This window comes from Lissotriton vulgaris, chromosome 1_1 (genome assembly GCF_964263255.1).
Source record: "Lissotriton vulgaris chromosome 1_1, aLisVul1.2, whole genome shotgun sequence".
Classification (NCBI taxonomy): domain Eukaryota; kingdom Metazoa; phylum Chordata; class Amphibia; order Caudata; family Salamandridae; genus Lissotriton; species Lissotriton vulgaris.
Genome location: NC_141685.1, coordinates 1,953,086,565 through 1,953,230,743, shown reverse-complemented (window position 1 = coordinate 1,953,230,743; position 144,179 = coordinate 1,953,086,565). Strand labels below are relative to the sequence as shown.

The 144,179-nt window shown below is 43.7% G+C and overlaps 1 long non-coding RNA gene across 1 annotated transcript; it reads left to right on the top strand.

Annotated features, from left to right (window-relative positions):
* Positions 1-26,121: 26,121 nt before the first annotated feature.
* LOC147751425 (uncharacterized) lies at positions 26,122-121,993 on the top strand. The gene is made up of 3 exons (XR_015295591.1): positions 26,122-26,258; positions 46,502-46,585; positions 121,416-121,993. It is a non-coding gene; the product is annotated as an uncharacterized LOC147751425 (long non-coding RNA).
* Positions 121,994-144,179: the final 22,186 nt, after the last annotated feature.

Genomic DNA, 144,179 nt, shown 5'->3' with positions numbered 1-144,179 from the left:
TCTGGAAAAAAGTTGCTATTTGATTGCATCTGGCAGCTGAAGGTACCTGAGTGGGGGGGGGATTGGGAACTTTTAATAGGTCTTTGAATATTTTGTAGGTCTCACGGGAAGAGTTTGAGGCGGATTTAATTTTTTCCTCGTAAAAGGAGGACTGTGCTGATTTCCTGGCTAGTTTATAGACTTTCATTGATTTTTTATATTCTTCTTTGATAAGTGGGTCCCAGTTTTTTCTCCATTTGCGTTCCTGAACTTTGCAAATTTTTCGTAGGTTCCTAAGTTCTTGGGAATACCAGGGAGATTTAAAGGAAGGGCCTTTTTTCCTAAGATTTTTCTTGGGAGAGACTTGGTCTAGAGTGGAGGTGAGCCAGCTGTTAAAATTTTTGTCTGCTTTTTCTGGGTCGGGATCTGCGGAGGGGGCAGCGAGAATTAATTTTTGCGTCCAGTTTTCGAACGATAATTTGGACCAGATTCTTTCCTGTTGTCTGGAGGTTGGGATCTGGGGAGTGTCCAGAGTGGTTTGCCATATAAAAGGGATAAGAAAATGGTCAGAGCATGGAAGGGGGAGTGGGAGAGAGACTTCTAGATTATGAAGATTAGTAAAAAGGGGATCTAAGAGGTGTCCTTTGGTGTGAGTTGCTTCAGAATTTTTGAGTAGGACGTCACATGCTTTTAATTCTGAAGTTATGTCTGCGGCAGCTTTATCTTTATTATCCTCAAAATGGAGATTTAGGTCTCCTAGAAGGAGAAAGCTGGAGGTCGATATGCCGGTGGAGATTGTGGCCTCCAACAGTGAGCTGACAAAGTTTCCTACGCTGGCGGGGGGACGGTAAATAAGAAATCCCGAAAGGGATTTATTGGAGTTTATTTGGAGTGAAAAGTAGATACTTTCACAGTCCTCGATTCCTCCCTCTTGTATCCTGCAAGTGAGAGTATTTTTATAAACAATCGCTACCCCCCCTCCTTTTCCTTTTGTTCTGTTTTGATACAGTGTAAGGTAGCCTGTAGGTAGCATGTTGACAATGTCGGCTTCGGAGTGGGGAGTCAGCCATGTTTCCGTGAGGAAAAGGACATCAAGTGTCATATCCTGGATAAGCTGATTGATTTCTAGAGCGTGTTTAGATGCAGATCTACAGTTCAATAATGCTAGATTTACCGGCTTAAATATGTGACGGTTGGGTTTCACTCTAATTTCCTCTGCGAGTGGCGATATAGGGGTAAGGGTTGATGCGGTCGAACGGTATTGAAGGAGGAGATCCCTTGAATATTCAAGTCACTGGTCCCCTAAAATGGGCATAGTGAGTGGCCCTGTGCCCGGCTTGGCCCAGACGGGCCCAGACGGGCTTGCCTCTGGCGCGCCTCTGGCGCGCCCGCTGCGCGGACGAGAGGGGGGCTTCATTTTATGGCAGATGGGCCTCAATCGCCCAGCGACTAGAGCGCTGTCCAGGCCCCTATCCAAGATGGCGGCCGTGGATTGAGTGCCTCGAGGTAGAGTTGCCAAGGCAGACCGGGAGCCCTAAAACAGCTTCAAGTCGTGCAATTAGTCTGCACGAGGAAGCGGCTCACTCCGGGTGCTATTACGAGGGTAATGGGCAATTTTAGAAATAATTTTTTTAAAAACAGAAAAACGAGGCAATACAGTATTTTAAAATGTGCAGGTGCTAGTAAGACAATTTTAGTTAATAACGAACCTTTACAGGCTTAATTAAAAGAACAACAAGTAATCTGCTGCTCAAGCCTAACCTTCCGGCTTCCGCCTCAGAAGGGTACAATCATACAATCATTTAGGGTACAATCATTTAGCAGCATCGGATATCCCTAACCTACTGATGGTACATGATCTGGCAGATGAATCAGACAATACGGAGGAACAAGAACAAGAAATAGATCAGGCCACCCAAGAACGATTGCGTAGAATTAACCACAAACAAGAAGGTGCTGGGATCAGCCCCTTCAAACCGAAGTCAAGCTTTGTACCATTCATGCCAAAGGACAGTATCGATGTATTTCATGACCTTGCTGTCAATGATCTTAAACAATTAAATCATACTGTTCACAAAAACAGAAGTGAAAGGAATCTATTGTATAGAAGAAAAGCATACTTTGATCTAATTAAAAAATTGGAAAATAATCAAGAAGTGGTGGTTAAAAAATCTGACAAGGGTGGGAACCAGGTATTGTGGCCTAGAAAATACGATATAGCTGAGGCATTTCGCCAGCTTCAAGATGTAATATGTTATGCTAAATCTAACATGAAAGAGTATGACAAAGCAAAATTAGCTCTACATAAATTGTTAGCAGTATGGAAAAGACAAGGCCTAATTTCAACAGAAGAATACAAGTTCATGGTCAATGAGTTCCCGGTTTTACCGGTGTTGTATTTAATTCCAAAAATACATAAAAATGTGGTTCCAATCCCAGGTAGGCCAATAATATCGGCCATCAACAGTCTGGGGGAGCATGTAGGCCAGTATATTGATTTTTTCCTTCAGAGCTTGGTGATGTCATTACCAAGCTATGTTAAGGATACTGGTGATTTTTTACAGAAAGTAGACAAACTCCTATGGTCTGATAATTTGCTTCTCATCACTTTGGACATAGAAGCATTATACACGAGTATAGACCACACACAAGGACTGGCTTCTGTAAAGTATTTTTTGTAAAAGAGGTCCAGCACCCTATATGAACACAACAAAGTTCTGTTGGAACTCATTAAGTGGTGTCTGAACAATAATTACTTCTTGTTCGATAAAGATCTATACAAGCAGTTGAGAGGTGTGGCGATGGGGGCCTGCTTCTCCCCCGGCTACGCATGTTTGCATGTGGGCTGGTGGGAGGAGCAGGTCCTCAGGACCGCCTTTCAGGTGGAGTACAAGACACACATAAGAGCCTACCTCAGGTACATTGACGATGTGTTCATTCTGTGGCAGGGAAGTGAGGAAGAAGCTGTTCTGTTTATAAATAAGATCGATAACAACATATATAACTTAAGATTCACTTCCCACATTGAGAAAAAGGAAATTGAATTCCTTGATGTTAAGGTCTTTGTCCATAACAATAAACTTGAAAGCACCCTTCATAGGAAAGCCACTTCGGGTAACATTACCCTACATGCAACCAGCTCTCATCCTAAACACCTCATTGCAAGCATTCCGTATGGAGAAATCCTACGTATAAAACGAATTTGTAGCAATGAGGATGAATTCAACAAATGTCAGAGAGAGCTGGTTGGTAAACTCAAAATCAGGGGGTACTCTCAACAAATCTTAGAGGAGGCAATAGAAAAGGCTAAAACCAGATCCAGGATAAGCCTTTTTGCTCCCAATGAAGATAGCCCAGATACAGCCAATACTGTTGTTACCTCCAATAAGACTAATACTCTTAGATTAATCACCACTTTTAACAGAGAGGAACGTCAGATAAGGGCTATAGTCAACAAACATTGGCCAGTCGTATTAACAGGCAGCATTCTTCAGAGTAGAATTGCAGCTAAACCTGTAATTACATTCAGAAGAAGTAATACCATGGGCACTACATTAGACCGTGTATCTCCTGAAATTAAAAAGGTAACTACCTGGTTAGCACCGAAGAAGGGCTTTACTAAATGCACATCATGTCCAGCGTGTAAATTCGGATGCAATATGTCAACTTACTCGACACCATTCAGGACTACTCCTAGCTTAATAATGGGAAATTACAACTGTAAAACCGAGTATGCTGTATATGTCCTGGCGTGCACCTGTGGGCTTCCCTACGTGGGTAGCACGAAGCTGCAGGTGCACGTCAGGATATTGCAGCATATTTGGGCCATTCTTCACAGCGATCAACATATCCTGTTGCTAGACATTTTAAGAGAGTGCATTCTAACAACATTAATTGCCTGTCTTATTATGTCATTGATGCTGTAGTCAGAAAAAGGAGAGGCGGCAACAGAGAGCGTCAACTCCGTCAGCTCGAAACAAAATACATCTTAGAGCTAGATTGCAAATGGCCCAATGGGTTAAACACGACGGAAGATATGCGCAGCTTTCTGTAATTCAAATATGGCTGCTATATTGGAAGTCCGTCTGTTTATTAGCTGAGTTATCTGTACATAACATTATGAGACATGTCCTTGTAAATACAATGAGTGTTTAAATTTGTATGAATTTGTCTTTCCCTCGTATCAATTTCTCAAAAATTTATTTTCATATTTTGTACATGTATTCAAATGTTTTTAGGATCTAATTTGATCATTTTATCTGTATAAACATTAGGAATTAGTTAGTTTTCTGGTGTGCAGATGATTGGACCTACAACATACATTTGATGATTTGAGAAATTTATACCGTCTACACTTGCACTTTAATCATTAAGATATGCACTTTTTGCACTTTTTGCCTCTCCATTTACGATTGTTACGTGTGCTAAGAGGAAATAATGTCAAAATATAGACAACATGAAGTGTTTATTTTGGCACGCGTATTTCACAGGAAATGTTGTCGGCCGTAAAAATAATCGGATTTAACCGGTCATATGCAAATAACATAATGGTCATCATGTTGGCAGTTTTTGGATTTATCCAATGAGACTTTTTAACACGATTTGTATTTATTATTTTACAAATAATTTGGCACATAGCACTTTACATGTTGTTTTAATTATTTATAGAACATGTATATATATAAAATGTGTGTGTGTCAAACTGCGCTTACATGCCTTCATGCAATATTCTAAAATGATAGGAGACATATTAGTATGTTTTCAGTGCCTATGCACATGTGACCTGTGATGTCAAATCTGGGAGGGGCACTAATCACTTTAAATATAGTAGATGGTGTTTTCACTTGTGACACGTGATCAAGGCTTACGGGCTTGAAACGCATTGTGTTGGGTCACTTACAATAAAATCACTTTGCCCACCTGAAATACCTCGGAGGTCTGTGTCTCTTTCCTCGCCTGTCTGCTGCTGCGGAGTATCAGGAAGTGGTTCGAGTTTCTCCAGGTGTCAATTACGAAGGGCGGTTACCTTTGTTTCCAGACCTCCTCCCTGCAAGTCGGCGGCTGAGCTTAACCGGTGTTGCACATGGATCCGTGGTGGATTTTCGTCAGCTGCCGCCTACCCCGTAAAGAATTGTAAAAGCCGGTGATACTGGATCTGCCAGACGAGTACGCGTGGACGGCTGTTCTGCAGAAAGCGGCAGAGAACCGGTGAGTCTTGCATCACTAAAAACGGGAAAACGTAGAAGGGGAGCAGCGGTATTTCGAGGCAGCGGGGCAGAGGAAAAGAACCACTTTTTTCTCTGCTAGCACGCCTGGGACACAGTAATCGGCAGGGACCCAACAATGTCCATGGAAGAGATGAGGGAAAGAGAGCTCGCGGCGGAGGAAATGTTTAGCAAGCAGACTAAAACGGCTAAAGATAACGTCCCACCTGCAAGCGTAGAAGTCAACAAGGACGCTAATATTGTTATGCTGTACAAAGAATTAGAGAAAAAACGCAAACTTGAAGTTACCAAGTGGTGGGAACACCGATCACTATCTAAGTACGCCGAAGTGGGAAGGGTGCCAAGGGGGTTACGTATCTTATTGGCACCCAGCTTTGACAGACCTAACCCCAATATGCTGCGTGAATGGGGGGAGAGCAATCTTGCTGCTTCGATGAACTTGGTCAAAATCCTGATTAAATATGCCTACATTGATCAGGAGGAAATATTAAAAGAAATTGATGTCATCTTGGAAAAAATTAATAAAGTGGAAATAAAGGATCAAAGTACCAAACTGAAGGAAACAATGTTAGAACACCTGAAAAAACATGAAGAGAAAATTAAAATAAGGAAAGCAACTAAGTTTAATCGAGACTTGGAAGACTACGAAAATGGTCAAATATTTACATTTTCTCATAAGTTTGATCCCATAAAGTGCCAACAATATAACGAAAAGGCAAATAAAAAAGCGGGAAGCAGTACACAGCAAAACAATGAAAATGAGAATGCTGACAGCCCAGACACCATTTCACTCACTAGTGCGTCCAGTACAGAGTCAATACCGGTGGTGAGAAGGAAAACTATTCTCAATGTGGGAAAAGAAATGGATTTTTTAGTCGAAGCGAGACTGCAAACCCTGAGGCCTCGACGGAATCAAACAACAGCAAATGTCGGCGAACCAAAAGAAGACGTGACCAACGTAAAAGAGGCAAAGAAAAACACCAACAAGAAAAGAAAAGGGAAATGGAAAAAGAACAAAAAACAGTAAAAGACAACACCGTGATTAATTTATCAAATGTCACACTGTCCAATGCGGAGGAACAATTGTTGGCCTTGGGTCTCAATTTTTGCCCTGGTGATAGTTTCAATTACGCAAGAACACGCATTGATGTTTACTGTTACATCAGGAAATTGAAACTAAAGAAGTTCACTGCTTTAAAAACAATAAAAGACGCAGGAGGCAGCAATGAAACTGATGACAATGAATCTATGGTCAATTTAGCAGCATCGGATATCCCTAACCTACTGATGGTACATGATCTGGCAGATGAATCAGACAATACGGAGGAACAAGAACAAGAAATAGATCAGGCCACCCAAGAACGATTGCGTAGAATTAACCACAAACAAGAAGGTGCTGGGATCAGCCCCTTCAAACCGAAGTCAAGCTTTGTACCATTCATGCCAAAGGACAGTATCTATGTATTTCATGACCTTGTTGTCAATGATCTTAAACAATTAAATCATACTGTTCACAAAAACAGAAGTGAAAGGAATCTATTTTATAGAAGAAAAGCATACTTTGATCTAATTAAAAAATTGGAAAATAATCAAGAAGTGGTGGTTAAAAAATCTGACAAGGGTGGGAACCTGGTATTGTGGCCTAGAAAAGACTATATAGCTGAAGCATTTCGCCAGCTTCAAGATGTAATATGTTATGCTAAATCTAACATGAAAGAGTATGACAAAGCAAAATTAGCTCTACATAAATTGTTAGCAGTATGGAAAAGACAAGGCCTTTTTTCAACAGAGGAATACAAGTTCATGGTCAATGAGTTCCCGGTTTTACCGGTGTTGTATTTAATTCCAAAAATACATAAAAATGTGGTTCCAATCCCAAGTAGGCCAATAATATCGGCCATCAACAGTCTGGGGGAGCATGTAGGCCAGTATATTGATTTTTTCCTTCAGAGCTTGGTGATGTCATTACCAAGCTATGTTAAGGATACTGGTGATTTTTTACAGAAAGTAGACAAACTCCCATGGTCTGATAATTTGCTTCTCATCACTTTGGACATTGAAGCATTATACACGAGTATAGACCACACACAAGGATTGGCTTCTGTAAAGTATTTTTTGGAAAAGAGGTCCAGCACCCTATATGAACACAACAAAGTTCTGTTGGAACTCATTAAGTGGTGTCTGAACAATAATTACTTCTTGTTCGATAAAGATCGATACAAGCAGTTGAGAGGTGTGGCGATGGGGGCCTGCTTCTCCCCCGGCTACGCATGTTTACATGTGGGCTGGTGGGAGGAGCAGGTCCTCAGGACCGCCTTTCAGGTGGAGTACAAGACACACATAAGAGCCTACCTCAGGTACATTGACGATGTGTTCATTCTGTGGCAGGGAAGTGAGGAAGAAGCTGTTCTGTTTATAAATAAGATCAATAACAACATATATAACTTAAGATTCACTTCCCACATTGAGAAAAAGGAAATTGAATTCCTTGATGTTAAGGTCTTTGTCCATAACAATAAACTTGAAAGCACCGTTCATAGGAAAGCCACTTCGGGTAACATTACCCTACATGCAACCAGCTCTCATCCTAAACACCTCATTGCAAGCATTCCGTATGGAGAAATCCTACGTATAAAACGAATTTGTAGCAATGAGGATGAATTCAACAAATGTCAGAGAGAGCTGGTTGCTAGACTCAAAATCAGGGGGTACTCTCAACAATTCTTAGAGGAGGCAATAGAAAAGGCTAAAACCAGATCCCGGATAAGCCTTTTTGCTCCCAATGAAGATAGCCCAGATACAGCCAATACTGTTGTTACCTCCAATAAGACTAATACTCCTAGATTAATTACCACTTTTAACAGAGAGGCACGTCAGATAAGGGCTATAGTCAACAAACATTGGCCAGTGGTATTAACAGACAGCATTCTTCAGAGTGGAATTGCAGCTAAACCTGTAATTACATTCAGAAGAAGTAGTACCATGGGCACTACATTAGACCGTGTATCTCCTGAAATTAAAAAGGTAACTACCTGGTTAGCACCGAAGAAGGGCTTTACTAAATGCACATCATGTCGAGCGTGTAAATTCGGATGCAATATGTCAACTTACTCAACACCATTCAGGACTACTCCTAGCTTAATAATGGGAAATTACAACTGTAAAACCGAGTATGCTGTATATGTCCTGGCGTGCACCTGTGGGCTTCGCTACGTGGGTAGCACGAAGCTGCAGGTGCACGTCAGGATATTGCAGCATATTTGGGCCATTCTTCACAGCGATCAACATATCCTGTTGCTAGACATTTTAAGAGAGTGCATTCTAACAACATTAATTGCCTGTCTTATTATGTCATTGATGCTGTAGTCAGAAAAAGGAGAGGCGGCAACAGAGAGCGTCAACTCCGTCAGCTCGAAACAAAATACATCTTAGAGCTAGATTGCAAATGGCCCAACGGGTTAAACACGACGGAAGATATGCGCAGCTTTCTGTAATTCAAATATGGCTGCTATATTGGAAGTCCGTCTGTTTATTAGCTGAGTTACCTGTACATAACATTACGAGACATGTCCTTGTAAATACAATGAGTATTTAAATTTGTATGAATTTGTCTTTCCCTCGTATCAATTTCTCAAAAATGTATTTTCATATTTTTTACATGTATTCAAATGTTTTTAGGATCCAATTTGATCATTTTATCTGTATAAACATTAGGAATTAGTTAGTTTTCTGGTGTACAGATGATTGGACCTACAACATACATTTGATGATTTGAGAAATTTATACCGTCTACACTTGCACTTTAATCATTAAGATATGCACTTTTTGCACTTTTTGCCTCTCCATTTATGATTGTTACGTGTGCTAAGAGGAAATAATGTCAAAATATAGACAACATGAAGTGTTTATTTTGGTACGCGTATTTCACAGGAAATGTTGTCGGCCGTAAAAATAATCGGATTTAACCGGTCATATGCAAATAACATAATGGTCATCATGTTGGCAGTTTTTGGATTTATCCAATGAGACTTTTTAACACGATTTGTATTTATTATTTTACAAATAATTTGGCACATAGCACTTTACATGTTGTTTTAATTATTTATTGAACATGTATATATATAAAATTTGTGTGTGTCAAACTGCGCAGTTTTAGGATTTATCCAATGAGACTTTTTAACACGATTTGTATTTATTATTTTACAAATAATTTGGCACATAGCACTTTACATGTTGTTTTAATTATTTATTGAACATGTATATATATAAAATGTGTGTGTGTCAAACTGCGCTTACATGCCTTCATGCAATATTCTAAAATGATAGGAGACATATTAGTATGTTTTCAGTGCCTATGCACATGTGACCTGTGATGTCAAATCTGGGAGAGGCACTAATCACTTTAAATATAGTAGATGGTGTTTTCACTTGTGGCACGTGATCAAGGGCTTACGGGCTTGAAACGCGTTGTGTTGGGTCACTTACAATAAAACCACTTTGCCCACCTGAAATACCTCGGAGGTCTGTGTCTCTTTCCTCGCCTGTCTGCTGCTGCGGAGTATCAGGAAGTGGTTCGAGTTTCTCCAGATATATATATATATATATATATATATATATATATATATATATATATATATATATATATATATCTATATATATATATAAATATAAATATATATATAAATATATATATATATATATATTTATATATATATATATAATATATATATATATATATATATATATATATGTAAAAATAATTTTACACTTAATTTACACGTGTATATTGCAATCTTGCCGTTTAAAATGCTGAAGATCCTGTGAGTGCTGTATTTCTTCCCACTGAAAGAACTCGGGGGAGAACTTTGGAGCGCAGATGTTTACGCGGTACACCACCGTGTGACAGCACCCGCCACGAGAGTGACTCGCAGGATGGTGTTTTTGGAGCAGGAACATATATATATATATATATATATAAATCCAAGCAAACGATCTCAAACCTCCAACCAGTGGCGAACAAAGACCAGCGAATCCCAAAGTAAGGCAAGATGTTTTATTGCACCAGTTTCAAAAAGCATGCAGTGGACTGACGCGTTTCGGGTGGATGCCCTTGATCACAGTGAAATGCAATTTAAAATGCCTTATTCTTATATGCTGTGAAGTACACCATGTGACTTGTAGACATAAACAACATATTATAAAGTGGACATGGCTCCATGAATGGACATTTGAAATGTTCCCTTTCATTCGAATTCCTATATGACAATTCCACAATGGTAATTTAAAACAAACATATTTCTGATTTAATTCATTAAAAAAATGTATACCTGCATAAATGCGATAAACAAATGTAAGTTTTAACAAGCTAGGTAAATACAGTACTTGACGATCTAAAACATTGTATGTATACGTTAGCAGCATGATATAAATGTGCAAGATGTCGCATTTTGTAAACAATTGTGCAATGTGCAAAAATAGAATACCAGGTGTTAAAAGTAATATTTTAAATACTTAAAAACCACATTGAAATATCAAAATTCCTAAAAAACATTCTTTCCATTTATGGAATGTGCAAAATGTCGCAATGTAAACAAATCAATAAATACAATGTCTGTTAATTGATCCAAGTACTGTCATAAATAAATCCACTGACATAATAGTAGTTGGGGACATCTAAATTAGATGGCAGTCCCATAATGTTCTAGGGCCCAAAAAAAACCTAAGCTTGGGAGGATACGTAAGTAAAGTGGAACTGATGATGGTATAGGGAAAAACCAACAAAAATTGCCATGAAAAAATTAAATGTGCCCATACAGCTGGATTTAATAAACCAGATCTGTATCACCCCGTGTAATTAAAAAAGTGCTGATAAAAGGGTAATTTTCCAAAAGAATAAGATAAATGTAGTGATTCATTTCAATTTGTATTATTACATAATAGTACTAAATCGGGTAAAGGAGGTACAGAACCAAGGAATAATAATTTTTGAGTGTCCACCCACAGTAATCCAACAAAGGTTAGCGTTCCCTCATTTTTCGTAGAGCCCTACAAAAATGGTAAAGGTCCTCTTTCGTGTTCAGTCCATTAGGAACCTTGCTGTCTAGTACTAATATCATTTTAGATTCAAGTTGTCGAAGCATTTTATCCCTGTCTCCCCCTCTCCGAGGTTTGGGTACAGAGGTGAGTACAAAATAGGTGAGACACTGTAGGTTATTGTTGTGTGTGCTTTTAAAGTGTCTCGCGACAGGGTAAGAACTGTCATTGTTGACAATTGCGCGAAGATGCTGCAATATTCTGGCGTGCACCTGTAGCCTGGTGCTGCCAACATATCTCAGGCCACAGGTGCACCCCGGATCATATACATCATATTCCGTCTTGCAACTGTAGTTTTCTTTAATGGACAATGGATGGCACTGAAAGGGGTGCTATAGTGGGTGGTATTTATGCCAAATGTACATGCCCTGCAACTTGAGCATTTGTAAAACCCCGGCCGGGGTTTAAACCAATAAGTATTTTTGGGTAGTTCAGGAAAAGGGTTAGATACTTATGTCCTCATAGAGGGACCTCTACGAAATGTGACAATAGGATTGCTGGGGAGTTGGGATGACAGAACTTCGTCTGTCATAAGAATAGGCCAACTCTTAGTCAGGATAGCCCTTATTTTTCTTTCTTGACAACTGAATGATGTGATGAACCTGATATTGCAGTTAGCTGGATCTGTACTCACATTCTTAGAGGAAGATTTAGGCAAGAACAGTGACTCTCTAGTTCTTTGCTTAGTTTTGTTAATTGCCATATTGAGTATTTTATCATTGTACCCTCTGGCCTTGAATCTAGTCACTGCATCAGAAGCACATTTGCAAAATTCCTCTTCACTATTGCAGATTCGTTTAAGGCGAAGTAATTCACCATAGGGTATGTTATCTATGACATGACGTGGATGGGAGTTGATGTTGAGACCTGAGATGAAAGATCTGGCACTCTCTTCATCACCCTTCCAAATTAAAAACACATTGTCTATATAATAAACCCATAATGCTATATGCTCCAAGAATGTTTGAAGGTGCTCCCCCATGAGGACCCACCTCTCCCACCAGCCTACGTGTAAACACGCATAGCTGGGGGAAAAGCAGTCCCCCATGGCAACACCCCTTTTCTGTAGGTATACATCTTTGCCAAAGACAAAATAATTGTGATGGAGACACCATGTTACAAATTCTAGGACCATGTTGTTGTGATTATAACAATGGAGAGGTCTTGTTCCCCAAAAATATTCTAGTGCTGTCAGACCTGCTTGATGTTCAATGCTCTTATAAAGAGCTTCTATGTCCAGAGTTATAAGTAACGAATTTGTTGTCCATGGAAGATCTTTGATTTTTTTCAAAAAGTCCCCAGTGTCTTTGATGAAGGTAGGTAATTTGGCCACCAGCTCTTCTAGAAAATAGTCAATAAATTGCGCCAAATGTTCTGCCATGCTGCCTATGGCAGAAATTATCGGTCTTCCCGGAGTTGGTAACGTACTTTATGTATCTTTGGTATTAAGTAAAACCTGGGCATGATTGGTTGGTCAACATTTAGGAATTTAAATTCCTGCATCGATATCAGGCCCTCTCTTCTATACTTGTGGAGCATCTTTTTTAGTGATTCTCTAGCATGATCATATAGTTTTATGCTGGAGATCTGGTAACAAGCGATATCTGACAGTTGTCTACTTGCCTCTGCATTGTACTGTACTTGAGGCCAAATCACTATGTTTACCACTTTATCAGAGCTGCACACAATATTCTTATGGTCATTCTTAAGTTTCGAGATGAGGGCCCAGTATTGCATTTCTTTATGGCTTTTGATTCTTTTCCGATGTTTCACCTGGTGATAAAGTTTTTTCATTGTTCTCAATCTGGCCCTAAAGCAGAAATCTGTGAGTGTCAGTCAGTCAGTCAGTCAAAGCATTTTATTTCGATTATTAAAAATCATAAAAAGACAATCATGAACATATATACATAACTACAAATATACAATATATACACATAGTTAAATACAGTGTAAGTAGGATGTACATAGATCACAATACGTTCAGATGTCCGTTTACTTAAAAACACACTTTCATTAAAAATCAAACTAAAAACATTATTTACACTACAGATAATTCCTAAGGACATAATATACATTTCATCACTTAAAACAACTGGGGAGCCTGCTCTCGTCATATGTATATCCAAAGTGCTAAGTGCCAGGAAGACAAGGGAAGACTAAAGATTTCTTTTTCCGAACAGCAGCCACCAGAAAGCTCGCAACACAGAACATGACCCGAGGACAGCTTAACATTTGTAAGTATAAGAGAGCTGGTCTGACTTGTATAAAGCCAGCCTCTTTCAACAATGGTAACAAGTATTTGTCTCTCATTTCTTTATAAAAGTCACAAAACATGACAAAATGTAGCGTATCCTGATTTGAAAAGTTGTCACATTTACAAGGGTTACAGGCTTCCGGCTTGCCCCAGGATGGAAAATCACCCAGAGATAAATATATCATATCAAAACGAAACCTCGTTAGGAGCTGTCTATGAAAGGGGGGATTCACAATAATCAGATAAGGTTCAGTTGATGGCGATGTTGATAGTAAAAAATTTGCCCTTACAGAAACTTTCTTAAGCTCCTGCTCCTCTCTTTCCATACTGAGCATGTTCAGGAAGTGTACCTTTATCCACCCAACGTCCTCTTTAGTAAAACAGTTGGGGGTGGTATAGATCTCAGGCCGTCCTAGTTGCGTAAACATTGTTTTAAGATACGACAACCAAGGGATAGAAATAGCCCTGTCTAGTGCAATACAGTCCGTCAGGATTTGGTGGTTTAATGATAATTCCTGATTAAGCCAGGTCTTAGCCCAGCAAATGAGAGGTGCCAATCTGAGCTGGTCCGTCACATATCCTACTCCCAGCTCAGTATGCACTGAGTAAGTAGGAGACGAATGTGGAAGACCCAGCAATGATCTTAAGAACTTATTTTCACATGATTGAATTTTAGTGTGGGCGGTGTATCCCCAAATACAAGAGCCATATGACGCTATAGCAAGACATTTGGATTTGTAGATGTTAGGAAGAGCCTTAATTGGTTTCGCTCCTAATTTTTTTGCAAATGCCAACACAGCAGAGGATGACCTAGTGAGCGCATTACTTTTTGGGAGCTGTTGAGGTCTCCATGACCCCCTTTGGTCAAATAAAACCCCTAGGTATGTAAACATTGGGACCCTGGAAATAGCCTTATTATTACAGAGAAAGATTTTCTTTGTTCGCGGTCCACAATGTTTACCCACCACCATGACATGTGATTTTTTGACGTTGACTTTTAAATCCAGGGACTCCATGAACTCACCAAAGGAGTCCAATAGTCTTTGCAGACCATTTCCCGTCCTTGCAAGAAGGACCGCATCGTCCGCATAGAGGAGGACCGGTATCAAAGAGTCCCCTATATGCGGCACATCCTTGGTTACTTGTATAAGGCACCCCCCCAAAGCATTAATATATAGGGTAAATAGTAGGGGGGCCAGAATGCAGCCCTGTCTCACGCCCCTCCTAGAGCTAAAATGGCTTGTGACCCTTCCTTCTTATTTTACTCTAACTGTTGCGGATAGATCAGAGTGGAGAACCGCTAGAAAGTTTACTAATGCTGAATCAACACCAATTTCTATTAAGATGGTCCACAGTTTTGACCGATTGACTAAGTCAAATGCCGAGGAGAGGTCCATAAATCCCAGAAATAAGGACCCCTCCTTGGCTACCGTGTACTTGCCAATCAGGAGCTGGAGATTTAAGCACTGATCCAGAGTACTTCTGTTACTCCTAAAACCATATTGGAAGTCAGACAGGACCCCCCTGCAGTCTAACCACTCCCTAAGTCTCCCTAACACGACCCTCCCCAAGATTTTCACGGATGAGTCTATCAGGGAGATGGGGCAGTAACAGGTGGGGTCCCCTCTGTCCCCCTTTTTGAACACTGGCACAATAACTGAGGTCAGCCAAGAACCAGGGACCCTGCCAACAATTATAGCATTAAATACGTTATATAAAATACCAGCCCAAAATTGGGGGAAATGGCCATAAAAGTCAGCTGGCACCCCGTCAGGACCCGGTGCTTTATTTTTTGACATGTCCCGTATGGCCTTTTCAACCTCCGTCTTTTCAAAAACAATGGGTGTTCCTGCAGGGTTAGGAATATATTCCTGTCCCAGTGAGCAAGAGTCCAGCTCATAAATCCCCCTGAAGTGTGTTAACCATTTTTCATCAGGGATGACACAGTCAAGCGCCGAGTTACTATCCTCCGAGAAGAATGAATGGTTAACAGTAGACCAAAATTTACTACTGTCACGCAATACTTCAACAGAGAGGAGTTTTTCCCAAGCCTCTTCCTTAATTTCTTTCTTCCGAGCCTCAATTGACTTTTTATATTCTTTCCTTAAGGCCCGGACTGCTTCCTTATTTCTTGGTTTGCGCTTAAGCTCCTTAAGTAGGGCGCTATGGGCTTGTGAACAGTTTTTGTCGAACCACCTTTCCACCTTAGCTGAAGTTTTCCCTTTTTTTAACCTCAGGTCATCGGCAACCTGCTGACAAATAGCGGTATAAGCCTCAATTATAGCGGTGCTATGGGCGGATGAGTCAAGACAGGTACCCAGAAGATCATTAGTCTTCCTAAAGAAGTCATCATAAAACTCCTCAGGGACCACCCTTGACCACCTCAACCTCCTACCCTGATCCTTAGCTCTCAAGGGTCCCAGTTCCAGATTCAGTGAGTCTCGTGGGCCTCTTCCTTCCTCCAAATCTAGCCGCACCTCCAAAGTAACCGGATTGTGGTCACTAAAGGCAGATAAAATGGCTTTATATGACAACGAGCACGACAGGACCCAATGTGAGACGAATATATAGTCAATCACCGATCCATGTTCAGATCCCTTGAAGGTTATGGTCCTGTCACCTTCTTCGTTTACCTCCGGCTCGCTTAAATTCATGGAGGCTAAAAATTCTTCTAAGGCGTTACCATGTATATTATGCTCAAAATGTGAGAGCACCACGCCCGGGGGCCCAAAATCATCTTCTATTTGACAGTGTAACTCACATAAATGTGTATTAAAATCCCCCATTAAAATAGTTTCAAAAATTAAATTGTGTTTAGCTTTGTAATCTGACAAAAAATTTTCTAGAGTAGAAATGTGCTCGGTCAAGAGCGCACCCTCTTTAGCATTATAAAAATTAATTAGCAGTATTCTTGTCTGGTTAGGCAATACCCATACAACAATCAAGAAATTTTTAGAGTTCGACTCCACATTTATAAAAGAGCCCTTCAGCCTAAGTGAGGTAAAAAGAACTAAGCCACCCTTAGCTCTACCCATTCTACCCGTGGTAGCAGGTACAACAAAGCTATAATACCCATTCAAGTGACAATTGGCAGATGGATCCCAGGTTTCTTGCAGGGCAATGATATCAAAACCAGTTATATAATCCAGCCAAATAGGATCATTCCATTTAGCCCTCATGCCTGCTATATTCCAACTCACCAGTCGACATGTTGTCCTGCTATCAGCTTGTAGGGCGGTATCTGAGTGTACTAGAGGGAGTTGTCTGCCCTCCATTAGTCAATCAATTTCCTCCAGATCTGACAGAGGGGCAAAGTGATTGTACAGTTGTATACCATCCCTCTGAGTGACACTGGTAGAGAGCTTCGGTGGGAATGGATTAGATGTATTGTTTAGTGGAAAGGTGGTAATTTCCCCTAACCTGGGATTAGAATTAATGGTTAACCCATTTGGGAGTACAGTCGGTGTCAGTAGGTCACTATGATCAGTAAAAGTGGGTATTAGAGTAGATGTTGATGGGGCAGGAATTCTACTATGATTGTTTATGGGGGGATAGAAGAAACCCAAAGGTAGAGGTCTAATACCAGGGGAGCCAAGCTCAGAGGCATCCCAGAATAGTCTGTGGGCTATGTTAGGTCTATCAAAATTCACCACCACACAGTCTCCGGGGATGTTTTTGGGGACATGGCCCACCCATCTCACTCTTCTAGCCATAATTACCTTTGATGCTATGTCAGGACCCCCGCTACTGTAGCACGCACACAGTTTTTTTGCCAATAATAATAATTCCTGCGGCGTTTCTAACCTGCTACCAGTAAATGCTGGGACTCCTGTAAACACTGCTACTAAAGGAGCAGCATGAGGGGGTAAATCCAGTTTTTTTCCAGCATAAGAACCATGTTTCACTTTTAGATCCTCTGGTTTGCCACCTATGGTTTCCACTCCAGGGTGTACAGTGTTCCCTACCAGCATACTGGGCAGGGATTCAGTCACATTTAAGGTGGGGAGCGCAGTTGTGGAGGTGGGGGGAAGCCCAGTTGTGGAGGTGGGGGGAAGCGCAGTTGTGGAGGTGGTGGGACCCTCATTACATATCATTAAAGAGTCATCTGAGGATACATGTCCCCCAGGCCTAGGCACATATGGGTCCCCTATCATGGGCCTACCCTCTTTTTTAGACTCTGAAGCAGCCTGCGAATTTTTATAATCAGAAATAAATTTGCCAATATGGTCACATTTCTTACGCAAGTCTTCTACACAGATGTTTAAGGTGTCGACAATATCTTTAGCTATGCCCACTAATAGTGGCTCCAACCGTGTTGTAAACATTTTCTCCACCAAGGCTTCAAGATTAAGCACAAGTTGTGGGTCTCTCTTGTCACAGCTAGGTGTGGGTATGGACGCTTTAGAACCATTCCTCCCGGGCATTGTTTTGCGCCTCTTCCGTGGTTTAGACGCCCCCCGGGGATCATCTTTGTTCCCCCCCGAATCATGCAAGGTCTCAGTGTCCGTTGGGCCCCGAACCAGCTCAGTCCCTCTCACTGGGTTTTCGATTATTATGGTTGGATCAAGGGGTACGGTAGAAACTGGTTGGATGGTGCTACTATTGCTCACATTTCCGTGATCACTTACGGGAGATGTCAGGCCCAATTCAGTCTCTGCATGCGCGATTTCTTTAGATAGAGCCCCCACAGCAGAAGTTAAGTAGCTAATAATACTTTCAGAGTGTTTAGGGACTTAGGGTTTTGTGCCTTCTGACGCGCCATTGCTTGGTTGTTTACGCTTACCCATTTTTGCTGTCCAACTTAGGGGGGTGGCCCGGCCCGTCCCCTGCTGGCCCCGGACGGCCACAGACGGCCCCGCCCTTGTCCCGGGCTTCTCACGGGCGCCTCCCGCACGCGACTCGCGAGGCGAGAGGCGTACCGCTGTTTTATCGCGCCTCCGGGCGCTCAGGTGTGACTGGGGCTGCGTCCGCTACCGCCGGGGCTCCTGGGGCTTGAAGTCCTTCCCTCTCGGCGGTGGCGGCGTGGATGGTAGCTGCAGCGCTTCTGCCCTGGGTCGGTATGCCAAAGGTGCTGCCATTTCCCTCACGGCTCAGGTTGGTGAGTAATGCCCCCAATGTGCGCTCGGCGCACCGCTGTTTTATCGCGCCTCCGGGCGCTCAGGTGTGACTGGGGCTGCGTCCGCTACCGCCGGGGCTCCTGGGGCTTGAAGTCCTGCCCTCTCGGCGGTGGCGGCGTGGATGGTAGCTGCAGCGCTTCTGCCCTGGGTCGGTATGCCAAAGGTGCTGCCGTTTCCCTCACGGCTCAGGTTGGTGAGTAATGCCCCCAATGTGCGCTCGGCGCACCGCTGTTTTATCGCGCCTCCGGGCGCTCAGGTGTGACTGGGGCTGCGTCCGCTACCGCCGGGGCTCCTGGGGCTTGAAGTCCTGCCCTCTCGGCAGTGGCGGTGTGGATGGTAGCTGCAGCGCTTCTGCCCTGGGTCGATATGCCAAAGGTGCTGCCGTTTCCCTCACGGCTCAGGTTGGTGAGTAATGCCCCCAATGTGCGCTCGGCGCACCGCTGTTTTATCTCGCCTCCGGGCGCTCAGGTGTGACTGGGGCTGCGTCCGCTACCGCCGGGGCTCCTGGGGCTTGAAGTCCTGCCCTCTCGGCGGTGGCGGCGTGGATGGTAGCTGCAGCGCTTCTGCCCTGGGTCGGTATGCCAAAGGTGCTGCCGTTTCCCTCACGGCTCAGGTTGGTGAGTAATGCCCCCTGTGAGTGGTAAGGGATTTAATTTTCAGATTCGATCTGACCTGTCAAGGGTCACACTTGACAAGCAGTGGGAGTTTGGGAGGAGGCTTGAGGCCTTTAGAAACTACGGGGCAGTTGCTCAACTAATTTTCCCAGCGACACTGAGAGTAATGTATAAAAACAGCATGCATAATATAAGGTCAGTTCAGGCTGCGGATGAGCTATTACTAACCATGGGCAAAGATAAAGGAGCATCAGGTTAAAGAGAGCCAGTTATTTAATATGGTAGTTGAGTAGGTGAGTCCAGACAGGAAATCTTTTCTGTAATCTGATTTGGTCCTGAAAATGATGCTAGTTTAAATTTGAAAAAAAAAAACACATAAGCACATATACAAATACACACAAAAAATAAAAAATAAAATAAAAAAAAGAGTGGAACATAAACTATCATTTTCAGTATAGCTATAAGGCATAAAGTCTAGGTTTAATGTCTTGGCTTTACACGTTCACGGGTAGGGCGGGGACCCAGGATGGGGCGCTATCTTCTGGTTGCTCCAGATAGATAGAGCAAGGGTTCCCCAGGGGGGTTGGGGGGGGGTAGTTTGGGGCACAGGGGGGGGGGGGGGGGGGTGGTGGGGGTGTCAAGGAATTTTTTTTTTAAACTTCCTCATTTTCGCTCTAATCTTGTTTTGAGTTTGTGGGTGCTGTCTGAAGATTATACGATTGTTTTTTTCTTACCCTGGTGGTATGTAACAGATGAACCCTGTTGTGCCGCTATAGATACTACTATTTTGCTCTTGATGGTAAAAGTCTTGGTGTGGTTTTCTCGGTATAATGAGTAAATTAGCCATTCTTTCCTGGAACACTAATGGACTGCGTATTATTCCCAGAAAAGATAACATAATGCAGTACCTTCGAGACACTGATGCACAGATTATAGTACTCCAGGAAACTCATCTTGATGAACCTGAAATGGATTTGTTGGCTAAAAAGAATAGGTGGATCGATCTATGTATAACAACGTCGCAGTCTGTACATATTAGAGGTGTGGCAATAATTTTAAAAAAATCAATAAAAGCTAGGTTGGCTTCTAAACTGGTTGATCCTTGTGGAAGATGGGTAATTGCATCAGTGATCATAGCAGGGTCCCCAATCACTGTTATAGGATACAGTGGTTCAAATCAGGACGACCCGTCAGTCTTGAAGACCCTTTTTTCCCACCTGTATACATTCCCTGAGCCGGTTATTCTTGCAGGAGATTTTAACATAGTCTTAGATCCCTTATTGGATAAGTCCCCTTCTAACCGAGCTAGGCCTCTATCTAAAACCAGGTCTTTTCTGCAGGATAGTATGAAGCAACTAGGGTACAATGATATTTGGAGATCTTTGCATGGACAACAAAGAGGTGTTACTTTTCGTAATTATAGATACCACCACCAGTCAAGAATTGATTTTATTTTGATTAGTCAATCTTTGGTTAATTTGGTGACATCAGTCTCTCACCTCTCTTTTCATTTATCAGATCACGCGGCCATCTATTTAGAACTGGAGGGGTTTCCTAAGAGTCGTATGAGAAACTGGTCATTTGATCATTCATTGCTCTCCTCGTTGGATGTTATCAATGCCCTCAATGTGGAGGTGCAGCATTACCTGGAGGATAACGTTGGAACAGCTTCTCCCGGGAGTGTATGGGATTCACTAAAGGCCTTCTTAAGGAGCCTTATAATAAATAGAGCTACACATAAGAATAAGACCTATAGAGAAGCTGTGACTTCCTTAGAAAAGGAAATGACCAGAGTGCAGACAGAAATAGCCATGCACCTGGATGCCCCTACGACCAAAGTACAGGAGTGACAAAATAAAGTAATTACTCTAAAAGGGGAATTGGGCTCAGTTCTGAACGCTCGGGTTCTAGAGAGATGGGAGGCAGGTAAATTGGCTCATTTTGAGTATGGTGAGGGGGCTGGAAAGTTACTAGCCTGGAAAACAAAGACCGAGCAGGTCAGAAATAATATCTATTCAATTATCTCCAATGGTATAACATACTCTACTGATGAAGAAATCAGGGGGGTTCTCCGGGAATTTTTTAGTGCAATATACCGTGAGGACAAAAAAAATCGAAATCGAACAAGTTGAAGGTTGGTTGACGGGAGTCTCTCTTCCTACACTCTCATTAGAACAACGCGCAGTTTTGGATGATCCAATCTCCCAGGAAGAAGTTAGATTGGCAATTATTAATAGTAAAAAGGGAAGGGCATCCGGCCCAGACGGCTTGCCGTCAGAAATTTATAAGATTTTGAATTCAACAATCCTCCCTTTCCTGACCGAGTTGTTTAATGATATCCTCCAAGATGGAATGCTCCCTCCCATTTCTTTGAACAGTGCTTCAATAACATTGATACTGAAACCAGGAAAACCGGCAACTTGTAGTGGGTCATATAGACCAATCTCTATCCTGAACTCTGATTACAAAATCTTTGAGTCAGTGTTAGCAAATAGGTTGGGGGCAGTTGCTTCAAGTATCCTGCACTCAGATCAAAAGGGGTTTGTAAAGGGACGCCAGCTCTATGAGTTGACCTATGATCTCATAGGAGCAATTCATATGGCTTCTGTAAAATCTCTTCCACTGGCTGTTCTCACTCTAGACACCACCAAGGCTTTCGATAGGGTCAACTGGATATACCTATCGGAAGTCTTGAAAAAATTTAATATCGGCGAAAAATGTAGGCGTGCAGTGAGACTTTTGTATCAAAATCCATCTGCCTCTTTGTTAGTCAATGGTGAATTAACTAACCCATTTAACATCACGCGGGGGACCCGTCAGGGTTGCCCTCTCTCTCCCCTCCTATTCGACCTATATATTGAGCCATTCGCTCAGCGGCTACGTGGCAACTGTAACATCAAGCCCTTTAACTTCGAGGGATGGGAGAAGAAGGTATTCCTGTATGCGGATGATGTCCTTGTTTTTACCTCTGAACTCCGCTCAGCTTTTCCAGCTATAATTGCTTTGGCCCAGGATTATGGTAACGTGTCTGGGTATGAAATCAATGCCTCGAAGACTGACATCATGGTCTGGAACGACCCTGAGCCTGTGGCAGGGGTTCAGTTGAGTTCTGTTTTACGTTACCTGGGCCTAAATATATATAACGATATAAACAAAATAGTTCCATCAAATCTTTTGTTTATTGCTAAGGAGTGTTGTAGATTGATGAAATCATGGTCTTCGCTTCCTTTATCTTTATTGGGCAGAGCCAACTTAAATAAAATGTCTATTCTCCCTAAAGTTACCTTTTTGTTTAATACCATCCCTCTATTTTTCGAACCCTCTATGATAGCCAAACTTCAAAGCGATATAAGTTCTTTTATTTGGAATGATCACATCCCTAGAATAGCTTGGAAGAAACTAAGGCGCCGTAGGGAAAAGGGTGGTTTGGCGGCCCCTGATATCCAGCTATATGCGTGGGCTTTTCAATTCTCGCATGCCAGGATGTTGCTAAAATCACCCATTAACTCTGCCTGTGGGTATATGTTAGCAGCACTGCTTAGAGGGGAAAAAATAGCTGAGCATGCATTTTTGTTTAAGTTTGGCGACCCCAAGTTTTTTAAGAAAATAAAATTGAAGGTTTTGCGAGATATATCTAATACATGGTCGAAACTTAGGCTCTCCATAAAACTTGATTATTTCTCTGGTAGATCTCCACTCTGGAACTCACCTGGGTCCCCGAGTTGGCTTCTGGATGGTCTCGCAGCACCTCTAAGAGAGGCAGGATTGGAGGAGTGGGGGACCTCTTTGTGGAGGGTAGCTTACTCCCATGGGAGGTGTTATTCTCTAGGATAGGGCCAGGGCTCTCCAGGTTTAAATACCTGCAAATACGAAGCTGGGCACACTCACGGGTTCCTGCTAAGGGCAGATTTCTGTTAGGGGGTAATAGCAACATGGTCTCCCTCTTAATCGACAAGCCTCCAACAAAGAAAGAGGTTTCATTCTGGTACAACCTACTACTCGAGGAGGTTGATGGTGAGTTTCATCTGCCCGACACATTGTGGGCCGCAAACATCACAAATCAAAATGTGGAGAACCTGTGGTTTGAGTCCTTTAAGATCTTGTGGAATATAGTGAAACCATCGTGGTTACGCCGAAACCACCTTTTTACCCTACATAGGGCATATTACTCGCCGAGAGGCTCTCAAAGTTTCCAAACAATCCAGCAGTGGCATGCACTAAATGTGGTCTGGTGGCGGCTTCTGATCTACACATGTTTTATGATTGCCCTTTGTTACTTTCCTTTTGGAATGCGGTCTGTCTTACACTCACTACCGCCTTAGGTTCCCAAGTCCGGCCATGTCCCGCTCTTATAATCTTTGGGGTTGCACCAGAATTCCAGGGTTCAGCAAAGAACTTACTCTTTTTGGGAATCTTGTTAGCCAGACGGGAAATTTGCAAGAAGTGGAAAGACCCGTTACCCCCCTCCCTGCAGGACTGGCGCATTTCAGTGCCACAAACATCAAAAATGGACCTACAAAGATCGGGCAATCCAGATAAGAGAAACTTTTGGTCTTTACTACACTGGTCATAGTTGAGTATGTAATTGGGTTTTTTTTTCCCAGAAGTCCAATGATTACGCTGTTTGGAAATCTCTTTCTTTTACGTTTGTATACCCAATAGGGCGATCCGATACAGGATTGGGTATTTGACTGCAGCATACTACCCTGATGGTTATCTTGATGTGGTGCTGTGGGAGCATATTGAAGTACTGATGGGTGAACCACCTCGTAACATCCAATGCCTATACCAGTTTATCTGTGACAGTACGCTTATCTCTACGCACTACTACTCAGATACCAAGGGAGTGAATGAGGACAAAAAAAAAAAAAGAAGTTTTTTCAAATCAGATGTAACTACCTCATGAAAGGAGTCGATGGAGTCTCTTGGCATGGTGGCATGAAACAAGAAGTGGGTTTGAACGGGCTCATGCCCGCACCAGATTGTTCAATATCTGCTTCCACAAGTTCCTGTTGTGTGGTCAGGTTACAATCCAATCGGCTGTTGTCATTACCCATTTGTTGTAAGGTAAGTAAAGCTCTTGCATCCCGGGCCTGAAGTGCATTCGTAGATGGTTCTATAGTTGTTTCCGTGCTGTTATTAAGACCATCTTTTATATTGAAAAACTTTCGTAGCTTCAATTTTCGTATGTATCGAAAAATGTCTATTCTGGTGGAAGCATAATTAAAGTCTGTCAAAGGGCAATGTGATAATCCTAGGCTAAGTAGTTGATTTTCAGCTGCAGTAAGTGTAGTGGTTGAAAGATTTACAATTGTTTTGTCTTTTAGTTCTTTTTGCGCCAATATTGATTCTTCTTTTTGGGTTTTTTGTTGCTGTTTGCATTTGTGTTTTTTCCGGCGTTCTTTGCGTCTTCTGTTGATTCTGGCCCTTTTTGTTGCTGTTGTTGACGCCGATTGAGAGGGCGCAAAGTTTGGAGGCGGGCACTTACTAAAAAATCAACTTCCTCGACCAGGTCGAGTACCATTTGCGGCCCTCCTGTGGTTGTGTTGGTCGAGCTACTATCATCAGAGTATATACTGCTGTTAACTAAATCAGTGTTGCTAATACCAGGAGCAGATTCTGCATGAACATCTTGATGATTGCCCGGTGATGTAGATGGTACGTTTGCGGGAGCATGTTTTTGACTCATCTTTATTTGTTTTGCGCTATCAAATTTGCGCGCGAATGTGTAAATTCTTCCTTGCTCGTAATCATTTTTATCGCGCACAAATTTGTAGGCCTTGCGCGCTTTGATTTTCTCTTCATGCTGATTTAATCGTTCCTGTATTGCTTTTCTAGATGTTGCTATCATGTTGTTTGGCTCAAACTTTTGCAGGTTTGCATTTATTTCCTCCAATTTTTTAAGTAATTCCGAACGATCAATCTCTGCGTATTCTATAAGTAGCTTCACCAGATTAGCTGATGCGTCCAAATTACTTTGACGCCATCTCTTTAATATTTCGGGGTGAGGTTTTTCGTAGCTAGGTGCCAGGAGAATTCGTAAGCCTCGAGGGACTCGACCCTCCGCTATGTAAATCGACAGTGATTTATGTTCCCACCATTTGGTACACTCACTACGCATACACTTCTCCAAGCGTTTTAAAAGATCTTTAATTTGTGCTTCATTTGTTGAGGCAGTCGCCTGTGCGCCCGATGCTGTGGCAATCCCCTTGTTGGTTACCTTGGGTAGATTGCTAAACAATTCCTTGGAGGCAGCCTCCCGCCCTCGTACTGTTTCTTCCGACATTATGCAGTTGCCACTTTAAGAAACTGAAAACTTGTGGTGCCGTGTATGTTGGCGAGGGGGTGTATATGTTGTCCTTATAGCCCCTCGTTTGTGCCTCAAATCCTCCCCACCGCCTAGAATGCAGATACCGACAAACACTCCACATATATGTATATATGTATATATATATACATATGTATGGATTTCTGTTTTCTGTTGTGTCTAGACTAAGTTATGCTTCTCAGACGAGCTCCAATAAGAATGAAACATGTGTCAGGAGCAGCTCTTAATTATTTCAGGTTGGCTTGGATATATTTAACCAATACAACCCAAGGCTGTAACATTGTGTTTGGAGTGCTTTTGCCATTTTTTACCTCAGTGTGAACAGCACTTGTAATCCTGTGCTTAAAGACTTTGCTAAAAGATTTAGAAAACGTGTTGTCATTTCTCTAGCTCTAGGTTATTCTTTGCTTAAATGTTCTTTGAAACTCGCATGCATTGACAGGTGGCGTGCAGTTTACTAGTTTCAACTACACAACAAACTGTAATTTGAGTGTTCTTTTTTCTTAGTTGAGATGCTGTGGGAATTACAATGCCTCAGACTGGAAGAAGAATCAAATTAAAGATCCAGACCAACTACCATGCTCATGTTTGAACTCAACTCTTAAAGGCTGGTTCTGTGAAACTCCCGATTATGGAATCTATCCTAAGGTAAGAATTCTGATGCTAAAATATTCCTGACAGTCAGAACATGCACGAGCTACAAAAGAGGTAATTAATAAAGAATCTCCAGATAGCATTGAGGACTAAAAGCATCAGGTGAGAAGAAGGTGTAGTTTTGTTCCTATCACTGCCACTTTAGTTATGACTTGGTGAGGCTAGTCCAACCAGGAGTGATACTGTGATGTCCTGCGTTATGGTGTTTTGGAATATGCGGAAGGTTGCAAGGTGGTAGACTGGAATAGAGGATTTGTCAGTTGGTCTGAGCTTGATGATGGATGGGATCTTTGTAGCTGTGTTACTCAAATAAACCTTCTTTGACCTCCACCGTATGATCTACTGTGTTTCCTGGACGGTCACACTTCTACAGATACATACTCAAATTTGAAGTTATTTCAAGTTGTAAAGCAAATCCTCATTTGGATTCCTTCTTTAATGTAAAGCTGCAATGTCGTGAAGTGTCTATTAATCCATACAATCTACGCATTGTTTGGACAAGAGAAACTAGGGGCTTGGTGCCATGATTAATAGACAGAACCAGATTAAAGTGATTGCAAGCTCCAAAAGCGTGAATAGAAGATATATTTCTACCATGGTGCTAAAATAATGTATATATGCTGGCATATAAAACAAGTCAGTAATCAAAAATACTCCTACTATACGAAACCTACTCTAAGGGGGATATTCTCAAGAACGTGTGATAATTTTTGCAAAATTAGCTTAACGCAACTCTTCACAACGCAGTCCATCATGGGAAAATAACACTGTGTTAACGTTGTATTCTTAACACGGCGGTACCATGCAATAGTCTCACGATAACGCATCAAATTACCGCGTTAAAATCAACGTGATGCCGCAAAAATGCGAACCGTGAAAAAGGCGACGATGGCTCAAACCGCAATACAAAAATCTGCGATTTAAACCAGTGACAGGCCTGCAATTCCCATGTGTCATGCAGGAAAATGCACCAGACAAGCAGAGAAAAAAAACGGTGAGATGACAATGTGTGAGTACAACACCACATCCATGATGTAGAACAAATGTCCATTGTCCCGCATCAAATAGGCATCTCCTCACAAACAGTCAGAATGTACATTGACATGCAGACTGCATGTAAACTGCGCCAATGCGTAAACATACATGGAACACACTGTGAAACCGCATCTCCCATTCACATTGCAGAGGGACAATCGACACCTCCTGCACACAGACGTGTCATGTCTATGATCAATCAAGTGTGAAGGCATGGAATGTAGGGGCAGTGACTCCCCCTTATGTACATGTTGCTCATGTTGCAGGACTTGAGTCACAGGTGCATCCCTGCATTATGGTGGTACATATTTGACTCCAAAAGAAGCCCTGTTGTAACTTGTAAGTCACGAATGACAGCTCATATGTAATGATTTGGGACACATGTGATACGACAAAGAGTGGGATTCCATACTATCTGTGACACACAGATCTGCCATTTCGAGTACGTGACACCCTAAACAGCCTCTCCGTACAGCGGTGACACACCATGATCTATCATCAAATTATGACATTGTTGGTTCTACATGTTGCACTTACACTTGTCTGAGTGATGAGCTTGTACAGATGAGTGACATTCACTCAGGGAATGTGTCCCATGATTGCTAAGGACTGTCACAATGTGACGTGCTCATGTGAAGAAATTGTCAATGATGATGTTCCTACGGGCTATTCCTGCTGCGGCTGCAGTGGGGTGTGGTCCACCGGCCTCATCTTCTTCATCATCGTCCGGTGCATCTGGCACTTTTATCCATGGGGCATTGTGTGTACACATATGTTTTGCAACACACAACATGCAATGATCATCTTGCACACAATGTCTGGGCTGTACAGGAGCCTTCCACCTGTGATGTCCATGCACCTCAAACATAACTTCAACATTCCAAATGTGCGTTCCACGATGCACCTGGTGCGTTTGTGGGCCGCATTGTACTGCCTCTGGGCCTGTGTGTTCGGGGCTCGGAGGTGAGTCATCACACCTGTGACAGTGCAGAGAGACATGAGTCAATAGTTTGTTCAGCATGATGTGTTTGCAGGCTCACTGGTACATTTGTGTGCGATATGTGTGACTTTGTGATTCCTTTTTGACATGTACTGCTTGTAGCAAATGTGCGGCATCAATATGTATTAGGTAGCCTCATTGATGCTCCTCCATCCCCCGGGCCTATATACAATTGTGCGTAGCGCAATTGCATCACTTGCCCTCCTACGGCACACCATTGTCATGCCTGTCTGCGCATGTCCAAAAGCTTGACAACAACACGGTGATGTTGTGCGCTGAAGGTGTGCAGCCACGTGTGTGAAGGCCTATGGTAAGGATAGGGCGGACACAGATGTAGAGTTCATGGCTGGCTGAACTCGCCATGCATTGAGGGTAGACCTTTGGCTTATGCTGCGGTAATAGCGACACACACAACAGTTGGCATGTATGATCCCTGACCCCGAGCGGGCTTGCACTCCCTCATTTACCCCTTCGGCCGAGCCTGCACTCCGGGGGCATGCCACAAAGCAACATTGTCCATTGCGTGACTGGTGGTGCCACCACTACAACAAAGACACACGCATTAGTTACTTCCTTGGCAAGGCCTAAACTTAACCACGCCCAGAGCCCCGGGTTGATTAACCACACCCCTACGCTGGACTGTCGTACGCAAGTCCACTCCGCTCACGCTCACAGGGGGGTACGAACCAGCTACATGGCCCAGGTCTACCCCACTGCCTGAGGTGACATGGTTGCGATTGCTGTACACAGCACAATGTTATGTGGTTTGGCCCAGGGCCATCATGCATACATAAAGACCACACAGACACACATAGTTTGTGAGACTGGCTATGGGCACATGCACCCTGCCCCTTTTATTACCAGAATCACATGTCCAGTGACGCCTGTGCTGGATGGGTGTGAGGTGAGTGTAAGCCACCCCTCAGGGGCTGGTTGGTGCTGGCAACTTCAAAGTTCTAACAGCAAGGGTCCATGACTTGAGCTGCAGAGAGTTAGTGGCCCTGGATGCACTGCGGCCAGCACAGGCACACAGCCACAGAACGGTGACTTGCGATGCACTGAGGTAGGGCCACACGAGTGAGTGGGTCCTTGTAGATGTCAAAGGTGAATGTCGCGGAGGGTTGCGGGGGACAGTGGAAGGTGCCCTTCGGGCATGATGCAGAGGGCAGAAATCGGTAGAAACAGGCAAATGGAGGAGTGGAATGCTACAGCCTCATTTTTACCACCAAGTCAGTATCACCTACATGATGATGAAGACAACACCCAAGCCATAGACTCAGATGCCACCAAAGTTCAACCAGAGAGTGTCCATGAATGCCGGGGCACAGTCTTAGTGGCACCAGAACCGAAAGGGTATGCAGTCTGCAATGAGGCCTGTACAATGATGTAAACTCTGCCAAAAATAAATCAAGGCTCAGTTCCAAATGTGTGACCTACTCAACTGCAGTGTAGGCCGGAGGCAGCGGTCAGCAGGGGCCCACAGCCACGTGTCGTTGGCTTGCGATGCAAAGAGTTAGTGACACCAGAGCAGTTGTTGGTAGTGTTTCATCACCTCCGTAACAATGATCCTTTTTCCTCCGGACTGAAATGCGTCTTCCTCTTACTCCTCTCCTTGCGTACAATGATATGAACTCAGCCATTGAGAAATCAAGACTCAGTTACAAATGTGTGACCTACTGGACCGCAGTGTCGGCCGAAGGCAGTAGTCAGCGAGGAACCACAGACACGTGTGGTTGGAATGCTGTGCACAGAGTTGGTGGCACCAAATCAAAGGGAGTACAGTGATATCAAACGTCCCATGAACATATGAACTCGGCCATCAAGATATCAAAACTCAGTTCCAAATGTGTGACCTACTTGACCGTAGCGTAGGCTGGAGGCAGCAGTGGAGTACGTCAATGAGTAAGGAGTGCTGGGGGCCTGTGTTCCAGAGGCCAGCGATGGTCTGAGGAGACTGCCAAGGTTGCGGGCCTCGGGCTTGGAGCTTGCACCGGAACGTGGTGGGCCCTCTTTGACAGACGCCGGTGTCAGCAGGTGATTCAAAAAAGGGGGTGGTGATGGACAGAGTATCTGAATTAAGCAGAACACTCGTACCCAGTCAACAGATCAGGGCTTGATCCATCACCGTTTTTTAGCTCACTGCACCATCCCAGCTCAGAACCTCGCTACATGCAAATTAGTCTGTCCCTGGCCCAGTGCATCATGGGAACAGGGCAGACCAAACTACCAAGCCAATTCTTTTACTGGAAAGGAAACAAGCTTCCGGGGACCGGTTTCTGGCATTACAGCCTCCTTCGGCCCGGCTTGCTTGAATCCTGATGGTGCAGTGAGCAAGGGACTCATGTCTGAGCATACCCTTCCACGCTTATGGTGGACAAAACGATTCAGAAAAGGGGGTGGTGATGGACAGAGTATCTGAATTAAGCAGAACACTCGTACCCAGTCAACAGATCAGGGCTTGATCCATCACCGTTTTTTAGCTCACTGCACCATCCCAGCTCAGAACCTGGCTACATGCAAATTAGTCTGTCCCTGGCCCAGTGCATCATGGGAACAGGGCAGACCAAACTACCAAGCCAATTATTTTACTGGAAAGGAAACAAGCTTCCGGGGACCGGTTTCTGGCATTACAGCCGTCTTCGGCCCGGCTTGCTTGAATCCTGATGGTGCAGTGAACAAGGGACTCATGTCTGAGCATACCCTTCCACGCTTATGGTGGACAAAACGATTCAGAAAAGGGGGTGGTGATGGACAGAGTATCTGAATTAAGCAGAACACTCGTACCCATTCAACAGATCAGGGCTTGACCCATCACCGTTTTTTAGCTCACTGCACCATCCCAGCTCAGAACCTGGCTACAAGCAAATTAGTCTGTCCCTGGCCCAGTGCATCATGGGAACAGGACAGACCAAACTACCAAGCCAATTCTTTTACTGGAAAGGAAACAAGCTTCCGGGGACCGGTGTCAGCAGGTGAGCAGTGAGTCCTGGGTGCGCAGGGGCAGGCAAGACGGGTTCGGGGAACAGTGGCCCAGGGTGCAGCAGGCGTACAAGATCGCAGGCAATACTGCTCACGGCATCGGCCTCGTGGCGGGGTGAGAGGCGCCGCACTGGCAGACATGTTGGCCATTCCGAAAGAGAACCACGCCCAGAGCTACATGCTTTTTATTCACATCCCTACGCTGGCCTGGCATGTGCCGGGCCAGCCCACTCCGCTCACGCTTAAAGGGAGGGACATAACAAGCTACATTTCCGCTATCTTCCCTACTGCCTGGGGTAACATGTTTGCGTCCACTATCCACTACACTCCAAACACCAGCAGTATATGTCGAAATGGACATGTCTGTGGTCTGCATACTGCAGTCTGGCCAGCACATCAACGCCACACTTGGTATTTTGTACATTCTCATTCATGGGTCACTTGCCTCCTTCGCACATGCCTGGTTCCCACCTCTCCCACAATCTGCTAGTGTGTGGCTGATGTGCCATGCCATTGATGGCTCATGTACATGGCTAGCCCAGGTTACCACATTAAGTTGTGCTGTCGTGTATGGTGGGTGGGCATGTTGTTTGGCATGTTGTATGTAAGTTTGTAATGTGTGCATCACCAGAATTGTGAGTTGCATGGTTGTGGAGTTGGGGTGTGTGGTGTGTTCATTTTATACTTACCAATGAGCAGTGAATTTCTGTAGGTGCCATTCCGGAAGCGCCGGATAATGATGGGCTGGCTGAAGATGTAGGAATCATGCACACTGCCTGGGTAGTTGGCACCGACATTGGTGAAGAGTCCCCAGTTCCCCACTATTGCCTGAACATTGATGGAATGCTTGTGCTTTCTGTTGCGGTAATTGTGTGCATTGTCAGCAGGGAGCACAAGGTGTGCAGTCAATTGCCCCCAACACGTGCGGAAAGCTAGCTATGGGGTAGAAGTCTTGCTTGGTCTCCAGCTGTTCCTGCGGAGTGTGGGGGAAGTGAAGGTGCTGGGGTACCAAGCTGATGATGTCATCCAGGTGAGTTGTGAGGAACTTTGATAGGGATGGCTGTGAGACTCCTCCGACTCTGGCAGTTGTTGGTTGAAAGGTACCAGAGGCCAACAGATGCAGCACAGCCAGCAGCTTTGTCTGCGGAGGGAGGTTGGTTGTCCGCTGTGTTGGTACCGTCAGCCTTTGGGTAATGATGTTCAGGATGCGGAGGATGGTTGTCCTTTTGAGCCTGTAGTGGGCAATGACATCCTCTGGTGTTAGGTCTGTGAGGCTGGTGCGTTTTCTGAAGGTCCACTGTCTTTGTCTGCGCTGCCTCTGTGGTGGTCCGTTGGGTGGCGGTGGGGTCTGGGGCCGTTGCGGGCCTGAGAGTGGTGGCGGTGGGTGTTGTGGCCCTCTTGGGGATCCGAGCTGCATGATCAGTAGCTCCATGGAATCTGTGGCTCTGGGCTAGGCTCCCTTTTATGGTGCAGGTTGTCGTTTGGCTTTACACCAGGTGAGAACAGGTGTTAAATCCCTGCTGCTTATGCGCCTTATCGCCTGTTTTGTGATCTTATCGCCGATCTGGCTAGTCATTGAGAATGTTGCGAAGTGGTGTTGTCACTGCTTTTTGCACGGGAACGCCTACTCTGCATCTCATTAGCGTTATTTGCCGTGGTCATCAGTGGCGATGTTTTTTGCGGCGGCTATCGCAGGTAAACTGGTGATATCGGCTGTTGGCACCAGCTTGTGAATAAGGGGATACATTTATTGCCACTTTGGCTGTGATGAAGTGCCGATAACTCGGCGATAAGTCCTTGAGAATATGCCCCTAAGTGTACCTAGAGTGTGTGTAGGTGTAGAGCCAAGAATCCCCCAAGGGATGATCCAACCCCATTACCTGGTAGGAGAGAATGAAGGACACCGTCTTGGCCACGAACTAGACACCCTTCATGAGATGCAGAGTTCTGCATGGTGAATTATAAGCATGCAAGGACCTCTGGTGTCAGCTGGAGTGCCTCCTCTGCTAATCTATCGGGATGCTCATCTTTTATGATAGGAAGGAGCCTTGCGATGTGCGTATAGATTAGGGATGTTATGGATTTGTACATAGCCCTGCCACCCGTGGATGAAGAAAGACATGACATTTGTACATAATGCAAAAAGAGACTTTGTACAAGATGTTCAGGGCATTGTGATAATGTGGAGTGAAGTTGGATGTGTAAACAAGTTTAGTTTCAGGGAAACTAATCCAACCTTGTCACGCTTAAATATGTGCAAAAGGTTACTGCTGAAAAATAGGACAATGTAAGAAATAAGCTGCTTCGCTACATGTGCCTACACAGGATTATATCTCCTGCTTCTAATATTAAGGGTCGATACATAAAAGCTATCTATAAAGCCAGCAGAACATTTAAAGATATTAAAAGCTACTCTTCAAAACATATAGAAGCTATCTAGAATCATTCTAAAAAGTCTTGAAGTCATGATAATATGTAAGCTAAAAAAGCCTTAAAGCTGATATAAAATCATCTAAGTGCAAGCCTCCCTTAAATATTTGCCATAAAAAGCTTTAAAAGTTAATATACTTGTTTGAAATCTCAAGCACTCAGAAAGCCATGGTGCCTGGAAGAAAGGAAAAACAAAAGCTGTTTGGTTAGTTTTGTTAAAACAGGTCAAATTGTTCTCACACAGAAAAGCCAAAATGTTTTGTGTGTTCCAAGTGGTAGACGCAACATTGCTTTTGCCCACAACTGCAGACGACAATCCCAAAGGCGCACCTCGAAGCAGGTTTATAGACCAAAGGTAATTCCATTCAATTCACACAGCAGCCTCTGAGGGAGGTGTTGTTACCCATAAGTGATACGCAGAGCTGTTGTTCACATTACCTGGACCTGAAGCATCCTAGTGTGGCTCTAAGAAAGCATTCATCATCAATGGAATATGGTGGGGACAACAACACGCATGGGCTTTTAAGGGGTTCATCAGTACTTCAATGTCCAGTGGCGCAAACAATTCTGATCTGAGACATATATCCAGGACGTAATTCATGGATGCAAAGCAGACAGTGGAAGACAGGTTGTATGCAATCAACGCAGACTTGCCTGAAGGATAAGAACCAATGCTCGTTATGTTATGTGATGTTATATGCCTTTTATATAGCGCAAAATCAGCTTCAGGCACTTATAGAGAAAAGTAAGCAAGTCACTAGAGCAGATGAAAATCAGCAATGGTGGCAGAAATTACACTGTAACACCTCACTAAATAGGAACGCTTTTAATTGTTTCGTTCAGTTCTTGAAAAAGAAAAAAGAAAAGAATATGCTCTTATATAGCGCATGGCTACCCGAAAGCATGCCAGCGCTGCGGCCGTGCGGTAGGGAGTAGATGGAGTTTTAAGGGAAAAGCCGAGGTGTACTGAAGCAGTATACCATGCGCTCATGGCGACCCAGCATCAGCAGAGTTTCCCCTTTCTGGGTTGAACTGGGATGTCCATTGTGGAGCAGAAAGATTTTAATCAGAATTCCTACCATACATAGAAGGACAAATGGGAGCCCTTCAAAAACACTTCCCAACACAGAGTGTATGAAAGAAGGTCAAACTCTGAACATTGTCTGAAAAGTGCCAACCAAACAAGAGCCGATACATTTAAAAGAAGCACTATTCACTTTGTATCAGACACCAAAATGCAGCAGGAAGTTAGTGTGGAGTAGTGTCTGTATCTCGAGGATCTTGCTAATTTAAATTTAAATTTCTGTACTTGTTGATTGTACAGTTGTAGTTGTTTCACCAGGGAGAAGTATCATTTAATTGTTGTTTATAGCTTCTCTTTGGAGAGTTCAGTCTTCAGTCGATATTAAAGTTTCCATCTGAACTTTCTTTACAGTAGTGAGAGGTGTGTGATTGCTACCCAGGAGCACACGTGGCCTACTGTTGAGAGTGGTTTGATCGGATCAATTGAGGCAAACCTTTTTTCTCTGCAACCAGCAAGGGGTGCAAAAAGTACAGTTCTGATACCCACAACAGCCAGAACAGGTACAGGCACTCTGTATGATGGCCCAAATCATTTTTTGTTCACTATCTTTTCTCTGTCCCAATCTTACAGACCCTGCAGGCCTTGCCTGAACTACCTTCATTTCTGCAGTGGTGCACTTGGACGTTGCTTTGTAAGGCCTGGAATTCATTGCATTCCTGTAACACAACCAAATGTTCATTGATGTCTAATGGTGTTTCAGCTGCCACTGTGCTGACACTGTTGAGGCCTGGTACCCACATTCTCACATCAAACAGGAGTTCATAAGGTGTACGGCCCCTAAGGATTTTCTTGGCATGTTGTTAAGTGCCCACTCACCCCCTTATAGGTGATTGACCTAACTGCCACCGAGCCTAGTACCCTAACTGTTAAGGATGGCTTTAAGTCATGGTTCTTTCTATCAATGACTGGATTTCCCTTGGGATGGTAAGGGGAGGAGTACCGCAAGGCCACACCCAAGTTTCCTATCGTTTTTTATGAGCCCAAGAGCTAAACGCCAGACCCTGGTCGGTATGTAGTGTGCCAATTGCGTATGTCCTGATAAAGACCTGCAAATCTTTTATAAGAGTTCATTGAGTGTCAGCCGAGCGCTGTGGCCAAACCCACAGGAATCTAGAGCATGAATCCACTGCCACCAAAATGTACTTGTAAGCCCCATCTAATTGTAAGGGGCTGCAGTGGTCCAAATAAAAAACAAGTCAAAATCTTGTCTGAGAACAGTGGAGGTTTCTGTGATGGAAATGCTACGGTGGATCTTTTCATCTGTTGGCAGATGTCTTATTTAAGGACAAAGTCCTTGCACTGTTAGGTAAGACCAATAGTGATGCTTCAGTAATGAAACTGTTGCAGTAATCCCTGTGTAAGCAGAACCCAGACCTTCATGTGCAGCTAGTGTCAGTCCTAATCTGTGATCGATGTTTGGTATAACTCACCCCCCTCCTGGAATTTGCGCATACGAAATATTTTCTGCGACTAACTTGTAGGAGTACTTGAGTGAAAAGTCTTTCGGCAGGGCAGTTCTATTGAGCTTGGCATTAACTGCCACTGTAGTTTTTCCATCTATCCTCATACTTGAGCGAGTAATTGCAGCAATGGCAGCAGTATGAACTGTTGCCTTGGCAGCTTCATCCGACATTGAATTTCCTTCAACGTGAATGCCAATACGTTGATGACTCAATGTATGAATAACATGAGCGCGTGGGCAGACCTTCTTTCAGCTTTGCCATCTGTTCCCAAAGCATGTTGTGCTTTACTGTACAACCTTTGAACTCCCTCAATCCATTCTGTCTCCAATAATGTAAATATCCGTTACAGGACTGGACACAGTAAAATTAATCACACACAATTGGTGTGGGGAATTCACTATCTGTATTTTTAAGTTCCAGTACCAGAGCTTTTAGTTTCCCCAGCTGTGCCTTACAGTCCCCTAGGGACTGGGTGTGTGGTTTTTCTGGACGGCAGAAAATTCCATCATGCATGCACCCTTTTACATTTGCCATGCCCCCGAATTTTGCTGTTTCATTACTTTGACTGGCTGGGCAGAACCATCGGTATATCAATCTAAAGGCATCATTTCATTTGGCAGAGGATATTCTTGCTCGTACTGCAGAAATTATTGTGTCTGTAATGTAGAGTTAAACCTATAATCTGCATCTGTTGCAGTGAGATGGTTAGCCAATGGAATCCATTGTGAATGTAATGCTTTAGCATTTGGAATTCTTGCTTTTGTAACGGTCTCTAGGGTCGGTACCGGGGTCATGACAATTATGCGTTTCCCTTGCACCAGTGCTCATTCTCTCTCACTACAGCAGTCTGTACTGCTGTGAGTATCTTCTCAGTTGGTGCAAATCATATTTTACTGTTCAAGTACAAATGTGATTTGTATGCAATAAGGAATGTATAACCTACTTTGAAAGTGACATATATGTTTCCAGTTTGTCCTGCTGCTATGCTGATCACTACGCAGATTACTAGGTTAGATGTGTTACCGCGTGTGTCAAAATGTTTAGAAGCTATCATGCCAACTTGTATGGTACACAGAATATCTGTTTCCAATGATGCACTGAATAATCAGGTCTGATTAAGCTGTAGAATGGTTTCACCCGTTATGCGTAATCCAAAATGTATGTCCTGACAAAATTAAAAAATCTAAAAATAGATTGTAGTCTTTTCAGAGTCATTGGTGGCTGGAGCAGTGCACATATTTCCTTCACTAGACAACTCGTACCCCTAGAGAAAGGACACTGAGATGGGCAATTTTATGATTTTTTAAAATTGAATTTGTAATTTAGGTGAGCAAACCCGTGGATTATGTGGTTCACTCTAGCCAAGTGTTCCATTAATTTATTGTTCATCAGATAGTCATTTACACAAGACAATGCCTCCTCATCAAAATTTTGAAGTAACTCTGGCTGAAAACAACCCGGAGCTATTCTTATTCTCCTGGTGTAATCGACAAAATTGGCCTAGAGAACTTAGATCTGAGAATTCTGTCAAATACCTGCTCCAAGGCGGTATATTTTGGCAGAAAAATCCATTTGAGCTGGGTAGATTTTTTTTTTCCGCATGATGTTATTCATCAGTGCAGCACTATATGCCTTTTGTACTGCAAATGTACGTGTAGATGCGTTTAAAAGTCTGTAATGTATGACTACACTATATTAATTATCGGATTTCATTACCAGAAACAAGGGATTATTCATAAGTGAGGTGCAATTCTCAATCACACCCTGGTACTCAAGTTGATTTAGTATCTCCATCACTTGTTTCTTTGCTGCATGCTTTCTTGGGTATGGTCTCTGTGGTTGAGGAATCGATTTTAATGGGATTTCATGATGAGGTGACACATCATCCCACCTAACATTATTGGGGTAAAGTGCAGGAGCTAGTACTAATGCCGACTCCTGTGTGTATGAGTTTGTAACTGATTCTTGTACGAGGTCAGAAAAGGCAGGTAAAATAACTTCTTCCTCCATTGGGCATTAAACAAAAAAATTAGGAGGACAATCTTTTTCGGCCAAAGGAATGTTGTAACCATTTGTCAAGTTCTCCCAAATGAGACCCGTTACTTGCCTGGGTATGTCCCCCTCCATTTGGAGCATTTTTTTGTATAAACAATGTAGGACACTTACCCATGTATCAGGTGTTTCCACCATGAGATGCGCACTCAGCGCTGCTGCTACCGGATAATCTCTCAGTTTCCAATGCGTCCTCAGTAGCCTGGGCATTTCGAACTTTAATCCCCGCTACCTTCTTCTTTTTAAATTGGGGTTTGGAATTCTTTTTTTTATCTTCCTGTTTAATGATATAAGACCCGATGTACAACCAAGAAAATGGTGCATCGCAAGTTGTGACTCTTTTGCGAGTCGCAATTTCCGATTTACAACAGTGTATTTCACACTGTTTGCAATTCCTAATGGGTTCGCAAATTGGGAGGCTCATTAATATTAATCAGCCTCTCGCAATTTGCGAGCCCATTGGGAATGACAGCCCTTCCAGGGATGGTGGCCTGCTGGGCTCAGCAGACCACCATGTATGGGACTGCTTTTTAATAAAGCAGCTTTTTTTTTTAAATGCAGCCCATTTTGCTTAAAGGAAATTGGGATGCATTTAATAAAGAAAAATGAAACTTTTCAGTTTCATTTTTTTAAGCGCAGGCAGTGGTCTCTTGGAGCACTGCCTGCTCTTAAAAAATATTTTCCAACATACTCACAAAGGGGAAGGGGTCCCCTGGGAACCCCTTTACCATTTGCGCGTGGTTTACTACCTACTTGAATTAGGTGGCAAACTACGAGTGATGAGTGGCTGCAAATGCGGTCGCAAAACACTAGTACATAGCATGTTGACTCACTATTAGGAACCAAAGCCCCTTCCTAATAGCGAGAGTCTCAAATGTTATTTAATATAATTTATACATGCTACTACCCTTTTTTGCGGCCACAAACAGGAGGTTCTCCTATTTGCGGCCACAAAAAAGGGTCGAACATTTGGCCCATAGTCCGAAGTGCAACGTTTCTCCTGTTTCGGCTAGACTCACTCTTCTGATCTGTGTTCTGACCGTCAATCTCTCCCTGAATGTTTTTTGGATGACTCATGAAAGGAACGAGAGGAACGTGTATCAGTGTCCTGATACCTGTCAGGCTTCCTAATATTTTCACGGTTTCTCAAATTGTATTTTCTCTTGCTGTGTTCTTGTTACAGAGACCCTGCCCATGAATTTTTTTTTGTTTATCATCCCATTTCTTCTCTGAAGAATTGGGTGCTTGCTTAGAGTTATCCTTTTCAGAATTGGTATTAACTCTTGTTCTCCATGGTCTGGCTCACATATTATTTCTACCTAGTGAAGGATATGTTTCTTCGATAATCTTAGGCAGTTCTCGTTCATGCTATGTAGGAGTGAATTCCTTCAGGTGTTGATGTATAGCCACCGCTGCTGCCTCCCCTTTTAATTTACTTAACATAATGGAAGAACTCTGGGCGAAATTGCCCATCAATTTCATCCCCATATCTAGGGCAGATTCTGCCCCTTACTCATTTTGTATCTGTTTCAGTATGTCTGGTATGACTGCTATTGAAGGGGTAAATGGTGTAAATGGCTGTGAAGATTGTACCCAAAGTGACACAATCTTCTATTGGGGAAAAATCCCCATTGGCAGGCAAATTGTTAGTATTCTGTAATTTTCCTGCGGGCCCGTTTGGGGAAAAGCTCATTTAAGCTGTGCTGTTTTCTGTGCTATTCAGAACGGAATTTGCTCCCGGCTGGGGGGAATATTCCCATAACCGCGTTCAGCATTTGGGGGCTAATACTTGTAGTAACCAATTGAGGTTGTGGCGCTTGGGCAGCCCTTGCAGGTTGGACTGTCAATGTTATCATTATGTATAGAGTAATATTTCTGTAAATGTTTACTAAATCTCTGTAAAGTGTACGCATTCCTGCTACTGATAAAGCAGCAATGTCTGGATGGGGATAGGGTCGCTCCTTCTCTGCTGAGCGTACCGATTCTCACATTTTCTGTGGTATGGGGTAGGGTGCCTTTAAACTAATTAATATGCTCTTGGTAAGTTAATGAGACTATTGTGTCCACGTATAGGAAATATTCCTCGGTTGGGTCATCTTCAATGAAAGTGTGAATCAAATGTGTACGTGCATCTTCAGTTGGGAATTTAATCCATGAGAAAAATACCTCTTTTCTAAATGCTTTGTGTTCCTTAGCCACAAAGGTTACATCTCGACCCGTTGCCAGGAGGCCATATTGTAAATGTTTCTGTAACTGCCTGTCTGCAATTTTCTATTAGATTTAGAGCTGCTATCTGCTACCTGCTCTTCAATGTCCTCACCTGCTTCTCATTTCACGGACATTGTGTGAAGAGAACAGCGATTATATTTAAATTAATGTTATGGAGATATAATTTACACAATGTGGGAACTTCTAATCCTCTAATCTTGAATAATCTACAGCCAATACTTAGGGTATTCCTACTCAGCTGAGGAGGATTTTTTCCCTTCTCACTTTGGACATCTCTGGTTTAAATGTGAGTAGGGATCTCTGATAAAGCATGACTGAACTACTCAGATTGACCGTTAGATAAGAAACCAACCAACGTTGGCAGTGCCATGTTGTGTACTTCTTACTAATCAATAGGCGCTGCACATTGCTTGGACAACATAAACTGGGGGATTGGTGCCAAGACTAATCCTAGACACCCCGGACATGTTTACCTATGGACCAGTTAGCTCACAGTGCCGCAGTAAACCCACCTAACCTATCAGGGAGCGAATGGTTATTTGCAGCCACTGAGCATGACAACCCTGAACCATCAGAGATCGTGGAAACAGTACAGAACCTTTTGCTCATTCACTTGTGTTTGCTCATTCTCAAAAAAGTGTACAGAGAATACACAGTGTGACATTTTCAATATATTTATTGAACCAGCGTTATTCTTGTATAGAATACATGTGCTGCAATGATTTATAAACAGAAGTAGATAAAAGTTATTACAAGCACCAACAATGGGAATAGTAGATATAGTTCTACCATGGTGCTCAAACAATGTATATATGCTGGCATATTAAACAATGCAGTAATTGAAATTACTCCTACTATGGAAACCTACTCTAAGTGTACCTAGAATGTGTGTAGGTGTAGAGCCAAGAACCCCCCGCACCCCCCAAGGGCTGATCCAACCCCATTACCTGGTGGGAGAGAATGAAGGATTCCGCCTTGGTCACAAACTGGACACCGCTCACAAGATGTTAGACCACTGCGTGGTGAATTCTCAGCATGCACGGACCTGCTAATTTATCGGATGCTTATCTTTTATAATAGAAAGCAGCCCTGCGATGTGCGTATAGATTTGGGATGTTATGGATAAGTAGATAGGCCTGGATGAAGATCGAGATGACATTTGTGCATAATGTGAAAAGAAACCTTGTAGATTATGTTCAGGGCATTGTACTAATGTTGTGCTAAGCTAGATATGTAAACAACTTTAGTTTCAGGGAAACAAATCCAATGTTGTCGCACATGTAAATATGTGCAAAAGGTTACTGCTGAAAAAATAGGACAATGTAAGAAATAAGCTGCTTCACTACATGGGCCTAACTCGGGAATGATCCAGTGCAACACCTAATCAGGGGTCAATACTCATTCACATTCACCCAATTCCCGGATACGCTAAGGGTCAAGTTTTAATGAAGTGATAAATTGCTTTCTTCTACAGGTTCATATCTGACATTTCTAAATACATAACTGAGCCTGCATGTCAACTCTCTTTCCTCTGGTCGATGGACCATTAGTTGAGAAGTTGATGGTAATATTAGTTCTATCTATCTATCTATCTATCTATCTATCTATCTATCTATCTATCTATCTATCTATCTATCTATCTATCTATCTATCTATCTATCTATCTATCTATCTATCTATCTATCTATCTATCTATCTATCTATCTATCTATCTATCTATCTATCTAGTTAGCAAAATAATCACAGATTCTCGGTATGATTAATAAAGTTTATTGCAAAATAATGTGAGAGAAAGAATGCTCATTGCATACAAGTCACAGCAAACACAGAAAATTCACAAAGAGAGAGAAAAACGTCAATAAAATGCAAAAAGCGTCATACTCATCAAATGAACGAAATGCATATGAAGGAGTGGATGGATGAAGAGACATAAGTTTCAGACACAAAAATACATTTGCAAATGGTTATGCAAATTGTAAGAGAACATGGAAAACTATACTAACCCAAATATTTCTTAGAAATAGTACGGGCCAGGCCCAGGCGGAAGCGGGGCTTCCCCGTGATAGAGTCAGGGAACAAAGATTTCAGGATACAGGAATGGGGCAGGGACATGATCACCTAGGCCTCGCTGCAAGCCAACGGATAGTGACGAGTCTCCCCTCTATATCTCTCTCCTGCAGCATCCGCCTAAACCCCACCCCCAGGACACCCCAGTTATACCCTAAAACCTACAAGTCCAATCCACAATAGTTGAAACAATTTTCAGTACTCAGGGCCAGATGTAGGTAAGTATAATTTACTGATTCTAAAATACCGAATTTTACCGATTCGGTATTTTAGAATCGGTAAATGATATGTAGGTAATGATTCAGTAAAATTTACTGAATCGGTAAAATTCGGTAAATACGGATTCGGTATTTACCGATTCAGTATTCCCAATTCATTCCAATGGGCCTGAAGGCCCATAGGAATGAATGATAATTACCGATTCGGTAAATACCGAATTGGTAATAGGGGGTAGACCCACAAGGGTGGCAGGGTGTCACATTGACACCCTGTTGCATCCCTGTATAGTGCATGGGTGCACATGTGTCACATATACATACCCCAAGGGCATGTATGTCTGCCACATGGCACAGTTGCAAAAAGCACAAAATTGCTTTTTTTAAGGTTTTCGATATTTACCACCAACTATTAGTTGGTGGTAAATAACGAATCCTTACAAGTGAAAATCACTCACTTGCGTGCTTCCTACATTAAGGATTTGGTAATTTACCGAATTGGTATTTAAGAATTCGGTAATTTACCGATTCCTTAAATTACCGATTCGGTAAATTACCGAATCCTTAAATTAGGCCCCTACATCTCAAATGCCTAATACCGGTCGGTAAAGCCCGAAATTCGGTAATTTCGCCCGTTACCGATCGGTATCAGGCTTCCTACATCTGGCCCTTAGTCCCTTATTGGATGGTTCAGGGGGTGATTAATCACATCACCATGATTACATAAAAAATTCTCGAGTTCTCTCTGTTCTCCATCGTTCACATTACGTGTTTATCGACTTGTATATACTTGTTTATTCATTCATGCTATATATAACAATTTAATCATTCACATGAGTCCTTTTTTTCCTGTGTGTCCGCGGAAGAAGTATATACACTGACTTCAGGTCCCACGACCAGTCTCGTCTCTTGGCAGGCAAACATTGTCTTACGTAGCTGTTCAACCTTGGGCTTTTGCACCTCTCCTGCAGCGTTCATCTTTTCTGTCTATTTATTGGATTATTCATGCTTTTCTCCTGCCCCCTTTCTACAATGTCAATTTTTCGGAAATTCAGGCCTATTGCGCTCACTATGACGAATAAAACATTGGCATTTATTAATTATATGAAATGTACGTATGGGCAAATTTTACGGATCTGCAGTCCGCGAATTCGCAAAAAAATCAGCAAATTTGCAGATTTTCCTGCGAAATCGCTGTTTATTTTGCGATTTGCACCATACTTAACTGGAGTACTTTCTCCTGGCTAATCAGTAAGTGCTACCTCGTTGGGTAAATGTATAGTGCTTTTCCTACACTGCAGCTGCGTAAAGGGCCAGATGATTTGTCCCCAGTGACCATGTGTGCCTGTAACTTTGCCACCCCGCCAAAAGGCGCCGAGGTCCCTTGAGTGAGCTGTCCATCATAGTTGGGAAAGGGCGGGAAAAACGTTTGATACTGCTAGTGTGTGGTGCGGGGCTTCTATGCGTGTGCACATGCCTCTTGTGTAAAGGTTCAGAGAGCGAGCAGGGCAGCAGGTGAGGAGAAAGCAGCCTCCTGGCCACAGCAAATACAAGGAGATCGCGCTCGAGAAACTCATGGATGCAAAGACCTCCCTCGAGTATTACAGCTAATTTTCGACGGCAGATATGGGATTAAAGCACACTTGCCCAGCCTCGACCGTGCTCACTAATGTTTTGGGCTGATTAAAAATGTTATTGAATTTGAACTTCAACTCGGGCACCAGCTATATCTGTAAGTGCTTCCTGTTGAGGTTTAATTTTTGTGACAGGAGCCTCGTGCCAGAATGAATCCTGCCCTACATAGTTATCCACGAAAATGCCACCATTGTGTGCAATACCTCTACTAAACTGTAGTACTGGCTAATCAGTAAGTGCTACCTCGTTGTGTAAATGTATAGTGCTTTTCCTACACTGCAGCTGCGTAAAGGGCCAGAAGATTTGTCTCCACTGACCATGTGTGCCTGTAACTTTGCCACCGTGCCAAAAGGCGCTGAGGTCCCTTGAGTGAGCTGTCCATCATAGTTGGGAAAGGGCGGGAAAAACGTTTGATACTGCTAGTGTGTGGTACGGGGCTTCTATGCGTGTGCACATGCCTCTTGTGTAAAGGGTCAGAGAGCGAGCAGGGCAGCAGGTGGAGAGAAAGCAGCCTCCTGGCCACAGGAGCTACAAAGGGATCCCGCTCGAGAAACTCATGGATGCAAAGACCTCCCTCGAGTATTACAGCTAATTTCCGACTGCAGGGATGGGGTTAAAGCACACTTGCCCAGCCTCGACCGTGCTCACTAATGTTTTGGGCTGATTAAAACGTTACTGAATTTGAGCTTCAACTCAGGCACCTGCCTTATTTATCAGTAAGTGCTTCCTGTTGAGGTTTAATTTTTGTGACAGGACCCTCGTGCCATACTTGTAACTATTCTCTGACCCTGCTTCAAGGGTCAGAGCAGGGTCAGAGAATAGTTGCAAGTAGGAAACGAGGCGCCGCTCAGGAAGCACTTACAGCGTTACAGTAGGTGCCCAAGTTGAAGTTAATTTCTTTGTAACCATTTTGTAAATGGTTACAAAGAAATTAGCTTTAACTTGGGCACCTTCTTTAACCCTGTAAGTGCTTCCTGGAAAAAATGTGTCCGCAATTTCGCGAGATTCGCGGATCGTAAAATTGCGGAAAATCCGCAAATTCCACGAGCGGAACGAATTTTCGGGTCATAGTTAATGAAATGCACTTACCACTGTTTACCACCCACCTTTGCACTATCCCATGTTAATATTTTTCTTAACAAAGCTTTAAGCAAAACAGCATTATTTATTATTATTTTTAATGCAAGATGCGAAATGCAGCCTAGTTCTTTCATGCATTAGTTCACATTAGTGCACACATGTGCAAAGCGGTTTCCCGTTTATTTTATGTAATTCATACGTTAGTTTCCACTGCACACTGTTAGTAAATATTACGGGGGTGTCAATTCAAGCAGGTTTTTATTTTTCGCAAAACCCTGCTCCATCAGGAATATAACAGCAGCCTATAGTGAGGGTATCAAGCAGCTGAATATTACTTCTTTAGTCTCTCTGCTAGGGTGTTGTTATGTATGATCATAACTGGTAACATTTTATGCCCACAAATACTTAAGAGGTGGTCCGGTCTCTGCCTACAGCAAGGGGAATGCAGCAGCATGTATTATGTTGGAAACTGTCCCATATTTGTGATACACTAAATGATGTGACAAAAGAGCAATTTTCTGACAAACACTGCATTCATTTGAGCAGTATAGACAGAACACAAGTTGCAAAGATGTGGTTGGTCGCTTCATATTAGTTTTTTTTAAATTTTATTTACTGTAGATAATGGTATCAAGCCTTGGTTCAGAATTATATGTTGTCCCAAGTTGATATTTCTTGCGGTCAGTTATTTATACAACAGCCACTCTGGGGGAGCACTTGATGAATGTGATGTTTTGGTGAGAACAGATAGTTTATACATTCTTTATAAACCTGAATTGTTAAAGTGACTGCCCAATTCATAAAATGTATTTCAGAATAACAAAGGATATTGTGTGGTATTGGCCTCTTGAATATATGGCGATATGTCAGGTATAGTCATTTCTTAAAACATGAGTGAATATTTTCAGAGTCCATGTATAAGTGTTAGAGCAATGGTATTTTTAATGTCTTTCTGTATATTTCAACAGGGCTGCGGCAGTGAAATTGGAAAATGGTTCTTCAGTAACATTGTTGTTATAAATGGAATTGGACTTTGCACTATTGTAATACAGGTACAACATGGTATTTGAGTTGATTACCATTTTGTGATTGAAGTTACCTGTTTGTATACCCTTCATGTAACTATAAAGGAATATGCTATTTATAAATATTTTTCAGTATTTAAAATGCATTGAGTTTGCTCTGTGGTCTCAAACATATACCATATTTTGGCCTTTGATGTAGTTCTGACAATGTATTCATTTAAAATATGTCTCACAGTGGGTATGATATGACCTGTTTCAAATTAGGGGAATTCAACATTAAACGTCAGTGAGACCACAGCAATGAGCCATAACCCAACCCATCCCATCCACCACCACCTATGAGGCACCTTTACAAACCTTCCTATCCTACAAACCATTGGCATGAATAAGGTTGTGAAATTAGCTAATAATTGTCATAAATTAGATTATTATATTGGTAGGAGGATCAATACTACCAACATAAAAAAGAAAATATATTCAGGCCAAAATAGTTCTTGGGGAATGGATGCTCAATCCCAAGTATATATGGCATAAGCAGCAGGCAGTCCCTGGAAAAAACATGTGCCATGTTTAAGCAGAGTGAACAATTTCACTGTATTCAACATAAGACAATACAATTATGAAACTAATTTAGAAAAATAGAGGATAATGTAATGTGAAAAAATACAAGAACTGGGTAAGAGGAGCCTTAGATATGATTTTTTTAAAGACGTTTTAAGACAGAAAACGCTCGGAAAAAGTAAAGAACCATTGCAAAGTAACAGTTTGCAGTTGACAGGTACCTAGGTGCGATTTCAGGACATCTGCAATGGAACAGAGATCAGAAATCTAAGGGGGTCGTGCCAGTCAACGTTTTTACCTTAAGACGTAATTTCTTCAATGGAACTCAAATTCATACAGTGATGCCAGTTCCAAGGCGGATGCTAGTGAGTGACCCTCGAAGGCAAATGCATTGGTGTCGTGCTTCCAATGAAGCCATTAGTTTTGATGCCAAAAGCTCTGATCAGGACGAAACTGCATTTCATAGTCACCAATGTCATGGGATGGATTTGCCACCTTTACCCAAGTCAAGGTTTTGCCTTTGGATTTAGTCATCTTTTAGCTCTGACAATCCTCCAGAAGGGCGAGATTGGGCTCCACAAGGCTTGGATATATTTAGAGCGAGGTCCTATAGAACCATCTTGTACCAGGTCTCCGGAAGATGGAAAGATGACTAAGTTCCACCATTCTTCAACTGCTAGAAAAATTCTTTCTGGTCACTGCCACAGCCCTTGAGCCCTCGGGCAGGCTTCTAGGCACAAGGTATCTCTCCATCCTGTGGTCTTGATGGTTCTTTGAACAGGCAAACAGGAAGCTTACCAGTTAACATTGGAGAACAGTTCCAGTCCTTTGGGGGCCACCAGGACTCCAGAGTTTTTAAATCCTCTACTTCCAGCAAGAAGCATGAGTATTTTTTCTTCCAGAAGGGCATCCGTCTTCAGGTGTTTCGTTACCAGGTCCAGGAATGTCCATTAGCAGGTGATGGTGAGGTGCCGTTCTGTTCCTGTGCCATAGCAACTGATTGTAGAACTTTTCATACACAATTTTTACTACTTTCTCCCATTTGCTCACCTCATTTTGAAGCGCTTTCTCCTTTCTTTACTGTAGAAATTCACAGGCGCCCTAAACCCTTTTTAGGACCTACAGGTAGGGCCTTAGCAACTTTTCAGTGTAGATGAGCTCACCTCCCACCTGACATGGTCAGAACAGTGTTTCCTTCTTGCTGTGATTGGAGCCAAAGTGTCCAGGTTAGCTCTGGGAATACAGGAAACCATATCCTGTCAGCTCCATCTGAAATCAGCAAGGCAAAAGAAGAAGTGCTAGGCTATCCTTTGTTTTACTAGCTATTCTTTACCCATGTAGTCCCTGCTCAATGGTCAGGTGTTGAAAACATGTCTGCCTTTCTCAGTCCAGAGGTCAGGCTATCGTCCTCTGAAGTCATCAAGACCCGCAAGGAATGTGTATTGGCCTGTTGAGGTGTGATGAATGCCAAAAGGGGTGTTAAGCTAATTTTAAGTTGACTCAGGCATTAGATTTTGAAAATTAGGTGTAAAATACGTTTTAATAGTTTTTCTTGCATTTCCCAAGCAGTGAAGTAGAAAATATTATTATTCACAACTAGGCCTGGCTTATGGAAAATGCAGCTGAGCTTACTTAGATGAAATAGATTGTTAGGCCTTCAGTTGCCTAATCAAATATGCAAAACATTTTTGTTTATATATTATGTACCCTGCCTAGTGGGTTTACAGGAACACTTTAAGAGTGACTTAATAATATATGAAAATAGGTTTTCTTTCATAGCCCAGGCTCTTTTTCCTGTCAGCTGTTCCTGCAGGGTGTTCAATCTACAACCCACCCAGAGTACAGTGGTGCTCCTGGCAGCCGTATACTTTTTCATGTATAACTGCAGCCCAAAAGCTAAAAAGACCAACCCCACCATTTATTTGGCCTAGGCATACACATTGTGGCACTGAATAGCATGGTTTAGAGCACAGATCCAAATTAAGGGTGTGCACAATTGGTGTAATTTCCTTTCACGTAATTATAAAAATGTTGGCAAAATTACCAATCTGTCATTTTATGCAACATTCTACTGAAACATTTGTCCACATCTCAGTTTTTGACACAGGGATGCATTACGTGCTAAACATATTGTGCAAGAAACACGAACGCACTGCTAACAACAGCAACTCACGTTCTGTTGTCCCCCTTTGCATTTGAGTTAACTTTTTACCATTAATGACGTGTTCCCAGTAAATTGTTACTGCAAATTTGTGTGATCACACAAAGTGGCTTATTGGTGTCATTTCATGAATTTCGTGTAATGTTTGTAACACAGAAGTCCCAAAATTATGAGAATTATGTATGTGTCATTTAAATTTTACTCCCTGGCATTAACCTAATACCTTCCAAAAAGAGGCTCTGGAAAAAAGGTGAAAAAGCAGGGATGACTAGGCAGAAAAGGCAGATTTCCTCCAATATGTTCCCAAAATGATATTTTGAAACCTGCTGGTATGTTTTTCTCCATGTCTGTAGCCCAGAGAAAGGAGATTACATGTTTACGCCTTTCTCCTCGCTCGTAAGGTTTGTTAAAATGTTCTTGTTTATTTATATTAAGCCCATGATGTTTGTTAATTTGTATATTTTTTATTTGCCATCCACTTATTCTATTTCTTTGCAGAATTCATCGTAGCATTTGAATTTATATGCTTTATATCTTTATTTTCCCTTCACAAATCTAACACTCAAATTCTTTTAAGATGGTTGTCTATTTCACCTACATGCTTTGTTATGATTGCCTTTTAGAATGGTTCGCACTAAAGACTACCTTATCGAAGTGTGCTGGAATAAAACTTGAATTTGAGGAGTTAAGGCTGACTTAACAAATATTTAAATTCATTTATATGTCAGCCTTTTACTGGCACTTCTTGTCTGTCTAGACAGAACATATGTTCACAAAACCCAGGTGATGCATAAAACCTTAGTTACGAATGTAACCCTTGTCGTCAAAAATCTAAATTTTCATCCTTAATTGTGACCATATTTTAGCTAGAAAATTGAATCATAACAGAATTATTCATGAACTAATACATTATTGAATAACTAACAGACTCAAGTTCAAGTTCAAAAGACCTTTATTCGAATTTCATAAAATTCATTAAAGCACCACATTAAAAACAATTCATTTACATTACACATTATTACAAAAATGTCATGATTAAAATGTAATACAGTTCTAGTGAGGCTAATTTCAAGGGTTTTCCATCATTTTGCGCACTCGTGTTATCAGTCTCAGAAAAGTGCTAGTGCGAAAGATTAGTTCATCTGAATCCAGGGAAACCAACATTATGTAAGACTCCTTGAGCGAAAGAGGTCTGTGTTTATTAAAATATGGGGTTAAAAACCATTTGATATATCTTAAGTAAAATTTACAGAAGAATAGGAAGTGCAAATCATCCTGTGAACTAACACCATCACACGGACATGGGTTATAATCAGTACTGTGTCGATAACCCAAAGGGAAAGACAACAAAAATTTCACTGAACCCGCTCTTAATCGGAACAAAAGTGATCTCTCCCAGCTGGTCATGGGTAGAGTGAGATAGGGCGGGAATGGTTGCCTACACAGCTCATTTCCCAAGTATCAGACTCAATAATTATTATTTTTCAAATAAATTCCAATAAACCCCAGTCGAGCTTAAGCTTCACTCCTCTCTCTCACAGCGCTGCCTGCACCCACATTAAGGTTTTGCATGTGCCAGCAGAAACAAAGTATGTCACCATAGTGTTGCAGACTTACATAAACCACCCTTAACTAACGCTATAATTAAAGGGTGGAACTCTCCACAGTAGCCAAACGAGAAGCAGTGGTTGGTTGCTTATCCTGGTGTCGTGTGATTGGCACAGGGTGTCTGTATTGCAAAAGCTTCCTACAAATGGATCCTCCTGGGGGATAATGCTCTGTACTGAGGATATAGGAGATTGTGAAATATGTCTAGGATATGCCCTGTATGTATTGTCATTTCTTGATACTTTACTAACTGCTGGGGTGGCAAAAGTGTGTTGGCACAGCAGTTCCAGTGATCGTGGCTAATGGAGTGCACGGTGAGAGCCAAAAAGGCTATATAAGTGCCTCTATGAGTGACTGGGGAATTTGAGGCTGACTTGTGGAGAGCGAGGGCTGAGTTGGATGTTTTTCAGGGGGCCCAGAATAAGTGATAAAGCAGGAGGAGGGTATGGGTGCCTTGACCTTGATGCACTGAACACCCACCTGTTTTAACAGGCTTTTTAGTCTCACTACAGTTGATGGCTTGGTAGACTATGTGATCTTCAGATATTCAAGTCTCTTTTCTTCAACATTGTGCATCTTCCCTCTTTGCTGCCCAAAGAAGGCTGCAGTAGCTACTGAACTGCAGTAAGAACAATAAAAGAGAAAGCACTGAAATCGAGGCCGTGTATTGTCCAGAAATGATTAACTTAGTGCTCACTTCTTGACTGAAAGGTGGCACAATCAGTCTCACTTAATCAACCAATGGTTTAAGATATTGTAATAGGCTCCAGGCATAAACATCATTGTATATGTATTATACTGCAGCCTAAAGGGAAATTCTAAATGTTTTTTTTAATGTAAAAGGTTTTTTAGTTATCCATCTCTTCAGCATTGTGTACCGTTTTCAAATAAATGTACAATGTAAAGTGCCCTAGATTGAGTTAGTTCACGGTGCTTGGTCCCTCAATCCAATTGCTGCCCATGTTCTGACTCACTATCATTAGGTTACTTCACCCCCTACAATATCATGCCTTTCACTGAGATAAACCTTTTCAGCATGTTAGGGACGCGTACATCACTGTCAGTGTTGGATCGCGGAAAAGTGACGCCCACTGCTTTGCAGCAGTGAAATAAAGGAAAAATAAAATGATAATAACTCAAGGTTATTTGTATTTTATTTTTTTCTGCTGCGGCTGCTTTGTGGGTGGGGCAGGCTGCTTTGATGACAGAGGAGTGGTAAAACACTGTAAGTGTGCATGGCTATTTGCCCTGCATCTAGGACCGGCCAAATATTCATGTGCACTTTGCATGTTCTCCACCCAGGTTGTATCACAGTCTGGATGGAGAACATGCCCAAGCTCCCAATGCCTGTCTGAGCGCCAAACGACAGTGCTCAGACCAATCACAACGCTGCATTATTGGCTTTGGGGAGCCTGGGTGCTTCCTGTTCCGTTACGGCCGAGAGAGATGACGGAGGGGCAAAGGAGGAGAGACGTGGCGCGGAGGTACATTTTTTATTTACCCTCTCCAGCCTCGATCTGTGCCAGCTGCACTGGGTACTGTACTTGTGTTGCATTTGTCACGGAACCTGCACCTGTAGTGTACGTGCATTGAGTGAGAGAAGTTTGCACTGCTGTTGCCTCTTTTGTTCCTGTACTATTTGAGGAAAGCTTGTACTGCTGCTACAAAACTTTACAGACCTACTTCTTCTATGTTGGCGGATACTGGAAAGTTTCACGGTCTTTGGTAATCGAGGTGCAAAGAAAAAAATGAGGGTCCCAACATAGGTTATGACCCCAATGCTTGCATGTCTATTGGTTGTAAGTCAAGCCATTATAGCACCAATAAGTACATCAGGTAGGAGTTAATTTGCATTACAACATTTCTGAAAAGTGTATTATTTGTATTACTTCTTTATCTGTGTGTTATATATATATATATATATATATATATATATATATATATATACTACACACATGATAGAGTGTCAGTAGACACTCTGAAGTTATAGTTAGGATTACCAGAGATAGGAATGCCTTGGATTTTTGACCCTTTTACAACTTTATGCTGGTTTCACAACGAAAAAAGGGGGCTCCCAAAACAGGTTTTGACCCCAAGGCTCGTTTCAGATTTACTACATGAACAAATGAAAGACCCATTTATGGTCACATGCAAATGGAAACCAATAAATAAATACATAACAAATACAATACATCTTAATCTACACACTTTTCTTCGGATGCTCTCTTGCTCACAAAATAAAACTGTGCCCAACAAGCCAAACAATAAAAATCTTCCTTATGCACTCCTGTGCAACAAAAAGGAAAAATGACCTCGTAGTGAGCGACATATACTGCTAGGTGAAAGACATGATAATTCACAACTAAGAACAAAAATTATAATCTAAATTTTAAACAATGATAGGCTATCATTCACTTTGGACTTCATATGTAGCACAATACTACGAAAAGCAGCAAGGAAGCCCAAAAAATCAAATACACTGCATATGTAAAGTTTCAGAATTACTACGTGAACAACTAAAAGACACATTATGGTCATATGATTATGTAAACCAATATACAAATACAATACAAATGTGTTAATACTGGAAAATACTATATCAAGTCATGTCACAATATATGTATGTATAATAACAAACTCACATTATTGTCGTTGAAATCACCCGATATAAGCTCCCCCTCAATCCTGAGTAAGAATTATGTGGTCAGGCAGGCTCTGCGACCTAGGCCAGAAGCAACTGATTGACAGATCACAGGTGGGGTGATACATAACCCTTAGACAAACGGGTGAGCAGGAAAACCCAGATCGATCCCACAGATAGACAGTAACACCACAATATTCTTAGGAAATTGGCCCCAATAAAACACGTTTGGCTGGAGGGGCCAAAACACCATAAAGTCAGATGCCACACTAATTTAGGAACTCTCAGCTAATCAGAAAACAGCATGCACACTACATGCAGTGATTATATGCTCCCCATGCCAGACATCTGGACATGTATCCACTGGCCCCACATTGTGTCCACACAAGGTTAAGACCCACCAGCGCTTCTTATCAAATGACCAGATTTATGGCCCATGACTAGGCCCTTATTCCTGTCTCCAAAGGAATGTACACATTTCTTAATGATGGTTCATGAACAGAAACAATGTGCTTTGAGACAGCCTCAAACCCCGACTATGTTGCCTGCTATGTTTAATTAAATTCATGTTCGAGCAACATCTTGGTGAGCCAGCCAGTAGAGATTGGTACTTCATCCCCGACTGCAGCTCAAGGAACAATACTCTGCTTGTACGGATTCACATGTTTTCAGGAGGACCGGTGAGCAGATGTTATAATTGTTTGGAAGTTCTGGTAAATCCGCGGGGTGGAGGTCCTTGCTGAAGCTTCTGTCAGTGGGTTAGAGACTACATTTGATCCTTAGTCCTTGCTTTTGGCACATGGCAAACTAGGAAGTGAGCAATAACCTATTCTGAGCGCCCTGCCACTAACAGTACCTGAAGTATTGCTATTTTATGTGACCGAGCTGAGTAGTCCCGGGGAACCAGCAGAGGTTACTGTTTTTCTATAGTCAGCAAGCGAGGGGTGAGGGTAGTTTAGCCGCTTGGACCACTGGGCGTGACAGAGATGGTACTCTTTTCTCTGGTGTAATACAGGGACTGCTTGTACTGGTGGGCGGAACACAGATGGTACACATAGGCTCTGATTGTGATATATAACCATTACAAAATAATTTTTTAGTCTAAAGCGCTTTTCTCAGTATTTCCAGTCTCCTAAACACTGGCAGTGTCTAAAAGAAGTGACAAGTGTTATTCTCTTGGACCGCTCAGCGTGACACAGATGGTACACTGTAAAACAGGGTGCAATCTGGACAGAAGGGAAAAATTGGGACTTGGATATTAAGGTGTAGCTTGGACAAGGAGGGACTGTTGCTGTCGAGTTATTTCTTCTTATCCGCATCAATTGTTGCTATCTTTGCACCAGAGCTGATATTGACAGACTATCAGGCTGACTAGTCCTGTGTTCCTTGCAGAGTCTTCCCTCATCATCGGGTAGCATGCACACGGAGCAGGCTTAAATGTTTTGACAAAGCCATCATTTTTTCTTTCCGTCACTTTTTCTCTTTTACTTCTATTATGGCTTTCAACTGATTTTTTTCTTGATGTTGTGGTGCTGATACATTTTTGCAACAGTGTTCTATGTTGAATGTTATGTCCAGGTAACGATTTTATGTGCATATGAAAAAGTCATCATTCATTCACGTGTTGCTGTTCCGTTGCTAAAAACTCATTCATAATGTTTCAAATTACCCATTGCACTTTGTTACAGTTTTTTTTTCATACGTGTTGCTTAATGTACGACGTTTGTTTGATCCATCTTCATCCTAAACTGACCTCACAGTAAAATTAGTTATTGCCCACATAACCCAGTGTACACAGTCTTGCCCCATGAACAGAGAAGGATTTAAGTTTGTTTGAAAAACCTGAAAAGTCTTCTGTCTGTGACTGGACTTTGCTTTCATGGAATTCTACTTTCCAAGTTTTCCACGTGCTTGTGTGTGCTTACCTTCTGTTGGAAGTTGGAAGTCTCAGGGCCATCATAGACTTTGTCTTTAGCTCCCCTGAACTCCTCTGCTTGGAGTTCTGACCTGCTAATTGGTGCCAGCCCCAGTTCTGGGCCCTTCGAGGTGGTTTTGTTGCTTCAAGAGCTGAAAATCTTCACATCAGCCTTCAGGTGCTTTTCTTCCCTTGCCAGTTTGCTGTGCGGTTAAAAAAACAATGCATTTTAACAGTGCGGCTGAAACATTGATCCAGTTTGTGGTTGGAAGAACCACCTCAGCCTGAGACCCTAGCACTGTGTCGCGGATGTCTGAGACCACCCCGCTGTGCAGCTGAAGGAATCAATGCATCACCTGCCCATGGCCGCCGCATTGACCCAACACATCTGGATTTTCCATCGCATCGCCCCACAGTAAGGAGCCTCTTTCGGAATTCAACTCATCACTTCTCCTCACAGTATTGAATCGATGCAACACTTCTCCAGCATGCAGCAGAACTGACACCTCTATTCCCCTGGGACTCAAGAAGTGATGCATTGCTGTGCTTTCTGACACTTCCCACCTTTGCAGCTGTTTTTGTCTTGGATTTTGACGCATCAAAGGTACTTTGAGCTACATTCAACACATCCATAGAGTTCTAGAGTTATATTTCTAAACTGGTATGGTGTCCGTTTGTAGTGTTTTCAGTGTGTTATTGTGTGTTTTATGTACAAATGCTTTACACATTGCCTCTGAGATCAGCCTGACTGCACGTGCAGAGGTACCAAGGGGGTGAGCAAGGGCTATCTTGTGTATGTAACTTCCTTACCCTGACTAGAAGGAAGAGCTCCTACTAGGGCAGGTGCATACCACTGCCAACTACAGACACCCATTTCTAACAGTAATGATGTAAAACAAATATCTTTTTCTTCTAAAAGTATACATTATGTAGGTAATCTGGAGTTGTTTTTAGTAAAGTTTTAAGTTTACATTTTTTTTAAAACTTGATATTCTCAAGGATGGCAAGAGGGTGCAAGAGAAATAAAACAGACCAAAAAAGGCACACTGAGCAAGCACAGTGTTACGCATGAGAAGAAAATACAAAAACCGATGTTTAGAGAGGGTAAGAAAAGCAAAGTGTTTTACATCAGATTTCTCTTAATTAATAGACAGTAAATATTATGATTATAAGGCTTGTTACTTTGATAAATTAAATTTTGTACGTAACAGTTTATCAAAGGACTTGTCTAGGAAAGCATGGAGATGTTACAACTTCTCTATGTAACCTCCAAAACTAGAGTCAATAGGACTAATCATTATTCATCTCATTTAGCCTCATTGAGGACTAAGGAGGTAGGAACGTATTACCCCCCTCCCCCCCCATCCCCTCTCTCACTTTCAGCCAATGCTTCTGGAGAGAATGTAGATTTGAACAATATAATAAAGAGGCAGGGGAAACTCACTGTGGGCCCGATTCACAACAGTAATCTCAGACACAATACTCACTTTATGACTTTCGGTATACACAAAAGGCATTTAGGAGTAGTAAAGTTAGGCTTCCTAACGTTACTACTCCTAAATGCCTTTTGTGTATACCGAAAGTCGTAAAGTTAGGATTTTGTCTCAGTTTAGGAGTAGTAAAGTTAGGAATCCTAACTTTACTTCTCCAAAATGCCTTTTGTGAATACCGAAAGTCGTAAAGTTAGGATTTTGTATCTCAGATTACTTTTGTGAATCAGGCCCTGTATATTCATGAAACAGGAATTTACACTGGTAAAATGATGTACTCATAAGTGATATTATATTAGAAAGGCAAATCTGCTCAGAGGGATGGGACGGTGTTCGTGGGTGTATATACTTAGAAACATAGCTAAATAACCATAAACTTGCACATTTGTGGATATTTCAAGTCTGGATTTGAATAACTGAAAAGTGTTACGAAAGAACTTCTTATGGAGACTTTAAGCAATGTAAGCATGTATGTGTGTGTGTGTGTATGTATTTTGTATTTCTACAGAGTGAACCTTGCCAAAGGCAGCAGAGCTCTTTACATGGTCAATGCCAAGCATAAGTCAATGAATGATATGAGAGGTAGCTGGGTCAATGCATTGTGATTAATTGTTCTTCAAATAGATGAGATTTCAACTCTTTACTAAATTGGGGCAGCCTTTTGGCAGCCCTGATGGGCCCTGATGGACACAGGGATGTGTTTCAGATCTTGGGTCCATGGATGAAAAAGGCATGCCGTCTTGTTTTTCCTTTTTACACTTCTGATGGTATCCTGACTGCGAGTGTGACAAGAATCACCAATGATGGTGAACTACTCTTTAAAATAAGTGGAGGTGTTGGTTGTGATGGTTTTCTAAATTATGACACTAATTTTGAAGATGGCGCAGGGCAGCAACGGGAGCCTATAGAGTTTCAGCAGGATTGGGTGATGTGATCATATTTCTTCTGGGCCTGGATAAGATGTGCTGTTGTATGTAAGATGCCCTTAATGGGTACCAGTGTGGAGTCAGGGAGGCCATGGAGCTGGGAATCACCACCATTCAGGTGCAAGAGTATGAGACCTTCAACTGCGGGTCTGAACTCGCTTTCGGGAGGACATTTTTTACATTTCTCTGAAAGAGACACCTGGTAAAAGGCTGTCTTTGTTTTTCTGACAATGTGTTTCTTGAGGGTGAGGTTGGTATATCAGGTGAATCCAAGTGACTTGACATTCAGTGAAAGTTGATATTTCAAGCTTTTCAGGTTCATGTCATCAAGCCAGGGTTGAACTGTTTTATGTTTGCAGTAAAGCCACGTAATTAAGCAAATAATATGTTAGAACACTTCTTTGTCCACAAATGACACAGCTGGCATACTCCTTAAAGCAACGTTTATACTGAAAATAAAGTATTAGTGGCCAAATGTACAGAGTGGTATAGTATTCGTAAACCCGACGAATTGGCAAATCTGAGAGTTTGTGAATGCTAAATCCCATTTTCCTAAGTACTAAATCCATAGTAGAATACTTTCTAGGTGACTGTGGAGCATATTATCAACAACTAGCGATATTTATCGCTAAAGAAGCTTAGCAACATTTTTTTATCGCCGCGCATCGCCGGATTTTATCGCAGAGATACCATGCTATTAGCAACGTTTATCTCCAAAGCGATAAAATATCCGGCGATAGCGGTGAAATGCGTGAATATCGCTGGTAATTCAGCGATATTCAGGCATTATCGCTAATAGGGACTTAACCTGAATTTCCACCTCCCATTGGATATACAGGCTAAGAAGTGGTCTGAGCAGGCGTTCGGATTTGGCGATATTCGCGCTTAGCGCAAATATTTTAATCACTACGCCTACGTTGATAATAGGCGATAGCGATGTTAGCAACTGCTTTCAGTCGCTAACAGGTTGGGTACGCCCACTTTGCATGTCATTAGCGATAAATATCGCTGACATGCAAAGCTGGCCCCAAACCGCTCGCTATTACCTAAAAGCTGTCGCTAACTGATCTTAGTGACAGCTTGCTAATAGGGCGATGAAATGATTGCCGCTTTGCGGCCAAAAACGGCCGCAAAAGCGAACATAATTTCATTTCACCTGCCTTGGTAATATTCCCCTAGGTTCCTAGTCACTAGCAAAGTGGGCTATATGAACACCGGGATCATCAAGCGACTCCCTAGAAGACTACAAACAATACAGAACTCTGCAGCCAGTCGTCTACTCAACCTTTCACACAGAACTCACATCACATCATAACCTCTGAGAGCTCCACAGGTTCCCGATACACAAACCTGTTCATTTCAAACTACTCACACGCATTCAGTGTACTACACAACTTAGGCCCAAACTAACTGAATACTCGCATATCATTCAATCAATTAGCCAGACACCTCCACTTTGTAGGACTCCTCCTCACACAGATCCCATGCAAAAACAGAGCGGGATCGGGAGGATGGGCGTTCTCTCACAAAATCCCCAATCTGTGGAAGGCCTCCCCCTACACATCAGAGCCTCCTCCACTCTTAATGAATTCCACAAGAAGCTAAAGATGTGGATTTCAATTAACCAACCCACCACAGGTATGGCTAGGCACACACACCCGCACAGTGCCAGGATACTCTTGTGGATGATAATGCACTTTGCAAATACATGTAACATTTACCAATTTAAAAAGTGTTTTTGAATCACTAAATGTGAAGGGCCCTTCAAGACCGCTGGTCAGGGCCTTATGAGGTGAAGGAATACCTCCTCAGTAAAACTGAGTGTTTGTTGGGCAACCTAAACTTCAGGATTGTGCCAGAATAATTCCGTTCACACCCTCCAGAAATGCTAGCCCACAGTGCACCATCTGCACCCCTAACCTTACAGGGCAATACATGTGTGTGCAACCTCAGAACATGACAGCCCTGATCCCACAAGGAAATCGTGGTAACAGATCTAGAACCCTTTCAATTGGACTCTCATGAATACCTAAAAGAAATACACAGGAAATACTTAGCAAGGAGTGTCAATATTTATTGAAGCATTGAGATTCTTGTCTAAAATTTGTGTACTGCGATAATCAATAGAATGAAACAGATTAGAGTAATTAGCATTTCACGAATAGCGAAAAAGATGGACATTCCCACCATTGTGACACTAAATTTATTAGGGCATATAAGTACAGTATATATTGAACTGCTACAGAGCGCTCCCTAACCTAGTCTTACCTAGGGTGGGTAATCGGCTAAATCCCTGCCTGGGTGGTCTAATACCCCATTACCTGTGGCTACGTTTCATCAGGCTGTCCGTCTTGGTGTAGAGCTGGACATCTCTCGTGTTGGTAAGCAGGAATCAGCTGAGCTGAGCTGAAATTCCAGCATGTAGTGACCTTGCAGTGTCACCTGATTGCTCCTCTTCCCCAACAAGGAAGTGGTTCTTATCTTAATAACACCCATGTTGCAATGTCGCAACCCCTGTCAGTCCACAATTGTTTATTCTAGTTGGATAACGCCATCACTTACAGAACAATAACATTGATTACATAAAGGTAGTGAACTTTATCCCTTGTACTAAATGTTCAAGGTATTGTGATAGTGTGGCTATGAAGTATAAATGTAAGCAATGCAATTTCAGATAATGTTATCCTGCATTGTCACGCTTGCAAATGTATGTCAAAAGTCATCATGTGAAAGAGAGAAGGCAACTTAAGACATGTGAGTATGTAAGTGGTGGTGTTTCTTACCAGGCCTATCCTGCCCTCGTGATACCCACTCCTTGGGTGCGAGTCGATAAAAGCAACCCTTGACAAGTGCTAAAACGTAAAAGTATCAAGATTCTTTAATAGCAAAGAGCTTGGTTAAAGCCACCTAATAATTGTTAAAATTTGTAAAACCTATCTTAAAACAAATATTAAAGCATTTTTGCATTAAAAAGAAAGCCAAATAAAAAAATGGCCCATAACTCAAAACTGCCAGATTGTTTATGTGTTCCGAGAGGTAGATGAAACATTGCTGATCCCAGCAACCACCAACAATGTTCCCAGAGGCCTCCATCGGATGAGATCCATTGAGCAACCATATTCCCGTCCATCCCTTTCATCAACCGCTGATGGAGGAGCAGCCAGTGCAGTATCTGTAGAAGTCGAGTCAAGATCCTGATTACCGGGAGCAGAATCATCCCAGGTGGGCTTGTAGAATGTGTTCAGAACCAATAGCAAGTGCAAGAGCCAATAGTACAAGTGGGCTGTTAATGGACTCACCAGTAGGTCAATGTTTGATGACCAAACCAGTTGCATTCCTAGGCATATTTCCAGGGCACACTCGATAGTGCACAGATGACAGTGGAATACGGGCTTTAAGCAGTGTAGTCAGACAGGTCAAAAAGACAAGAAGCAGTGTTCCTTTAGTTCCTGAAGCAAGGCTGGGCCAAAAGACTGTATCATGCGTTCATGTCAGGAGCACATGTGGAAGTGCCAGTTATTTTTGGCTTCATGATGGGACATCGATTGTGGAGCAGAAAAAGTAAAACCAAGGTCCTGAAGATCATGAAAAGGACCAGTGGAATACTTCTTTGCACAGAGTATATGAATGATGCAATTACTGCAAAATGCTGTCTGGAAGGTCTTAACCAAGCAAAAGCCTATTTTCTTAAAAAAGTGTACCACTCCCGCGGTACTAGACATGTTATAAGTGAGGTGCACAAGTTCCACAAAATGTAGCAGGAAATTAGTGCAAAGGAACAACTGTATCTCAGAAAAAGACCTTGTAAATTGAAGATCAAACGTCTCCTTTTCAGATGTTAGGGCCACATCCTTCTGGAGCAATAAGGCTTTCAGTCTGCTCAAAGCATCAAAAGGCACATTTGAAAGCTTTATCGAAGGCAAAAGCGTTGCCTCCTTAACTGTGTGGGCAGGTGGAAAGAGTACTTTTGTACCACAGGTCACAACTGCAGAAACCGTTGCTAGACTGTTTCAAGCTAGCCTGGCTTCTGAGCTTTCAAGCTAGCCTGGCTGATGAGGAGTAATGTCCCAATATCGGCCCCAGAATTATTGTTTCTAGTGCAGGGAGGACCTGGCTTGACAGTTCGGCTGGACTGTTCTCATGAGGAGCAGAGTCAAATAAGATTTTCATATGGCTAGGTCCAAACTGGGGTGGTGAGCAAAATAAGGATGGATTAAACCCAGATCCTTGTGACTGGGGGGGTAAATGTTTCCATTGTTCAGCATCCCATCCATCATTTCTGTCATTTGCAGCCCTAAGAGGGAAGAGTATGCCCAGACGTGGGTCCTGTGCTTACTAAGCTAGCCTGGTTGATGAGAGGTGATGTCCCAAAACCGGTCCCAGGATGCTGTTTCCAGTGCAGGGAGGACCTGGCTTGGCAGTTTGGGCTGGACTGTTCCCATGAGGAGCAGGGTCAAGCCTTATTTGCATATTGCTGGGTCTAAACTGGGGTGGCGCAGTGAGTAAAAGAATGACGGATTAAACCCTGATCCTTGTGACTGGGGTTGAAAGTTTGCATTGTTCATCATTCCGACCATCATTGGTTCCTTTTGCTTTTGTTCTCCTAGGTGGGAAGGGTATGCCCTGACATGGGTTCCATGCTCACTGAACCACTAGTTTCAAGCTCGCCTGGCTGATGAAGGGCGATGCCCTGAAACCAATCCCAGGATACTTGTTTCCAGTCAAAGGAGGACCTGACTTGGCAGTTCGGGCTGTACTGTTCCCATGAGGCGCAGGGTCAATACTGATTTTCATATGACTGGGTCCAAACTGGGGTGGCGTGGTGAGAAAAAGAAAAATGGATTAAACCTAGATTCTTGTGCCTGAGGGTGAATGTTAGCATTGTTCAGAATTCCATCCATAATTTGTTCCTTTTGCCTTTGTTTCCCTAAGTGGGAAGGGTATCTCCAGATGTGGGTAACATGCTTGCTGTGCCAGTGGGTTCAAGCTAGCCTGGCTAACACGGGTGATGCCCCAAACCGCTCCTATGATGCTTTTTTCTGGTCCATGGAACACCTGGCTTCGCAGTTCGGGCTGGACTGTTTCCATGAGGAACAGGGTCAAAACTGATTTGCATATGGATGGGTCCAAACTGGGGTGGTGTGATTAGCAAAAGAACAATGAATTAAAGCCAGATCTTTGTGACTGGGTGTGAATGTTTGCATTGTTCAGCATTCCGTCCGTCATTTTTTCCTTTTGCTCCTGTTTCATGCTGCAGCAGCTCTGGTTGCTGAACATCAAATAACTCCCATTCAATAGTAATCTGAAAGCTGGACAGATCACTGCAGCTGGAAAACGCTTCAGATACCAGGACAAATTAGCCATAGATGCATTACATGCACCTTAAAGCTAAACCTTCCTGTACACTAAGGAGGCCCTTAAGTATTCTTGCAGTCAGTCTTGCTAAGAAAGACTTCAGTCTGGCCAATCATGCAGTGATATCTAAAAGGTAAGATCCATGTGTTTCTGCACACATCCTTCTCCTAGTTCTGATTTCTGCCTATCTGATGGTCTTGTAAACAGTATTGCAAGAAAAAAGTCAAAATAGGCAGAGGAATAAAACTGTGGATTATCCAATCCACTGAAGGTATTTCAGAAACAGTGAATGGCTGTTTGCTGTTTTGTGAGATTGTAAGGTAAAAATAGGATTGTGGCATGGTACGCGTCCGACATGAAGTGCCTGAAGAGTTGGGAACATTATTGATCTAAGCGGTGTCCATGCTGTATGATGTCTATGCCAGATGACATAATGTTTCCCAGAGAGTATATCCTAGTGGACAATATAGTCATAGCATTATAAACCACTGCCAGAGCCCTCTCCAAATTTGTCCTCTCACCTTTGCGCAGTCGCTCAGCAACCTCCTGCTGGGAAACCTTCCATACTTCATTGTATATGGCATACAAGAAGCACGTTTTCGAGGACCTAATAAAAGATTCATGTAGTCCCATGTCATCAGAAAGAAGATGGCGGTTTTTCATTTGGGACAATGTTGAAGTTTTTAGCCAGACAAAGCACAACTTCCCAACTCTGTAAGTTTTTACCACCCCCAAGTGTTGTGGCTGAGCCTTCTGATCTTAAATCCTTTAGTGTCACCCAGGAAACATATATGATATCCGTTAGTATCTAACCGCCACACTAACCATACCCTTTGATTGGTCACTGAAGAATTGTATCAACCGTTGCAAAGCATGGGGTCTAATTTTTCCTCCGTGTAATTTGTGAACCATGCCAGTTCGCAAAATGTGCAAAAGTGTGAATGTTAAGTGTATTTAAATATTTTATTTTAGCCAGGCCAAGACATGATGTCTGCTGCACAGTTTTGTTCAGAAAAATCATTTGGTATCTGGCATGCTCTAAATATTACCTTGTTCTCCTGAATTTGCCAATCTGTTATTGCCCAAAATGATTTTAAATCAAAAGTGTCTATCCAAAGGTTTAACCCTTATGTGGACAACTGAAGTAGAAAAGATTCAAATATATCAGCTTTGTATTATTGAGCATATTTTACTTGCTTGTGATGGCGTGAGCCTGAAAAATTAAGACACTGGGTTGGCTGTATTGTGACCAGAGAAATATGCAAACGTCGGTGCAACGTTTGTGAGCTGCCCAGTGATGGTGTAGGGCAATATCTCATTGTATGTAATTAAATACTGTATACAGAGTACTTGCTTTATGCAAGAAGCAGCCACCATAATGTTGAACCAGAACATTTAATCATAATTAGTCATACCATCATACATTTCCTCTTATTTAAAAACAGAGGAATACTATGGATCTTCTAGCATTTCTGCACTGTATCAATGTCCTAATCGTCGGAGACAGTACTAGGTGGATAATGTCTTTTAAAGAGATGCAGAATACATATGGTATTTGTTAAAGTTCAGTACGACCAAATATATCATACGATACCCTACGTCAAACAATTCCATCAGGAACAAGACCAGCAGAAATGTTCAACAGGGAAAGGTCTCTTCCTACTTTATGTGAAGAAAAATGGGTTGTTAAAACCAAGTTCATCAGTTGCACAGCAGAGCGTTCTGGTAGATACTGTTCATTCAGAAGCTAGAAAAAGACTGTCACAAAACCAATCCAACCAATCCAAAGGATGAAGAAAAGTAACAAAACTGTACATACATACATAGGTACAGCCATGGAGGAACAAAGTACGTCTTCTTCAGCCAAAAGAAGAATACATGCTATCTACCTCGGGGGGAAATGAAGGTAGTAGTGGCACTGATGAATCTGAAGAGTAGTCATTCAAATCAATAAAGTAGTCAGAGGCTGTGTGATCTCTGTTTTGCAGCTCTTTAGGCTGTGTAGAACTTGGAGCTGACTTGAATTGTGCTACATTGATGTAGACACCATTTTGTTGGATTTCCAAATAGAAATCTGTTTTTCCATACAAATGGTTTGTATAGATGTAGAAGGTAGAAGAGATACTTCATTATTTGCCATCCCCAGCTGGGGAGTAGAAGCTTCACCACTGATCAAAGCTTCCAATGGGGCTTACTATATAGTAGTGAGAAGAGACAGGTAACTGCGCAGGATCCTACATGGCCCTCTGTATGGAACTGGACACACAATTCGGTTTAGTAAGATTGATGGACACAAATCTCTTGTTCTTGCAACCAACAAGAGGTGGTATAGCTATGGTACCTTCAACAGCCCACTATTTTTTCCCCAGACCAGTTCACCAATCTTGGGGAGCCAAACAGGACTGACTGGAGTTTTCTTCACTTCTCCAGTGATGGTGCGTTTTATTTTAACATTGCTCTGTGCGTCCCAGAAGTTATTCAGTTCCTGTAAAACAACCAAAAGTTCATTAATATCAAAGGGTGTTTCTGCTGGTACTGTGCCGGAACTGTCGAGGTCAGATACCCACCTCTTAACCCAAACTGGATCACTTAGGGAGTCTTACCATCCAGGCATTTTCTAGGCAGATTGTTGAGGGTCTCTGGACCCCATAAAGGGGATGGATCTAACTGCCACCTGATCCAATACCCTCACTGTTAAAGACAGCTTTAAGTCCTGGTTCTTTCTTCCCACTACTCTGTTTCTCTTGGGATGGTAGGGGGAGGAGTACTGCATGGCCACATCCAATTTTCCCATGGTGTCTTTGTAAGCCATAGAGGCGAATGTCAGCCCCTTGCCGGAATGGAATGTGCCAACTGCATATGTACCGATGAACACTTTAGATCCTTTATAACAGTTGGGGCATTAGCCAATCGCTGTGGCCAAACCCATAAGAATCGAGAGTAGTAATTCACTGCAACCAAGATATATATGTAAGCCCAGTCCGATTGTAAGGGCCCTCAGTGGTCCAAATAAATACAAGCAAGTGACTTTTTTGATGTTAATAGTGGTGTCTGTGGTGGGCGTGCTATGGTGAAAACGTCCATTTGTTGGCAGATATCACATTTAAGGATGAAGTCCCTAGTCTATATCTTTTTTTTAGAATATATGTTTATTATTATTTTTGTATAGGTGCAATTTTGTTTTTTTTTAATTGCTTTTTTCGGATAAAAAATCCATAAAACATACAAAAGAATAAAATAGCATTTCATACATATTCAAGTAAAATCATCCAAATGTATTCTCATAAAACACTTTAAATATTAAAAATGGTCGATTATACCCCAAGGTGATTATACACAGTAGTTCATGTATTGGATTCTGGAGGTTAGCATTCCAAACAGTTCTATTGTATGTCTGCTTTAAAAATATAAATTAAAAATAGCAGCATCCCAGTTGGCTTATATTGCACAATATGAGTCCTGTACCTAATATAGTATCCACCTTAGAAGCCTCAGTCGTCTTTTAGCGCCCTATCCATTTGGTTCCGAATTATCGTACTTCATGCAAATATTTAGCTTGACTAATAACATTCGCCTTCCGTGTGTCTGTTTTCAGTATCCTAGTGCTGGACCCAGTGACCTTAAACCTAGTAAAGTTAAAGGGGCATCATCCATTTTCTCCTTGGGATTGTATAACCCACACAGGAAAATAGTATGTGGCTTAGTGATTCAGAAGCAGTACCACAGACAGGACAGATAGAATTAAGACTCTAAGGCTTTACCCTTCTAGCTGTGTATTCTCTCTTGCAAGATCCCATATCTGAAATTTCAATATAGCTTTCTAAGGAGCGAGCCCTGGATGCCATCTAGAGAAGGTATATATAGAGGGACAATATTATAGTCAAAAGATGGATCTGTTAGACTCCCTAGTTTGCTGTTCTTTACTGTTTCTCCCCAGAAATATTCTCCACACCATTCCTTTATTATTGCCTTGGTATCAAATGAGAGTCTTCTGGACACTCCCAGAGATTCCCAAGAGCGATGGCTTGAAGCATATTCTTTACATACAACAACCATGGGATCCTTAGATGGCCCTCTGATTTTAAAATCTCTCTGAGTAGAGCTCTATAGGTTTCCAACTCTGGTATTGACCACAATCTGTGCCAAAATAATAGTAGACATGCCTAAGTAGTCAATGAAATGGGGTATAAGCCCATTTCTTGCATGACTGAGAGAGTTGGGGATCTAAACAGAAGTTATGTTAAGTGCTTGAGGAATTTGTTTTCCGCTATTGCTAGCTCACTGACCGATTCATGGTTCCAGAGCTCTGTGCCACACAGGACAAGATTTTTCACCCTAATCTTATATACCTCAAGCACCGGGGCTATTGACTTTACCTTTTTTGGTATCTTTAAAATAGCCCCAGTCTCTTGTTGTAGTGTCAGTGTGCTTTTACTTATGTTGGTCTTCCATCTAAGATTGTGCGACAAAGTACGTCAAATCAACCTGCTCTAAAAAAAGTATTGTTAACAGTTAAACTTGTTTTGGTAGATTTATAAGGGTTAAAAAACATGGCTTAAGTCTTACTTATTTTGAACTTGTGGCCATGGTGAAATAGGTACAAATAAATCTCAACTGTTCCCCAATTGCCCCTCCCCTTTCAGAGAGGAGGAAGTTACCATACAATCTGTTAACATAAGCCAAATTCGAGCAGTATATAAATACATGTGAGTTTCAAAAAAACAATATATGCATTATGAGCATCACACACAGTATATTGGTATTACCTAAGCTCTTACATCCATGTCATTTGGTTCAGTTACTGTATCACCCATGGTCTGCTGCATTTGTACCCCTGCTAATTCCCATACCATCTTACCATCTTGACCCTGTCCGGTGCAAACCAATTTGCATCTCACCACACATTCAGCACTTACCTAACGGACATACTCTCACAGCCAGTATTTACTGGTAGGCAGCCTGGGTGTAATCCAGCATTTGGCTATACATCTCTTTGCAACCACTAGTCGCAACTCAACAATTGTTTCTGCATGTTCTGTAGACTTAGTTCAAGGCCCCAAACTCAGTAGACACATCCAGCAGAGCATTGCAAGGGTAGTTCATTCAAATCCTTCAGTTTCTTAATAACTTCCTCTCATAAGTATTGTTGGACATTCCCACCACATGTGTATAAATGGCCCTGTAAGATAACTGCATTCAGGGCAATTTTTTGCTTTAAAGTGGTCTATCCTATGTAGTCAACTAGGTGTGATATAATCTCTGTGTATATATTTATAATGGATTAGTTTGATTCTTGCATGATACATTCCCAGAGTTGCAGAGTACACGCGCCCAATTCCGATCCTGCAATTCTCCACTCAGATCGGTTTCCCACTATAGCCTCAATGAATCCGTACATGGTGCGTCTTTCGGTAAAATCAAAGTATATAATCTGGTAATTAACTTACCCTCTCCTCTTATGTCCGGTAGGGTTTGATCAATGATGTGTGTATCTAGTTACTGTGGGAACCCCACCCAGGCTTTGTGAATTGCAGCAACCAACCCTGCGTAAGCCAAGAAGCATTCCCCTGTCGGTTCCCATTTTGCACAAAAAGCAACATAGCTCATTAGCTCTCCATCCTCATGTAGGTCTCCTAATGTGTGGGGGAAATTGCCTCCCTACCCTCTCCTCAGAATGAGAGCTAATTCTCATTAACCAAGTTATAAAATGTTTGGAATGGGAAACAACCTTTACAACGCAGTCATTACAACACACTACCAAGTCCTGTGCAAACGTACATACAGTAACGAGTCCTAATGTCAGAACTCAATATAAGAGACAATGTTCATTTGAAGGAATGAGTATCAGACTCTAGGTTTCATATGTAGTAAAGATGTATACGTCAATCTTGATCAGTACATTAACAGTAGCCAGCCAACACGTGTTTCGTCACACTGTCTACAGTATGTGACTCATCAGGACTTAGAGTTCCTATTGAGAATGGTGATCTGTGGATGAAAAAAATGGCCTGGGTTAGGACGGGCGTACTGGAGAAGGTGGTGTTATGGAGACATAGAAGAGTACCTTAGTAATACAGTAAACGAGGCGATGAACCCTCAGTAACCACCACCAAATGTTTAAAAGAGGAAATGAAGAATAAAGTGGGTTAGGAGATTTCGGTGAGTGAAAAAGAGAACCCTCAGGCACCAACTAAAGTCGGTTACCAGTTGTCTTCATTGGGTCCTCTTGGTAAGTACGTGAAAAACTACGTAGCAGAGGGAAAGTGAGTGTTAATAAGAGTATGGATTACTCCCCAAGCCAGAAATTTAATGTGGGGTAGTTCTAACTCTATTAAAAACAGTAGTCCGAAAATGGACATGTGAGTCGTTACGTTAATTTGAACCAAATGTCCTAATTAAAGGTCGACATGTTTCTGCTTTCAAAGGCCAATAATCAGCTCAGCATTCTTCAGGACCATACATACCCTCGCCTCATGGGAAGTGCTCACTAAGGCTTCAAAACCATAGGGGGCGGGAAAGAAGTGAAATAAAAACGTTACAAACTTGATTGTAATTTGTGGAGTGGTGTGGCTCACTGGTTAGAGGCGGCAGGCCCGGGAGCAGAGGACGGCCCGGGACCAGGGTTCAATTCCCGACACGGCAGGGTCGTGGACCAGGGTCAGCGGACTCGATAATTCTCACCTCAGTGCCTACTCTAACCAGGGATCACACTCGGAAACTCTGGGCATTAGCTTGCCTCATCTCCAGAACGGCCCCCCACATATGCCGGGGATGCCTGGTTTCACCTTGGAGATACCCAGTAGGGACCATCTCACAGGGAAAGCCAGGACGGGTTCCCCAGCGGTCTATTGCGCAGAGATACTCCTTTGGGAGTCGATTCTAGCGAGTTAGAAACCCACAATTAAATTTGATGCACCGGAACTTCCAGGTGCAACCCCTCCAACACGTAGGGGCTGTTAAATTTGTCAGACTCTGGTAAAATACCCCCTGGGCTCGTGGCAGGGGAAACCTTCCCGCCGGGATGAATTTTGTCCAAGCGGCTCCCCGCCAAAGAACCTATTTGGATTACTTCCACGGCCCGTATACATCTTTACTACATACGAAACATGGAGTCTGACACTCATTCCTTCAAATGAACATTGTCTCTTATATTGAGCTCTGACATTAGAACTCGTTACTGTATATACGTGTGCACAGGACTTGGTTCTTATCTGTTTGGTATAGGCCTCCCTATACTAGTGCAGGGGTTGTTTACCGTCTGGGTTTGTTTCCCCTGACCTGCTTGCACCGTGAAACTATAATTTCCAGAGACTTACCAAGTATCACACACTCTTGAGCGCCATATCTTCCTGTCAACCAATCCAAACCCATTCTCCTTCTCTACATTACAACGCACTACCTTTACAACGCAGTCATTACAACGCAACATCCTTTACATCGCATGCCACTACAACGCAGCCATTACAATGCATGTCACTACAACGCATGTCACTACAACGCATGCCTTTACAAATCAATACAAGGTAAGTAATGGGGAATAGTAATTTGTACCCCTACCCTATCCAACACTTACCCTACTGTTGTGCTCACTAGAGTGGTAATAGTCATTTTTACCCCACACTATCCAACTCTTACCCTACAGTTACCCTAACAGTAAGGTGCATTGTAATGATATGCATTGTAATGGAATGCGCTGTAAATATAGTTTCTAAAAATGCATTGTGATGGCATGCGTTGTAAAATCATGCATTATAATGGATGTTGTGATGTAAAAACTGCGTTGTAAATGTTTGCGTTGTAACTTCATACATTATTTCGGAATACATATAGTCATCATTGTCATCTTTCAAATCCTGCTCCCATATATCCAGTAATGTCCGGATCTGCATCAGTAGAAGCCCTCTTTTTTCTGTGCACCAATGACAAGGCTAAGAGTTTGTGCGGTTTCACTATTCGTACTAGTATATTTGTGTCTGGATCAGTATACTGTTCTATAAACCAATCAACCGCATACTGCAAATGGGAGACTTGATAGTAACTTTTGAAATGTGGGACCCTTAACACTCCGGCATCCCAGGGTAAGTGCGACACTCTTATACTGATGCACGCTCTCCCAGTGCCCCAATAAAATACATTAAGCAGCTCATCTACTCACCTGAAATAAGCATCCGGTACCGCTTAGGCATATGTTGCAAAACATAAATGACGTAGTGCAAAAAAATACATTTTTCTAATCAATATCTGTCCCATGAGCGATAGCAGGAATTTCAACCAGTGACAGACACTGAGCTCCACACTAACTAGTGATGCTCCCACATTAGTATCATACGTATCTCTCATGTTGGAACTCAAATGTACACCAAGAAATTTAATGGAGGTCACCTCTTGACGTATGCCAGTGAAAGATCCCTCTTTCTGGCCTGGTGTTTGCTCTGGGTAAAATACATATTTATCTGTATTACGTGTAAATCTCGAATGAATCCCCGTTTCCATGGTTGTGTCATATACTACAGGCCAAGAGCGTTCAGAGTGTCGTAAGGTCAGCAAGATATTATGTGCATAGAGAGAGATAATCTCCCACTCGTTCCCAACCATCACTCCCTCCTCTGCATGCCTAAATCGCAGCAATCTGCGAATCGATATCGATAGCGATAGGAGACACCCTTGTCTGGTCACTCTGTCTTTACTAGCTATATAAAGTAACTGTATCCACTTTAAATAGGTGCCACACAATCTATACTGCATTAATACACAAGTCATATGGTGCCAATTTACAGTATCAAAGGCTTTGTGGGCATTCAGACTGGCAGGCGCACAAGGCTCCTCCCCATTCAGAATGTATTCTGTTATAAGACATGCCTTCTTGATATTTGTGGTAGTGGTCCGGCCTGTCACAAACACCGCCTGATTAGGATGTATCAGTTCCCTAGCTACGTCAACGAAACGATGAGCTAATATCTTCCCCAGGATCTTTGCATCTTCATTAGTCATAGATAATGAATGGAATGATTCACATTCGGCTGCATTCCTCCCTGGATTAGGCAATATCACTATATATACTTCTCTCAGCTACACAGGTAGCACTACCTGTTGAAATGCCTCCTGATACATGGCTAACAGTGGTGCATATAATATATCTACATATTGCTTGGAAAATTCAACTGTCAAGTCATCATTCTCCAGTGTTTTTCCGTTTTCATTTGTTTAATAGTCCATTTTATATCATCTGCTTCATCTGCCTCTGGCGTGAAAGACAGAGGGGTCCCAGACTGGAAAAGAGAAATAAATTCATGAAGATTAGATTCTTAAATGATAGGAAAGTGAACACCAGTTTAAACACGTAAGTTGTTTTAATTCACAACATACCAAAAACCTATAAATGGTTTACACGGTACACATAGAAAAAGTCTTTTTATAATTCTAACACAGTTGTGCCCACACGCGCAACAAGGAAAAGGGAGTGAGGATGTTGTGAGGGAATTCAGTGAAAAAGTGCGGGGTGATTTATTAATCTAGGTGACATAGAATCTCAATTCATTCTATATACATATCCATAATAATTACAAGTGGCTCCCCTTTCAGGGGCCACAGTTAGCTGCTCTAGTGAGTCAGAAAGTTCTGATAGACCAGTCTTCTATGGTAGCTGAATCGATCTTGCTTTGGGGTAGAAGCTGGTGTCATGAAGGTATAAGTCTACGTTTCGACCCTTTCAGGTGTAGGGACAGTTTCCCTTACATAGCGGGTCTTCATCAGGACGAAAGGTTGGAGTGGGCAAGGACTCCTAAGAATAATTGAAAAAACAATTAAAAAAACAGGATTTGGAGGAGGGTCTGATGAGAGATCCCTTAGTGCACTTAGCAGTGTACGCCCCACTCGGGCGTGATTATCTCATAGTCATACAGGGAGTACATACATATACAGTATACCCTGTTGGTCAAACAGTCACATTGGGCCTGGTAGCTACTGGGTATAGTTTAACCACACAAAATGTAATTAAGTCATACAGTGGGGTCGGTTAAGAAACTGTATTGTTATTATATAGCAAATCAAAGGTACTTTGTGATGGTCTACAAAGGGTCTGACAGAAACTTATTAGACCTGGTTGCATGTGAAAGAATTCTACAGCTGAACGTATTTTAAACAGAGGGGTTTAGGTTGTTGTTACCTGGAGGAAGGCAGCCAGAAAATATATATATGGGCCTCTTGGCGGTGATGCGGCTGATCCTGTAAAAAACGCATCGGGTAAGGGTGATACCGTGCTTTATCGATTCTAAATCGCTAAAACGTTCCAACAACGTGGGACTCACCTCGCACTCGCCGAATGTGAACCGTCCTATTAGATGAGGCCTCTCGGGGTTGATAGTTACACAGCTGATGCTGTAAAATAATGCATCGCGTTAGGCCCGTATACACATGCTATCGTTGTGAAAACTGGCGTGGGGGTTTGTTAGAGTGGAACACCAGGCTCACCTTTACTCATAATTCATTTACATCAAAGCTGGGACATCCGTAGTCCGGTTAAATCTCAGGACGGGAAACACGTCTGACCCACGTGTGGAAATGCCGATAACTAAGTTGGAAGGTTAGGGGGCGTGTCTCATTCCTGAGCGGACATGGTGGAAAGACTATGTTACCATGGCGATCGGCACAAACTCGCCGTATTTGGGTGAATAAAATAAAGACTGTTGACCAAGTACATGGGGTCATTTTCAAAGGGTATACATAATCCTGGATGATAGAAGGCATGACCCCAAAATATTAATATTATGCGTTCATGTCATACCGCACTTGCCTCGTAGGGTAGTGTAGGTAAAGGGACCACATGTTGTAGGGGTACAAAAATTGATACTGTGTATTTGTAACGTTTATGCAGTGCACATACCGCGCAGGGTCGTGAAAACTGCAGAAGTCCCGAACTATATTGAGACCATATTTGTCTATACTCTCGTATGCACATGTATAGGACAGATGATTAGGGCCCGTTATCACAATTATGCAGTGCACGTACCAACGCAGGGTCGTGGAAACTGCGGGAACCCACGAGTAACACAGAGACCAAGCTGGTCTACAATTTCTCTTAAAGACGCATCAATTAGATTAGAGGGACAGTAGATTGAGGTGTTATAGGTCAGTTAGGTGTAGAGATGGAATAAGAGTGGTGCCTCGGAAAGAATTAGAGGTTTGCTAGTTGGGAAAAATAGATTTCTGCCACGTTGAGGCCATTCTGAACAGAATCAAAGAGGGCAATCCATTTCAGCTCCCTGAAATTAAGAATTGGTGTTATGTCACCTCCTCTTGGCCCCAGTGTTATATGTTCGAGTATGATCCATTTGAGGCTTTCAGGTGTGTGGTTGTTGTTCTCACAGTGTTCCACCAATGGTGCCCCAATGACCTTACATCTAACACGACTGCAGTGTTGTAAAAAACATACTTTTGATTGTTGTTGCACCTGTCCAATATAGGGCAGATCGCATGGGCAAATGATGCAAAAAATCACATTTGTGGTGTTGCAGTTGGTATGCGACTTGAGTTTTATTTGGTGGTGTTTCAACACAAATTCTTTGGTCTGAATGGGTTAGAGGCAGGCCTTACATTTACCACACTTGTAGTGTCCCACAATTGGTGGAACATTCCAGAGTGATGTAATAGTTGGCAAAGGTGGGGTTTCAAGGAAGGAACACACCACGTGGTTGCGGATGTTCCTGGCTTTCTTGCACGAATGCATGGGCAGAGCACTACTGCCCAGTTCCTCAGCTATCAAAGGCCAATGTTTGTTAATTGTCTTTTTAATGGCATTGCTCTTGGTTGTGTAAGTTGTCACGCATATCATCCGTTCTTCTAAATTTGAAGAGCGTTCACTGGGTTCCAGGAGTGAGTCTCGATGGTTGAACCATGCTCGTTTCCTTGCCTTCTTGGTGAGCCTCTTCGGATATCCACGTTCATTCAGACGTTCCATTAGATTAGCTGACTCCTCCATGTAGTCCTCTTTCTTGCTAAAATTCCGCCTGATTCTTAAGAACTGTCCGAAGGGCAAGTTGTCACGAAGGCCCTGGGATGGTGGCTTGAGTACTGAAGTAATGAATTGCGTTCCGCCGGTTTCCTGAAAAGGGTCGTGTGCAGAACATCGTTCTCTGCGATTGTTGATAGATCAAGAAAGTCTATCCTTCTTTTGTCCGATTGTATAGTAAACTGGATATCGCGGGACCTCAAATTCAGCCAAGAGTGGAAGGTCATAATCTCGGATTCTGTTCCTGACCACACCAACAGAATATCATCAATGTAACGCATCCAAAGTTGGATGCTGGATCTGAATGGATTGGATTCGTTCAAGATGAAAGTTTTTCCAAAGGTGGACATGAATATTATAGCCAGATCAGGGGCAAATGCTGCCCCCATAGCTACTCCATTCGTTTGCAGGTAAAAACAATTCTGAAAAATAAAAAAGTTCCTCATCATTGTAATTTTCAGGAGTAGGATGATGAAAGTGGTAGGGACACGAGTCGGTGCTTCACGTTGCTCAAGCGCCATTTCCATCACAACCAGCGCCTCCTCTTGGGGAATACTGGTGTACAGTTACACAATGTCACATGTGGCCATTAGGTGTTCTCCAGATTTAAAAAGTCTTCCTTCCACAATATTAATGGTGTGGGTGGTGTCGCGTAGATAGGTTTCAGTTATTTCAGCCAAAGGTTTTAGAAAGAAGTCAATGTTCCAACAGAGAACCTCACCCAGACACCATGGTGCGGCCCGGCGGGTTTTGCACATCTTTATGGACCTTCGGTAGTGTATACATCGTAGGTAAACGGGGGTTCATTTGGTTTAGGTATTGATATTCTTGTTCCGAACCTTTCGTCCTGATGAAGACCCGCTATGTAAGGGAAACTGTCCCTACACCTGAAAGGGTCGAAACGTAGACTTATACCTTCATGACACCAGCTTCTACCCCAAAGCAAGATCGATTCAGCTACCATAGAAGACTGGCCCATCAGAACTTTCTGACTCACTAGAGCAGCTAACTGTGGCCCCTGAAAGGGGAGCCACTTGTAATTATTATGTATATGTATATAGAATGAATTGAGATTCTATGTCACCTAGATTAATGAATCACCCCGCACTTTTTCACTGAATTCCCTCACAACATCCTCACTCCCTTTTCCTTGTTGCGCGCGTGGGCACAACTGTGTAAAAATTATAAAAAGACTTTTTCTATGTGTACCGGGTAAACCATTTATAGATTTTTGGTATGTTATGAATTAAAACAACTTACATGTTTAAACTGGTGTTCACTTTCCTATCATTTAAGAATCTAATCTTCATGAATTTATTTCTCTTTCCCAGTCTGGTACCCCTCTGCCTTTCACGTAAGTTACCCAGGTCCCTGTGACTTTGTTTGGGTTAACTTTTTTTCAATACCGATCATCTGTCTCTGGCAGCTGCACCTCATCTAGTATGGTACTGATACCTATTTCATCATACTCTTCTTGTTTTGCATACAGAGGTGAGTAAAACTCTGCAAAACAGCTTAGGATACCGTCATGCTTTGTGAGAGTCGGTCCATGCCCATCTGTTATTGTAAGAAACGCATTCTCTCCCCTTTCTGTATTGATCAACCATGCCAATAATCGACCCGGTGTGTCACCCTGTTCATATTGGATCTCTGTATATGTCTTGTAATCATGGCGCCTTAGAGTTTCACATGCCTCATCTAGTTCTCCCTGCAATCTGTAGCAATTGCCCAGATCGCTTCTGAATGTGGTGCCTGTCTATCTATATTTCCAATTTGGTGCTCCAGGTTCATGACCGTATGTGTCAATGACTAATGCAGTAAGTAAGTGGTAGCCATGCACTTTCCTCGCACAGTGACTTCAAAAGTCTCCCAGATAATCCCAGCTGAATTTACAGAGTCTGTATCATTAACAAAAAATTCCATCACCGCTTCACAGATTACCTCCTAGTAGGCTCGATCCTCTAAGGCGCGTACCTGAAATAGCTACTGCGGTAAATAGAGCCACATACGCCCGTCCTTGCACTGTGGCAACCAAAGGGGCATGATTTTATAACGTGCAATCAAGAAATCACAGCTCCTAAAAATCCATAGTCTGCCTAGGGTGCACAAACATATAATCAGTCTTGCAGAACATAATATGGGGAGCAGAATAAAAGGAGTAGCCCCTTGTCTGGCCATTCACTGCTCGCAATAGCTGTATCAAATTTAGCATGCCCAAACTCTTCAAAAGCACCCTAGAGGCCCTGCCCAGCGGTTACACCACCAGTGGAGAACTGTCAAGCTCCTTATCTAACACACAATTGTAGTCCCCCATTAAAATAATAAAATGGTGCGCATCGGGCGTCAAAACCTGCATTAACTCCATAAAGAAGTCACGGGTATCCACGTTGGGGTATATGAAGTATGAAGCACCGTAGGGGTACCCTCTATCTCTCTTACCACTCTGGCATTGAGCCCATCTGCTGCTTCCATTTCTTTGGTTATTCATAATGGGAAGCTGCTATCAACTCACAGTAACACCTCTCTCACCGATGAAGTAAAGCTCACATACCATAGACTGTCCTGCCATTTGGCCAGTAATTACTCATGTTCTTTTAGTAGTAAATGTGTCTCCTACAGCATACCTATCTTGGTCTTCTATCTACAGAGGTAAAACCATTTCCGTTGATGCTTAACAGGATTCTGGATTTCCATAACATTCCATGATAGAATTGTCACCTCCGTGTAAGTCATCTCATAGACGCATATTATACGTGCTGCCAATCAACACGGTTCTGATTGTATTTGCTCCTTCTCAAAAACATACAAGAAACATTGCCCACCCTCTCACCTTCCATGTGGCTTGCCCCAACCAGGCCTCCACAACTGACACAGTAGGTGTCGTTCTGCCTGTTAAAAATAACATAATCAAACTTCCCCATTACAGTACAGTGTTCCCCAAGGTCCATGGTGTGAGTTCCCCCAGGTAAAACAACGCCATTGTTAACAGGCATACCAAGAACAAAACATTTATCTCACTCATCCCCAATCTTGCCAACATATATTTTTCTCTATCATGTGCAGACTCGGGTATGTAACATAATGTTGACTCATCCACCCACCCGTATTTATCATCATGCCAGTCAGCTGAGATAGCACTCGCCATCATATATACATTAATTACTCTCTATAAACTGCATGGCTTCTTCTGGTTGGTCAAAAAATGCCTCTTTGAGCCACCAACGTGAATGGCCGCAGCTTGAGTTAGCTCCTGCTTCCCCGTTTTAACATCCATAATTATTCGATGCCATCCACACTTACATTGAAAGAAATACGTAGTGTCTAACTCCTTACCCCTCTGTAATTCCTTGACGGGAGCTGAGACCCGCGGGGTGCCTCTGGCGATCCGCTCCGGAGCGTCCCCATCGGAGCAGGCATGGCGACAATGGCAGACCACCAATGTGGGGAGACTGCGACAATGTCCTCAGGACGCTGAGGAAGCCTGGCCGCCGGACAGTGGAGAAGAAACCTTGTGGTGCCCGACCCAGGAAGACTGCCGTATTCTAAGAGCGGAGCGGCTGAATGCGCTGGCGGCCATCATCGCCGACGGAGAAGGGACGACCCGGTGAGTGCGCGGGCTACCAGAGTCCCCGGTTTTGTGGCCTGCACACGGGGCGGTAGCTGCCTGGAATCCTGCTCGCACTGAAGGGATGGGGAATAAAGCTGGCACACAGCTGAAAGTGGAAGGCAAGTGGGGGCTAAACGCTGAGATTTCCCATATCCTGCCGCCCGATTGAGCCAGCGGTCTGATCGGATGGAGGGCATGGCGGCCCTGGATATCCTGCTACAGGCGCGTAGGAGCCAGGTGAGGACACTGCTCCAAGGCCTATTAAGAAAGCGAGCACTGGAGGCTAGACGACGGACAGGGTGAAGGTGCCCAGCTGCTGGGGAGAGACCCACTGTGCCACATGCAGAAAGGGGAGGAAGACAGAGGGAAAGGCGCCTAAAGGACAATATCTGGAAGGTCTAACTGTGAGCATTGCCGTGTAGCCTCAAGGGAAGGAAGAGGCAGGCCTCCCTACATATGCCCCAGGCGCAGGGGTTCAACTGGGCACCATTCTATATGCTAGGAGGCCACAGGCATCATATGTCAAGTAACTGGATGGGACTAGCTTGAAATGTGACTCTGACCAGTAACTTGAGGTGCCGCAGGCAGTGCCAGAGCCCTGTGTTTGGAAGCTCCGACACAAAGCAATTGGGGGGGCACTTTGGGCAGTGCAGTTTACGCCACGGGGGTCGACAGGCATTGGCAGGAGAGGCTCTGAAGGTAGCTCATCACAGCCCCTACAACGTGACGCAGGCTCCCCTGCATTCCCCGGTCAGTCACAAATCAAGGCCTTAGGTGCCTAAGAGCTCCGCAACTGGTGGTGGTTTGATTGGGATGACTGAAACATTGCCCAAAACAGAGGAGTCTCTTGCTGTGGAAGGTGGGGGGCGGAGGATACTGTGCAGAATGCCATAGCCTACGGAACGGGATAAACTAAAATTGCAGAGGCCCTCCAGGTGCTGGATTGAGCGCAGCGAGCTACATTGAGGCCCCTGCTTACAGCCTAATAGGGAAGACGTACATGACCATAGACCCCAGAGCAGAGGCATTAACAGTTGAGGCGGCTGTCCTTCTGTGTGCTAGAGTGTCACAACCAGAGTGCGTAGTCGCTTCCAGAAGGGAACTGGTGCAGGCGACTACACCATACTGACGTAAGGTGCGACAAGTGCAGAAGCCTAGCCAAGATACGCTGTGTGTTGGGGCCGCAGTAACCGGACGGAGACTCCAGAGGTGATACCCACGAACTTGGTCACTCTCACCAACGATCGGCGACGGATCTTCTGGTGCTGCCCTGTGCTCACACCTGGTGGGTCATTTCCTAATGCGCATCCATGGCGACAGGAGGGAAGGGGCCTGAGGCGAACGCCCAAAAACAGCTGGCTAAATTTGCATGGTCCGAAATGGGAGAAAAAGGGCTTTCGCCACAGCCGGAGAAAGATGGTGGAGTGGCTGCTTCTAAGCAAGAACCGGAGGCAACCCTACATGATGTCATGGCGGCAATTAACGGAGTGTGTGCTTCGGTAGACTCGGTCACTGTGGAGGTCTCTCTAATAAGGGCGGACTTCCGGAAGATGGATGAGAAAGTCAAGGAGCTCGAGATAATCACCAGCTCCCTACAGACGGACGTATCGGAACTCCAGACACAGATGCTTGAGATGCAGAGGAAGCAGGAGAAGATGGCACAGCAGCTCGATGATTACGAAGGCCGGGCCCGCCGAAATAACATCTGCATCTTAGGTGTTCCCGAAAAAACTGAGGGGCCGGCAGCGGATGTCTATGTAGAAGACCTCATCACAAAGCACCTAAAGCCTAAGACTGTGTCCAGCTACTTTTCCTGTGAAAGAGCCCACAGAGTACCAGGAGGTAGACCAAAGCCGGGAGCACCCCTGAGGCCGCTTATTGCTCGAGAGTTCAATTTTTGAGATAGGGACATCATCCTGGAGACAGCGAGATCCAATCCCCCGCTGAAAATAGATAACTACGAGGTGGTCTTCTTTCCCGACTTTACGGCCAAGGTCCAGGCCCAACGTCGTAGCTTTCAGGCGGTGAAGAGGGAACTAACTGACTGGGAGGTGAAGTACGCAATGCTCTTTCCTGCAAGGTTGCGGGTGGGGTCGGAGGGTAAATCGTGGGTTTTTGACTCACCGGAGGCAGTTTGGGACTGGACGGAAGGCTGGAACACGGTGGTGAGTCAACGACAAGAACGCTCTGACAACACTGGCCAACACAGGGGTCTCCGAACAAGCGCTGCAAAGAATGGCCCAGCGGAGGATGAAGGTCAGTCGAGGGAGCAGGAATAAAGACCCTTGGCTTTGCGGATGGTGAACCGATGCCTAGCTGAAAGCACAAGTAGGGGGCAGATAGGGGTGGGGGTGATATAACCATCAGGCATGAGACTTACAAAAAGGTGACCTAGTGAAAGGGTTGAGATTGATGGGTTTAATTGATGTGATCAGAAGGGAAGTAGAAAATACGAATAGTGGAGGGCTACAATACCAGTTAATTGAGACGTGAGAGGGCGGGGATGGGAGCTGACCCCCCGTGCATTTTTGGCATTTTAGGGGGGGAGAGAGGCACTCTGTCATGTTTGGGAGTGGGTAGTTCTAAATTCATGGGCAGGGGGGCAGGGAGGGGGGCGGATGCTGAGGGGCTGGGAGATGGGGAGTGTTTGTTGGGGCATTGCTCTATGGGCAGGGGAACGGGAAGGTGGGAGGGAACCAGAGGGTCTGGAATTTGGGAATGTTTCTGTTTTGATTGTTTTATTAATAACTACTGTGATAGTGTGATTCGAAAGGGTAAAGTAGCCATATTGAATATTGGACGGCAACTGCTGAATGGGCATGAATCCACGGGTAGGGGAGCAGTGAGGGGGGAAGAGGTTGGGGAGGGGAGAGAGGGGGGTGTTTCAAGGTTACTAGGTTTATTGATGATTTGATTGACTTGCTGTAACGTTTGTGTGAATTAGAAGAAGAAGAACTGATTATTCTGCTACTAGTTTTCATGCAACCAAAATGTAAAAGGGTTGTATTGACCGTTGGACGACAATTGCTAAATGTACAGATTTATGTATTCATGATCCGAAGGCGGGAACGAGGGGTGACACGCAGACATGGGGCAGGATAGTAAACAATCTTTGACTGTACTGTCCTGGAACATGAATGGGATGGGAGACAAGATTAAGAGGGGCATAGTGCAACAATACCTGAAGAGGCATTTACCGGATGTGGTCTTGCTGCAAGAGACCCATCTAGTGGGTCAGAAATCCAAGGCCCTCACTAGGTGGGGATACAAACTTTTGGCACATGCAGACTATACTACGGGCTCCAGGGGTACAGCTGTATTATTGAAAAAGACCACACAACCCTTATTGTACACAAGACATGGACAGACACGGTGGGCCGCTTTGCTGGGGTGGAGGCCCAGTGGGATGGGAAGGATGTCAATCTACTTTCGGTCTACCTGCTGACCGCTTTAGACAGGGCGGCGTTGGAGGACCTAGGAAATAAATTGACAGGACTTCTGGAGGGTGTGCTGATCATGGGAGGAGACTATAATATGACTTTAGATGACACTGTTTACCGTCACCCACCTAAGCCCAAAGAAAAGGCTAACAACCTATTGCCCGACTTCGTACGGGCACTGGGTTTCGCAGACATAGGTCAAGTCCTTCATCCCACCGTCAAACTGTTTACCTTCTTTTCCAATGCCCACCATAGTCTGTCACATATTGACTGCTTTCTTACACATCTGTCCTTGGTGGGTAACTTTGACCAATATAGAGTCCCGTCTAGAGGGACCTCGGATCACTCCCCGGTTTGGATGGAATATACGCAGTGGGAACGTCAACCACCTGCCATGATAGTGATTAACCCATGGCTCCTACGAATCCCAGACAATAGAGACGAACTCCGTACGCAAACGGAGAACTATTTTACGGAAAACGTGGGTTCTGTTGACTCCACGCAAACAGTCTCGGAGGCCTTCAAAGTGGTAATCAAGGGCTTAGCCCAGTCGTTAAAGACGGGCTATATTGCCAAAAAACAAGACCTTCTGACTAAAGTGGAAACTAAACTCCTTGAGCGAGAACGTGAACATTCGAGGAATCCCTCGCCAGACACCATTCATAGGCTTCTCCTGAAACAGGATGAGTTTCAGATGAAAACTAGGGAGCAGACAGTGGCCAGGCAACATGCGATGCAACACAGACTCTACGAGCATTGGGACAGGGCAGGCAGGACACTGGCGTGGCTCGAGAGGCGGGAGAAGGGCTCCAGATGGGTCCATAGGCTGACAACGCCCGGTGGGGACATGGTAGCACACCCAAAGGAAATAGCGGAACAATTTGCCGACTATTTTGAGAGGGTATACTCCCCCTCTACAAGCTATACAGCGGACGACTCCCGTAAGCTCCTCAAAGACAGCAATGTCCCATTCCTCTCGGAGACGGAGAGGGATGTTATGGAGGCAGACCTATCAACGGAAGAAATTTGCAAAGCTCTGGGACAACTTAAATCGGGAAAGGCGATGGGGCCTAATTGCATCCCAGTGGAGTTTCTGAAGGCTACAGCCTCTTTGACTGTACCGCATCTGAAAGCCTTGTGTGAGGGGAGCTTGGAAGAGGGTCAGCTACCCCTATATCAGCACCTAGCCACTATTGTAGTTATCTATAAACAAGGTAAACCAAAGGACAATTGCAGCTCCTATAGGCCGAACTCACTGATAAATGTGGAGACGAAGATATTAGCAAAAGTCTTGGCGAATAGGTTGGCGATGGTTATTACCCCATTGGTCCACTCGGATCAGTCTGTCTTTATGTCAGGGCGAAACAAGGCCCTCAACTTACGTCGTGTACATAACATAATGGCTAAAAGACAATACGTAGCAGAAGATGCAGCGATACTGTCCCTTGACGCCTCCATGGCGTTCGACTCCATAAAATGGCCATACCTATTCGAGGTGCTGCAAAGGGCAGGGCTAGGCCCCAAATATGTGGCTTGGGTGAGACTTCTGTATACTGGGGTATTGGGACAGGTGAGGGTTAACAGTTTTACCTCCCGAACGTTCGTACTCTGTAGGGGCACGAGGCAGGGATGCCCGCTGTCCCCGCTGATCTTTGCCCTCGTCCTCGAGCCACTCGTGGCCTGGATACGAAGGGACGTGGTGGTACGTGGCATGCGCTGGGCGATTGATGTAGAAGACCGGATATCGCTCTAAGCAGACGATATCCTACTTTATTTGGCATCCCCATATACATCGATTAGTGTTGTTTTGGAAATATTCACAAGCTTTGGTAAATATTCGGGTTATGCAATTAATTGGTGCAAATCAGTCTTGTTCATGCCTGAAAGGAGAGGCACCACGTCTCCCGTCGAAGTGTGCGAAAATGGTAGCATCTGACGGTTTTCGATACTTGGGGATTTTTGTTACCTCGGACCCAGCATGTCACTGGTGGGGAGGGCAGTGCTTTTCAAGATGCTGGCCCTTCCTCGCTTTCTTTATGTTCTGCATAACTGCCCCTATAAAGTCCCGGATTTGTACTTTAGATCTGTTGAGGGTGAAATTAATTTGCTGCTATGGGACGGAAGGGCCCCTAGAAATGCTAGGCAGAAACTGACAAAAAGTTGGTACGATGGGGGCCTAGCCCTCACAGACCTGCGACGATATTACTGGGCGGCGCAACTGGTGACTGTTAATCATTGGATATATTACCCTCCTAACGACCAATCGTATACTCTCGATAAATACCAGACTGACCGCTCAGGTTATCTGGGGGCTCTATACACCACTGATAAAAAAAATAAGGGGAAGTTCTTCGAACCGACCGAGCATACACTGGAAATTTGGCGTATAGTCACATCTAGACTAGGTTGGAAAGGCACTCTCTCGCTGGCCATGCCATTGTGGTTCGCTCAGAAACTGGGAAGACTAGGGTATCAGCCCGGATTTGACAAATGGGACCTCATCGGGTTATCCACTGTGGGAGATTTGGTCAAAAAGGGGGCGATATTGACCTTTAGTGAGCTCCAGGAAAAATATCAGTTGGCACAGGGAGAAATATACAGATACTTACAAATCAGACACGCGCTTCATGCAGCTTTTCCGTCTCTTGCAGACATACCGGAGTCGTCACCTCTGGAAGATCGCCTGCTTGATGGACCTCTCAGGTCAAAGGCGATATCTTTAACCTATATTAAATTGAGCAACAACCTTCCGGATACCTACCCGAAGCTCAGTGAGCGCTGGCAAAATGATATAGGCCTTATAGAAGACGAAGACTGGCAGTCGGCACTAATGTCCCCACGTGAGGCGGCTATCACTCAGAGATTTCGCCTGATCCAACTTAGAATACTCCACCGATCGTATATTGCAGGGACAGTCTTGGCCAAAATAGGGTCCAGACCTGATGATAGGTGTGTAAGGGGGTCTGGCCAACAGGCCACATTTTACCATACTCTGTGGTCCTGCCCCGAGGTACACCCCCTCTGGGAGGGAGCCACAACTCACATGTCCAATGCCGTAGGAAAAGAAATAGCACTAACCCCACAACTCAGACTATTGAACATTTGGGAGGCCACTGACTTAATGGAAATCGAACAACAGTTCACAACATTAGGTTACACGCTGGTGAAAAGAGAAGTGGCTAAGGGTTGGGGAGACAAAGACTCACCTTGTGTCACCCTATTGGTCAAAGAAAGGGGCAGGTGTATGCTGGCAGAGACGGAGGTCTATAAGGCGAGGGGATGCCCTAAGAAATGGGACAAGAAGTGGTCACAGTGGAACAAACACAGAGGAGACCTGTGTGTATCACCCACGATCGAAATAGAAATGCGTAGGCAAGAGAGACTGGTAGGAGATATGCACTGAGTAATCTTGATTGATATTGAGCTGGGATATTTTGTTGGCAACATGCAATATGTTGTTCAATCATGTAATGTACTACAGTCACCAGCCGACTGGACTACGGAAACACCCTCTACGCCGGAACCACTGCCAAGCTACAGAAAAGACTCCAACGCATCCAGAACGCCTCCGCCCGACTCATCCTGGACATCCCCCGACGCAACCACATCTCCGTCCACCTGAGGGACCTGCACTGGCTCCCCGTCAACAAGAGGATCACATTCAGGCTCCTCACCCAGGCACACAAGTCTCTCCACGACCTGGGCCCCAAGTACCTCAACGACCGCCTGACCTTCCACACACCCACCCGCCAACTACGATCTGCTAGCCTCGCCCTCGCCACCGTACCACGCATCCGAAGAGCCACCGCCGGAGGCAGATCCTTCTCCTACCTGGCGGCCAAGACATAGAACTCCCTCCCCATCCACCTCCGGCTGACCCAGGACCACCTCTCCTTCAGGAAGCAACTGAAGACCTGGCTGTTCGAGCAGTAGCGGACCCCTTCCCCAAGCGCCTTGAGACCCTTCGGGGTGAGTAGCGCGCTATACAAGTGTCATGATTGATTGATTGACTGTGATTTCAATCAATAATCAATCAACCAAAAAAAAACTAAAATGCCTCTTCCCTTGCCAATCAACACTCAAATGTGCAGGAGGTAAAGCATAATCCCATTTTTTGTCTCTGAGTTTCTGTTTAACTTCAACAAAAGATTAACTTTTTTCGGTGTTGCCATGCCATAATCTGAGTAAAAGGATGTGTTATTGCGATTATATTCTACCTCTTCCTGCATACAAGCCGCTGCCAATATACCCCCTTTATCGCTATATGTTATCATATGAGCAATCAACATGCCTGGTGGCAAACCAGGCTTAGGCCTACCACCAGGAGTTCTATGACCTCTCTCCACATACAACTCGCCCGCCACATTCAGTCCTGGGCAGCACTGTGGCGAGCCAGCTCTGCAGAAACAGTTCCACTGGCGCTGTCTTCATGCCTTCCGGTAATCCAAGAATATACACATTATTATGGCAGGACCAGTCCTCCAAATCAGCAAGTTTTGCCTCCTGCTGGTGAATACACTGCTCTTGGCCCCCAGCTGATTAGAGTGCACATGCAAAGGTTCCTCCTCATCATCTGCTCTTGTGCCCAAGTCCTTAACTAGCTCCCTCAGTTTATCCATATTCTGGCACAATAGCATTACTGTTATTGCCACTCCGTCGATCTTTTCAGTGATCACTTTATTCCCTTCTCAGATTTTTATTTTTGATATCCAGGTTAGATGGCAAAGCAGTCTCCCCCTCCGCAGCAGCATCAATGGCAGCCCCACTCTGTGCCATACTAGCACTACTGTCTTCAATAGTGTTGCAGGACTTCGAGGCTGCGCTCGAGCCCCCCTTGGTTGCATGCGAGTAAGAAGTGGCCTCCACCAAAATCCCTCCTATAGGCACCCTGAAGCCAAGCCCAACACTTTCCTCTGCCACACCAGTCAATTAACTGCCACAGATCTGCTGCAGTCTCATGGGTCATGTTGAGCTCGTTAAAGGAATATGAGCCCTTAAATAGAATCCTTTTAGGCACGCACCTCAACTCTCTGGTGATCAACAAATGCCAGTGCCAAAGCATAGTACATCAAAGTGGGCCCACCCATCCTCTGCCTTTCGAGTTGACCGGTTTTCAAATGTCGGGGCCTTCTAACATGTGGATGAGTGTCCCTCATCGGGCGCCGGGGGCACAAGCATTAGTTACTGCTTTAGGAGGAAGGGCATCGCACACTTACCCCCCTTAATCCAATAGATGTAGTTGGCCTACAGTACACCCTGTGCAGACCCACGGTTCTGGAGGGGTGCAAGCGTTAATCACAGCTCTGTTCATTGTAATAGTGGCCGTGCGTCATCACCCATTTCCAGCAGTCACCCAACTGCTCTTTTGCGCTCTGTAGACTAGCTGGCCTCACTCCTCTAGAGCTGGTGGGATCGCGCTCTCAGGCGTAACCCGCTTCTGTCAGCCCCAATAGGCCTCGCTACCTCTCCACTCCAATATGGCGTTACAGGAGCCCCCGCTAGCAGGCCGATTGAGTGGGGATCAAGAATCCCAGCTCTGCAGTTGTAGAAAGCAACCTATGGGTTGACAGCCTCTCAGTTGCCGGAGCACTGATCGAAGACGTCCACTTAGTCGGCCATATTGCCTCCACCCTCCCTAATCTGTTTCTAAAGACCTAGCCACCAATAGCATTGCTGCAATAGTGAAATTGTAGCTGCCACCCCTGCGTGTGCAGATGCTAGGCTCTCATGTGCTGCTAGTATTAAACCTAACCTGGGATCTGAATTTGGTATTACTCTATTATCACTCTGACAATATGAGCAAATGGTATGTTTTGCTCACTTAACTGGTCAGAGTACTTCGCTGGAAAGCCTTCGGCAAATGGGTGTCCTCATGTGCAGAGTTGGCAGTGTCATAATGTCTTTAGTTACCTCTTACTAGAACAAGTAATCGCAGCGACATCAGCAGTTTGCACTGTTGTTTTTGTGGCTTCATCAGCCATAGAATTCCCTGCAACATGTATTCCTTCACGTTGATGACTCAAGGTGTGAATTAAAGGTGTCCATGGCAAGCATTCTTTCAGCTTAGCCACATGTCTCCAAAGTGCTTTGTGCTTTTTGGTGTACCCTTTGAAATCTCTGGATCCATTCTGGCTTGAGTGGTGTAGACACTCATTGTAAGACTGGACAACCACCCACTCTTTGGCATATGAATGTATTAACTGATTCTGGGACAATTTCAGAAAAAGCAGGTAAAATTACCCTCGCTCCCTCTGGGCAATCCATCACAAATTCAGGTGGCCAATCTTTTTTTGGCCAAGGTAATGTAGTGGCTGAATTACACTTTCTCCCAAAAGACAACATTAATGTATCTTGGTATATCCCCCTCCAATTGGAATTGCATCTCTTATACACAATGTGGGACACTCACCCTAGTAACCGGTGTTTCCACATGGATATAGTCACTCAACGCTACTGCCACCAGACAATCCATCAGGTTCGGGTGAACTATCATGGCTTTTGCTGCACTGTCCAGCATGGTCAGAGCCCATTACCCACTCAGAAGCAGTGTCCTAATATCAGTGGCATGCTTGACTTCCAGTCCTGCTGTCCTCTTCTTTTTAAATTGAGGTTTTGACTATTTAGGTTTGTTTTCCAATTGTATTATGTAGTCAGATGAGCAATGTAAGACCTTCTTCAGTTTCACATATTAATTTGATCGGAGCTCTTACCATCCACTACCCTTTGATCGTTTCGCAGATGTATCCTAAAAGAACCACGATGAAAGTGTATCAGTGTCTTTATTCCTTTCAGGCATCTTAATGTTATCACAGTTACACAAATTATAGCACTTTTCAGTGGCTTTCTGTTGAGGAGATCCTCCCGTGACTTAGTCTTTTCTTTATGTTTCTTATTATCCCACTTTGTCTTAGAAGAGTTTGGTGCTTGCTTTCAGTTATCCTTTTCCGAATTTCTCTTAATTTGTGGCTTCCAAATTATCTCTACCTATCGATGCATAGGTTTCTTTAATAATTGTAGGTAACTCTCGCTCTTGCTCTCTCAGATTTAAGTTAGTGAGTCAGTGTATTGTCAATACTGCTGCTTCACCTGTAATTTTACTCAACATAATGGCTGATACTGCAGCAAAATTACCCATCAGTTTCAACCCCAAATCCAGGACAGGGGCTGCTGCATACTCATTTTGAATCTGTTTAAGCACCTCTGGCAAAACAGCTAATGAGGGTGTACCATGAGTCCTGGTATACAATTCAGCAAAGACTGAGCCCCAAGTGGCGCAGTACTCCACAGGGTGAGCCATCCCCATTCGCAAGTGTATTGTACAAAAATCAGTGTTTTTCATAGAGTCCCATATAGAGAAACACTGCTTCAGGCTGACTTGTTTTTCGTGCAATCGAGAACAGAATTTCCTCTTGTGTGGTAGAAATCTAACCCTTAACAGCATTAATGGTGTGTTGACTAATGCCTGGTATAGCCAATTGTGGTTGTGCAGCTTGAGCAGTCCTCACTGGATTTACTCAGTGGAAACTGCTGCCACAAAACCTAAGTGGTGCAGCCTAGGATGTGTGGGGGGCAGGTGAGGAATAATATTTAAAAAAAAAACCTGCAGCTCCAAAACACCTCTTCAATGCTTAACTGCTCTAGCCACCTCAGTGCTCCTCTGCTCCCCTCACCACTCAATCCAGACGCTGCTACATTATTCCACAGGTCACGTTTTATACGTGTGAGGACCCTTTTCAACTATTATTATCATACACTTTACTTTGAGTAAGTGGTCATCTTGTAAACATTACAGTCTAATCTTAGCTATGACACAGCATCTTTGACTAATTGCACGTCGGGTGTTCTTGTTCTCTGTACACAGTTTTACATCTTTGCTAACATGGTTTCAGTGTCACTTGTTTAGCGCTGTAGTAATTTTTTCATACCTTTTTTTTTTTTTTGAATATTTTTATTGAAGACATTTTTTCCCCTTTTTTCCCTTTATAACATGAGCAGGGCACAGTAAAATACAAAATCGTAGAACACAAATTCCTATACACATAATACAAAACAATAGAACATGGGAATATACATGCATGTTCATATACTCCAGTATTCAATAAAACAGATTCTTCATCTTTCAACATTCAATTCCTAACTTCCACTGAATAAAGGGACCCCAAATTTGCATACCCAGTTTTTTACCCTTTTTTCCCTTCCTAGCATAGATAGCGGTTTCCAATTTTTGTACTGATAATACTTTACCCAACCATTGATGGTAAGTAGGAGGATTTGGGTCAAGCCAAGCCGAGGCCACTAATAATCTAAGAATCGCCATTGCTACAAACATAAAGTATTTACAATTTAATTGCCCATCGGGGCTTACCCCCAATAACATAATAGCTGGGGTTAGCTCTATTGTTGTTGATAATGCATTCTGGAAATAATTTTCAATGTCCTGTTTCAGCTTATCTAGGTGCGGGCAAACCGAAAAGATATGTATCAGATTCGCCTCCATACTGCCACACCTAAAACAGGTAGTTCCAGATAGACCCCCCCATTGAGCAATTTTCCAAGGCGTATAATATAAATGGTACAAGATCTTATAATGTTAGGCCTGAAGCGGCGATGAACACAACATTTTACTTCCCATTTCTAGTGACTCAGTAAAGATATCCCTGGCTGTGTCTAAATCTACAGACCATTTGTCTATTCATTTCTCCAAATCATCTTTCTTTAGTTTTGTCATTTCTGAGTAAAATCTCTTTATAGTACAATCAGAGCCATTTTCTATAAGTTCCATCATTATAGTTCTTTCAAAGCCCAATGATCCCCCTTTTTTATTCAATATACAGCTTCTTATTTGAAGATATTTGAAGAAATGTTTTGTATTCAAGGTATACTTATTTTGCAATTCTGTGAATTGTAATATACCATGGCCACCAGGCATGTCTCCGATCTTACCTATCCCGCGCCTCTCCCATTCTTGATATACAACTTCTGAGAAAACCACACTAGATAGGGAAGGGTTGTTTTTAAATCTAGTATATGCATTGTACTTCCCTATTCCAACCTTTTTGGAGAATCCTTTCCATATATTATAAGCAGCCATTACTGTCTTAAATCGTGTTCTTTTAAAATAGCTTTCCTCCGTAAATCTCAAAAATATATTTTCAGCGTTTGTACCCAAAACCAAACTGTAAATAGCGAGCGAGCCTATCTTGTCCCAACCAAAATTTAAAAAAAGTAATTTTTTCATACCAAGTTGGGTGGTATTGACATTACCTTTCTGTGCACTTTTTAATCAGCACTCTATGAGCACCTCATGTTAATTCACATAAACCCAACTATTTAGAAAGAGTTATTCCACGCAGTTATGTAACATTTCTTTCCTGTATAATGAAATACAAATTCTAAAAGCATTTTCATTATTTATGTTTACAGAGACCCCTGAAGAAGGGATCTCCATCCCGAAATGCATTGGGCATCAATAAGAATGCATTCGAAGGAATGCATATTTTGTAAAACAAAAAATCGAGAATTGTCATTTTCAGAATTACTGTGTAATCACTCTTATCAAAAAATTATGTATTGTTACACGAGAAATTAATACAGAATAAGTGGACAGTGATCCACAATAAAAACCACAATGTAACGGTTTTGAATAGGTTTTTATTGAATGTACATTATAATATAAAATTGTGAATTTTGGTAAAAGAACTCCAAGCTCTGCGGCCAGGTCACAAGTGATTGTTTACACATGCTCTAATCAGCATAAGTTCACATGAGGTAGGCAGCCTCATCCCTGACTAGCATGCCAAACACACATTATTATTGACAAACTATGAACATAAGGTAATTTTGAACTATCACAGAAAAACTTTCTCAAATAGGGTGTGCGCTACATACAATAATCATAGAGGCTGTACTGTCACAGTTCAATAGGAAGGGTCTAGAGCAGGGGTCTCCAACCTTTTCTGTAACAAGAATTACTTATGTTCAATGAAAATCATTCCGAGCTACTAATACTAGTGATGTAAATGTGAGTACCCCATCAAAGAGTGTCAGTAGTGATCACATCGGTGCATTAGGTAGGAATTCCAGCAGTAATGTAAAAAAGACTTTGACAATTTGAACTGAAGTATTATGTGGGTAGTACATACAAATCATAGCTGCATTCCCCCTGGCACAGAGGTATAAATACGAGTAATAAATCTCACCAACACAAATTTTAGTTTAAGCCCATTTTGTATTGAATACATTCTTATTCATTTTGGTGTACATATAATATTTCAACCAAGAAAAAGCTTCAATAGTCGTAGGCTGAGTTGAACAAGGAGAGCTACTCACAGGTAGCTGAAGAGCTACTAGTAGCTCACAAGCAAAATGTTGGAGACACCTGGTCTAGAGCAACCTGTAGCCTTCCTCATTATGAGGTTACTTCCCAGGTAACAGAGGAGGAGTGATATTGAGAGGGAGGCTTTTGATGTGGTCTGGGTCCGGAAGAAGCTGAGACCATACCTGCTTGCGACCTACTTCTGGGTTCAGACAAACCACAGACCTCTCATATGGCTCATGCAAAAATAGGGTGAGAATCCCAAACCATTGAGGTAGTCCAACTCCCTACAGGGAATGGACTTTATAGTGGAACAACGCCCTGGTTCAGACCACTCCAACACTGATGGTCTGTTCAGGTTCTTCCTCCTCTAGGAGGTTGGCTAGCTCTACACATATTTAGCTGAGGGGGGGGGCACATGTTATACCTGTAGGCCTTAGAGTGATCTTCCCCCAAGCTGTTTACCTTCTCAGCTCCTATTTTGTTGAATTTATTTTTCTTGGCCTTAGGACTCTGTGCACTTTACCACTGCTAAGCAGTGCTAAAGTGCTTGTGCCCACCTCCTAAAACACGGTTAAATTGGCTTACATCTGATTGGCACATTTAAATTACTGATATGTCCCTTGTAAAGTGGTCCATCATATACCCAGAAATGGTCAATTAAATGCTACTAATGGGCCTGCAGCACCTATTGAGCCACACATGTGAGAAGCCCCTTAAGATATGTCTCAGGCGTGCCATTGCATCCTGTGTGCAGTTATAAACTGCCAATTTGACCTGCCAAAATAAACCCCTTGCCAGGCCAAAAGCTCCCTCTTTAACACATATAAGTTACTGCTAAAGTAGGCCCTGAACAGCCTACAGGGCAGGGTGTAGTGTATTTGAAAATGGGAGATGTGATATAAGGTTTTTCGGGTACTGGTAGTGAAAAACTCACAAATTCATTTTTCACTACTATGAGGCCTGCTTTCCCTATAGGATAACATATGATTACCTTACTACATTTAATAGGTGATAGCCTTTGTTTGGGAGCAGGTAGTAATGTTTGGAGATTGAATTGTAATTTGTAATCCTCTTTAAATAAATAATTCAGATTTTAAGTTACAATTCTGAAAATGGCACTTTTAGAAAGTAAGCATTTTCTTGCCCTAACCATTTGGTGGCTGCAGCCTATTTCCCGTGGGTCACATGACTAGGTGTAGGTGGCAGTAGGCTGTTGCACATTCCTCCCAGAAAGCAACACAATAGAGAGAGACTGGGTGTTCGCAGGATGGGTCATTCTGACAGGATGAGGAGACAGAGATGTGCACAGCTCCACCTACACTTCAAAGTCACTGCCTCAGCTCACAAAGAACTTCATATTAGCATGTTGTAACTGCAGACAGCCTGGGACCATTGTGTGGAGGGGGGAGGGGGCGGGAAATTCAAGAAATTTCTGAGGGCGGAAACTCCAGAAATTCCTTCCACTTCAAATCTGGCTCTCTAATAACATAAGGGCCGTCAGACCCACTCTTCAGTTCACTTTTGGACCCATGGAAGGAATCTAAGAGGACTGTCCTGCTGCCTGGGGCCTGCTATGTACTTGAGAGGACTTCTCTACTGCACCAAGAGACTTCCCTGCTTCCTGAAGCCTTCCTTGTGCCCTAAGAGAACTGCCCTGCTACTTGAGACCTGCTTTTCTGCTTGAGCCAGGACTTCCAAAGTGACTCCAAGTGCTAGATGGCTTGCCTCCTAATTAGAACCTGAGGAACAGAGAACGCTCCAACCCTCTTGAACCCACACCAGGACTCAGCATGAATGAGTACTGATCCTCCAAGCAGTGCCCCTCAAGTCCCGGACCCTTGGAAATGGTGTTAAATGTGCCCACAAATTGGGACTTGGAAAATAGGAGGAGATCTGGACCTACCTGTTTACCGATCCATCAAAGGTGCATCACCAGTCAGCCTGAATTTGCTCTAGCCCCCACTACATTCTTCTCCACAGCTGAAAATAATGTTCAGCGACTCAGGTTCAGATGTGTATCCAGCTTTTTCATACCCCTATCGGCTACAGCCTGCAGCTTCATCCTGCTGGAGATTTTCAACTTACACAAAAGAGACTAGGTCCAAAGGTAGAAACTTTCACCGCAACTTTATTCAGGGGCTCCGCAAAAATTATGCCTTCTCATCGGTCACCACTGGCTGCCTTGCCCCACTCAACTTTACCTTCACAGAATTTTTTTACTAAAGTAAGTGGAGACCGGGTGTAATTCGCTTTGTGCATCTAAATCGCGCTACATCACTGTCAGCCATAACTGTAGACTTTGCGCCAGTCTCGTGCGATGAGACATCAATGGTTGGCGATTTGATCTTTCACTCACAATTATTCACTTAAACTTCAAAAATTGATAAAGCTGTTTCTACTGATTAGATTCTTATCATTTTTAGGTCACATATTTATGAAAATGTACTTTATTTTTCTAAATTGGTGTGGAATTTTTCTTGTATTATGTTTTTATTTTACTACTGTTTAAGTGCTGAATACATTTTTTACACATTGCCTGTAAGTAAAGCCTGACTGCATTTGTGGCAAGCTACCGGAGGGTTAAGCATAGGTTAATTTAGTGTTCACCCTGACAAGGCTTGTGGCTGTTGTGTTTGTAGACTTTCACCCCCTTCATCTAATAACCCATTACCTCATAAACGCATTAACATCATCTGCAGAATGTGTGCAAGCCATTAGGAACTAAGTTATGACAATAATAGAGGTGTATACAAGTTAGAAATTGGTAGTGGGCGAGATCAGCAATTCATACTTACATTTCTGTGTTGGGCTCGTGCATTTGAGGAATTGTACAAGGAGATTGCAAATGGAGACACTTTAATTCAAAGTCAGAAATTGTTTTTTATAACACACTCAAAGGACATATACAAGGTTATTGGTCCGGGGAGTAAAAAGAGCCCTGAGACTGAGAAGGTGGTTGTTCCACAGACTATAAAGACCCTTGTTGCACTTGGGAAAAATAGCTAGAATGCAACTCACAACCCAAAGAATGTTCAGTTTTTCATTCAAATTGTATCAAGCATTGTAAAGTGACCCTAAGGCTAGGCTCTGTGAAATAGGATGCAATTTGTGGTACCAGTCTGATGCAAACGTTCCCTGCACTCTCCAAGTGTGAAACCAGCTGGCCGGGGAAGGTTCAATGGAGGAACAAGCATTGGAAATGCAATAGGTCTCGCATTAGAAACGTTGGAGCTATTGGTCTTGTGAATTACAAATATTTTATTTATTTGTTGGTTTTTAAAATAGCTAAATTGATAGCTTTGTCATTTACAATGCCAATAGTTATAACTTTTGCGAATGTGACACCTATAGCATTTGGAATGCAACATGTTTTGTATTTACGTGACTTAGATGGCAGCTCTGGTCATTAGGCCACATCTCTAGAGAGCAGGAGAGTACAGCAGGGGAGAGAAGCACAGCAATGCAATAGGTCTCGCATTAGGAAAGTTTGAGCTATTGGTATTGTAAAGGACATATTTTTTATTTATTTGCTTGTTTTGAAAATAGCGAAATTAATAGCTTTGATATTTACAATGCCAATAGTTTTATCTTTCGCAAATGTGACACCTATTGTAACACAATATGTGTTGTAGCACTGAGTGGTGTGAGGGTGAGGGGTGTGAGGGTGAAAGGTGTGAGGGTGAGGGTGAGTGGGTGTGTGAGGGTGTGAGGGTGAGGGTGAGTGAGGGGGTGTGAGGGTGAGGGTGTGTGGGGGTGAGGGTGTGTGAGGGTGAGTGAGGGTGTGTGAGAGGGTGAGGGTTAGGGGGTGTGAGGGTGATGGAGGGTGTGTGAGGGTGAGGGGATGACGGTAAGGGTGTGTGAGGGTGAGGGGGGTGATGGTGAGAGGGTGAGGGTGTGTGAGGGTGTGTGAGGGTGTGTGAGGGTGAGGGTGTGTGAGGGTGTGAGGCTGAGTGAGGGTGAGAGGGTTGTGAGGGGGGTGAGGGTGTGAGGGTGAGTGACAACCGCATAAACATGACAACTTTGTTTCCCCAAGATAAAACTGATCTTCAGAGTCGTGGAAACAATAGATAGATATTTTACTCAATCATTCGTGCATGCTTTGTTTCACCAGAGGTGCAGAGAAATAGAGAGATGGGCGTTTTCAATAAAAAGTATTTATTGAACAGTCTTCTTTCTCATGCAGAAGAAATGAACTGCTACAATCGTAAAACTGGCTGTGAAGTATCGAGCGTACAGCAAGAAGAGTATTATAAAATAATACTGTAAAAGCATGGTATGGTTTCTAATCCATAAAATACATACATGAATAAATAAAGACTAAAAGTACTCAACTGGTGCTTCTAAAATATGCCTACCCCGATGTACCTAACCTAAGTCTTAGTACGAGGGAAGAAGTAAGTGTGGTGTGGCATAAGTTTACTATTCTTTATTGCCAAGAATCTATCCAAGATTTCTCTTAGGGTTTAATCAGCTCCGTACCTTGGTTTAGAATGACGGAGGTCAGTCTCAGGACTCGATTTCCCAACACCCCGCACGGGGAGCTTGGAAACACTGGAGCTGGATTTCTCGGCAAGAGAAAAGACAGCGTCTCTCTAGTGCATCTGCTGGAGGGTCGGCTTCCTTCGGCACTTGCTGTAGCAGGATGCGTTGTTCAAGTAGATAGTCGAACTGCTCCAAACCACAATGTGTTTGCTATGTTAAGTGTGGGCATATTTATACCTTGAAGGTGCAGAGTTTGACGTAAAGGTGAACATAATAACGTCATCAAAGAGTCTCATTTCTATGAAAACTCCATGAGTTCTAGGACACATCAATATTCAAGTAAGGGAAAGTCCCTAACTGCTGAAGCCGAGTTTTCCAAGAAATCGTTGTGGATTTTCAGAACTAGTGGAAGTAAACAACCCGTATTTGGACTGCATGAGTTATGTCTAAATATGATTATGATTTCTATGCCTATATAAGGACAAGGTGATTTATACCTATATAAGGGCATGAATTGGGAAAATTACACTAGGGTCCTAAAATGCTATACAACAGGCTGACTTCACTATGACACTATGAATTATGGCATGCTGCTCTTTCCCAATGAGCATACCCACAAACAAAGTAGTTTCCTTCAGAACCAGGGAGTATGGTCAAGTGTGCTTTTTTGAGGCCCAAAAAAAATGTTGCCTTTAGTCAATGTTTGTTTTTAGATTGACAAACACCCAGCAGCTTCCCCAACAATTAAGGTTTGCAAAAACCATGACAAAATAAAAAAAAAGAACTGCCAAAAGGCTTGCGGACAACTCCAAACTATTGGTTTGCCGTTGCTTGTTGAAAAATGTACTGTATGTAAACATGGAACCGAACAGAAATCTGAGGTGATAGTACATGGACATTAGCATTTAAAAATATCTAAAATAAATAATGTATCAGTTTCTTTAGTGAGTGTTTAAAAAGTTACATTGAAAAAATAACTTTTCTGGATTTTATTGTGGGGTGTCAAAATATCCTTGAAGATTGTCACTAACATGATTGGTGGCTGTAGTCTAAAAATCTTGGTGGGTGGCGCTTAGAGATTTCCCCTAAACAACCACGTAAGTGCGGATAAGTGCACTTGCATTACCTCCAGGGTGTTTGATCACTTAGCAAGACGACCCTTCTCAGAAAGGCAGTGGTATTGGCCTCTTTTCTTGATCTAATTCACACTGTGCAGTAATGAATGAAAAAAAACAGGTGTTACTTGAATGGCCCCTTCCCTTCCTTTTGATGCAGGTCTCATGGAAGTTTGTTCCTGGCTTGTGGGACCAGGAATGGGAAAGATCGGCCTCCCGCTTTAGAGAGGCGGATCCTTGGAACTGTAGCCAGATGGCCCTGAGATGAACGCACATTTCTCTTGGGGCTGTAGCAGAGTATCCTGGTGGACAGAAAGCTCCTCCCAGTGTGATTCAATTCTCTGTGCATTAAGAGTAAGGTTTTTAACAGGAAGCACTTATTCACAGGGAGCCAATGCAAATCCTTCAGATGTGGAGAGACATGAGCCCGCCTTGGTAGTCCCATTTTTTACTATTTGCAATTTCCTCATTAGGTGCTGTGGGAGACCTGTGGACAGAGGATTGGCCTAATCCAACCTGGGAAACCAAGGCCAACACCTCTGTTTACTTCAAGGGGACAGAGAGGAAATGCAGGACTTTTTTTGAAGTGCACGGGAGACCAAAACACAGGCCCACTACTATGTATATTTGATTATTAAAGGTCAGGTGCATATCCACTCACTGACAAGGAATGGGCTCAGACACTAGAAAGCCCAACACGCATACCCAGAAACATGCGGTTCAGACAAATTCAACTGTATATAATACACAGGGCCTACCTTACACCTGCCAACATTAACTGTTACTTTAGTAGAACAGATGCAGCGTGCCCTAGATGTGCGGAGGTGGGAGCCGACATAAAGCACATGGTATGGCGTTGCCCCCAGATCATTGCGTAGTGGAGCGCAGTAGCCAGTTTGTTGCACGCCTGCACAGGACGCAAACTACCTTTTGCTTGGCCAGTATATCTATTACATAAGTTCGGTAAAACGGAGGCCACCAAAGTGACATCCAGGTTCCTAGCCTTGGGGATCGTAGTGGCCAAGAGATTGCTCACAAAAAGATGGAAAGCAGCGGAACCGCCACATGCGCAGGCATGGCGACACTTAGTGCTTGCTTGGGCTAAGGTGGAGGGCCTCGCTATCAGACGTGAGGAAACACTGGGTCTAATGCAGGTGCCCATAGCCACACACTGGAACGTGTGCTTAACTGAGCTACAACAACACACAAGTGGGGACTCCTGAATCTGAGAAATGGTTGAGTAACCGACATGCACCGACGTGCTATGCATGTATGTTTTATCTTCCCATACTAGCAAATAAATATCCGTCATGATTTACACAGGCTAACATGACACAACTGGGAGGAAGGGGGTAATGTGCTAATAGGGGAGCAATGTACAAATGTATACAGAGAGAGGTGGAGGGGGGACTACGGGAGGGTCAATTTCTTTTCTCTAAAGTTTATTTTTGTCCTTTTTGTAATACTTGTTAAACTCAAAAGAACGCTGCCATAAGTTGATATTGGCAGTATCTGTTCCTACAAGCACCAAACTGTGCATATTACATAATGCGAACAGCAACTAATGGTTACGCAAACAAATGTTCTTAACTCCGTAGTCAATGTTATGGCGACTTGGACAACAGTAGATGTCGTGCTCGCCACCTAGTAGTGAGAGCATCCCCTGACGCACAACTGTAAGTTCTCCTGGGATTACCAGAATTCCTCCTCAAATAATCCACAAGCGAGGTTTAACTTTTCAACAGACTCATTTTACTTCATAAATCCTTCAGAGTTTTCATTTCAAATATTCTTAACGTTCTTAGTCATCATTTCATGTCAAATCAAAATCCATTAAGCCAATGCATTTCGGGTATTTCGGCCCTTCATCAGGGATGATTAACTGAAACAAGCTACAATAATAACATTGTCAATATCCGAACACGTTATGGTCCAATACATGATAAATTCATTGTTATAACAAATATAGTGAGCATGCGTGCTATATCCCAAGTCACTGTGTGTGATAATGATAATAACAAAATGTTGTCTCCCGACACTCACGTGACTTCATGACGGTTAAATGTGCAATTTCGCTGATCCTAAAAATAAAAGATTCTGATGAGCATCTGCTCATAGTGGTATCAATGTGCATAATTTACAAACTAGCCAATTCCCATGGTTTATAAAGATTTATGAACTTACTGGTACGACGCAAAGCGTCTCCTTCAAATCATTCTCCATATGTTTGGCGTAAATCCGGCATTCGCGCACGGCCTCCTATCACATTATATGACTGTCAAACGGTCTATGCATTCAGTGTGTCGCATGTTTCGATTGGCCCATCTCCCGATCACATGATCGGGGGTTCGGCCAATCGGGTCAGTCACACGGTCGTGATAACGCTCAATGTTCAAAAGAATAAAGCAAACAAAAAGACTCCTAGAAAAAAGACTTCATGAAAAAAACTAAGGTTCAAGTTGCATATGATTAAGGAAACATAAATGTAAATAATGAGTAAATTACTGTGCAATGCGAAAAGACCTCATACCCACTGGCGTAGGTTCAAGGCTAAGCAAATGTAATACTATTCCAATGTTCAAAAAACAGTCAGTTATGTAGTTCATAGGTAACATGTAAATTCAGTCCGGTCATTCAGACCAAACGGCTTTTGTGGATTTAACAGGTATATCCAGTTGTTCTCTCTTTGTAATAAAAAACAGTTTGTCCCTTCCTTCTTTTTTTTCAATCACTTCGAGGATCAAAAATTGCAACTGAGATACGTTGTGATGAAATTCTTTAAAGTGCATTGCTATGGAAGATTTTTCATTACCTGTTCTGATATTGGACTTGTGTTCATTCAATCTTATTTTTATTTTTCGTCTAGTTTTGCCAACATATACCTTAACACACGGGCACTTTAGCATGTATATGGCATTCATGGTGTCACAGGTGGCATTGACTCGTAGTTTGATTTGATGTCCTTTTATCGGATGTGTCAAACGATTTCCTCTGATGATATTATGACAATGACCACACTGTAGGCATGGTCTTGTTCCACGAAAAGTTTCCTCTGTGGTCGCTTTCATCTTTAGTAGTTCCCCTAGATTTTTACCTCTAGTGAAAGCAAAGATAGGTTGCTCATCGAATGCATTCTTAAAATCCGGTTCTGCTTTAAGAATTTTCCAATGGGTTCTAATGATTTTCTTGAATCTGTAACTCACAGTGGAGAATTTAGACACAATGGTCATTCTATTTTCTTCATCTTTTGTGTGCGTTTTTAATAAATCTGCTCTCTGTAAGTTGATGACTTTGTCTTCTGATTGTTTGATTAAAGAGTCAGGATAGCCTCTGTTCCGGAACCTGTCTCCCATTTCTTTGAGCTTGATTTTTGTTTTCTCCGGATCAGAAATGATTCTTTTAGCCCTCATCATTTGGGATGTTGGTAAGTGAAGTTTCAATGGCTCTTGGTGGAAACTCTGAAAATGTAGAGTGTTATTCCTGTCTGTATCTGTCCTGTAAATTTCTGTTTCTATCCCCCCTGGGCCTAGATTAACTCGTACGTCCAGGAAGGTGATGGTCGTGTCTGATATTTCCCATGTTAGTTGTATACGTTCATTTCTTGTGTTCACTTCTGTAAGTGCAATTTCTAATGATTCCTTGGTGTCTTTCCATAGGATAAAAATGTCGTCAATATAACGAACCAACATTTTTAGGTTGTCTGTCCATGCGGGATTATTCAATATGTGCTGTTCTTCGTAGGATTTCATGTAAATGTTAGCATACACCGGGGCGGCACAATTGCCCATAGAAGTTCCAACCAGCTGTTGGTACCAGTTGTTGTCAAATTTAAAGTAGCTGTGGTAAAGCGTGAAAACTACCAGTTCCATCAAAAACACCTGAAAAGGCTGATTATAGTCTGTTGTCAGAATTGCTTCCTCCATTGCCTCAATTCCTGCTCCGTGTGGAATTGAGGTATATAGAGACTTAACATCCGCTGTGCAGAGTATCAGGTGTTCATTCTTCTCTATTTGTAGCATGTTGAGTCTCGTCAAAAAATCAGTAGTGTCCCTGATATAGGTGACCATCTGTTGCACTGTTGGTTGTAAATATTTATCAATCAGTTGACCTATGGGTTCATGAATACTGTTCTTAGTAGAAACGATCGGGCATCATGTAGAAAGTGGGACTTTTGGGATTTTGAATTTTGGATTAGATCTAATCAAAAAATTCTTAGTTCTTTCAGATATAATTCCATTGTCTTTCGCTCTCATAATGATTTCTGTGAGTTTTCTCATATATTCTTGAGTGGGATTGTAATCAAGAATGGCATAGGTGTTGATGTCAGATAAGTGTTCCATAACTTTTCTTTGATACATCGAAGAGTTCATTATAACCAGGCTGCCGCCCTTATCTGCTTTCACACAAATTATGTCAGGATTATTTGCCAAGTTCCTCAACAGGCTTAGGTCTTTGTTGGTCAAATTTCTCCTCACTTTCTTATCACATTTGATTTTGTTCAGATCTTTTTTAACCATTGTCTCAAATAAATCTAGAGTCTTATGGCTCATGGGAGCCATAAATGTACTTCTTGGTCGGAGGCCTTTGAGTTGATCAGGTTCTTGATTTAATGGTTTGGGCATCATGTTATGAAAAAAGTGACGTAACTTTAGTTTACGCATTAAATTGAAAAAACTCACTTCCAATTCTAAAGAGTTCGTTTGAGTAGTGGGAACAAAAGAAGTGCCTTTCTGTAAACCTGCAAGTTCTTGATCTGTGACTCTGTAGTTGGAGATGTTAATTACTAGGTGTTCTTGACTGTTGTTTTCTTCTTCTCTTTTTCTTTGGTTTTCATGGTCACGCTTCTTGTGCTTGGAGGATCCTTTTCCCCTCCTGGGTTGTCTAATGTGGCGGGGCTTTGCTCTAAAAAAGGCACATCTGTGGTGATTGTGTCTGTTGACGTCGTGGGTCTTGCATCTGAAGTTATTCCCTCTTGAGTAACGGTAGGCGCTTTTCTTGGCATTTGGCTCTTACTCATTGATGGTTTATTGGACATATCACTTCCTGAGTAGGAAGTATCTGTATAAGGTGAGTAGGGGCGATTTCTCCTCCTTTGAACATACACATCTGCCCATGTGTACACCTCCCCTAGTTTGTAGTCCAACGTATCGCGTTTGAACTTTCTAATCTTCCTCTCATTAATGTCTCTGGTATGTCTTTCGATCTGTTCATTAATGTCCTTCAGGACTGAAGCTAGTTCTTCTGCGTTCATCATGTTCGATAGTTCTTCTGATAGCTCATTCATTTCCTTGTCCAATTCAACTAGAATTCCTGAAAGTTCCTCAATGATCAGTAATATAAGGTCTAGCGAACATTTATTTAAAATCGCATACCATTTGTCTCGAAAAGCCTTGGAGTTTTTACACAGATATGACTTCAGAGCTATGCGCAGCCCTCTTGGTATGCGTTGCATTTTGTGGTAACAAATCAATCTGCTGGCATGCAGTTTCTGGTTTACATGTCTTTTGGAAATATACAACATTTGTTTTATGTTCTGTGCCTTGGTCCTATTGGAGGAGGTCTGATCTTGGACAACAGTCCCAGAGACTAAGTAGACAATTTCAGCGCCAGTATTCCACGGATGTTCTGTTGAACTGTTGACATGTTCTTCTCTGTATCTGTAATCAGTGAGACACCATATATGCATGTAACAACATATAAAAGTGCACAAACTTAATAAAAGCGATTTTTTTTTAATGGCAGGTCAGGTGCATATCAACCTTGACTCCAAAGTGTTTTTCAGCTTCGATGTGCAAGTTGGGAAGAGAGAACCGCTCTCACCAATGGACTCACAGGTTTAGGTTAAAATTACGTCCGAAATGAAGGACCTCTGTCTTTTCAGTGTTGCACTTAAGTTGTTGTAATTCATCCAATGGAATGCTGCGGACAGACATGGTGTTGGAAAGTGGATTATTAGTAGTGATAGGCAGTGACTTACCACTAGTTAAAAGGCCACAAACACAATAAAAGGGTCAGTCAAGGTTTCAATAAATGATTCCCTTGCTCAACCCATGGTAGCTGGCAACGAGAAGGCAGGAATAACTTAGGAGACAGGTGTGCAACACATTTCAAAACACCAATACATTAATAAGTAAGTCACAACACACAATTAAAATCCAACTCCTATTTATAAAATTAGATTATATTTTTACGAACACATAGACACCAAAAAAACAAACACACATCCAACGTGAGGAACCTGAGATATGAATTTTTAAAGAATAAACACTATCTAGTGCTTAAAAACATATAGCACCACTTTGAGACATCTGGTTGAGCTTGACTGGGAGGAAGTCAAATTTTGAGGCTGACCGCTATGGAGCCTTGGTCAGATGCACAAAGCGGGAAACCTCAGTTGAAATTTTACCTTAACACCTAGTCCTTTTTCTGGAGCTTTTTCCTTAGACGATGGGCAACGCACTTCATCAGACCAGATTCGGTGCAGGTTCATTGGCTTGACTTTCTGCCAGGCCCCGGTCAAATCTTGGAAGTCTTGAGCTTTGGAGCTCTCAGCGGGATGAACCTGAAATCCAGGCTAGGTCGCGGTTGAAAGTGGTTGGCTTGACTCTCGACAGCAGGTCGGTCACCTTATGGATATTTTTTCAAAAGTTGCCTCAAAATTCTAGAAAATTCTGGAACTTCTTCCTAAAGTTCCCCTTGAGGGTTCAAAGTGTCCAAACCTCAAATACAAGGGTCTGGAATGTCCTAGATGGTCCTTGGGATGTCTCGGCTAGAATTCTCACAATGCACCAGCCCAAATCCTTAAAAGTCCACTGGACGCACTCCAGGATGGGGACTTTTTTGGGGAGATGATGCAGGTGGGCTCTGTTAACCTGTAGTTTGCAGGAAGTCAACTCTTTAGACTTTCAAAATCAGTCAAAGTCCTTCTGGTACTGAATTCCACAGTGTGCAGCAGGTGCAGTCCTGGTGAGTGCAGTCCACTTGGTGCATTTCTTCAGGCAGCAGATCTGAGGAACTATGCAACTCTTCCATATTTATCCGGTGTTTTTGGGGATGCAGGGTTCCACCCAGGTGAATGGCCACTTCCTCCAAAGTGTGACATACTCTTGTACCAGAAAGCACCATTCTCTCAAAATCCAACTAGCACTAGTGCCTACTAGGAACTTACAGTGTATTTCAATACCAATTGTAATTAGAACTAATCACATGTACTTTTTAATCAGAGCAGAGGCCCTGAGTCTGGTTAGCAGTGCCCAGGGTATAGTTAGAGTCAGAAAAACAGCATCTTGTGGTCAGAATAGGGCAGAAAGTTGAGGGACACTGCAAACAGGTTGTGATTTATCACACAGGGATAAATGACATCATGGGATATTCGCCATTCTTAAAAAAAAAAGATCAGCTGTGTGCCATCAGTGTAGGAGATTATCTTAGCACCAAAAGACTCGACCAATGCTGTGTCATATAGATGTTGAACATTGTAGGGCTGAGGGCCGAGTCATGAGGCACTCCTACTGAGACTCTCAGAGTGCCAGATGAAAAGGGTGGAAAACAGACTTCATGTCTCTAATCTTCCAGAAACGATTTTATTCACTTCCTTGCAGTTCCTCTAATGCCTATATCATGTAGGTGAGTGAGCAGCCTGTAATTGGGAACTCTGTCAAAAGCTGCTGATAGGTCTAAAATACCTGGGCTGCCTTTTCTCTAGTATCCAGAGTGTTTCTGATCAGTTCAGAGACTTACAAGAGAGCAGTCTATGTGCTGAATTTTGGCCTGAAACCGGACAAGCTGGAGTGTAATAGCTCATTTTATTCAATTTAATGAGACAACTGCCAATTAACAAACTTTTCCAATAGTTTGGACAGCGCTGCCAGTGAGGAAATGCGCCTGTAACTGCTAGGACATATGGCTCCCATTGGGTTTCTTAAGGAAAGATACGATTTTGGCATGTGCCCAGCAGGAAGGAACTGTGGCAACTTAATAAGCAGACTATTTATCACTGGGTTAATGGCATCCATCCCAATAGGGGGGCATGGATCCTAGGGGGAGCCTGACAGGCTTAAAATGGCAGCTCTGGTGCATACCAAAGAGATAAAATTGAAGAAAGATAGAGAGCAGGACACATTATTTAGGCTCATAACTGACAATGAGAGCCTACTTCCAAAATCCCTCCTATGTTTAAGCTGTTGTGGGTAACCTGGATTGTATTATAAAAGATTGAAATGAAATGAAATGAAAAATTATATTTATATAGCGCCAGACTACCCGAAGGCCTCGCAGCGCTTACATTGATTGCTAAGGCGGGCTACCAGGGAAGTTAGCAGATTTTTGTGTACAAATGTGTTTTTAGCGCTTTCCTGAACGCCATCCTGTTTGGGTTACCTCTCAGGGCGAGGGGAAGAGAGTTCCAGGGCCTAGCAGCCGTGTGAGAAAAAGAACGACCGCCCCACCTTGCTTTGCTGATTTTTGTTGTGGTCGCTAGATGCAATGATCCGGAGCGAAGGGCTCTGGGGGGGACATAGGGCACAACTAAGGGGAACAGGATGGCAGGGCCAGTTCGATGGAAGGATTTGTGCGCAATGCACATGGCCTTGAACTGAACTCTGGCAGAGACTGGAAGCCAATGAAGATCTTTTAACGCATGCTTGGCTGACTGCCAGTGAGGGATGTTGTACAGTAAGCGAGCGGCACAATTTTGTATGACCTGGAGCCTATGAGTCACTGCTACCGGAGCTCCTAGATATAGCGCGTTTCCATAATCCAGGCGAGAGAGGATCAGGGCCTGGACCATGATTCTCCTCGCCTGGAGCAGAAGCAAAGGGAGCACTTTGCGGAGCATCTTCATAAGCCCTATACATGTAGCAGCTGTTTTAGTGGCTTGGACCGAGAAGTCGAGCGCTTTGTCGAGCCAAATGCCCAGGCTCTTTATCTGAGGTTTAGGGGGGGGAGGGACACCAAGGCAGGTGGGCCAAATCGAAGCCAAAGGGGTCGGAGGAGAGTTGCCCAGCAGCATAATCTCCGTCTTCTCTCCATTAAGTTTGAGGCAGGAGAGTTGCATCCACTTAGCGACAGCCTCCAGACAGGGACCTATGGTGTTGGATGATCCTTCCGTGTGGTCAAGAGAGACCACCAGTTGGATATCATCTGCGTAGGTGACAATACGCACACCAAAGGGTTGGACTATCCCTGCTAGAGGTTGCATGTAAACGTTAAAAAGCGTGGGGCTCAGGGAGGAGCCCTGCGGCACCCCGCAGCTAAGAGGATGTTTAGGGGAGACTACCTCATCCTCAAACTCCTGGAAGAAACGCTCGTCCAGGAAGGAGGACAGCCATTCCAGTGCCGCGCCAGACACACCCAAACCCATTAGACGATGTAATAAGGTGGCATGGTTGACTGTGTCGAACTGAGATCGTGTAGAATGATGGCTGCCTTTCCTCCCCGGTCCAGCACGGCTCGGGTTTCCTCCGTCAATGCAATAAGGGCAGTTTTGGTCCCGTGCTGGGAGCGGAACCCTGTCTGAGAGGCACATAGCAGACCCGCTGATTCCAGGTAGTCTACCAGAATGGTGTTAACATGCCTCTCAAGCAGTTTACTCATCCAGGGGAGTAAGGAGATTGGGCGAAAGTTGGCCAAATTGTTCTGATCCAGAGAGGGTTTTTTTAGTAGGGCCTTGACCATCGCACACTTCCAAGGGCCAGGGACAGAGTTAGTGATGATAGAAGCATTAAGAACATCCAATATGACCGGGCGGATGGCATCCAAGGCCTTGGTGAGAATCCGCGGAGGTGCTGGATCATTAGGGGATCCCGAGGTGACTTTAGGGATGATTTTATCAAGTGTAGAAGAGTCTAAAAAAGGAAATTTATCCAGCGTGCACCGGGCCGTGGGGACGGTCTCAGTGGAGATGGTAGATGCCCCAACATCATTACCACAGATGAATGAGGAATAGATGGTCTGAATCTTCTGAAAGAAGTAAGTGGCCAAATTATCACAGCAGGATTGGGCGCCCGCTGATGACAGCCGCTCAGGGGCTGGAGAAATTAAAGACTTAGCTATTTTGAAAATTTCTTTGGGAGAATTAACAGCCAAATTAATTTTAGAGTCGTAGAATAAGGCTTGTGCAGATTTCATTTCGAGTTTATAGAGTTTTATTGCGGCTCTGTAATCGGCTTTGTTTGAAGGTGAACGATTACTTCTCCAGGCTCTCTCCAGTTTACGACAGGATTGCTTCATGAGCCTAAGAGCAGGGGAGTACCAGGGAGCAACTTTAGATCTTTTTATCAGGTCAAGGGGTTTCTTTGGGAGGACCTGGTCAAGAGTGCAGGTAATCCAGTTGTCAAAATTAGCAGTGGCCATATTAGGATTGGTCACCATTATAGGAGGATGTTCATTAAGAGCCCGTATCCACTCAGGAGACGGAAGCGAAGCCCATTTCCTTCCCCATTGTTTATTATGGTTCTGTAAGACGGGGCGAGTGTTTAGGGACCAGACAAAGGGTATTAAGAAATGATCGGTCCAGGGTAAGGGTATGGGAGTCTCAAACGTAAGGTTATCTAGGTTACTAAAAATATGATCAAGAAGATGTCCCTTGACATGCGTCGAGTGGAACCCTTTCTGCCGTAGGTCAATAGCCAAGAGGTTTGAGCGAAGACTGTTGGCTGCTGAGTCGGATGGATCATCTAAATGTAAATTTAGATCGCCCAACACGGTGAAATTTGCCGAAGTAAGCACTAGACTGGTGGCCATGTCTGTGATATCGGAGATGAAATCACCAAGAGTCCCAGGTGGTCGGTAAGCTAAAACCCCAGAAAAGGTGGTGGTGGAGGAGAGTTCGAGAGTGAAGTGTAAGCTCTTGCAACCTGATGTTGTGGAGGGGGTGATGCGGCATCCATAGTTGTCTCTATAAATGATAGCCAACCCTCCGCCTTTCCCTGTCTGGCGATCCAGTCGCTTGATGGTATAACCTGGAGGGGAGGCCCATACTGATGCAGGATCAGTCTCAAGCTGGAGCCATGTCTCCGTTAGGAAGAGGGCCTCAGGACTATACTCTTCTATAAGCATAGCCAACTCAGTATAGTGCTTCGGCAAAGACCGGCAGTTGAGAAGAAAAATCCTCCATTTATGCACGGAGGGGGATATACCTGGCTCTGGGGGGTGCATGTCCCAATTGCAAGTTTTGCATCGAGCCACTTTATTTGTGGGTACCATCGAATGTGAACATCGCAAATTGGAGGTAGGGCGCAGGGCATGGAGGAGGTAGGCACTGTAGGTCAGGTGGTTTCCTGCCATAGCGCCAGCACAGTCTGAGAGCGTCTGGACGCAGACTGGCGCAGACTGGCTTCTCTTTGGTGCCTCTTCGGCGCGTCTATGGCGCTCCCGCTGCGCGTCACCGCTGCGCGAAATAACAGGGAGGCCAGTTATTCTCACCACTTGGCTGAAGGATCCTCACTTCTATGGCAGACAACCAGATCTGAGATATTTTTTACAATTTTAAAAATGTGTCTAGATTTGTTTTCTCCATTTTCAATCCTGCCCTCATAGAACTCCCTCTTAGTAGAATTGCCCAGGGGCTGATATTATATTTCTTAAGTGCCCAAGTGTACTTTGCTCTTTCATCAATGCTATAGTTTTTACACTAGGCTCTTTCTGCCTTTTTGCATAGGGTCTGGATTGCGGCCTTTGGACCATGCCGCCGTGACTCTGCACGTCAATTTGATTCCATGTCTCTGAGATTTATCATGATTGTCCGTGGTTATTGACATAAGGATCCACAGTACAGAATCTTATGTGGTGTGGTCTGCTGTAGCTCAATCATCTTGCTATGAGAAACAATACCGCATCTAAACCATCGCAATTGACCCTTAGCCCCGGGTAGAAGTTGTACTAACTACTGTGGGACTGCTGAATTTTAGCTTCACTTCTCCAATATTTCCATGAACTTGTTTCTTCCCGACGGTACCGCGGTGCGACCTAAGCAGATAAACCTTTTTCGTCTAACTACGCCTGTGTACAGGTTCGAGAAAAGATATATCATGGCATTGGTTCTTGAATAATAAGAAGGAATAAGAAATAAAAGGATTGGGACTATTACGTCCAAGGCCAGTATTCTGGGTCCACTCTACGAATTTATTCATACATTTTTTTGCCCTGAGGAAGTTCCTTTCACAGGAACCAAACGCGTTGGCTGCTGTCGAGTGTTTATATGAAGAAAAATAAAGAACTTTTTAAAATAAAGTGACCAGTTTGTGGCTTCATCCCTGGTGCTGCCTCCACTCTTGCATGGAGCACCACACAAGGTATCGTGCTTTTCAATGTCATACAATGCTTAACAAAGTAATCCCCAGCAATAGGTGGATATGGGCCATATGTTTAAGGTAATATTCAATAATAAATTTAGTTATCAAAGTTATGCTTGCTCCAGTCTATAAAAGAAATAAAACAATGCCATGCATTTGTAATGCAATACGTTTCGCATTCATGCAAGTTTGAGCTATTGGAATTGTAAATGACAATGCCTTTTAGTAATGTTTTGGGTTTTAAAACATAAATGAAAGGCATTGTCATTCAAAATACGAATAGCTTAAACTCTCACAAATGCAAGACCCATAGCAAGGGCCATCCCGACCGCTTGTTAGATTGTAAATATCAGAGGAAGAGACCGGCCTGCGACGTCTTCAAAGTAGAGATAAATAGTGCAGTGAAGAAGATGCATGAGTGTTGTAAGTTACACAGACACAAAGTGTGAAGTGAGAGTTACATATGATCCATGCTATACACACTAACAAAGCACTCCAATGCCTTTCGCTTTGTGATTACACTGTTGCAGCTCAGGAGGAAGAGAGGGAGGGGGAGCTTGTTCCTGCCCTCTTCGAGATTTGAGTGTGCAGTGTGGCATTGCATAACGTCATTGATATCTTTGGCCTAATAAAAAACACTCCAGCTGTAAGGCCCCGACTTCACCTCCTATTTCAGGGCTGGCTGTGCTTTATGATAAGAATGGAGGGAGGGAAGGATGGTCTCGGCTGCAGCTCCCACCTTGTACAGTGCCCGCGCTATTAGCAGTGAGTGAGAGGTGCCGAGGTGGTGGTATTGATAGTGGTGGTGGTGGTATTGGTGGTGATGGTATTGGTGGTGGTATGGTATTGGTATTGGTGGTGGTGGTGTTGGTGGTGGTTGAATTGGTATTGGTGGAATTGGTGGTGGTGGTATTGGTGGTACTGGTATTGGTGGCGGCGTAGTATTGGTGGTGGTGGTGGTATTGGTGGTATTGGTGGAGGTGGTGGTATTGGTGGTGGTGGAATTGGAATTGGTGGTGGTGATTTTGGTATTGATGATGGTTGGTTGGTTGGTTAAAGCTTTTATTCGATATGCAAGATATCTTGTAAGCGTACACAAAATACAGCCATTTACAAAACTAGAAAAAACATTATTTAAAAAGCAATATTAAATGCACATTTAAAAAGATAAAAGGACATGTAATGCCAGAATAAATTAGCTAAAAGTGAATTAAACAGCTATTGACAATCTCTTGCCTCGGATCAACCAAAACTGTTTTAAAAATGTGGCTATACCACAAACAATAGGAGGGGAAGTGTCCGTCATTAGGATGCGCAGGGCTACTAGATAACTACGTGTGCCCATATTGCGGCAGAGGGGTTTAAGCCAAAAACTCCTGGGCTTTGCATAGTCCGGACATTCGAATAGGATATGCGTAATGGACTCTATCCTAGTTGGACAACATGCACAAAAAGGGGACGTGTGAGCACCTGATTTCCACTTTGACACCAGAGCCCCAACTGGAAGGGAGCCCACTCTAAATTTAAAATACAGTGCTCGATCAACTGGAAGAGTAATTAGGTCCAGAAAAGGCTCGTAGACTACTGCATCTTTTACTGTTAAAAAGGCAGCTGTAGATTTACAATGTTCAGAGTTTGTAACTAGCTGTTCCGCAACCCAATTCCAGTATAGTCTCTTCAGAACCTCTTTTGGTGGAGCCGATCTTGATAACCAACAGTCCCCTAGTCCAATTTCCTCCAAAAGTTTTTTGGTATCTCTCAACCACCTAATTTTTGCCCAACCGCCCAAGCTCATTATCTCCGCCAACCCTTCAGCATATGATTTTAACTCTTCACCCCTCCAGATACGTGTCCATAAGAGGAGTGGGCGAAGCCGGGCTTGGTCTTTGATGTTCTTACATCCTGTGTCCAGCAACACAGGTACTGTTGGAGTGCTCGGAGGGATGGCGATTAAGGATTTCAGGAGCTTGCTCTCTGCTGTTGCCAAGGAGACCAGACAGCAATGCCCCCACAGTTCAGCCCCATACAAGGCTGATGTTACTACCTTAGCCTTGTAGATGTCAATTACTGGGGCAAGCGACCTCCTCGGTGATGCCCGGAATTCCCTCAGGAGGGCACCTCCTACTCTCTTATGGTTCAGGACCATCTTAGAAATGTGAGGTGACCAGTTCATGCTATCCGTGATCCGAATTCCGAGGTAGTCAAATTCGGATACTTTCTCCAAGGCAACAGAATTGAGAATAGGAGGGCGGCCCAGTTTCCTTGGAGGATTTAGGATTAAAAACTTTGTTTTATCCACATTGATTACTAGGCCCTTTGCAACACAGAAGTTCTGGAAACGGGTTAGCAGTTTCTGGAGGCCTTGCGGAGTCTTAGAGATCAAGAGCGTGTCGTCCGCAAAAAGCAGGGTGGGGATCCGCACTCCTCCGAGACAGGGGGCGTCGGCTGGTTCTTGCTGGAGATATTCCACCACCCCATTCACATATAATGAGAAGAGGGTGGGGGCCAGAACGCATCCTTGTCTCACACCCCTCGACACTGGTATTTTCTCTGTTAGCTCTCCATTTCTTCCCCAGCGGACCTGAGCAAAGGTGTGGGCATGAAGGCTAATAAGGAGGGACAAGATGTAAGGAGGCAATCCCAGCCCAATAAGCACCCTCCATAACTCCTCCCGGGGAACTAGGTCAAAGGCAGTCCTCAGGTCTATAAAAGCCAGATATAGACTGCCCTTGCCTAGCTCCACCACCTTCCACCCAAGAAGTGCCAACCTAAACACCTGCTCTATCGTACCCATTCCAGCCCGAAAGCCTGCCTGGAAGTCTGATAATATTTTATTTTCCTCCACCCAATGGAGAATCCTACCAAGTATAGCTTTTCCTGCTATCTTTTGGGTGGAGTCTATCAGGCTTATGGGGCGGTAGTTCCCCGGGATTTCTCTGCATCCTTTTTTATAAATCGGGACCACCACCGCCCCCTTCCAAGAATCGGGCACTGGCCCTCCCATCATAATGTCATTAAGGAGAGCTGCAATAACCCTTCCCCACGCCACTGGATGTGCCCGCATGAGATCCCCCGGTAGACCATCTGGACCTGCTGCCTTGCGGGGGGCTACCCACCCAATTACCTTTTCGATCTCTAAAGGTGTAAAGAGATTATAGGTATGGGGTTCGGATACCAGTGGGGAGGTCACCCTGGCATTTAGTTCCCCATCCGCCGGGAGGTATAAAGCCCCAAAGTGTTTTACCCAGCTTTGTGGGGGAATATTACATGGTCTCATAGTTTCCTCGGGCCTGTTCCGGGAGCCTACAAGGTTCCAAAAGCCCCTTGAATCTTTACTTTTGCTAGCAAGGAGTAGGTCCTCCCAAAATTTCTCTTCCCACTCCATCCTAGCAATTTTAAGGGATCTATTGTAGGCCTTCCTTGCTTCCAGTATATCGCTATGGGATTTGTGCTTCACTGCCTCTACCAGACTTGTTTTGTGCACCCTACATGTTTGTGTGTACCAACCATTACCTTGCTTTCTACCTCTTTTATTTCCTGACTTACTAGAAGGGATGGTAAACACGTTTGTCAGAGCCTCTACTAGAGAGACAAAGACCCCACTCGCCCTACCCACCCCTTCCGGGATAGACCCCAGATTTGACACTGCTTGATTTAAGAGGGTTGAGATTTCTCCAACCCTTTCCTCTGAGAGTACCAATTTAGCCCATTTTAGGCGCCTTCCACAGAGAGAGACTACAGACTCATCGGGGGGAGCTACTACGGGGTTAATAGAACCCTTTTTAGGAAGACACCACCACTGGGCCATGGTTAAGGAAAGTAGGTTGTGGTCACTTTCAATCGTGGGGACCACAACCATATCCCTCACTTGGCTCCAGAGACATACATCTAGTAAGATATAGTCTATTCTAGAGGTATGTCCTGGTCTATTATATGTATGGGCCCCCCCCTATCTGAAGTTGTCCTTCCATTCACTGCCCTTAGGTTTAGTTCAAGGCTCAGGGAGTATAGCTGTAACGCCACCTCTGACCATCTTCTAATGGGTGGAATCTCTAAAACAGGGATCCCTATCCTAGTATCCTCCTCGTCCTGGTCTAGGGCAACGTCCGAGCCCAAGGGCTCGAACGTACAATTCATGTCACCCGCGACCAGGATACATGACTTGTGTGGAGTTGTATTCAAAAGGGTCTCTAGGAGAGATAATACAGAGGACTTCCTCCCGCCCTTAGTCCCTCTGGCGTACACATTATAGACATTTAATATTATTCGTCCCCTTGGGTCTCTTAGAATAATATTTTGAATATCCGGACAGCCTGTCTGTAGCTCCTCTATTCTGCAGTCTAGGGAGGCTGCTACCCATATGAGCAGGCCACCCGAGGGGCGTCCTCTCCCTGTTTCCGAGGTTAGCGCAGGCACAGAGTAGGAGGAGAATCCCACCCTATGTACCGACTCCAAACTCCAGGTCTCTTGGAAGATGCATAAGGAGTGCTCGTCAACCAAGGCATTCCAGTCTGGGAGGGCCAACTTTCTTGCGATCCCTGCGACATTCCAGCTGAAAACCTTAAAGACTCGGTCCGTCACAGCTGATGTGTCGCTGGTCGCAAGAACACTACTGTCCGCAGACCTCACAGGAGGAACATGCAAATAACAATCTAGGAATGGGGAGAGAGGCTACCAACCCACTGACGCTTGCAGTTGAGGGTGAGGCTGTTCGGGGTGGTGATGCTACCATTGGGCCTATTCTATTAACAGTTAGCGTATCTGCAACTGTAATTTCCCTCGTGTCGCCCTCCTCCAGTCAACAACTCCCTGGCACCCACGGGGGGTTCAGCCCATTACGCCCAAGGCCCCCAACCCAGCGTGTGTCCCAGTCTTGACAAAAACCAAGAGTACTAGGGCCCTCCCATGGCGACATAGAAATTTGCCTTGGGTAGAAAAAGGTTAAGTCCACTACTTTAACCCCTACTGAATCCATGCTTTTTATAGGGCTACAGATGGAACTCACTACTCTGGGATCTTGGATGTTTATTATTATACAGTCGCCCTCCTGTGTTTTTTTCCCTTGCCCTACCCACCCTACTCTGCGAACACTTAGAATAAGCCAATCCACACCAGTCAGAATTGGCTTATTTGGCTTTAGCCAGTGGATGCACTTATTCTTAAGAGATTGGTGGTTCTCCAACTGGCCTTCCTTCAGAGGGGGAACATTTACTAATACGGCGACAAAAGGTTGGCAATCTGGTGGGAGGTTTACAGGGGGGATCCGCCGAGTGAAATTTCGAGAGGCCACTGTGGTAACAGCTGGGGTTATAGATTGAGGAGCAGTTTTGGCGACCATTCCTGTCGCAGTTCCCTTGACTTTATCATGTATACCAGGTGTTTGGCTAGCTTTAGCTTTACCTCTGCTTGCCAGGGGCTGCACTTGTGGAAATGGCTTAGGTGTAGTTTTGGCAACCTCTGTGGGTGTTGACGTTCCCTTAGGTAGGGGCCCTACTTTAGGTGGGGAAGGAATTTTAGGAGCTGGGGGGGCCTGTACTCTGCTAGTTTCAGCCTTATTTGTCCTGTTTAGAGGATTAGAATCTATCTGTGGTGGTAAGGAAGCTACTGGGGCCACACTCCCCTTTGGTCCCATGTCCTGATTGTCGCTCACTCTTTTTAGCTGTTTAAATGTAGTTTTAAGTGAGTAAAACCCATCGAGGGTTGACTGCTCTAGTTTATCTATTCTAGCCCCCAGGCCCTTAACCTGAGTCAGCAAGGGCATCAAGAGACTATTTACCCTCTCCAAAATGGTATCAATAGTCATGGGATCGATAAGTTTGGGGACATTATCAGTACTATTACTAGTGGGTGGGCAGTTATTTAAACCCATGTGTGAGACCACAGCATCCCCCTCCTCCTCAGCCTTATCCTCTGGGAGCAGGCCCTTTGCGTCTATCCCGCCTTGGGCAAAAGACTTTCTTGTTCGTTTGTAGAGCGCGGCCTGTCTCACCAGCCTGCCCTTATTATGGTCACCTGCCTTTTTGCTTTTAGCCCTTTTATTCTGCCTACTTGCGTCAGTTACAGAAGGCACCCCATCTAGGTTTATTGTGATGAGGGTGGGCGATATTGACAATGGTGGCTGAGTTGTAGCTTTATTTAGGGGCGTACGTGGTGCAGGTAAAGGTGATGTGCTTGGGCCACCCTCTTCCTCATTGCCACTAGGAAGAAGCGCGGCCAGATGTTCCAACCTGTCTATGTTTTGCCCTATTTCTAGCAACTGGGGGGGGTCTATAGAGCAGCCCGGGACACCAACAAGGGGGGCAGATTGGTCCCGCTCACAAGCCGGTGTCATGGCCTGTGCAACGGCCCCCAAAGATGAGCGTCTGGAAGGGAGATAGACCTCGGATAGGCGGCGTTCGGACATGGCAATCTCCTTTTCTATAACTGCCGCCACTCTGGTTATAAAACGGTCCATAGTTCCGATCACTGGGCTCCCACCAGCAACTCCCCTTTCGCCCTCACTCCTGAGCAATTTGCCAGAACGGGTTGACATGGTTAGGGGTTAACCCTAGGGAGTCACACACGGCCCACTTGTGCTCGGCGCTGGGTGTAAGAGACGTGGCCCAGCCCAGCCTCTGACAGCCCCTGACTGCCACAGACTGCCCGCCCTTTGCTCGGGCTTCGCTCGGCGTCCCGCTCACGTCCCGCTGAGCGTCGTGCAGAACGTGAAGTAGGAGCGTTGCAGGCGGGGGGCGTGTCTGTTGGTGGGTGCGTCCGCGCGCACCTGAGGAAGCAGGGACTCCTGGACTTCCGAGTCCCTGCTGCAGCGCCGTTGGTGTTTTCCTGGTCCTCCCACTGGCTAGTGCCTCACATGCAGCGCTCCCTCGTTGAAGCCGCGAAGCGGCACCCGCGGAGCGGGTGCGGCGAGAGGCAGCGGCAGCACTCGGTCCCCAGGTCAGAGGGCAAGGAGCAACGCAGCAACCTCCGGTAAGCACCCAGGTGTGTCCCAAACAGTGAACGAAACACGCCCCTTTTCACTCTGGCCAGGCGAGGGGCGTGTCTGTTGGTGGGCGCGTCCGCGCGCACCTGAGGAAGCAGGGACTCCTGGACTTCCGAGTCCCTGCTGCAGCGCCGTTGGTGTTTTCCTGGTCCTCCCACTGGCTAGTGCCTCACAGGCAGCGCTCCCTCGTTGAAGCCGCGAAGCGGCACCCGTGGAGCGGGTGCGGCGAGAGGCAGCGGCAGCACTTGGTCCCGAGGTCAGAGGGCAAGGAGCAACGCAGCAACCTCCGGTAAGCACCCAGGTGTGTCCCAAACAGTGAACGAAACACGCGCCTTTTCACTCTGGCCAGGCGAGGGGCGTGTCTGTTGGTGGGCGCGTCCGCGCGCACCTGAGGAAGCAGGGACTCCTGGACTTCCGAGTCCCTGCTGCAGCGCCGTTGGTGTTTTCCTGGTCCTCCCACTGGCTAGTGCCTCACAGGCAGCGCTCCCTCGTTGAAGCCGCGAAGCGGCACCCGCGGAGCGGGTGCGGCGAGAGGCAGCGGCAGTACTTGGTCCCGAGGTCAGAGGGCAAGGAGCAACGCAGCAACCTCCGGTAAGCACCCAGGTGTGTCCCAAACAGTGAACGAAACACGCGCCTTTTCACTCTGGCCAGGCGAGGGGCGTGTCTGTTGGTGGGCGCGTCCGCGCGCACCTGAGGAAGCAGGGACTCCTGGACTTCCGAGTCCCTGCTGCAGCGCCGTTGGTGTTTTCCTGGTCCTCCCACTGGCTAGTGCCTCACAGGCAGCGCTCCCTCGTTGAAGCCGCGAAGCGGCACTCGCGGAGCGGGTGCAGCGAGAGGCAGCGGGAGGCAGCGGCAGCACTCGGTCCCGAGGTCAGAGGGCAAGGAGCAACGCAGCAACCTCCGGTAAGCACCCAGGCATAGTATTGGTGGTGGTGGTGGTGTTGGTGGTATTGGTGGAGGTGGTGGTATTGGTGGTGGCGGTATTGGTGGTGGTGGAATTGGAATTTGTGGTGGTGATTTTGGTATTGATGATGGTGGTCCTGTATTGGTGGTGTTGATACTGGTATTGGTGGTGGTGCTACTGGTATTGGTGGTGGTACTGGTATTGATGTTGGTGGTATTGGTGGGGGTATCGTTATTGGTGGTGGGGTATTGGTTGTGGTGGTGGTAATGGTGGTGGTGATGTTGGTGGTGTTGGTATTGATGGTGATGGTATTGGTGGTGGTATTAGTGGTGTTGGTATTGGTGGTGGTGGTGGTATTGGTGGTGGTGGGGTTATTGGTATTGGTGGTGGTATTGTTAGTGGCGGCGCTATTGGTGGTGGTGGTGGTATTGGTGGTGATGGTATTGTTGGAGGTGGTGGTATTGCTGGTGGCGGTATTGGTGGTGGTGGAATTGGTATTGGTGGTGGTGATATTGGTATTGGTGATGGTGGTCCTGGTATTGGTGGTGGTGGCACTGGTATTGGTGGTGGTGGCACTGGTATTGGTGGTGGTGGTACTGGTATTGGTGGTGGTATCAGTATTGGTGGTGGGGTATTGGTTGTGGTGGTGTCATTGTTGGTGGTGGTATTGATGGTGGTGGTGGTGTTGGTGGTGGTATTGGTGGTGTTGGTATTGGTAGTGGTGGTATTGGTGCTGGTATTGGTGGTGCTGGTATTGGTGATGGTGGTGGTGTTGTTGGTGGTGGTATTGTTATTGGCGGTGGTATTGGTGGTGGTGGTATTGATAGTGGTGGTGGTATTGTTGGTGGTGGTGGTATTGGTGGTGGTGGTGATATTGGTGGTGGTAGTGGTATTGGTGGTGTTGGTGGTATTGGCTGTGGTATTGGTGGTGGTATTGGCAGTGGTGGTGGTATTGATGGTGGTAGCGGTGTTGGGTAATAAAACAGGCTTTTGAAAACAACCCGTCAGGTGGCTTTAGTACAGATGACATGTAACACTGATGTGCTGTTGTCAGCTTCAGCCCATTAGCACAGGATTATGTGCTACCTTGAATTCACATGACTTTCACTAATCATTTCTGAATCCAATTTACTTGGAGGGATTGAAACAGACACAAGATAATGCTGGGTTAAAGTGATTGAAAGTAGATGCCCCTGATACAGGGGCGGCTGTGCTGCTTAAAAAACACAATCGGTTTCAGCTGAAGCGGCGCATGTCCAGCCTGCAGTAAGAGAAACTCAATAAACTAAATAGTGCTTACAGACTTAAAGTGGAGGTGGTGGTATTGGTCTTATTGGTGGTGGTGGTATTGGTGGTGGTGGTATTGGCGGTGGTATTGGTGGTGCTGGTATTGGTGGTGGTCGTGGTATTGGTGGTGGTGTTGGTGGTATTGGTGGTGGTGGTGATATTGGTGGTGTTGGTGTTGGTGGTGGTATTGGTGGTGGTGGTAGTGGTGGTGGTAGTGGTAGTGGTATTGGTGGAGGCAGTGGTATTGGTGGTGGTGGAAGTGGTATTGGTGCTGTTGGTGGTATTGGTGGTGTTTGTATTGGCAGTGGTGGTGGTTTTGGTTTTGGTGGTGGTGGTATTTATGGTGTTGGTATTGGTGGTGGTGGTGGTAGTGGTGCTATTGGTGGGGTTGGTATTGGCAGTGGTGGTGTTTTGGTGGTGGTATTGGCAGTGGTGGTGGTGACATTGGTGTTGTTATTGACAGTGGGGGTGGTATTGGTGGTGGTATTCGTGGTAGTGGCAGTATTGGTGAATGTGGTGGTATTAATGGTGGTGGTATTGGTGGTGGTTTTGGTGGTGGTAGTACTGGGGGTTTTGTTAATAAAACAGGCTTTTGAAAACCCATCAGGTGGCTTTTGTACAGATGACATGTAACACAGATGTGCTATTGCCAGCTTCCACCCATCAGCACAGGATTATGTGCTACCTGGAATTCACATTACTTTCGCTAATCATTTCTAAATCCATTTTACTTGTGGAGGAGGAGGATTTGAAACAGACATGAGATAATGCAAGTTTAAAGTGATTGGAAGCAGGTGTCCGTACTGCTTACAAAAACACAAGCGGTTTCAGCTGAAGCAGCGCATGTCCGGCCTGCAGTAGGAGAAACTCAATAAAGTGAATAGTGTCTACAGACTAAGTAACAGGTCCTGTGTAACAACCAAAGTAAAAGGGCTAGTCACCATGGGAGTGTACCAATGAAGACAAGGCCGTACTAAGGAGGGACTAACAAGCCTATTAATGAATCAGAAGGCAGCATTTACAAAAGACAATGACACAAGCCAATTAAAAAAATGGGAGGGGGTGGGCGAAGCTTCTCTCTCACATACTACTACATCAGTCTCACAGAGAGAGAAGTGGATGCCCTCTGCCGCTAGGCTCGAGCTAAAAACTGTGTTTCAGGCAATATCGTTCAGGATTCGAATCCTGAACTAATAAGAACCTTAGAGATTATTTCTTCCCATGACTTTCAACCATCCATGGATTAGTGGATGTGCGTAAGTTTAGGAGGGAGGGGGATTGACGTGACACACAAGCACACTTACCTATACCCATACACATTCATATCCATGCATTCACACGCGTGTACACACACAAACACATCCATTCGCAACACTCATTACTACACCACTGAATGCTCTGCACATCTAAGTGTTGAAAGATGCCTTTAACAAACGAAATGGACAATGAGAGGGTGGTATTGACCGCTAATGGTGGAACTAAAGCCTCACCTTTTACATTCTACACTACATTACATTATGAAGACCGAAACATTGGGCCTTTAAAACTTTAATAGTTGCATGTTTCCTTTTAATTAACTGATTTTTAAAGACATTGTCTACAGATTTTGGCTTTTTGTGAATGAAGCTCAAAGTGGTCATGTCGCACCACATGAGGACAAGGACAACATTGATGCACATAATAATATTTTAATTTTTCTCCAGTTTGTATATTATATTATTATATAAAGGTATTTCATCCTAAAGCAAACCTCCTTTTGTCTTTCCAGATTTTCGAGTTCTCCCTGGCTGTAACCCTATTCAGAAATTTTGGAAAGAAGGCCAAAGTTGTTCAAGGCACTTAATGATTTTTTTTATTGAGTATTTTTTATCAATGTTGGTAGCTCAAATCATAAAAATGAAATGTAATAGTAGTGTTAGGTGGGCATGGTGCAGTAATGACACGGGGTTCATGGTCTGTCACTTTGTGCTGTCGTCACATCTATGCTTAGGTAAGCCAAGACCTTTTGATTTTACTAACATTATAATTATAATATACCAATGTATACAGGCTTTCAGACAACCTATGTCATCCTTTGGTCTGCTAAGGTGCTATTTACATTTTGTCGTCTACCCACTATACATTACAAGGTGGGGCAAGGCGCCAGTCCACTTCAGCCATCGTCTAACTTCACAGTGACGGATGCCATTCTGCCTTTTCATAAAGGGCACATCTACACACACAAAGTAGGTTCTTCAAAGCCTGGGACTTCAATAGTCAAGTATGGTTTTTAAGATCAAAACAATATTTTTGCTTTTATCCAATATTTTTTTGAGATTGACTAGAGCCTACCAGCTTCCACAAAAATACAAATTTTAAAAACCTTGACAAAACAAAACAAGCACACACAAAACGAAAGGGCATGGAGACAACATCAGACCATCTGGCAAGATCCTTTCTTTGTTTCATAGGCCAATTCATTTCATATTTGATAACAGTCACCCTAGAATCACCTATAGGAAAACTAAACTGTTAGAAGTGAACTTGAAATTTCAAAGGTTAGATTTGACTAGCATGCCTTCCATGTCAGCCTGCCATTAAAGCCATTCAGATTTGCAAAGGTCTCCTAGGATATCATATACACTAACCAAAGTGATACAAAAATTATGTTGAAAATTTCTGACAAATTCAAGTCTTCTACCTAAATATGTAAATGGTACCGATGTGTTTACCAATATCACCCTGAATAGTCCCCTTTTAACTAGTACTTGATGTACAACTTATAGGGATGCTATCCGGAGATTCTGGGACAGATGGGCACTGCTTTTTGAAACATTTTGAGTCTTAGACTCATGCCTGTGGACGGTTATAAGTCCAGACGTAGAGTAGGTCCAAGAGGGCCACTGCCCATTCACTGTTTGTTTTCTTTCAGTTGCACCGTTAAAGGACTACATTCCTATATCTTTTTAGGAGTGATATAGAAAAGAAGACAACCAAACAGATAATAGAAACTTTGGCATGACGACATTTAAGTAGAGACTATTCTGTCTATAGAAAGAGTAATGTTTTTATTTTCTTCCAAAAGGTAAGAAGAGAATCTGTTCTGGAGTTTTGGTGCATGTCTAGAGAAAGTATGTTTTCCCTGCCAGCCTATTTCGGGGGGGAACATTGAAGGCAGGAGTGAGATTGGTCGCGGTATGCAGCCGAATGTTTTACCATCCTGCCGGAGATGAAGAGCGTGGCCTCAATGACTTGATTCTGGCTCTAAGTGGGAGACATGAAATTGGCACGGGGGCTGGGGTTTCTAACATGTTCTGTCTTTTGGAGTCCATTTTGGATGCCACGTTCTACATTTTTGGACTCTAACCTATTGTTGAAGTAAGAACAACTATGGTTTTTCTTTGTTACATGAGCTGGAAACCTAGGTCCATATTTTAATTTGAATTTTTCACATAACCTAACACGTATAATATAAACATTATATCAAACCACTGGTTCAGACAGACAACAAACTTTATTCGGCATAAAATGCCATCAAAGGTCATACAATTAACAAATCTCCGGCAAATTGCAGTAATTAAGAATGAATATCAAGATAAAAATATATAAATTCATTAAGACATAAATACATCATTAAAATAATTTAAAAGATATAAAATAGTATAAAATATTTCATAAGACAATCTCCACCATTGTTCTAATTATTTCTGCCTTGGGCAATGCTAAGTGATATATTCTTTTTAAAATTATTTTGCTTAACTCTCCACATGGTCAATAAGAATCGTGAAACCACAAAGACTACACACTGGAAATGTCGCTTTTTCACATTTCAGAGCATCCCTGTACATTCTGATTCCAAGATTGCGACATAATGGGCGAATGTATAATCTCCTAGCATCTTGGTACACTGGACAAAAAACTAGTGCATGCTCTAATGTTTCATTTACTTACAAAGCAGGAAGGACATAACTGAGATTGGGTCCTTTCTTTGCTCCCCCATCTATTTGTAAAAGAGGAAAGAGGGAGGGACCCATATCTAAACTGCACCTATAGTTTCCTTGCATTTGCCGGCTCAATTTCGTCGTAAAAATTCTCCCACTTTTAGCTATCTCTCTGTTGGAGGAAAGCCGAGGACAAGGACCCAACATTGGTATGGCTATGCTGTAAACTCATCTTGTTTAGCCAGTATGCGTTCTTACCTTGAACCTGGGAAATTATACTGGCCTTTAAAGGAGCATTCCACAGCTGACCTAAACCAATAATAAAAAAAGGTAATTCTTACATATTTTATCCACAGGATATCATCTGCGTCTGCGCTACGTAATATCTCCAACAACCCTGCCTGGTAATCTGCCAACTCGGGGGTAGACCAGAGTCTCTTCCAGTATAATAAAGGCCTTAGATCAATCACATCCGCTATATTTTTTTTTCCCCATATCTAATTTTAATGGAAGCAATGGGATGCTGATAGGAAGGACAATTAACTCTCGAATAAAACGATTTTTCCACCAGACCTAGGATAAACACATCCCTATGCCCCCAAAGCTCTACTCCATAAAGAGCTGAGGCGAGTGCCTGAAGATTAAAGATTTGAAGAGTAGTAGAAATGGGGCGAAAAGATGAGCCCTTGTGCAACTTGCCCTCTGATGTTTGCTCTAACCTGAGCCTACTCCTTATTATATGGGGTTGCCAATTAAAATGTTCAGTAAGGGTAACCCCCAAGTACTCAAAAGTACAGACACGGTCCAATGGAGACCCTCAAAGGGTGGGGTTGGGGAGAGAAGTTTTACAGGGGTTGAGAAACATGAATTTGGTTTTGGCCACATTAATATCCAATCTTCTAAGGCTACAAAAGTTGTCAAACCTATCCAAGATACTTTGGAGTCCCATGAGCGATTTTCAGATGAGGAGTGTGTCATCTGCAAACATCAGGGCTGGAGTCCTGATGTTTCCAAGAGTCGGAGCATCAGATCCACTATGATTTACAAAAGTTGCTAAATCATTAATGAAAAGCGAGAAAAGGGTTGGCACAAGGACACTCCCCCTCTTGACAGGGAAGGGCTTGGTTAATGCTCCCATCTGACCACATCTTACATGGGCGAGGTTACCTTTGTGCATTTGCTTAATTATATTCGTTAAGTAGTGCAACATCCTCATATCATCAAAAAACTGCTACAAATTAATGCGCGAAATAAAATCAAAAGCTGATCTCAGATCAACGAACACCACATATAACCATCCCTGCCTCAACAAGACATATTTCCAATAAAGAAGTTGGAACCAAAGGATTTGGTCTATAGAACTTGTTCGCTCTCTTGTCATGGCATAAAGACAAAGATGAGTTTAGCAAAAGAAGTCATGCAGGGCAATCATTGATTTTTACAAGCAACCTCCTCCACAGACATATTTAGCAACATTATTTAGATCTTCCTATAAAAATAAGCTACTTCATCTGCGATTTGGCTTATGTCAAACATTGGAATGCATCCCAAAATGTCAACCGAAACCAGAGGCTACCAAGTGTAGACTATGCCATTTACAGGAAGAAATCCTGTCTCATATTTTATCCATCTGTCCCATTCTACTAACTGAACATAAGATAATACTGAAAGTAATACTGAAAGTAATCTTCAATCTGCATGGCATTAGAACATGTAGGCATGCCTTACTTTTTTGTATGAAAGGTGAAACCCCACAAATACCAGCAGCCTTTATAAAATTATTTCTCAAAGCGGATCAGTTACGGTCAGCAAAAGGTCTGATGATCACCAGGTAGTTTGTCAACCATTTAACTTGATGTTTGCATTTTTAGATGTATGCTATTTTTAACAATATTGTTTAGAACCGACAATGGTCAAAGGTAACATTAGGCGGTTTTGCACAAACATCTTTGCACTTTCATCAAAAGAGTCTTAACCCAAAATCTTCATGCACTTTAAGAGACTCTGCACGCACATGTCTGCATTATAATTTATAAAAAGGCTGAACAAAGGAGGGACACTGCGCCACTTTTAACAAATCGATAATTTTGCTGACTTTCCGTGATTTCGCACGAACATGTCTGCACTTTAACCCCTTGCGTGCTCCCTTGTGCTGTTGGCCGACGGAGCCCTGCCCACCTAATAGAACGCCCGAACCGCGGCGGAAAAACCGCCGCGGTTAAGGCGTTAACCAGGAAAAAGGTAGGAAAAGAACGCCACTTTACAAAAATCGACAATTCTGCTAACTGGAGGTGATTTTAAACGGACATGGCAGCACTATATCTTGGAAATAAAGCAGAAAAGGATGGGCTATGCGTCCCTTTAAACATGGCTGAAACTCTTACTTATCTGCCACACTGTGATTTGTTGAGGAGCACTAGACAAAGCAAACCTGTGTTAAAAGATTTTAGTTTGCATTTAATGCTACTGTAGTTCTATAAGAATTCTGTTATAATTTTGGTGGGGATATTACTACACCAATCTACACTTCTCAATTTAAAGAAATAAGGACAAGTTTGTGCTCACGCTGGTATCTGTATTTATATGTAATCCAAAAAATAGGTTCTAGCCTGCACTCATAATTTCTCTGTGCTTAAAAACTATAATCAACGTGATCACTTGCGTGCTGCCTTGTGATGGAGCCTGTTCGTGTCCATATACAAATTATTCAAGAAAGGTTCTCAAAGCCTGTGCCCTCAACACAATGCGCACCACTGTGGACCCCTAGGGTTCCTTCCTAACTTAATTAGTTCAAAAATGTTCAGTACACTGGATACATTATTTTAAATGATTTATTTAGATATATTTAATCTTAATTTTCAACTGTTTCAGCATTACAATTAAAACATATTTTCATGCTTAATGTAGCTCTTTTGAGCCTAGAACAATGTTACATCACATTGTACAATTGTATTGTTTCAGCTGTGCTTGTAACATGATTACCTTGATTCACAGTGCATTTCGGGCTGAGGACCCTTCGTCAGGGGAACTGTAAGAATGAAAATAATCCACACTCATATTGACATCCCAGGAACAGTTTATCCATAGTACATGTCTCTGTATGCATAACATCCCCCATGTGGGCGTATCTACACATTTTGTTTGAGAAGTGTGCTTTTTTTAATTTTAGAAAGAAGTCTTTTATCAATATCTTGTGAATCTGCAATTTTTAACATTTTACTGGTCATGCTGTATAATATGTTATGGTTTTTATTAAGTGAAATAAATATACTTTGACTATGACTGACTTTTCCGCTCACTAAACCCTGCCTGCAGGGGAGAGAGACTCTGTGTAGCTGGATACAATCAATGAAACGTACGGGCCTGTAATTTGCCAGAAGATCCCAAGCCCCCTTCTTAAAAATAAGAATAATCTCAGCCCCAGTCCATATAGGAGTGGTAGGAGCTCCCCTCATTATAGCACAAAAAACAAGGGAAAAGTATGGTCCCTACACCTCAGGCCCTCCCAAAAAGAGATCCCCTGGGACCTTGTCCAATCCCGGGACCTTGTGAGGAACAATCCTATTGATTGCCAAATAAAACATCCTTGGTACTAATAACCAATGATTAGGAGGGTCACTCAGAATACCATAAGGAATTGCCTCAGTGCTAGTCTCTATAGTAGCACTACTATCATGTATGATAGAATCAATGTTAGGGGATACACTGGGTTCATAAGGAGAATACCAACTGGAAAAGTGAGCAATCCAAACATCTATTGGGCTATGATTTTCAATTGGGGGCGACCCTCTGAACTACCAGTGGCAACTGCATTCCAAAATGAACAAGAGTCACCTCTTTGAAACAGATACTAGCAAGGATTCCCACTTTTTAGTTTCCCAATCTCTCTTTGCCTCTCTGATACTAACTTTGTATACCTTTTGAGCTTCCTGAACCTTCAATCTATCTTACTGTTTAATGGGACAGGACAATAGTAATCTAGCTTTTCTACACAGCTGATTATAATAGTAGAGGCTTTCTGCCTCTTGCCCAAGCAACACGATTCTACATAAAAGAACTCCAGGAGATTGCAAAAAAGTTGCAAATGGACATTAATGAGTGTTGTCCAGTCACCAAGCACATGCCGGGATAGTTCTAACATTAACAAAATGTAGTCTATTCCTCTGACACCACAGCTATGTATACTATCAATTAACTCTTCAGACAGAAAATGGCTCTCCATTTAATCCTACTACAGTTGGTGGATAGGGCCACCCGTTCATCAAAGGGTTCGTCATGATCAGGTCAAAGTATGGGCATTATCGATTTCAGCTCTAGCGATAAAGGATTGTGGTCGCTATCAGTGCAAGATAACACTGTCATGTCTATAAGAGCAGGCCACAGCCATTCATCAAGGAGGAAATAGTCCAAAAGACTAGATCCCTGGAGCCAGTTAAATGTGTGACATCCCTCCCTATCTGAGGTGTTCCTACCATTACAGGCCCGAAGGCCTAGATTTAACATGAAAGCATTTAACTGGACTTACCAGGGGAGCCAGCTAACTACTGTAGTGATTGCCAGTTGAGGTATGGACCATACTCGGTCCTCTTCAGAAGAATAAAGATTAAGATGTAATGTGGAACTTAAGACTGGCTTCTTTTTAGCTGCAGGTAGTATGTGTGGACTTCGGAATCTAGTGGCCTTGCAGCTGGTAGACCCCGGGTGAATGGCTGGGTGGTGACGCCTTGTTTATTGAACTAAGGGAGAGTCTTCTCTACATGAGGTCAAATTAATTGCTGATAACATTTACTGCCCTCAGTAACATTCTATCAATTGACGTTGAAGTTGTGGGAGGGGTTGGTAAGTTCAAAGAACCTTCTGCCTTTTTCTTCCCCATTATATTATAAAGGACAAGTAGAAAGGGCACCAAAAATGTAAGGTGGCTTGAGGTGGTACAAACCGTCATCTGACTCATCCAACTAGTTTGAAACTTAGGGATATTGGCCCCTTTTTCTAACTTCAGGGCGGCCTCTTTTTCTATCTTCAGGTCGGCAATAATCACTTTAAAAAGAGCATCTCAGCACATTCCATCCATGCACGACCGTCTATCCAGCCGTCTATAAACGGCCTGTGTTTTCTGTGTTTCGCACCTCAATAACTCTGGGGTGTGACTATTAGTGCCACGAGTACATAAGGCAATCCACATAATAGTGAATCCACATAATAGTGACAGAAGGGGGCATCATGTTTCCAGATATTATCGAGCTTATGGAACCGGCACACCAGCCGCCGTTGATCAGACCAAGACCAGTGTGCCTTTAGACCCCAATAGGTTTCATCATACAATCATTAAGAACAACGAGTGTAATATGGACCTCGTTGTACTGGGATTTGGATGTGTGTTTTTTCATTTTTTCCTTTATTTAGTAAGACACCCTCTAGTTCAGATATGTGTACAGAGTGCACAGATGTATGGAGCCTTCCTGCTAATTATCTTGTACACCCATAAGCACTAGCACTGGCACAGTCAGTCGTTGCCCACCTTTCCCTTGGTATTGACTGGGTTACACAGGTAATACGGAGAACAGGGAGTGAGCAACTTTGAATGCCTTCATGGTCCTGCCCGATTTGCCATTTTGGGTAGTTCTACACTCTAGCCTTTTTCTACAGGCATAACCTTTCTGCCTGCAAATACGGAAGTTCCACCGCATTTAAGCAGCTTCAACACCCCGACTCCCTGTTCAGCTGAGCCAAGGTGAGGCAGTACCTCTAGCGAATGAGCGACCTTGACGACATGAGTACGACATAGCAGTTAGATCTCCCCTGAGACAACGAGCAGTTCTTTAGCATTTCTTTAACAAGTTGGCATGGTTTTTACCCGTTTTTTTAATTCTTTAACCATTTCTCAACAGTGTGTGACTACAGGTGCTCCTCCTCTCCTGTGAACAAGCTCATGGGGCATTAGTTGGATATTAGTAATGTACATGCAATTCTGTTACTTGTCACTCATAGAGGCAACATGATACACTACGCCATACACATATGGCCATGGCGTTATTTTGTGAAATCTGATCTGAAGAGTTTTTTTATCTAAAATAAAGTGTGTGTTTTATGTTTTGTGTTGTGATGTCAAGTATTGTCTTTGTTTGTTACTCATGGGCAGCAAAGCACCCGCATACCGTAAAAATTGTGGTGCCTTTATTGAAAAATATATCACTTCTCTAGAAAAAATATATCACTTCTCTTACAGATTGCCAGTATAGGGATGTTGTGTTCCAGAGACTGTTCCCATGTATTGAAATTTAACCATGTTTTTATTCTTCCAGACCTGTTTAAGTAACCATACCTAACAGGGTATCTAGTGCATGTTATTTTATATGCATCATATTCCACTCAATTGATTGACAGATCACATTGTTGTTTAGCTATAAGAGTGGCATAAGGATCCTAAAAGGTCCTGATGAGAAGCCAGGGAGATGGCTTCGAAACATGTCGACCAAGGAGGTGTTAGCCCGTTGTGGCATAGAACCTCAGTTTCCCCACTTTTAACAATACCAGCTAGAACGAACATTTAAATGTTTTTTTCCACTTAACCAGGTTTTTTATATCTACTTCACTATTCGCACGTTTGACCCTTCCACCTCACTTCTGCATCACACATAGTGTTTACTACCAAGTGCAACCGCGTCTTTGTTGGTTGTAGCACGCTCTGTCCTGCAGCGAGGCGGGAAGAACCTGATGATGAAGCATGCCACCAAGGGTCCATTTGGTGGGTGAGGGTTATTTTAACAAAGCTGTGTGCTTCCCCAGAAAATAGGAGGGACACACAACTCACAAGAAGCACATAATACACTCTAGAAGGATACCTTAATTTTACTCCATTAAGGGTGAATTCCTTTTGTTTAGTTTACAAACCAGGTTTCAACAGATATGATATGATAAAAATTATTTATAGAGCGCACGTTTACCAGCGGTTTCTTGGGGCTTGTGGAGTTCTGGACTTTTTGGTTCCGTCCAGAGGTGTCAGGGAACAACACCCAAAGACCCCGGAGTTCCACCTGCCTTGGTGCACAAATGAACAGAAACACGGGCTTCTCGATGGTGGCGTCAAAGACCAAAGGTTTATTACTGCAGGGACACAGAAGTCACAGATACTACACACGGGCAGTAACTAGGAGCCTGTTCAAATTGTACAAAGCGGGTTGCTCCTTATATACTAGTTTTTGGCCTTCAGGCGAATTCTTCACATGTTGGTACATTCCCAAAACCTTTGTGTCATAGACAATAAATATTTGGCGTGCACAGGAACCGTTGATAAAATCTGATACAAAACATCTACGAAGAGGGGTTCCCACTAGTTCGTCACAATTCCTTGTCAATATTGTATTCAGGACCCGGACCGCCTCATCGTAAAGTTTGTTACCTCCCCCTAATAAAGATTCAGAAAGAAAGAAACAGAGCCAGGTGTGGAAGATAGAAAAGTGGGATAAGGGATGTTTGTGGGTTGTAAATGGGCAAGGCTACCGGCTTCGGCCGCCTAATCATGATCAGGACAATGGACACGAAGACCAGTTTGGCAGGACTGGCCTCGGGCAGAGGAGGCAGCCTTTGTCGAGTCATGCAGCTACAGCGTGATCTGGTTTAAGGTGCACGTGTCATGAAAGAGGTGAATCTCCGGCTAAGACTATGTGTCCTTAATCGAAATGAAATGATCAGAGGTTATTGCGTATGTGAGGGCAAGAAACACAAAATGGCGGCCATGATCTAAGATGGATGCCGTGGGTAGATCAGAAATGTGTTTATAAAAGGAGTGCTCTTGCTCGTAGCGTAGCGAAAACACCAGGATATACTAAATGGATCATTTGCGGTTCGCTGATACCAATAATATGTATTTCCGACAAACTTGAAAACACGGGTTCAAATCGTCACGGAACCTCAGACCCTCCTTTTGCCCTTACATAGGCAATTACTCAGTCTATGTCAGAATCTAATTCTATGCTCATCAGGTCAGTGACATGCTGTTGTATCATCATCCTTTCTCGTGTCTTTTCTCCAAACGCAGGTGGTTTCCTAAAACAAGTTGCAGCACAAAGACTACACAGAGCAGGACCACACTGGATAATCAGACAACATGAGAATAGGAATACTAGGATGACACCAATGACCATCAGAACCTTCCATCCCCACGCTGATATCAGAGTCCAAAACCACTCCATGAAGGACCAGTTTCCCTTGTCTACATGTATGGAGTCGGAAATCTTGTGTAGCTTAGAGATCGCCTCATAGACTGTTGGAGCATTATTAGGAATAAAGACACAGCAGCTCGATTGGATCATTCTGCATACCCCACCTCGATCTGCAAGTATAACGTCTAGAACCATACGGTTCTGCAACGTCATAAGCCTATCCGCCTGAAGTTCAGCTGTCAAGTTGCTAAGGGCACCAGCAGTTTCGGTAATAGTAGATTCAACTACCCGTGTTAGCTGACGTATGTTTCTACTATTGGCCATAGGTCCCCAGAACGGAAGGAAGCCTTTGAAGAAGTCTCCAGCTTCCTGACCAGCGGTATCCTCCTTGCTGAAGACACCTCTCGCTACTCTGGTTCTGTGGTAATCAGATGAAGCAGTGTATGTCGGAGGCAACAATCGAGCAATATAACATGATCCTGAAAAGTCGGCAGGCAACCATGTATAAGCTCTGTCTTGACAAATGAAGTAGGTACCCCTAGCAGTAAGAAAGGCAGGGGAAGAGTTAGCCGGAAACACATAAGTCTCTACGCACTCACTCCTCCCTAGCTGAGCTTTCGGATTTCTCCCATTACCTTGCAAACAGACCTGACCTCGGTGAGGTACGACCCAGATTGGAGTTGAGCTTTTACGCTTGCTTTCTCCTAAACTAAGGCGATACTCTGAAGTATTCCAACTTAAATATACTCGCAATTCGTCTCTAGGGTATGATGGAGTATTATTGACGTCCTTGACCATGTCAATAATTCCCTGGACTAAGGCTTTGTTGGCAGAGTTATATTTAGTGGAACGTGGTGGACGTGGAGGGTAGGTTTCAAGGGCATAAGCAAAGATGGTTTGGAGGGCCTGAAATGATCCATTGTAGCTGAAAGGCAAAACCAGATAGGGAATACCTTTATCCATAGTGTGGGGTATCAAGCCACACACCCAGCAGTTTGTAGTGTTAACTACCAGTTGGTGTTGGTGCAAGAGCTGTACAAAAGTGTTGTTGGTGAACTCTGAGCGTCGGGCTTGCTCATGTTCAGGAAACGAATGGAAAGAGTGTATAGAAGAAACAGTAGAAATGGCAGGATCAAGGGGAGGTACTGTAGTAACTGGCACAAAAATCAAATTTATACTAAAGACGATTCCACCCACCAATGTTGCTAAAATAATCAAGAATGTAATGGCACATTGCATCAAAAAGCATTTGCTATGAAGAATTCTATTAAGTCTGTTTCTGCGAACATAAATCACATTTTCTCGTTGCAGCGCAGGAAGCTCCATCTTCTACAATCCGCTCGCGACCACTGATGATGTGTACGTAGATGAAAATGCCTCTATCAGCCCTGGGAGTTCCCAGAACCAACAGAAAGATCGACCTTGTGTCAGACCCCTGCAGATTCAAACTAGGTACACAGCCACGACCCTACGGCTACCCAGACGGCAAGGCAATTTTAAAAACAATAAACAATAGCAAACTTCCTGGCTGAAAGGCAAAAGTTCAATATATCAAAATCACAATATGCAGTTGCCTGCTTTATTTGTCCATTTTACGGCTTCTTAGGTTATATCTCTGCTTCGCTGGTACTGTCTGATCGGAAAATAGTGTATCACTAGCAGCTGTTTCAGTGTTTAAGTTCGCAGGTAGCAAAGTTTCTTCTGATGCTGGAGACAAATGTTTAGTGTTCAAAGGAGTCTTTTCAGGAGGAGAGTCAGGTTTTGAAGCGTCAGTAATCAATTCGGCATCGCTGAAAGAGATGAACTTCGGTGTGCTTTCAGATTCAGAGGCACCAATTCCCTTCTTCACCCAGTCGTCGTAAGGGAGCGGCAAAGGGACACGCTTAACATGTGATGCGTGTACCCAGTGCTTGCGGCCAGCTACACGAACTGCTGTCCTCGTTGCCAGTAAGATTTGAAAAGGCCCCACAAATCTCGGCTGAAGGTTCTTCGTCCTCGCGAAGTTCTTGATGACAACGAAGTCTCCCGGTTTCAGCTGATGTCCTGGACTCTCCGGAGGTTTTGGCAAAGCATCGAAAACCTGTTGATGAATAAGACTCAATTTAGCAGTCAAGTCGTAAAGGTAGTCTATCAACATAGGGTATTCTATGGAGCAAAATTCTTTAGGCCTTGGCACACCCCAGATATTTGCCGGGCGACCAAAGACTATTTCGTACGGACTAAGCCCTATTCTAGAATGTACCGTTGCTCTCGTTGATAACAAGGCCAAAGGAAGTGCGTCTGGCCAGGCTAAACCTGTGGATGCTTGTATTTTAGCTATTTTCAGCTTGAGGGTGCCATTGTAACCCTCGACTAAACCAGCAGACTGGGGATGGTTTGCACTGTGAAATTTCTGTTTCAGTCCTAGGCCGGCACACACACTCTGCATAACTTTCCCTATAAACTCACTTCCGTTATCTGACCATACAATCCGTGGCATTCCAAATCTAGGGAAATATTCTTTGAGAAGAATTTTGGCAGTCGATAGGGCAGTGTTGTCCTTTAGTGGATATGCTTCGATCCACCTGGAAAAAGCACAAACTACCACCAGGACATACTTCAAATTATTGCAGCGCTCCATGTGAATGAAGTCTAACTGAATCACTTCAAAGGGGCAGGAAGGAGGAGCGAAATGACCAGCTGGAGTTGGAGTTCCCTTGCCAGGATTATGCATCAAGCACACCATACAATTTTTCACCACTCTCTCTGCACACTTACTGATTCCCTCATTCCTCCAGACCGGAGCTAACATCTTACATATCCCTTTAGAACTTATATGTGCTACTCCATGCGCCATCGTCACTACTGCAAGCACATACGCATCGGGCAACATCCAACGCTGCTGTTCTGTCAAATCAATCCAACATCCATTCGAGTCCAACTTGCCCGTACTTTCTCTCCATACACGTTTCTCTTCCTCAGTTGCTTCTTTCTGAATCTCTTTCACACTTTCCATAGTATCCTCACACATTCCAGACTCAGCAATCCATCTTGCAGACGTAGCAACATACATTCTGCTCATCGTGTCTCTAGCTGTCTGTTTAGCAATTTCATCAGCAAAAGCATTCCCACGACCAACATCATCCGTGATTGCTTTATGAGCACTGCACTTCACAATCGCAACTTCAGTCGGCAAGGTTAGAGATTCCAACAAGTCATTAACTAGCTGACCATGTTGGATCTTAGTCCCATGGGACGTAATGAAACCTCTTTCTCTCCACAACCGGCCAAAACTATGGGCCACGCCAAATGCGTACTGACTATCTGTAAACACATTCACTCTCTTTCCCTCAGCTAAAACACACGCTCTCGTTAGGGCTATTAATTCCGCAGCTTGGGCAGAATTCTGACTCACTCTTGCAGTCTCCACAATCGTCTTCAAAGTCATTACTGCATAAGCAGCAGTCACATCACCATTCTCCAATTTAAAACATGACCCGTCCACATACAGCGTACCATCCGGATCGGATAACGGAGTATCTCTCAAGTCAATGCGTCCTTTTGTCTCTTCCTCCGTTTTGAAACAGCAATCATGTGGCTCAGAATCACTCGACTCTCGATCAGTCGGCAACAGTGTTGCTGGATTCAATACATTACATCTTTTGATCTGAATATGACTCGCTAGTAATGTCAGCTCGTAACCAGATAATCTCGCACTAGTAAGGTGTTGTGTCTTCGTTCGGTTCATGAGTGTATCCACTGCATGAGGAACCATAACCACTAGCATGTTGTTCATCACCAAACCAGCAGATTGTCGAATGGAAGCCGCAGCTGCCGCTGTAGCTCTCAAACAACTAGGCAACGCTCTGGCTACCGGATCTAATGTTGATGAAAAATACGCACAAGGGCGTTGTTTATCACCAAACTTCTGTGTCAGAACACTCAACGCGCAACCTTCTCTCTCGTGAACGTAGAGCGTGAATGGCTTACTGTAATCAGGTGTACCCAATACAGGAGCTGAACACAAAGCTTTTCGTAATTCAGAAAAACTCTCTTGACATTCATCAGACCATGGCACTGGACTCGGAACATTTTTCCCAGTCAAAGCTACCAATGGTTTCGCTAAAAGAGAAAAATTTGGGATCCACTGCCTACAGTAAGAGGTAATACCTAGAAAGGCACGTACCTCTCTCTGTGTGCGTGGAACACTCATCTGTGTAATTGCTTTTATTCTTTCTGGGGTCAACTTCCTTCCCTCCTTTGACAAGAGATGACCTAGGTAGGTCACTTCTTGGCAGCAATATTGCATTTTGGAAGGAGATACCTTGTGATTCAAATTAGACAAATGATGCAATAGGGAAATTGTAGCTGCTTTGCAAGTTTCCTTGTCATCGGCAGCCACTAAAAGATCGTCTACGTACTGTACTAGGGCAGAACCTGGAGGAAGGACAAAAGAATCTAACTTGCTTTTTAATGCTTGGCTATAAATGGATGGACTCTCACAATAGCCTTGTGGAGCGCGTTTAAATCTGAAACTGCGACCTCCTAGACAGAAGCCGAAAATATCCCTGCTTTCTTCTGCTATCGGAATGCTGAAAAAGGCATTCTTTAAGTCAATAACTGAGAACCATGTGGCTGTAGCGGGAATCAATGTTAACAAGGCAGTAATGTCTGGCACTACAGGAAACTGCGGGACCACAATCTTATTAACTTCTCTAAGGTCTATGACAAACCTATAAACTGGAGGTTTTGTAGGATCAGTTCTTTTCAGAATCGGCAATACAGGACTGTTACAGACATTTCCTCTAGTTTCCTCAACCACACCTTTCTTAATCAAATCTTGCACAATCAATAAAAGTGCACGCTCTCCTTCACTAGATATTTTATATTGAGGAATTCTTGGAAATTTTACATTCGCTTTCAAAGTCACTACATACGGTGGTATTTCTAGGAGACCTACATCATTAGGACCAGTCGCCCAAAGAGAATCAGGGAGTGAGCGTAGCTCTGGTGGGAGTGCATCCATTGACAAGTACATCGGAGAAGTGATATTTTTACCCAATGTAAGCTGTACTCCTCCCGGAGAACAGTACAATGTCGCATATAGTCGTTTTAACAAATCTAAACCAAGCAGATTTTCATTACAACCTGTCGTCAAAATCAGGGGTGCTTTCAATTGGCACGGTCCAACAGAAATAGACAAAGGACCAGATATCGGGTTGTAAACAGGGGCGCCTGAAAAACTTACAGAAACATTTGTTGAGCCGGACAAAGGTGCGCCAGGGAGTTTCGCATGAATGATAGAACTTTTTGCGGCACCAGTATCCAACAGAAACGGTTCGACTACACCTGATGTTGCTACTGCGACATAAGGCCCACTCTGATCCACTGGAACTGATACTACTCCCTCTCTCTGTCCATGGCTGTCCTAGTACCCATTTTGTTGAAATCCCTCATCCACTTCACAATAGTCTTCAACAAGATATTGTTGAGATCTATTCTGCTGAGTAGATTGTCCATTTCGTTGATCAAAGTGATTGGAGGGACGATCATTCGTTTGTGGAGGCATAGCACCTCGTCCTCGACCTCTAGAATTCTGCACAAAACCACCACGACCTCTTTGAGCTGCTGCTGCATTATTTTGCGCCAAGATCGGACATTCATTTTTATAGTGACCCTCTTTCTTACAGTATGCACACTGGTTCCACTGGTATTGAGGTCTTGATGAGCTATAATCTGTCCTTTGGTACGAATTCTGCTGCGTATTAGATTGATTCGTGCGAGGCGGATACGCCTGTTGCAAAAGAACTTTAGTTTTTAAATCTTTAGTTTTCCTCTCTGATTTTTCCTTTTCCTCTTTATCCCTATTTTCGTAGTACTGTGCAGTTGCAAGTATTTGCGCTGTTGTGGACACAGCCCATGCACTCTCTGAATCTTTCAGTTTATTACATAATTCAGGTAACAAATTATGCACAAATTTATCGACAAACAGTCTTTGCCCTCCTTCTGTACTCATGTCCTGACCACTATGATCTACAAAAGTCTCTTCAAACCTCGTGAAGAAGTCGGAGACACTTTCGTCTTTCTTCTGCCTGCATGCTGACAGCTTGTCCCAATTTACACGCAATGCTGGCATCAGAGTCTTCATTAGATCAATTATTCTACCTGGAAGATTAGCAATTAAGGGTTCAGGTTTTGCACCACCTATTTGCTGACCATCTGCTGCAGTGATAGCTGCCCAATCACCACCTAAAGCAGCCTGATGATCCTCTCTACGAATTTTAGCCCACACTGGTTGTGGAACTACATTACCAAACAACATATCGATGTCGGCTAGGTTCATTATACAAGCCTCAACTGTCTGTGTTAACTCCTTGTAATATCCAGCAGGATTCTTACGTGGATCTGGCAAGGCCTGTTTCACCGCTAACACTTCAGCTCGCTTCCATGGAATGTGTATCCACACTCGTTGGAACTGCGCTGGAGCAGCTGCAATACCAGCATTATCATCACGTTGTATTGCTTCGCGCCAGATTGGAGGAACCTCCCTCATAGGATATTGGCGACTTAGCTTCATTTTACCTTTTTCTAAGTCTCTCGGTGAACGAAGAGATGGATCATTCCTAAAACTTAAAATAAGTTCCATCGCTTCTTTTATATTATCACCCACTATCATTCCAGCAGCAAATTCTTTCTGTATTTTAATTAAATCTTCCAAATCTGATTCAACATCATCTTCTTCTATTTCTTCACGTAACAACGAGCACATCTCATCAAAGACATACCGTTGTGTTGGTTCCCCCCACTGCATAAATGTGTCTAACACATCTCTCGTACTATATCTTCTACTCTTCGAAATCCATCTGAGAGCCGTGGAATCTAAAATTCCCCGTTCCTCAGTACTTGGAAGCTGACTACGTCTCTGAACTGAATCAGGAGTAGGAGTCTTAATTAAAGTTTTATATAAAGGAGACAGTATATTAGTAACAGAATCAGTGATTCTTCGACGAACAGAAAGTGGAGTTAGTACACTCGCAGACGTAGAGAACGCAGTAGAGGTAGGAATAGATAACGGAACAGTAGGAGTATCGAGAAAAATAGTTTGTGAAACAGAAGGTACAGATGTAGGTATAGAGGCTGGCAGTGTAGGAAGAGGAGGAGCTGTAGGAACATTCACATTCATCACAGGAGGTACGGGAGCTTGATTCTGAGGGACAGGAGCAGGAACACCAGGTTGACCAGCAACCGGCAATTGAACATTCGGGACAAGTGGAGCCGTAGCACCTTGTGCGTACGGTGGAGGTGACCGTAACAGGTAAGATAACAGAGGATCGTTTTTGGAATCCTCCAGTATCTTAGCCATTTTCGATGGCAAGGCAGGATAGCACTTGTCAATCGCTAAGTTATGCTCTCTAATGGCTACATCTATGGCCTTCTCACACTCGTTAGCCTGCAACTGTTTAGCCGCTTGCTCTAAAGTCAACTCTTCTTGTTCTTTCTGCTCTTTCTTCAACCTTTTCATTTCTCTCTGTTTGGATTCTTTTCGCCAGTAACGGAAGGAATCAAACATTGCCGGCCGGGCTTTCTTCCTAAACAATTTCGCTTCTAAGTTGTCGAGAATCTCGGGTTCAAAACTACCATGCAGTGGCCAACTAAGGACACCATCCTTCTTACAGTAACGGACCCATACCTCATTATAAGATATAGGACCCACGCCATGCTTACAATATAAATCATATAGGGGAGTCCCAATCGGAGGAACCAGACATGAGTCCTCCAATCGTGAATCACTGTTGCAACTAAAACAAGACAACATTTTCCGACTTACCATTTTAGTCCGGAACACAAAACAAACAAAACACGGAACAAATATGTGCACTCGAACTAAGAACTTAGGCCTACCAAAGCAAACTGATGTATCGATACCCAAACTAAACCAAGTAGATTATCGTAACTAGAACAACCAGTGATAATCTTACAAAACCAAACCAAACCAAGAACCGATCAAGGATTTTAACAATCCTCACAAAGTAACCAGCTAGCTATCACTAAATACTTAACTGAGTCACTGAAGACGTCACCAAGGAGAAACCCGTCACGTTTCGCCGTACTAAGGACTGCACCTCGGGTCCAAGACAGGGCGACGGTCAAGGCAACGGCCCACTGCAGTCTTCCTGAACGGGAAACCCTCGTGGAAGAGAACTTCGGGCCACTTTTGCGATATGCCGGGATCGATGAAGTGGGGCGCCTCCCTCAGGAATCTTCACACGAAGCTTCTCGAACTTTCAGGCTTTTGGACCGGTACCGAATGACGTCGCCCCACGTTGGGCGCCAATTGGAGTTCTGGACTTTTTGGTTCCGTCCAGAGGTGTCAGGGAACAACACCCAAAGACCCCGGAGTTCCACCTGCCTTGGTGCACAAATGAACAGAAACACGGGCTTCTCGATGGTGGCGTCAAAGACCAAAGGTTTATTACTGCAGGGACACAGAAGTCACAGATACTACACACGGGCAGTAACTAGGAGCCTGTTCAAATTGTACAAAGCGGGTTGCTCCTTATATACTAGTTTTTGGCCTTCAGGCGAATTCTTCACATGTTGGTACATTCCCAAAACCTTTGTGTCATAGACAATAAATATTTGGCGTGCACAGGAACCGTTGATAAAATCTGATACAAAACATCTACGAAGAGGGGTTCCCACTAGTTCGTCACAATTCCTTGTCAATATTGTATTCAGGACCCGGACCGCCTCATCGTAAAGTTTGTTACCTCCCCCTAATAAAGATTCAGAAAGAAAGAAACAGAGCCAGGTGTGGAAGATAGAAAAGTGGGATAAGGGATGTTTGTGGGTTGTAAATGGGCAAGGCTACCGGCTTCGGCCGCCTAATCATGATCAGGACAATGGACACGAAGACCAGTTTGGCAGGACTGGCCTCGGGCAGAGGAGGCAGCCTTTGTCGAGTCATGCAGCTACAGCGTGATCTGGTTTAAGGTGCACGTGTCATGAAAGAGGTGAATCTCCGGCTAAGACTATGTGTCCTTAATCGAAATGAAATGATCAGAGGTTATTGCGTATGTGAGGGCAAGAAACACAAAATGGCGGCCATGATCTAAGATGGATGCCGTGGGTAGATCAGAAATGTGTTTATAAAAGGAGTGCTCTTGCTCGTAGCGTAGCGAAAACACCAGGATATACTAAATGGATCATTTGCGGTTCGCTGATACCAATAATATGTATTTCCGACAAACTTGAAAACACGGGTTCAAATCGTCACGGAACCTCACTTGAGTGGAGGGGCTTAAGACTGAGGCGGTGTGTAGGAATAAGTTGTATGCCTGGGAAAAAAGCCAAGTTTTAAGCAATTTCCTGAATTGTGTATAGGAGGGTATTTGGCACAGTTTCAGAGGGAGAGGATTCCAAAGAAGTGGTGCTTGGGTCGAGAATCTGAGACCACTGTATTTATTTCGTTTGAATATGCAAGGGGACAAGAGGTTCAGACTGGAGGAGCGTAGGTCGCGGAGAGGGACATAACAATAGATTCGGGAAGCAATAAAGGACGGTCCATCGGATGACAGGGCCCTGTGGATTAGGCAGCCGAGTTTGAAGAGGCTGCGCTGGATCACTAGGAGCCAGTGAAGACTCTTGAATAGGGGTTTACTGTGGCTAAACTTGGTCTGGCCATGGAATAGCCTTGCTGCTTGATTCTGGACCAGCTGAAGTCGGTGGGATTGGTATGCAGGAATTCCGGCATACAGTGAGCTGGCGTAGTCGATGCGGGACATGAATAAAGTCAGGGTGACTTGGATGAGTGCTTCATGTGATAGAAATCTACGTATTTTCCTAATTCTGCGTAGATGGAAGAAGCAGACAGAAACCACTGAGTTGATTTGGGCCTTCATGGAGAGGTCGCTACTGATGGTGACCGCTCAGCTCTTGACAGAGATGACTGGGGATGGCGGGCAGCCCTGGAAGAGGGGCAACAAATTGGAGTTCCAAGGGTTGCCTGGTGGCCCTGTAAGGACCAGCTCTGTCTTATCAGGATTAAGCTTTAGCTGGTTTGCGTTCATCCAGCTACTGACGAAGGTCATGGTGGATTAAAAGTTCTCTATAGAGGAAGGAGAGGGATCGATGTTGAAGATGAGCCGGAGGTCATCAGCATAATTAAATATGACTACTGCTCTCTTCTGGAGTTCAGAGATCAAGGGGAGGATGTACAAATTAAACAAAAGTGGAGAGAGGGAGAAGCCCTGAGGGACTCCACAGGTAAGTCTTTTTTCCTCCGAGGGGAAGATGGAAAGGCGAACCGCTTGATAGCAGTCTTTGAGAAATGAGGTGAGCCATCTCAGCGGTGGGCCCCGGATGCCGGCGCTCTCGACCCGATTGAGTAACAAGTTGTAGTCGACAATGTCGAAAGCTGCTGACAGATCCAGGAGCACCAGTACCTGCGTGATGTTCTGATCGGCCCCCTTTCTAAGTTCATCATGGACGGCCAGGGCAATAGACTCGATGGAGTGTTGGGGCCTAAATCCAGCTTGATGGGGGTCTAGGAAGTGGGAGTTTTCAACAAAAGTGCTTAGGCAATTTGCTACGAAGGCCTCCAGAATTTTGGCCATGAAGGGAAGCAACGATATAGGGCAGAAGTTGCTAAGTACCTGGGGGTCAGCACCTGCTTTTTTGAGGATAGATGAGCCTACCACAGTTTGAAAGAATTGGGGACAATGCCCGTAGTGAGGGAGTTATTAAGGAGAGAAAGGGTGGGATCGGAGATATTGAGAAAGATCACCCGGGCAATGTGAGGGGGCAGCTGTCCTGAGGGGAGCCGGGGCGAACTTTTTTGAGGAGGGAGAAGAAAACCTCCTGAGTGATCAAAGGGAAGTGAGCTAAGAGAGAGGGGTTGCGGGGGGCGTGACTGGGGGCGGGGGGTGAGGCGACCTTGGGGATACTTGTTTTGATGTTGGTAATTTTATCGATAAAGTAAGTGTTAAGGGAGTCGCAGAGGGATTGTAATGGCAGGGGTTTGACAGTGACACGGTCGGGTTTCACAAGTTCGTCCACAACGGAGAAGATGTCTTTGGCTTTACTAGTCGAGTCCAAGATCTTTGAGGGGAAGTATTCAGTTTGGCTGTAAGAATGGCTGTTTCTAGTTCTTTAAGGCTCAGATCAAGATGGATTTTTTAAGGGGACAGTAGTCAAGTCTCCACTTGCGCTCAGATTGGCATAGGGGAAGTTTTCTGTCCTTAAGGTCCTTGGCGAACCAATGCTGGGCATCGTGGGGCCTCTTGCTTTTGAGTTTTTTCAGGGGAGCGAAGTTATCTCTAAGGGTGAGCGGGAAATCCGTTACGCCCGCGGATTTTGCGGATTTTTGGGAAATCCGCAATCCGCGAATTTTGCGGATTTCCCGCAAAATCCGCAAAAAAAAATCTGCGGACGTAACGGGTTCAAAAGTTGAACCCCCACTCATGGAACTATTTTACAATGGCGCCAGCAAGCTGCCAGCGCCGTTGTAAAATAGTTACAAAGTTAGCTTGCACAGGAACCACTAGATAAAACGAAGCAGGTGCTGCTTTATTTTATCTAAGTGCTTCCTGTGCAAGCTAACTTTGTAACTATTTTACAACGGCGCTGGCAGCTTGCTGGCGCCATTGTAAAATAGTTACAGCTCACAGCTCACTCAAGGGACCCCTGCGCCCTTCGGGGCGATTGCAAAGTAACACACACATGGTCGCTCGAACTAGTTGATGCTCAAATTCACTGACTCATTCATTAGCCCAAAAACAATCGTGAGCGTCGTCGAGGCTGGATAGGTGTGCCTTCTTCCCAAATCTACCGTGGAAAATCAGCTGTGATGCTGGATAGGCTTTGCATCCTTGACTTTCACGAGCGCAATACCCGTGCTGTTCCTGTGACCAGGAGCTTCTTTCTCTTCATCTGCTGAACTGATCTTTCTCTGACCTTTTATACACACAAGAGGCACATACCCTACTGGGCACATTGTGTTCGCACGGGTTTCTGCAAGGTCGCAAGCGTTTTGTACAATTTCGCAATTTGCGAAATAGTACAAAACCCTCGCGAACTTGCAGAAACCCGTGCGAACATTAAAAAAAAAAAATCCACGAGGATTCACGGATTTTGCAGATTTTCGCAATCCGCAAATCCGCAAATCCGCAAATTCGCGGATTGCCAATCCACAAAATCCGCCCATGCCTAGTTATCTCTTGCCAGGGCCATCCAGGAGTTAAGGTCTTCAGCCTGAGTGTGTGGTGAGACCAGAGGTCCGGGGGGCTGAGAGGTACTAGGCATGGAGGTAGATAGAAAGGAGCAAAGAGTAGGAATATTTATCCGACTCCAGTTCCTAGTCATGAGAGGATCGGGGTGGGGGCTTTATTGGTGGAGGGGGTGGGATGGAGAAAGCAATGAAAAGGTGGTCAGACCAGGTGCAGGGAGAGATCGGTGATGTTGAGGTTT